The sequence below is a fragment of the Cryptomeria japonica genome, chromosome 2, assembly GCF_030272615.1.
Source record: "Cryptomeria japonica chromosome 2, Sugi_1.0, whole genome shotgun sequence".
Taxonomy (NCBI): Eukaryota; Viridiplantae; Streptophyta; class Pinopsida; order Cupressales; family Cupressaceae; genus Cryptomeria; species Cryptomeria japonica.
The window spans coordinates 170,854,369-170,998,547 of NC_081406.1; the positions used below are offsets into that span (position 1 = coordinate 170,854,369).

Genomic DNA, 144,179 nt, shown 5'->3' on the forward strand with positions numbered 1-144,179 from the left:
GCAAGGCACAGGATGAGATAAATAAACTTGCAGATAGCTTTGTCAACTCACCTGATACACTATCAGTTTTTGAAGAGAATATAGCAAATTTTGAGGAAGAACTACTCAAATTGGAAAGAGAGAGAAAGAATAATAAACAAGGCAAAACATTTGAGATCTAAACTAAGTCCAAGATTGGACTATTTAGCATCTCTGCAGAAGGAAATTTCTAAGGCATTAACACAGGGAAGCAAAACACCGACAGAGCATTTGCAACATCTCACCGGTACAATGAAGAGAACTGAGACAGCAATAAAAGATAGTAAGAAGTTTATGGATAGTATAAACTTGATTTTGGGAGATCTTTTTCAGATTATAACCACCCAGCTACAAGGTTGAGTTTATGGATAGCTGAACCTACAAACTCTACTGACATCTTGACAACCTTTGTCATTGATGCCAAAGGGGGAGTAGTGGAATGAGAAAGTTCAAAACATAGGAATCATATGCTCAGGGGGAGCTCTCACATTTTTGGTAACATTTTTGGACTACACACTTTTGAACACTTTTTGAAATTTCTCATGAGTGTTGCCATCAATGCCAAAGGGGGAGATTGTTGGCATATGCACACTCCAATGAGACATTTTATGTGATTGAAGGTTTTGTCATTGATGGCAACCTTGCAATCCTATGGCACCGGCAAAGACATTATACCAGCATCAGTAGATCACACTCTACACCGGCACTGGCACAGAAGAAAGAAACTATACCGACACTGAGGCCGACAGGATTTTTGTTATACAATATTTTGTTTATTATTGTAAGCTGACTTGGTAAATTGTAAAATGACTCTTATATATAAAGGAGAACATTGTAGACATTTGTAATAATGATGTAGGAGCATAAAAGAAAATATTAGGTAGACCTAATGTGTGAAATATAGGTCAAGGGGTATATGTAAAGAACAGAGCAGGAACCGGTACTAAATCTGGCATTAAAGATGCTATTGTAAAGTAGTACAAGTTATTGGATTTGTATAATCCTTATTGTAAGTCAGTGTGACTTCCCATTGAGCAGTGAGCTCTAGGCAGTTGGCCTTCTTGCATGTGCAGGCCCCTATTGTAAGTAATATTCTCTTATTGGCCAGTGAGTGAATATTGTGGGTCACAAATCCCACCGAGGTTTTTCCCACACCGGGTTTCCTCGTTAAACATCTTGTGTTATGGTGTACTTTTCATGTGGATGTTCTTGATTCTGTTTATTACATTATTTCTTGCATACCGGTACACTATTATATTATGTGTTGCATGTTTTAAGTTAAGAAATTCCAATCACCGATTAGATACTGATTCACCCCCCCCTCTCAGTATCTGTGGGACCCCTAACACACTTGAGATAATTTGGATCTTAAACTTGTTTGAGATGAATACTTGTAAAACCTGTTATGCCTAGTTTCAAATTTTTCCTGATAAAGACAACCTGAGAAGTGCTCAGAAAAGAGGTGCTCAAAGCTATATTTGATTGGCTAAAAAGAGTGTGTTTATTGCCTATTTTGCTGAATTTTTCTAAAACGCTGAAAGAAGACACCAAAACACTAATCTCAACCTCTGAAATGCTATTGTTTAACTAGAGAATGTTAGGCTACCTAGCTAGAACACTAATTTTTTGATTGAGAACGCTATTTACTCATTCTGAAACACTGATTCTTGGAACCAGAATGGTAAATTTTTAACCAAGAGGTCTAATCTTTAGATTGGAAAAGTTGATCTTCAAACTAAGAAAGCTACTATTCATAATACTAATATTTGGACTCATAGAGCTACTGGTTAGACTCAGAGAGATAATGTTCAAACTAATATTCAAAATTAGAGAGCTAATGTTTGGACTCAGTGAGATAATGTTTAGACTCAGAGAGATAATATTCAGACTCTAAAAGCTATAGTTGAGACTGAGAACATTGAAGTTTAGACTCAAAGAGATACTCTGCTATGAAATTTGTAATTTTGACAATTTGATGTTTGAAGTTGAAAATTTTGTGTTTGCAATGGATGATATCTTTGATATATGGTCTGAAAACATAGAAGATAAAATTTCAAACAATTGTCTATTTTTTTGTCCCTATGATCTAAACATCAAGTGTATGTTTAGAGCCTCAAATCAAAGCCCAAATTTCCACAAGTTTCACACAAATAGAACACTTTCAGATAGGTCTATCCTAAGGATTAAGATGTAATGCAATAACTTAGCCCACAACCTAGAATCTTCATAGCACAAGTGTAAACACCCTAAGAGGGAATGTCCACTTTTGCCATTGTCGAGAGGTGGCAAATAGGGGCCTCTAGGACTGGAAGGATAACCCAATCACCCTCTCCTTGGAAGGCTACAACTAGTCTATGCAAAGCCAAGGATTTATATCTCTCCTCCAAGGATCCAAATGGTGAGTGTCTTGGGGGGAAACCTTATTGGCATTTGGCATAACCGATACAGATATAGGTGATGCAGTTGAAGTCTGATGACTGCACCGGTAAAGGATAGAAGTCTATTTGTGATGAAGAGATTAAGATTCTATGAATAGATGACATGATCAGTTATTTGTGTTGTCATTGATGGCAATTGATGTCAACTGATGTTCTTGATATTTTGTTTTGTCATCTTAGTGATTTGGTTTACCAGAAGATAGGGTTTACCAGCAGAAAGCTAAAGTATGTGAAATAGGACTTTAACCGGTAAAGCAGAGTTGTTTTGATTGAATCAGACGATCAATGATGATTGGTGATTTGAGGTTTAGATGGTGAACTTGTGTCATGGAAAGGTGTATCTGACCAGAACTTGAACTTGTGAAGATTACTGAAAGGCGTGTTTCAAATTTCTGATGAATTTTTACTAAGGTTTTAGTAGGGTTTAAGACTGGTGAAGAAATCATCAAACTGGAAATGATTTTTGTTATGACAATGATCGAAGAGGAGTCTACATGAAATTGTTAATATGACACAACCTGCGTAAAAGATTTAATTGTTGTTTTGGCGTGATTCAAGGAATACTTTCTTAGGAATCAGTGAAATGCTTAGTAGAGTTTTTTTGAGGGTTTGACTTTGGTACAGGTCGGATTTTTGTGATGGGTTATGATCAACCAACGGTTGATATTGCATTGTAATCTGTTTTAATGATCTATATAATGATCTGTGATGATCTCTTATGATTTGAATTATAAATTAATGATGTAATTAGGGTTTTATGGCCAACCTAGTTGAGATGGCTATTTAGGATGACACAGTTGATGTTTATTATGTCAGTGGTTTTAGAGAATGTGTTAAGCCATCCAAGTGAAGTGTGAGATCTATCCAAGAGTTGAAGAGTGTTGAGTATAACTGGATATGATCAAGCAAGCAAAGAAGTGCAAGTAAACAAATCATTTTCTTACTGTTGTTCCCTAACACTTGCAATAGGCTAAATCCCTTAACCAGGTAGGTCCTAACAGACCTTAAACATTTAAGTCCCCTAATAGGGTAGCTCTCAAAATAGTGTTAAATCATCTCACAAGGTTTATCCTAACAGATCATCAAGCTCCTTGCTAGGCTGCTAGGCAAATCCCCTAACCGGGTGACTCTTAATAGGGTCTGCTCCTAACCAGGGGTATTGTAAGCTCCTAACAGGGTGTACTTCAAAAGAGTACAAATATTTGTGGGTGCGAAATCCCACCATGGTTTTTCCCTATTTGGGTTTCCATGTAAAAAAAATATGGTGTTCATGTGATGTTCTTGTATATGCTTCATTTCATGCATTATTTCCAAGACACCGGTTATGATGTTTTATCAGAAGTTTATCAAAGGTTACCGATATCGTTAAGGAGTTGTTTGAGAAAGTAATTTGATCTGATTGATAAGGTTAATGAGTTGGTAAATGATCAAGTTTATATGATTTCTTTGGTGGTGAAAGTATTGATAGTTGTGGTAAATGATTTGATTAATGTGTTAAGAAAATCTGATAAAGAGGTTGTTAGATCTTATTAAATAAGTTGAATGGTTTCAAATCTGATATAAGTTTTATTTTGGGTTTAAAGTTTCAATTGGTCTTAATATTGATTCACCCCCCCTCTCGGTATTAAACGGATCCTCATAGGATTAACAATTGGTATCAGAGATTTGGTCCTCTGAGTGCAAAAAGATTAACTGCTTGAGGAAAAGATTCTGAGGAATTCAAGATAATGAAGAAAGAGGGTCCCAAGTTCAACAAGGATAACTACAAGACCTAGAAAGACAAAATGAAGATCTACATCAAAGGTCTTGGTGCACAATATTGGAAGAAATTTCAAACACCATATGTTTCTCCTACCACTACTCCGTTGACACCAAATGAACTCAGAGAGAAGAAAGATAACATGCAAGCCCTAGAAGCTATTGTAAGTACTTTATCTAATTAAAAATATATTGATGTTCAAGGATTGGAAACTACAGGGGAGGTTTGGGAAAAGTTAGAGATAATCTATGGAGGAGATGAGCATGTTCAAAGAGCCAAAGAGGAAAGCTTGAGAGGAAAGTTCGATGACATTAGAATGATTGAAGGAGAGAATATTGCACAGTATAGTCAGAGAATCAAAGAAGTCGTTGGCAATATAAAGAGTGCAAAAGGTAAAATAGAAGATGATGCAAATAGTAAGTAAAATGCTCAGAACTCTTCAACCTCGGTATGTTCTAAGAGTATCGACAATCCAAGAACTTAGATCTATTTCAAAGGATAAGGTAATTGTTGATTCACCAATTCGTAAGCTTACAACTTTTGAGTTAAATAGTTTTGACAATAGTGTGACAAAATCTATTGAATCTGCCTTTAAAGCTTTTGTTACCGATTCATCTTCTAGAAAAGGAAAAGATATATGTCAAAATCATGAGTGCAGGACAAGTCATGGAAGTAACCAGGGAAATGAAGACAATGAAGATCAAGTAATGGAACTTGAGGCACTGTTAGAAAAGAAATTTCCAAGAGGCACTAGTAAGAATAAAGGAAAGCTACCTTTGAAGTGTTTCTCTTGTAGTAAAATTGGTCATATTGCTACTAATTGCCCTAACACCCATAAGAAAGAGAAGTTTAGAAGATTCAAGGAATGGGCAAGAAACATTGTTATGTTACAGTAGATGAAGGTGTGACTGATGAGGAGTCAAAAGAAGAAGATGACAATGAAGAAATTGTGTTTTGTAGCCGTGAAGGAGGAACTGTCATATGAAAAGGCACTAGTATCTCACATGGAGAATAGTGATGAATGGATTATAGACAATGGTTGCTCACACCACATGACCGGAGATAAAAGTAAGTTCATAACCCTTAATGAATTTGATGGAGGTGTTGTTAGATTTGGAAATAACTCTCCTTGCATGGTAAAAGGTAAAGGTTCAATCTCTCTAAATGGGAAGAGTAATGTTGATGATGTGTTTTGGGTTGATGGTATTAAGCATAATCTTTTAAGTGTTGGTCAGCTCAATGATAAAGGTTATTTGATTGAGTTTAAAAGTAGAGTGCACATAATTCTTGGAGGTAATGGTAAACTGATTGCTACCAAGAGGAAAACTAGAGGTAACTTATTCCATTTGAATAGTAATATTAATAATTGTCTCGTTGCAAGAATATAAGACAACTGTTTGTGGCATAGAAGATGTTGTCATGTTAATTTTGATAATTTGGTTAAAGATAAGAAACTCAAGTGTTGTAAGAGGATTACCCCAACTTGTCAAACCTGGTAGTTTGATATGCAAAGATTGTCAAATTGGTAAGATGACCTCTATTTCTTTCAAGAGAAAGAATTGTATTTCTGAGAATGTTTTAGATTTGGTACATACTGATCTCTGTGGCCTTATGAGAACAAAGAGTTATTACGGTGATAGGTATTTCATGATCTTGACCGATGACTATTCTAAAATGATGTGGGTGACAATTTTGAGAGAGAAATCAGAAGCATTTAATAAATTTAAATCATTTAAAGCTCTGGTTGAGAAGGAAATCGGTAAGAACTTGAAGTGTTTAAGATCACACCAAGGAGGTGAATTCACATTTGATGAATTTGTTAAGTATTGTGATGAACAAGGTATAAAGAGACAAATGTCTGCTCCAGGGACACCACAACAAAATAGCATAGCAGAAAGGATGGATAGAACAATAGCCGAAGTAGCAAGAACCATGTTATTGTAGGGTAATGTATCCAAAGTATTTTGGAGAGAAGCGGTCAGTACTACTGTATACACTTTAAACCGGGTACTAGTAAAGAGAGGTAACAATAAGACACCCTATGAGCTATGGTATGAAAAAACACCTTGTGTAAGTTATTTTAAATTTTTTGGAAGTCAATGTTTTATTAAGAGAGATAACTACACTGAGAAATTTGATGCAAAATATGATGAGGGAATTTTTCTTGGTTACTCTTCTAAGAGTAAAGCATATAAATGTCACAATAAGAGAACTAAGAAAATTGTTGAAAGTGCTAATGTAAAATTTGATGATCTATTTGATAAGTTTGAGTACAAGAAGATCAGAAACTGAAAAGGATGATAATGAGGAAAAGTTTGTGATCATTGAACCGGAGGCAAAAAATAATGAAGAACCAACAAATGCAGAACTAGATGCTCAATCGGTAAGCGATGACAGTGAGGAAGAAGATGAAGAACCTGATGAAGAAGATGCAAAACCGACACATGTAATACCTAGATATGTCAGATTAAATCATTTAGAAGAGCAAATAATTAGTGATAAGAATGTAGGTGTGCAAACTAGGAGAAAGATCCAAGAAAACTCATGTTTGATATCTACAATTGAACCCAAGACAGTTAAGGAAGCACTAAAGGATGATGATTGGGTGAATGCAATGAATGAAGAATTAGATTAAATTGAGAAGAATCAGACATGGTCACTTGCTCCTAGACCAGAGGATAAGAATGTAATTGGAACAAAATGGGTCTTTAGGAATAAATTGGATGAAGAAGGAAATATTGTAAGAAACAAGGCAAAATTAGTCTACAAAGGGTATGCTCAAGAGGAAGGTGAGGATTATGGTAAAAAATTTGCACCTATTGCTAGATTAGAAGGAGTAAGGATGTTGATGGCATTTGCTGCATATAAGGGATTCAAAGTTTACCAAATGGATGTCAAGTCAACCTTTCTAAATGGGATTCTAGAAGAAGTATACATTGAACAACCAGATGGATTTTTCTTGACCGATGATAAAGACATGGTGTGTAAATTGCACAAAGCACTATATGGTCTAAAACAGGCACCGAGGGCATGGTATGAGAGATTACATGCACATTTGATCAAAATTGGATTCCAACGTACTAGGGAGGACATTAACATTTATTTGAAGATTGATGGAGACAAGGTGCTGGTAGTAGAAGTGTTTGTTGATGACATAATTTTTGGTGGAAATGATGATATGTGTATGGACTTTGCTGATATAATAAAAAATGAATTTGAAAATCTCTAATCGGTGAAATTAAGTTCTTTATTGGCTTACAGGTTCAACAACTGGATGGTGGTATCTTTATTTGTCAAGCCAAGTATATCAAAGAGGTGTTGAAGACTTTAGACATGGAGGACTGCAAACTGGTAGGGACACCGATGGTGACTGGCTACAAGTTGTCAAAGGAAGATGATTCCCCTGTTGTTAGTGAAAAAGAGTATAGATCTATGATTGGCAAGCTACACTATGTTGTCCATACAAGACCGCACATTGCTCATGTTGTTGGATTAGTGGCTAGAATTCAAAAAGAGCCTAATGAGAGTCACATGGTGGGTGTGAGGAGAATTTTTTAGTATCTCAAAGGCACAGTAGAATATGGTTTATGGTATCCCTATAAAGGAGATTTTACTTTGGATGTCTTTACTGATGTTGATTGGGCAGGTAATGTGGATGATCGCAAAAGCACAACTGGTGGAGCTTTTCTACTTGGAGGAAGATTAGTGGCATGGACAAGAAAGAAATAAACTTGTGTTTCTCAATCTATAGCTGAAGTAGAGTATGTATCTGCATCCATGAATTGCACGCAAGCAATATGGATGAGACATGTGCTAGAAGGATTTGAGATAGATATTTCTGAACCAGTGACTATCTATTGTGATAATACAAGTGCAATAAACATGTCTAAGAATCATGTACTTCATTCCGGAACCAAGAATATTGAATTGAAGTATCACTTCCTAAGGGAAAGAGTTCAAGAAAAAGAGGTGAAGATGGAATATGTGAAGAGTAAAACTTATTTAGCTAATATCTTTACTAAGCCCTTACCAAAGGCTACCTTTGAGTTTCTTAGAGATAAACTAGGGGTTAGACCCCTACACCGAAAGAACTAGAATGATGGAGATCCATCAATCCTATGGATTTCATGTTTATTTTTCACTATGGATTGATGAAGGTGCAAGATACTCCTTAGGGCGAGCAAGTTTGATGTAAAGTTCTGATTTAATACTCTGTTATAATTTTTTTCTAATTTGAGTAGCCGAGATGATGGAAGAGGCAATAGAAAAATTGAAGACAAGTGATGCATTTACATCTTTGGCATTGTTGTCAAATGGGGAGAAGAAAAGAATAGAAATTAAATATGGTAGATATGGGAGAAGTTTAAGATCAGAAGATCAGACTGAGAGAAGCATTGGTTAAGGGGGAGATGACAAAAGGAGGCAAACCAATAGATGATGTGATATCGGCAAGCAAGTTGAAGATGATGATGTTACTCTGATTGTATATCTGATTAGTGTTTCCATCAATGTCAAAAGGGGAAATTGTTGGCATTTGGCATAACTGATATAGATACAGGTGATGCAGTTGAAGTCTAATGACTGTACTGGTAAAGGATAAAAGTCTATTTGTGATGAAGAGATTGATAATCTATGAATAGATGAGATGATCAGTTATTTGTGTTGTCATTGATGGCAACTGATGTCAACTAATGTTCCTGATGTTTTGTTTTGTCATCTTAGTGATTTGGTTTACCAGAAGACAGGGTTTACTAACAAAGAGCTAAAGTCTATGAAATAGGACTTTAACTCGTAAATTAGAGTTGTTTTGATTGAATCAGACGATTAGTGATGATTGGTGATTTGAGGTTTGGATGGTGAACTTGTATCATGGAAAGGTGTATCTGAATGGAACCTAAACTTGTGAAGATTACCGGAAGGTGTGTTTCAAATTTTTGATGAAGTTTTGCTAAGGTTTTAGTAGGGTTTAAGACCGGTGAATAAATCATCAAACCAGTAATGATTTGTTACGAAAGTGATCGACAATGAGTCTACATGAAGTTAGTAACACAACACAACCCATGTGAAATATTTAATTGTTGTTTTGGCATGATTCAAGGAAGAATTTATTGGGAATCAATGAACCACTTTGTAGATTATTTTGAGGGTTTGACTTTGGTACAGATCATATTTTTGTAATGGGTTACAATCATCCATCAATTGATATTGCATTGTAATCTGTTGTAATGATCTGTGATGATCTCTTATTATTTGAATTATAAATTCAATATGTAATTAGGGTTTTGTGGCCGACCTAGTTGAGATGGCTATTTAGGATGACACAGTTGATGTTTATTGTGTCGGTGGTCTTAGAGAATGTGTTAATCCATTGAAGTGAAGTGTGAGATCTGCCTAAGAGTTGCAGAGTGTTGAGTATAACTGGATCTGATCAAGCAAGCATAGAAGTGCAATTAAATAGATCATTTTCTTACTGTTGTTCACTAACAGTTGCAGTAGGTTAAATCCCTTAATCGGGTAGGTCCTAACAAGCCTTAAACATTTAAGTTCCCTAACAGGGCAGCTCTCAAAAGAGTGTTAAATCCTCTCACAAGGTTGATCCTAACAAATCATCAAGCTCCTAACCAGGCTGCTAGGCAAATCTCCTAACTAGGTGACTCCTAACAGGGTTTACTCCTAACCGGGCATGTTGTAAGCTCCTAATAGGGCATCCTTCAAAAGAGTACAAATATTTATGGGTGCCAACTCCCACCATGGTTTTTCCCTATTTGGGTTTCCAAATCAAAAAATTATGGTGTTCATGTGTGGAATGTTTTTCATGTGATGTTCTTGTTTATGTTTCATTTCATGCATTATTTCTGATACATCGATTATGATGTTTTATCAGAAGTTTATCAAAGGTTACCAGTACTGATAAGGAGTTTTTTGAGAAAGTAATTTTATCTGATTGAAAAGGTTAATGAATTGGTAAATGATCAAGTTTATATGATTGCTTTGGTGGTGAAAGTATTGATAGTTGTGGTAAATGATTTGATTAATGCGTTAAGCAAATCTGATAAAGAGGTTGTTAGATCTTATTATAGAAGTTGAATGGTTTCAGATCTGATATAAGTTTGATTTTGGGTTTAAAGTATCAATTGGTCTAAATACTGATTCAACCTCCCCTCTCAGTATTAACTAGATCCTCATAGGATTAACAAATCTGTTATCCCCTTGCACTAAAATTATCGCACCAAGGATAAAAAGGTGGCTTCTAACTAACAAGGAATTAGTAAGGGCATTTGTTCAACGCGCCAGGGTATAAACTCATTTAAGAGGTTTCCTAGCCTTGAAAACCAAGGTTTTATATTCCCAAAGGTACAAAGGAGAGTTAATCTGAACACTACCGTTGATTTTTATTTTCATCAAAATTACATTTATTTTAGAGTGGGTTAGATGAACTTGGGTTTAGTTGTTCCCACTTGGGTCATTCCCCTCTCACCCAGCCTTATGGGCTACTCAGGAGGGCAGGCCCACTAAAGATTATTGCACTCCTGGAAAATAAATATGATGAGTCTGGATTTCTAATCACTTAATGAAGGTGAGAGAATACTCACCTATCATCAATGACATATAAGATATTTTTGTTCTTTGCCTTTCTAATTAGTCTATGTGTTTATTTTAACCAAACAAATAATGCAATATCCCGCGACTGCACACAATGTTAGTAGTTTATAGTTTAGTCTTTGACTACAAAATGTTTCATAACTCTAGTCTTTGATAGTGTGGAAGGTACCTAAGAATTAGAAAGTTGCAAATTAGATTCTGGAAAATTAAATTTTGTAGATAGAACTCAAAACGCCAAAACAAAGCATCAAAATGCTAAAATGTCAAAGCAAAATGCTAAACCATTGACTGAAAAAGCTATTCTGAGCATCCAAAATGCTAAAATGATACACTAGAATGCTAAAACAAGAAACTAGAATGCTATTCAAGCCACTAAAAATGCTATTTTCTCAAACTAGAACACTAGAATATGGAATAAGAATGTCAGAGTCAGAAAAAAGTGCCAAAACAGAAAATATAGAAAGAGTAAGATAGATCCTATATGTTGTGCTATAGTAGTTTATGAAAATGCCATTTCTGGTGCTGAGAATGATAGAATGGGTTCTGAGAATGCTAGACTGCATCCTGGAAGAGCTAAACTTAGTCCCGAAAATGCTACACTATGAATCTGTGAGAATCTGCCAAGGAAATTTCTTGCAAGCAAACTTGTTAATTTTTTTTGGTTTGGGCAAGGGCCCCATAGTGGGCGCTAATTAATGTGTTTTTGGATTGTGTGTCAATCATTAAATAATATAAACAACACATAAATGAGACAAGTAATAAAATAGAAAGAAAATTAAAGTTTAAGAAACACAAACTTTTCTCTCTTTGCAATGCCCCATTTTCCTCTAATCCCAACAATCTTGAAGATTTTTTGATGTGACTCTTAGTAGTAGCATGATCCTCAAAGTTACTACCTAGGATATGAGTAGCTACATGGTGTTATGCTAAATGCATGATTGATAAGAGTGTAGCGTCGTAAATTGTACGCACTTGCTAGGGTGGTACAATTTCACACCTAGTTTAGCACCCGCCTTGGCGCATTTTGCATTTTGCATTGCATTTCCCCTTTAGCACTTAATTAATCAAATTAATTAGGTCTAAGGTTCTATTTTATCATCTCCCATATCATAAAGTTGGGCCCTTTCATTAAAGTGTGCCCCTTTCTTTTTATTCTTCCAATACATCATTTAATCAAAAACCCTGATTAGGTCCTATTTCGAACTTGGGGGCTTGGTTTCAGGGTCAAAACATCTCGAAATCACCTGTAACTTCGGGATTCTCTCTAAAATCATCATATCCGACGGCCCTGAAAATTTGGTGAAAAGTTGTCGGGACCATGGCGCCCGTGCACATGGTCCCGGACATTTTTCCCAAAATTTTGGGAGCACGATCCAATCATAAAATAAAGCTTAACCCCGAGAAATTGGCAGGATATTCAATCTCTAGGTCGGCCAAAAGTCGAAATTAAGACCTAGGGTTTCATATATAAGAGCTCTCTTTCTTCATTTGAAAGGATCCGATTTTTTATTTCGAGGACCTCATATGCAGCGAAAGAGAAGATCTTTGAAGACTTCAACAACATCCAACATCTTTCTATCAAGCATTTATTAATTTCATTCATCCATTTAGGGCTTGGAAGACATTGAAGAACAATAGGAGATTACCGACTGAAGATTGGCTTGTACTCCTCCCTTGAGGGTTGGGTATGATTTCATGTTGTTTTCATGTCTTTGCATAAGCTTCAAATATCCTTTATTCATGCTTTAGATCACTTTGCATATTGATTTAGAGCATTTACATTATCATTTACAAGCAATTAGGGTTTACTTTCTAGGTTGCTCTAGTTTGCTTTCTTGCATTTTAGGACCTTGCACACACACTAGGTCTGCACACACAATACATTTTACAATACAACTTGGCTATTCGTGGAGGTGGAAATCACCAAAGCGGGGGTTTGAATAAGGCAAAAACCTATATAGCCGCCCAAACACCTTTTCAGATATAAGTGCAGGTTTCGGGACTCGGACGACGCCGCAAGTTACAGATCCGGAAGAAGCAGACTGAGACCGGCCTTCCTACCAAATTTCAGAGCAAAAGACCAGGACAGGGGCGTGGGGCGCCCTGGTCCTGCCAGGACAGGGGTGCTGGGCGCCCTAGTCCCTGGGACAGGGGCGCTGGGCGCCTTGGTCCTCCTGACAGACAGCATTTTCAGCATTTTGACAGCTTTTCCAGAGTGCAAAACAACAGTTTCCAGAGCAGTTTCAGGGGTAGAATCAGGACAGTGGCGCCCGTGCCCCCGTCCCGAACATTTTCATTCATATTTTAACACCAGGTACACATTTACATTCTTGTCTTGTCCTTGTGTTTACAGCTTTCCATCATTTAAGTTCAATTTTGTAATCTTGTTATTAGTTCATACTTGCACTTTGGGGTTAGGGATTGAACTTGCATCATTTCATCTTTCAATTACAACAAAGGAATAGAAATCCTAATAGGTAGCCCGTGGCTCTCTCTTTCACAAAAAGAAGTAGCCAATTGTGTGATACCTCTAGGCTCTTTCGTATTCCGCAAGTGTGTGGTTGAAAGTGAGATTAGGGCATGTTGCTTAGTGTCACTTTTTCTCCTACACATTTTGGTGAACCCGACGTGAACTCCAATCTTCTCTAATTCTGATTTATGTTTTCAAATTTGAGTGTTTATGCTATTTCCAATTCAAATTTGTATTTACAAGTCTCAATTTCTTGCAAGATTCAAAAAATTTTAGAGGAAATTTTTGCTAAAACCCTAATTTTTCAATTCAAAGTTGAACTTGTGGATAGCTTAATTGTGGTCAATAATTTCAAATCTGATTTAGGAACTCATTTGAATCATAAATTTCATTCTAAGTGCTTGCATTGGTTGAAATTAAACATTTCCTTCTATTTTGCATGTGTTATCATTTGAAAGAGGAAAATTGTTGTCATGATGCATTCATTTCATAGATGTGATAATGGGTTAGCTTCCCTTGTTTCAATTTTTCCTTCTCCTAAAGAACCTCCTCCCATCTATAACAACATTTTAGTGTCTAAAAGAGTTGCTACCAATCCCTTTGAGACTCTCCCATTCTCTAAGGATGAAGACTTTAAGAGTGATCTTTACAACTCTCCTAAAATGTGCCCTTCCTATTTAGCTATCCTAGAGGAAGAGAATGATATCATAAACACCTTTCTTAATGTTACTTCACCTTCCCTACATGATGCTTCTCTAAGTGAAAAGGTATTGATGGACATTGATTTATTTTCTCCTAAAGTTGGTCCTTCCAATGGGGGCATGTTAGTGCAACAAGAGGTTATGAACACTTCTTTCAAAGATCTCCTTCCTAAGCATGAATCTTTCGGGAAATATGTTCATGTTCCTCCTAAAAAACACTCCCTTCATGAGGATCCTTTTGTGCAAGAAGATGACATTATCCCTACATTTCCTAGTGATGGCATTTCCTTTTCCAACAAGATTCCCACTAGAGATGATGAATTAATGATAAATGCTTACCCTTCTCCTAAAGTTTGTCTTACACATAAGCATCCCTTAGAGAAAGAAGATGAAATAATAAGCAATTTCCTTAATTCTCTCTCCCCTAAAGATCATATTGAACATATTTTGAGGAAAGAGGATGAGTTTAACACATCTATTGATGCTCTCCCTTCTAAGGATGAGGAATTAATAAACAATGTTATCTCCTCTCCCGAAATTGACAATACTTCAAACATTCCTTTCAACCACTTCACTATTTGGGATGAACCATTAGAATAAGGTGTAGATTATTCTCTCTCCCTTGATAATTTCTCACCTTCCTTGAATCTCAATTATTCTCCCTCTAAAAATAAAGCATCTCCCTCTCCTCAACTTGGTTCTACTCATAAGGATACCCTAGTTCAAAGCAAGATGATTAATATCTCTTTCAAAGATCTCCCTCTCCAAAGTGAGACTTTAGAGAGTAATGTTGATCCTTCTCCTAGAGAGTTTATTCCCCATGTAGATCCTTTGATGATAGAGGATGATATGACCTTTCCTAGTATTACTCTTCCTACTAGAACATCAATGCCTATCCCTTGTCTCTCTCCTAAAATTGATCTAATCCGTGATAAGATTTTAGTGCAAGAGAAGACTATCAATAATTATTCCAATGCTTTGGTTCATTCCTCTAAACCATCCTCAATCAATTTGATACATGTGAATGAAACACCTAACAAACCTCTCTTCACTATCCAAGGTGCTTGTCCTTCTCAAGATTCTCAACCTTTAAATAAGCCTATCTTAGTGGTTCAAGGTGGTTATGCTAATGATTCTTTTTGTACGCCTAAGAAACCTATTATTACTGTGCAAGGAGGTTATTCTTCTAAGAGCCCTTATGAGTATGCTAAGCAACTGACTAGAGAGAGTTATCATGCGGTTGCTCATACCTATAACACAAGAAACAATAGGCAACCTAATCCTCCTCCAATTATTCCAACTTCACTTCCTCCTTCCCAACCAATTCTTCCGCAAGCTCCTCGTATTTCACAAATGCTTAGTAAGGACTATGATCTCATAGAACAACTTAAAACTACCCCTGCTAAGATATCCCTTTGGGATTTGATCCAAACTTCTTCTGTTCATCATGGAATGTTACAAGATGCCTTGAAAGATTTGAATGTGCCTCCACCTAATACATCTAGTAATATAGTGTCTTTGGTTAACTCTGTGATGAATCCTAAAGCTCAAATTGTGTTCACACAAGATGAGTTGCCTACTAGTGAAATTCAACATCAATATGATCCCTTGATGATTGTGGTTATCATAAATGACACTGCTATAAGACGAACACTGGTAGATAATGGCTCTGGCCTTAATGTGTGTAGCATTAATCTATTGCATAAGATGAATGTGGATACATCCCTTATTGAGCCTGACTCTCGTTCCATTCGAGGCTTTGATAATGTGGCTAAGTCTTCATTAGGTATTATCACCTTACCCATCACAGTGGGACCTATTACTTTGCCTACTCCTATCCATGTTATGTCGGGAAATCTAACATACAACTTGTTATTAGGGAGACCTTGGATTCACAGTATGCAAGCTGTCCCCTCTACATTGCATAGACAAGTTAAATTTATTTATAACAATAAGACATATACCTTGATAGGTGATACTAATCTTCAGGCTTGTTTGCAAACATCTACTTCCAAAGGGAATTCTTCTAAATCTTCCTCTTCTAATGACGACTCTTTAAACAAGATACCTATGGATGAATCATTACCCTCTAATAATCAAAATTCTTTGGATGAGTCTAAAGCTCCTGAAGAAGATCCTTCTCGACTTGAATCTACACATGAAAAATCTTTTGATCCTGAGAAGGTTCTCGTAGAAGATGATTGGGGATCTCTTGATTTTAATCCCACCTTTGTAGGTGAGTATAGGGTTCCTCCTAGAGATCTTAAAGGTAAAAAGAAGGAAGAAACTAGAGATCAATCAGTCTTACTTGAACCTATGAGCAATAATTTTGTGGCTGCTTCTCAAACTTCTTCTCCTCACACCTCTAATTATGAAGAGTTTAATTCTTATGAAAAACCACCTTCTCTTCCTGAAATGGCTGATCGTTATGGTCGTGGTTTTCGCATTTTTGCTAAGCATGGGTATCATGGAAATGGTTGTGGCGCTCATGAACAAGGGATAAAAGTTCCTCTAGAGACTAATTTTCACAATTATGCCTTTGGACTCGGCTATAATCCCTGCAAACGCACTAAAGCATCTAAAAGACCATCTCTTAATGTGAATGCTATATTTAGTAGTGATGATGATCTCACTTCAACTAAATCATCTTCTACTTCTATCAACTCTCATTCCCCTCATAAGGAAATCTTGGCAATGAACAAATCTCTTTATGAATCCCCTCAAATTTCTAAATCCACTTATGAATCTTTATCTTCTATTCATCATAAGGTCCTTTCCTCTAGGGATAAGGCTCTAATAAATTACACTTATCCCTCTTCTAAGATTTCTTGTGACTTTTCTTCTTCAATTTTTTTATACATGTTTTTGATCTCACTTATAGTTGAGCATTTAGCATGTCATATTCAAATACCTCATTTAGTCTATCATGTCTTTAAATAACATTAATGGCTATTATGTTGCTCATCATTATGTGACATTGGTAGCTCATTTATTGGGGGCTCATTGTCATTCATGATGGTACAATTTCAAGTGCAATCATATATTTTTTGAAGCAACATAATAGCCTAATTTTCTTGTTCCTATGGGGACAAGAGTGATTTCATACATCTCTTCTTTTTCTTATGTCTAAATCTCTCCCTAGAAGATTGTGTAAGTCCTTCTCATTGAGGCAATGATCTTTGCTTATTTTTATCTAAGGATCCACTTTTTCCTATTTCGTGGATGGTGTGAACTTTATTACTTGATGTTATTCCATGTATGCATTTGTTGTTGTTTGTTCAAGGATTCTCTCTTACAAGAGGTGTAAGTCCTTGACTACAACCTCTTTTGCACTTGGTAAAATACATCTATAATGAATTCACTCTCCTAATTGGGTTAAAAAGAGCGTCATCCTTCATTAAGAATCACTTTCACCGCGCAAAAGAAGGAAGTGTTGCATTCTTATTCTCTTCTTTGTCTTATTCTAGAAGATGTTATATTGGTCTAAGACAATTCCTCTTGGGGATAGGTGTCTTTTGTACAAAGATCTCTTCTCCTCTAAGGATCTCCTTTACACATACTACAAGATATCCCTTTTTCAACTATCTTATCCTTACTTAAAGAGTGCAAAACTCTCTTGCTTGGATCTATGACATTGTTGCATTTTTGGGGTATCTTCTTTTGTGATGAAGGTAGGTATCCTTGTTCTACTTTGCTTATGACATAAACATTACACTTTTTGAGCAACGGGTCATTCTCGGAACCAAAGCACAGACTCTTAGAGCGAGATGTCTCCATTTTTCTTTTATGCAAGGTGATTATTCTCGGAACCAGAGCACAGACTCTTAGAGTGAGATGTCACGCTTTTTTACATATACAGGTTGTAGCATACTCGGGCATAGACTCCTATGAGATGCTTCTAACCTCACTTACACACACATGCACGAGGTTGAGTGGAACTAGTGGCATAAGGCTAGACTTTCTCACTCTCCTCCCTTACATGGATCACCTAGACAGACTCTAGGGGCTAGTTTTCCATGTCCTTTTTCCCATGGATCACCTAGACAAGATCTAGGGGCAAAGAGTCCATGTTTTCTCTCTCACTATTCTTCTCATGGATCACCAATGTGTGTATTCATGCTTTTTTCCTTTCTTTTCTTCTCTTTGCATTTTGTTTCCATGTACATCCCTCATCTTGTGTTAGAGAACTCTCAAATCCTCACACTCTTTGTTGTGTTGGAATTGAGATTTAGTCCTCTTTCTTACCAAATGATTCTCCATTAGTTTTTGATCTCATATCAAATCTTCTTGTGAGCATTTGTCATCAATATTCTTTAACAATTCGAAGCGGTAAACATGATACCCTGTTTCACCTCACTAAAATTAGCAAGCCGAAATAGGGGGGGCATATAGCTACCCTCGAATTTTCATCACCTTCCTTAGTAAGCATTAGGTGATTTTGTGATCTAACGTGTGTTTTGTAGGGTGTGGTTCCTAACTGTGTACTGCAGATACCGCTGGGGGCTTCATTCGACAGACTTATGGATATATCCTTTTTCAAATAATGTTTACTTTTCTGTACTTTAGCTTGCATATGCACGTAGTGTTCATATGACCGCTAAAGTGGGGGCTAAATGTAGCGTCGTAAATTGTACACACTTGCTAGGGTGGTAAGATTTCACACCTAGTTTAGCACCCGCCTTGGCGCATTTCGCATTTTGCATTGCATTTCCCCTTTAGCACTTAATTAATCAAATTAATTAGGTCTAAGGTTCTATTTTATCATCTCCCATATCATAAAGTTGGGCCCTTTCATTAAAGTGTGCCCCTTTCATTTTATTCTTCCAATACATCATTTAATCAAAAACCCTGATTAGGTCCTATTTCGAACTTGGGGGCTTGGTTTCAGGGTCAAAACATCTTGAAATCACCTGTAACTTCGGAATTCTCTCTAAAATCATCATATCCGACGGCCCTGAAAATTTGGTGAAAAGTTGTCGGGACCATGGCGCCCGTGCACATGGTCCCGGACATTTTTCCCGAAATTTTGGGAGCACGATCCAATCATAAAATAAAGCTTAACCCCAAGAAATTGGCAGGATATTCAATCTCTAGGTCGGCCAAAAGTTGAAATTAAGACCTAGGGTTTCATATATAAGAGCTCTCTTTCTTCATTTGAAAGGATCCGATTTTTGATTTCGAGGACCTCATATGCAGCGAAAGAGAAGATCTTTGAAGACTTCAACAACATCCAACATCTTTCTATCAAGCATTTATTAATTTCATTCATCCATTTAGGGCTTGGAAGACATTGAAGAACAATAGGAGATTACCGACTGAAGATTGGCTTGTACTCCTCCCTTGAGGGTTGGGTATGATTTCATGTTGTTTTCATGTCTTTGCATAAGCTTCAAATATCCTTTATTCATGCTTTAGATCACTTTGCATCTTGATTTAGAGCATTTACATTATCATTTACAAGCAATTAGGGTTTACTTTCTAGGTTGCTCTAGTTTGCTTTCTTGCATTTTAGGACCTTGCACACACACTAGGTCTGCAAACACAATACATTTTACAATACAACTTGGCTATTCGTGGAGGTGGAAATCACCGAAGCGGGGGTTTGACTAAGGCAAAACCCTATATAGCCGCCCAAACACCTTTTCAGATATAAGTGCAGGTTTCGGGACTCAGACGACGCCGCAAGTTATAGATTCGGAAGAAGCAGACTGAGAACGGCCTTCCTACCAAATTTCAGAGCAAAAGACCAGGACAGGGGCGTGGGGCGCCCTGGTCCTGCCAGGACAGGGGTGCTGGGAGCCCTGGTCCCTTGGATAGGGGCGTTGGGCGCCCTGATCCTCCTGACAGACAGCATTTTCAGCATTTTGACAGCTTTTCCAGAGTGCAAAACAGCAGTTTCCAGAGTAGTTTCAGGGGCAGAATCAGGACAGTGGCGCCCGCGCCCCCGTCCTGAACATTTTCATTCATATTTTAACACTAGGTACACATTTACATTCTTGTCTTGTCCTTGTGTTTACAACTTTCCATCATTTAAGTTCAATTCTGTAATCTTGTTATTAGTTCATACTTGCACTTTGGGGTTAGGGATTGAACTTGCATCATTTCATCTTTCAATTACAACAAAGGAATAGAAATCCTAATAGGTAGCCCGTGGCTCTCTCTTTCACAAAAAGAAGTAGCCAATTGTGTGATACCTCTAGGCTCTTTCGTATTCCACAAGTGTGTGGTTGAAAGTGAGATTAGGGCATGTTTGCTTAGTGTCACTTTTTCTCCCACACAAAGAGATTCTATTCTAAAATTATGCTAAAATTGATATTCTAAATGTTAATTGATAAATGCAGATATCAATATCATAACAATGTAGAATTAAGCTATGAGGCAGGATGAGTGATTGATCAAAATTAGGGGTATTAATAGGATTTCCAAGGCCAAGGTTGAGGTGGTAGGAATTGACAACCATGATCTGACTTGGAGATATCAAGGGCTAAGGATGGAGAAGTTGGAAAGAGAGACAAATGTTATCCTCGGGGTGATAAGTGTCTAAGAATCTTCAACAAATTTCTCATGAGAGGGCAAGTGTCCAAGGGGAGAAGACATGTGGAGAAGGTGCCATGTGTCTCCTAGAGGGAATATCCAACCCACAAGAGGTTAGGATAAGGAATTTATGACGTGGAAGAAGGGATAGTGTTAGTTAGACCCTAGGTTAGATTGAATGGGTTAGGTTAGAGGGTTGTTAGGCTAGGTGGTTAGAAGTTAGGAACCATGTGATCATTTGAATTTGAAATTCAAATTAAAAGCTAAAGGATAATTAAATTCAATTAATTTATTTAATTTTGGGAAATAGAAGAATTGAATTGTGGTGGGGATAATTAATTAATTAAGATTAATTAATCAAAGGGGGATTATGAAATGAACTTTCTCTAGCTCTGTCACTGGCTTTACTCTCATGGTAATAGTTGGCTCACAGGCAGAGTCATTGTCCCTCTCGAGAAAGATATAGTGCTTGGTGATGGTGCTTGCTGTGCAGGAGCTGCTTCGGTCTGCTGAGCCTTACCCTTTGCTTTTTATTTGAACTCTCACTGATGGGTTCTTATTAGGGGATCAACTAGGCTGAGAGACCTAAGTGAGTTTGTTGAGTGCCCATCCACTGGTGGGCCCCTCACCAAATGGAAAGAGCATGAGCAATGGTGATGGCTCCATGATAACACATTCCCATTTCCCCTCCCTACCGCTCGCTGGATAAGGAGAAGTGACTCCATCACGCCCCTCCTTCTAACCACGGGTGAAGCTACTCGTGTTGCTGCTAAAGAAGCTGGTGGCATTCTCTCTACTGATGGTGGTGAATCAATGGATTCTGCTGCTAGCTTTACTGCTGCCTCCCCTATCTTTTACGTAGCCTTTGCTTCTTCTGCAAGCTGTACTACTGCCTCTATTTCTGTTGTTTTCTCTTCCAATCCCATTTTCTCTGCCGCTTCTTACTCTGCTCCCTCCACCTTAGCTACTTGATCAACTGAAGCTATTAGCACTCAGTCCAGATCTCCTACTTTAGATGCATCTGGCCCCGTAGTCTATGCCTTTCTATTTTCCCCTGCTTCTGCCCCCAATCTTGGTTATGCTTTTGTGGGATCTCAATCTCGAACCACTGCTGGTAGATCTACCTTTGTCTCTACTTTCTAAGATGTTGGTACAAGTATACCTACTAAGCCTATTACTGAGCTACCCATCCGTAATAGAAAGACCAGTATAAGTTAAAGCTTTGATGCATCTATCCATACATAGAATACTAACCAATAAATATTGAGGTGTAGTGGTAGGGAAATAAGATAGGAGACTTCTATTAATATGATGGTCTAAGTGGAGATGGGCAGGCTACGATCTACCGATCTCCTGATAATATCCACGAAGGACAAAAGTAAAAAATCTTATTAGTAGATGCACTGTTCCCACTTTTCATGGCGATGCACGCTGACAACTCATACTGATGCAAGCCCCTAAATTCCATGATGCACTCTTCCCACTTTATCTGTCTGATCTTGGTAGCTTCGGTAGTGATAGCATGATGGTCTGATTGGTGTAAATATCGTATATAGAGATCGATATGAAACTCCCTTATGAACCAAGAGCAAATCCTGTGATGCATCCTACCTGATTTGACTAGCTAATTCATGGAGTCAAAACTGTTACCCGGTGATCATAAATCCTCTATGATATGCGACTATTGAAAATATTTGTACTTATGGGCCTAGATTGAATGATGGTTCCATACCAATGATTCCATGATTGATTGATGGTCTCCAAATCGAATTCCTACCTAATTTGTTGATGAACAAGCACCGTGGCTATCCCGCTTCTACTGACCGTATGGGAGGCTTGCTAACCAATGAATAAACTGATTGATGTCTTCCTCATGCTCCTACTCATGCTATTCCTAATTGAACTAATGGTTTACCAAAGGAGTCTTGGGGGTTTTCCTAGGGTGGCAGGTGGGGTAGAGGACGTATCCATACCTCGTTGTTGTACCCATGGGTGTAATCCTTAAATTCCCTTGTTCAATTCCTAGTTTATGTTATGCCGTGTTTTTGTTATCCTACTAGCTATAGATAAAGTAGTCGGTGGGCAAAGTGAAAAGTTGTTGTTGGTGGGGGAAGTGTTCCAAGTTGGTTCAGGTTAAGTAGGTGTAAGGTACAGTGAAACATGGTGGGTAAAAGCTCGTGATGTGGCTGTCGTGTTGCACCTAGTTGTTGGAATATGGTCTAGTGGTAGCTAAAGTGAGTAAAGGGTAGGGTTAGGCATATTGTAAGGTGATATGATACTATAAGGTATGCTGCTGGTATTGCGAGAAGATGTTGTTGGTGCTACTGCTAGGTAAACTACTGGTATTGCTACTAGTTATGTACGATCTACTATAGCCATTCTCGAAGTGATATATAGGGTGTTGCTTTCTAAACATGTGCAATTTAAACAACTGGATCATCTAAATCCACAGAGTCAACTGCTGCATCTAGTTATGCCCTTTAGAATAGTAGGGGTACTACTACTGTATATGGATTTGGATCTGGATATGCTCCCGGTGATGGGCCTGGAACTCGGACTAAGATGAGAAGGAACTAGCTCTTCTCATGCTATTGAATAAGCTAGAAGGTATGCTACTGGTTATGCTACAAATTGCTATGGGTATGGATATGCATGCTATGCTTATGGTGCTGAAACAATTGCTAATGGTGCTGATACCTATGCCTAAGCTGGTGCTTACTCAACAAAATCAGCTGTTTATATGGCTACTAAGTCAACTACTAGAAAAATCAACTACTGCTCCAGTTTGGAAATAGCTTATGGTGTTACCTGTGCCTATCCCTCAGGTTATGCCCTAGGTTCTCCAACCCTTGCTTCTTACTCTACTTGGTATACTACTGCTACTCCCACTGCTTACTCAGTAGAATATACCTATGCTATTGGTGCTGCTACTTACTTTGATGCTAGTGGTTTTGGATCTTATACTGGAAGGTATGCTGCTGGATAAACTAGTTCTGGTTAACCAAGCGAATCACCCACCCTGCAGGATCAACTGCAACGTCTGGACCTATAAGTGCTACTCCTGCATCCCTAGTCTTTGTCTTTGCTCTAGGTGCTCTAGGCTATGCTTATACTGGTGCTTCTAGCTCTGCTACTAATAGCTTAGATGCTGGAACAACTGGTACTGCCTTCGACGCTTCTGCCCAAGAAGGCTTTGCCTCCCTAGAATTCCCCCCCTCCCCCCCCCCCCCCCCCCACTATAGAAAGTATAGCAGGTTGATTAATGGTAGCCCTGGGGGTGGGTGGGACGAGAGATGGTGGAGGATATAGACAAGCTATGTCTGTGCCTTTGCTACTGATGGTTCTACTGATGCTACTGATGGTGCTACTGGATATGTTACTAGGTATGTTGTTGTAGGCTATGCTACTAATGCCAAGTATTGAACTGCTTAAGCAACGGAATAAATGACTTATGCTACTAGTCTTGCTTAAACAATTGACTCTACATCTGGGTCCACTGCTGCCATAAACTGCTTCTACCTCTACCTCTGCCTATGCCACTAGTGCTGGATAAGCAACTGCATCTCGATCACTAAGCTTAGATCTGGACTCACTTTTGAAACTTCCGCTTCAACTGCTGGAAAACAATACACATGCCCCATAGAATTGTAGGGGGAATAATGAATTAATCAGTTCATTAATGACACTTGGTATAATACGCCTTGATAGGGGCATGTTACGTATATAATCTGGCCCAACCCCTGGCCTATCCCTTCCTCCGAAAATGAAACATCACTTCGAATCGAGCCCATAGACTTGGATTTGAGGGGCAGATTGAGAAACTACTTCTTGATTCAATTTGAGGTTTCTAATAGTAGGGCATTACGAATAGTTGTTGTGGGGGGCCTTTGAACCTGACCACCCACCTTGAGAACATGTGTAGTATAGATATCAAGCTGTTTGTGGTGATCAGCATATGATTTATTTACGTTATCTGTTTTAAGTTCAAATGTGTATGAAAGCCTGAGTTGTTTTACAAGCTGATATGGGTTGGAAACTTGAGTTGGGTCCCCATAGAATTGATAGGGCACAGTCATGTCCACGAGAAACCATCCATGAGAATTGTGCAAAACCGCTGTTTGGTAGGGGGCCCACCCACCCCAACTATCATGTTACGTATACAATCATCGATTGAAAGGCAACCAACGGTGAGTCTCTTCCACCAAAAAGAAAGTTGAAGGGCTATATCTTCCCACCCAGGCCCCATGTTACGTAGCCGAAGGCTGGTCAACTATCTTCAATCCATCAACCATGGGAGCATTCCAAACAACCCTTCCCAATTGACAATATCATCCAAACGAGGCCCCTAAAATTCTATGGTGTTTGAAAGTTAAGTGCCGTTTGAATCCCCCACCCTTCGCATGCTCGCTTCTGGAAATCAATGTCATTTCAACAGAATGGGTGGGAGGGAAATGGTTGATCTGGGCGGCTAACTCCATTAGTTAAGGTACAGGCTCTGAAGTTGAGATAGGCCCATCTATTCATCAACTGGGCTTTCTTGGGCCTCCCAAGTTCCTATAGTTGTCTACGCTCCTCCAACCGTGGGTGGATGGGACTTTCCTACATTACTTTCCCTCCATCCTACCCATTAGAATAGTAGGGCCATCCGGGGGTGAACCTGTTTGTTCTCTAATTCATCCTTCCTATCGGCCTATTGTCGGTGACCTAAACTAAATGTATTGTCAGAAGGTGCCCTCTTACCCGGGCTCTGAGAACCTAACATTCTTTCTTTCCCAATCCAATGAACTTTGTTGCTGGGTAACCCCCTACAATCTATAGTGCAATTGATCTCTCTACCGAGGGACCTAATGTGAGAAAGGTTGAACGCCCTCCTTATTCTAGTTAGCAGACCCCACCTTCTATTGGGGCCCTCAGTCTCCACTAAGTGGGTGGGGTCCGGAACTTCAAGCTCATGTTGTAGAACCCAGCATGCTTCGGTAGGCAGGAAAGAAATAAAGAAACTCATTTCCATCCGATGGCCCTACTATTCTAATGGGCAGAATGCTCGACCGAAAGCCTATAATTCCACCCTCAGGGTGGGTGGGAGGAGATAGTTAGTTCAGCGATCCCTCCTATCCATTTTCCCTACCCTCTGAATAGAGTCCCGTGTTGGATAGTCCCATCCATTCTCGTGTGGGAATCCTAGATTAGTAGGGTCCTTGGCACAGTAAAATATTAGCCTCCAACTAGAATCGGAAACGAGGGACCGGTGTTAACTTCTAGGAGGGCACCTAACTTCCTTCCAGAGATGAGAACCATCCTAACTTTCCTTTCTGGTTGAGTTCAGAAGGAGATAACATTTCTACTACCTTCCTTCCGTGCTTCCTCATGAGGGGGTGCAGGGAGGGAGAACTTCAACTAATCAACTCAACTAACAAGGGTGTAAACTAATCAACTCAACTACCTGGTCCCATCCTCACCCCCGAGTGAAGCTATACTCTCTGAACAATCCTTCTTTCTGGCCGGGTTCTTGCATTCACCACCGGTCTTGCCTTCCTTTATGAGAGCGAACGATAAACAGCGACCCCAACAACAATGGAATAAAGGGCTTCCCACCCCCAGGAGAGAAAACATCGATATCTTAACCACCAGGGTTAGTCCAATGCTCGACTGGAAGGTGTTCTGGCAGTGAGAATAAATTAGGGAGGGGCACAGTATAAAGGATGGACCCACTCTGAAGCTGAGATAGGCCCATCTATTGAACTGGGCCTAGGCGAGTTCCTGATAAACTAATTTGGTTGGATCGACTGGTTGAACTCCTTTCAGCAAGCAGCAAAACCTCACTCGGTGTCTATGGGAGGGAGTTAATTCTCCAGGCTATAGTCAATGAGGCTCCATCAGATGGGAGTTGCCCCCTGTAGGCAGGTAATGTTCACTGGGTAGTTGGAGATGGGCTAGACCAATGAGAAAGCAGTTCGATGTCACCTTATTTATCTGGATCCTTCGGGTCCTCCAATTGTCAACTCGTTACTTCCATCCAGGGGTGAGGAACAACTAGCTAATACACCCTCATTTCTCGAAGGAGAGAAGTTAACACCTATCCTAACTCGACAATGCTTTGGCTATCCTATCCGGGCCAACAATGCTTATATATCCTTTCTCACAACTAGAACGAGTTGAGGCCGGTTGCCCTCTACTCTATAGTTGTTGAAGAAGTGAATGAAGGGGACCTAACTAATTACCTTCCGGCTGATTGAACCTTCCTTCCAGAGCTTCCTACATGCAGGGGGTATTCCCCCCCCTACCAACTAAGGGCAGCACCTTGTCAGAATTACTCATATGTGCATATAGTAACGATTCACTAGCAATGAAATGAACCGAGCAACCCGGACCGGGACATTGAAGCATGCAGACCTATTGCCACCAATACTGATGAATCCATGAACGATGAGAAGCCCTTCAATAAGCACAAGTAATAGCACGGCTCCACTCACTCTTTCTTATGATTGAACTGCCATAATTTAATGACTGGTGAGTTTTGTAGTGCAAAGCAGTACTGCTTGAGATATCCTGTATGAACCAATATCTATCTCTCCAAGCGAGTAAAGTGATGCGCCCCCGCAGCACGTTCAACCTATGCCTCCAAGTACAGTTTTCTCTATGCCCCCGTACCTTTCACGCATTTCAGATGATTGGATCGATCCGTATGTTGCATCGATTTTCAAATGCACTAATGGGTAGGAGGTTTTGTCCTAGGCCTTGCAATAGATGATGGATAGCACTTAAATTGGACAGGTGAAAGGGTGACTCGGCTTAGAGATACTCGATAGATTACAAGTGAAGGTTGAAGTTGGCGTCTAGTGGATTTGATGGCTTAGGATGCCAATAGTTTGAGTGTAAATGCCATTGCTAGCTAATAATCCTATAGTAAATACGGGTAGATGGATGGTAATGGCCTTTCATTTATGCCAATGTAAGTAGCACGCAGTGTCCCAGTCGGTAAGGGACTAGAGTCGTACATAATGCATGTATGACGATAAGATTCTGCTACCAAACCCATTGAGCCATTGAGGAAGGGAGGAAGCAACCACTATGTAAGGCTCACAGAGTAGAGCCACAGGGATCCTCCATAAAAGGAGAGAAGTTCCTTGGGAGATTTGATACCCACCCCACCCACATTGATAACTATGCTATGAAGCTCGACAAAGGTATTGTGGCCCATCCATAGCACATAGGAGGTTTGATTCTTGAGCGTAAGTAAGTAATTCAGGTTCAATCATTCAACGGGTGAAATCTCTCAACCAATGTCATTACGTATGCTATAACTTCTGCATGTTGGGGAGAGAAAGGGGGCACTCGACTTTAATGAAAAGGTTTGAACGCTCCACCGAAGAATATATAGACCACCCCTTTAGAATAGTAGGGGAATTCCCGGGGAACCTTAGCCCCCCACCCAACTATAGGGGTGGGTGGCCCTTCAAATAGTAGGGGGTTCCGGGTGGGAGGCCCAGTCAAGGCTTCTATTGTTGAAGGGTCCAATCCACCCTGGTAGGCCCCGACACGTTGGGGTGGGTGGCCCTGGGGGTGGGTGGGAGGATTTGGCTGACCCATCCCTAGATATGACCCATCCCTAGATTTGATGCTACTGCTTAGATGTGGAAAGTCTCTGTTTGGCCGGATTCTGGCTAAATCCGCTTTCATGCATACTATACATCGCACTTTCTTTTAGTAGTAGTGTCACACCCCACCCGTGCTTTTTCCCACTTCGAAATCGGGTGGGCTCAAATGTTTCTCCATTCAGTGGCATTCCATTGTGGAATGGAGAAGGCGATTTAGATGTCTATAATTTGGGCATGAAATGAAAAGTGGGTGAGAGCTACGCCTGTTGCGCCCTTCAAATAGTAGGGGGCCATCGCATCAGCCTGCTAGAGGTTGCCCAGGCCATTTGCTTACGAATACTAATGAATACTATCCGCCAATTCCTCTACAAAGAAAATCTTCCCACTAGATGATAGGGATAGGGTCCAATCTTATTACTAGATGATAGGGAGAAGTTCGGTGGTTGGGCAACAAGAAGACTTGCTTGTCCTATCCATCGGCACCCGTTTGTCTGTCATAGCTGTTAGAATAGTCGGTTTCTCAATTCCCAAGTACCTGTTGTCCCAGCCTTAAGGTGGTTAATAGCACTCGACCTATCTCCATCTCCATCGAACTCTATCTCCATCGACCTATCTCCATCTCCATCGAACTCAATCTCGATCGAAAGGCACAAGCCCAATTCAGGGTCAAAAGCCGATTCGACATGGTATGTGAGCTGGTTCCGTTAGTTAGCTAGTTAGTGGAGAGTGCGAGTGCTCATGGTTCGAGGAGTATCCATCCAACCCAGAGCTTGACCAATCAGGGGCGCTCGTGGGTCTCTCTCCTCGTGCATTCCTAGATCTATGTGTGTATTACTATCTGCCTCTTATTCGCGCCTAGGAAAGAGTAGTTGTTCCTAGGAGGACTAGCTCACTGGTCTAGCTCCATAGCACCGAAAGTGATCTGACCATTCCTGCTCGGTTGTCATTGGTATAGAACCGATAGGCTTCTTTTACCTTGCTCACCTGAAGCTGCTGGGAAAACATAGGGTTCCTGGTAGGCGATACCTTTTCTTTAGCCAGTGAGAGTGAAAGGCTAGCTCTAGGGATCAAGCTTACCCCCATCTTGCCCCCTTGCAGTCGGGAAAGAGAGGTCAGTGTTGGGAATAGTAGATGAATGAACGAATCAGGTGGGTGGGATTTCTAATGCTTTTTGCCCAGTGAAACAATAAATAATAAGTAGTCCATCTATTTTTGTAGATATAAATAGATGAGAAATGAACTCTAGAGGATAAAAAACCTGCCCCATAGAGTTGTAGGGCCGAACTAGAATGCTCCCGAACCCCTGCTATTCTATGGTGGAATGCTCCCTAGAGTAAAACCATCACCTTGAATCGTTGAATTGTGATCAAGGATGCATTTACAACCGCCCTATGAGAGTGTAGTATTTAAGACACCTTCTCTGAGTTAGCATGCCGGGGAAATAAGTGCGCACAAGACAGAGATCTAATAACGTCGACCAAGTCTCTGAATCGCCCCTACAATTCTATGGGAGGAAGATGAGTTTCGGTGAGAAAGATTCCCATGCTATGCCATAGAATAGTAGGGGGTGTTGAAATGCGATTCAATGTGTGAAGGGACGAATCAGTACTGTAAGGGCGATTTGTAGATGGCTGCTCTTATTCCAAGAGTTTTACTTCTAGGTGGTTGTGAAACCAGGCAAGGACAATGTGGGGCCTGATCATTTGTAAAGGATTTAGACTGGAGAGTCCAGAGGGTCGCTAGATGATCAGTTCCCTGATTCAGATTTGTTCAGAATAGAGGTTGTACCAGACTCCCAGAGGATATCGCAACCTTCTTAACAACAGGGTGCCAAAAGGAGGCACCCAAGTACAGAAGAAGCAACTCCTCCAAGTTTTTAAACGGGCCTGCCTACAGGGCAGCTGTACAAGTTGGGAATCTCCCTCTGGCATGGCGCTGTGTCTTGGATCACGAATGCCCAGATGTATTGTGGGAGTGCCATAATGGAGTTGCGGGAGGACACGACAGGAGGCAAAGCAACAACACATAAGGGACGGGCAAGACTCTGGTGGCTGACTGTCTTCAAGGATGCTAAGGAGTATGCGAGAGCTTGTGATGTATGTCAGCGTACAGGGAAACTTTATAGGAGGGATGAGATGTCATTGCACCCAGTAGTTGAGCTGCAACCGTTTTATAAGTGGGCGGTTTATTTCATCGGGCCAATCAACCCTCCAACGAGGCATTCTAGTGCCTGCCCGATATATCATCACTGCAATAGCGGACAGAAGTAGCACCAACTCAAGACTGTAGTACAAATACATCCCTTACAATAATCTAAAAGGGGGCCCTTTCAATAGTAAGGGGTAGGGGGTAGGGGAGTTCATATTTGAATCCTTCATCTCCAGGTTCGGGTGCCCTATAAGTTTGACAATGGATCAAGGTAGGCACTTCATGAGTGCAACCATTAGGTTCCTTTACACAAGAGTTTATGGTGCAGCACCACACTTCTAGCCCCTATCATCCGTAAGCACATGGCATAGTTGAAGCATTTCACAAGATCCTTGAGCAAGGCCTGACCTTCGTCGGTGCAGTCAACCATGATGACTGGGATGAACGGATACCAGCTGTACTGTAGGCGTACTGGACAACATCAAAAAAGTGAACCAAGCAGTTGTTTTTCCATTCAATCAATTACTCGTACGCCCTTCCCCCTGGGAAATTACTTGCGGCCGGCCTCCCAGAGAAGGTAGGATTAATTCCTCCCACTTCTCCAACCCACAGAACCATAGAATAGTAGGGGCCTCCCACCATGGAGTAATGAAACCCGAGGGATTTATCCGGGTGGGGGGGGACTATAGGTAGAGAAGTATTATCCAACCCTTTCTCGAATAATTCCTCCCACCATTAATGAATGAAGCCCGAGGGAGGGCATTTATCCAACCCGAGAAAGGTGAACCATAATTATGCCTCCCCCCAACCATTAATTCCCACCCATGAACATAATTGTTGGCTCGTAGGGCCCTCAATTTATATCCACCCACCCACCAATGGCCCCTGGCGAATAGTAGGGGCCCACCCACTTAATTAATCAGTGCCCTACTGTTCTCAAGGATGGGCCGGCTAGTATAAGCTAGAATAAGCAATAGTTGGGGGGCAACTTGTGGGTTTGATCACTGCAGGATGTACTTATGGTCAGCTATCGTAATGTCGCTTTCCTTTCCTTTCGTATTTGAGCTAGATGTGTTTGTCAAGGTGGCCAATTCAATTATCATCAGTTCACTCTTCCAATTACTCTATATCCAATGGAGATGTTCACTGAATTCGTCTTGGGATGTTCCCTTTTAACCCTGTTGCCTAAACCTATGCCTTGTGTTTTTTTCCTTCCTTACTTCCTTTCTAAGTGAAAAGAGAATCGATGAGGTTTTACAAGAAGGATTGATGGAACTAACTAGAGATGCCTTGGGTGAGGGATTAGGCAGCTATGGCACTGGAGATGCTGGAGGTAGAGCGATAGTAACATTCGCATCTTGATGAAGCAGTTGATTTCATTGAGTTGAGTAAGTTGATCCATCCAGTCGAGCGAGCCCTAGTCGAGAGTAGTCCTCTTATCCTCCTCAAAAAGCAGTTCGACATGAAGGGTGAGAGGCAAGCACTCGGTAGGCCTTGAAATATGTTCTATCGGCTGGAGTTCTCACTCTTTCTCTACCGGTCTTACCATCCTCTTGCCTATTTCCATCCGGAGTGCCCGGAATAGTTGAGGCCCTTCTTCGACATTACTGCCAGCCCACCTCCGATAGTGAGTTAGGTTCTCACTGTGGGTGAATAATATCCATCCCCCAGGGAAGTCGCAGATGGTTAGAACAAATAGAAGTTCAGTTCAGGTCACTGTTCACTCATCTAGATGGTAGGCAGCTTCAGCTTCTCCATCCTCACCCCCGGTTGGGAGGGGCTTTCTCAAAGCCAATCTATTAGGAGTTGGTATTCCAACGATATTAACTGGAGGAAGTTGATAGGAAGTTAGGGAGGAGGAAAGGTAGTTGAGTTTATTTCGGATGCTCACTATTTTCCCGGCCTGCCTAACATAGTTCTCCTTTATTTGGTCTGAGCATTCGACCAGGAATTGGTTTTAGTAACGAGTTCACCCTCAGTAGAAAATTGACTAGTTGAAGGGAAGAGACTCCAAACCGGGAAGGGACTCCTCGTCTCCATCCGAGGCTACCCTATCCTACACCCCCGATAGATAGTTGGAAAGAAGGTAGGTTCGACATTCGAGAATTCAAGAGGTTGGGAGGTAGGTTCAACTAGAACTATAATGCGAACTAGAACTAGAATCAGCTCCCCTACTATTCTAAGGGAGTTAAAGAAAGGGAAGATGAAGAGCATGCAACTATAGATAGGATGGGAGGTAGAGGTTGAACCCCCAGATAGATAATAACGGCAGGCCCTGCTCCCGTCCCACAGGAGGATAAGATATAGAATTGAGGTAGGCTAGATGTTTGGATGGAAGGCAAGATTGAGGGAGAGTTCTATAATGCCATCCTTTCTCAATCTCCTCTACCATCCTGAACCCCTGGTAGGAAGTTAGGGGAGTAGGAAGCTAGTTTAGGAATGCCCTATATCGTTGGATGTTCTATCCTTACTGCCATTATAGTTCGGCCTTCAAACCAAACGACCTTGAATTCTATTACGTGAAGGATGCTAGTCCTAGAAGTAACGAGTTCTAACTACCTTGGGTTGGACCCCACTAATAAGAAGCAAGAGAAGGTGTTCAGTTCAGGCCAGGGGTTCAGGATCAAGTGATAAGAAGCAAGACAGTTGATGTTCTACCCTCTTCATTGGGCAGTTCGTCTCGCCCGAAAGGGAGGTTCAAGGAGAGTGTTTCTCGCCCATCTGGAGGTTATTGTCAGCTAACCCATCTCCAACTACCCAGTTCAGGATGGATTCATTGGAATGGTTAGGGTAGGGCCGAACAAGGGGTGAAGCCGAGGTTACCATCAACAAGAAAGGAAGTTCTTCGAGAAAGGAGAGAAGTTAACACGGGTCCCTCAACTTAACTTTGAGGAGAAGATGAGCCCTTCAAATAATAGGGGCCTCAATAGCTGCCTCAACTCAATAGCATCCGAGGGATAGTTCAATAGCTGGACTGAGGGAGCTAACTACTTTGAGCTAGACCGAGCCCTACAATTCTATGGGCTGTTTCCGGAAGCCCTTCTATTCTATGGGGCTGTTGCCAGGGGCCCACACACGAGATTGATGAAAGCTTGATCTTTTTTTAGGGCAAAGTTGCATTGGCTCTCACTACATGCCCCGTACCAGGAGAGGGACTTTGAGTAGGGAGAAAAGAAGTCGTATTCGGTGATCAGGGTCAAGACCACTCACAGCACTACATCAACCAAATCAAGAACCCCCTACTATACTACCTATTCTCCAGCAGTGGTTTCACCCATCTGTTGACTTAGAAGCGATTGACTGGGTTTAACCAGAACCAACATCATAAGTAAAAAGTAGTGTAGGTGAATGAAATTGTTGAATATGTATTAACAATCAGTAGTTAAAGAGCTTATTCCAGCGTTTGATCCATAGCCAGTAAATGCGCCAGTGCTAGCCCCAGCCATCATATTGCTAAGTATCTTTTCCAATCCTAGCTCCCTTTTGCCCTGTTCCAGATCTAGTTCTAGCTCTAGTTGTTCCATATCGAGATCGAGAGACATAACTACCAATGGCAGAAGCACTAGTGTATCCAGCTGTTGCTTCCCACTCTCAGGACCGACCCAGTTCTCCTCGGTTGAAAGCCCAATAGCTTCCGCCATAGTGTATCCAGCAATTGCTGATCACCCAATGGCTGGCTCTCACGGTTATTTCTTCGCTTATTCAATAGACGAGTGAAAGCATGGCCGAGATGACATACAATACCGGTTGGAACAACTACCAGTTGAGAATAGCTCATACACCAAATAAGTGTGTGTCCATCAATGACAATCACAACTAATCATCATCAAAATACCAACAATATGTCCAATTTTAATCCATCCACCAAAGTAACCATTAATAACCTAGCCCAAATTATTTCATCTCTACAACAACAATCGGCTTCCATTACCCAATCCAAGTTTAATGTGCCCACATTTGATGTAGCAAGCCCATCATCCGATGACGTTATTCATTGTTGTCCTCCTAAACATATGGAAATCACTCAATTGGAGCTTGTTGGTGTAAGTAATTATTCATCATGGATATTATTACACCTTACTTATGTTTGCTTAGGAAATGCATTTCATAGTAGTTTGGGTATGAGACACTTGGGTGTTTGTGCCACATTGGGATAGTGTGTGTAGGAGAATTTCCACCTTTTATGGTGTTGATCTTGTTGTTACATTCTACATTCAGTGGGTGATCCACCTCATGTGGAATATTATATTGTTTCTCCTACCTACCCACACCCATTTCCTACCTACCCTTGTTTCTTATTGAGCCACATGTCATGTTTGTATGCTCACATATCCATATAGCCTTGCCTATATAAGCAGGCTCATATTCATTGTATTGGTTAATCTAGTTGATCATTTCCATATTGATGAGAATACAGTTTTTTCTTGTCAATCTTTTGTATCTCTTTTATACTTTTCATTGTGCCCTTGATCTTGGCAAAATGTCACATGGTATCAGAGCCATTAGAGTGCCTTTGGGTTGCTAATTGAGAGAAATTTGGGGTTAGCATTTTGGAGCTTTCTATTGCAGGTTATTATTGGAGCTTGTTGGGTCAGATCTGAGGTCACCATTGGATTAAGGAGGTTTGAGCAATTAAGAATCGCCTTTTATTTCGTCCAAATCTAACATCAGATGCCAAATCTAGAGTCGTTTGAAGGTGGAGGGTGGTGACTTGTCCCGACATCGATCTGCAATTTTGAAGCATTCTTGGCCAAATCTGTCATCGCCCTGGGCTTAGAAGGCCCAAAAACCCCAAGATCGATTGTCTATTCATCGAAATCGGCCTCCATTACCCCGCGTTGAAAAAATCTCCCCTCTTGGCCCGCCGTACGAACTTGCAGGTACAAGTCTCAAATTTATTTTTTTATTTTTTTCTGTTTTTAATTTTTTCAGATTTAAAAAATAAAAAATAAATTATTAAAGGGGGGTGCATTTTTTGGGTTTTATTTTTTTAAAGAAAGCGATTTTTTTTTTAAAAAAAAAGGGGGGGTGGGGGTCCTTTTTGACCTGCAGGCCACCTGCGGCCCTGCAGTGTACCTGCATGTGTCCGCATGCGCTGCGGCCCCGCAGTGTAGCTGCAGGCCCCTCCCCTAGCAGCATCTCTACTATTACTGGTGGTTCTAGATCAATGAGATAAGAAATTCCTACTACCCTTGCTTCTGCTACTTCAACTCGGTCAATAAATAGAATATGCAACTGTTTCTCCTACTACCTTAGCCACTGGGCCTCTGCTTTTGTCACTGGCTCTGTTCTACTAGGCTTGTCCCCACCTATGCGCTTGTGTTTGCTACCCATGCTCATGCTCCCACCTTCTCTATTGGGCGAAGTGAAGGGCAACCAAAATTATGCCGAAACACTGCCCCTACTATTCTATGGGCATCTGGAACATGAATAAGCTCTGTGACTGGAGGTTATGAAACTAGCTATGACTCTCCTCAAATGGACTTAGACGCGGTGCTGCTGGGTAAGCTAGTTCCACTCAATATGGTACTGTTTCTTCTCCTATTGTCTTCGTTGCAGGTTATTACACTACTCTATATGCAATGAGCTCTATCTCTATAGGTTGTGGATATGGATTCACCTATCAGACTAGAGATGAGCCAACTCAAACTTGTGTGCTTAATCTACTGCTGCTTATGACTCAATAGGATATGTTGCTGGTCCTATAGGTGCTGCTTCAATAGCAGAATCAACAACCTAATCACTTGCTTAATCTAGAATATCCAGTCTCCCCTCTACACATCCGTAGCACTGAATCATGACCTGAAACACATGGCGGCAGGTTTGGAATGACTGCCACCCACTTCTTGAAAGCCAGATCTACTATCACTCCATCTGTAGAATTAATATAAGTGTTGATAGGATTCCAAAAGGAGTTGCAAACAAACATGAATTTGGGTTGAGAGGTCTGCACCTTCCAAACATAAACCCTAGCACTTGGATGTTATCCCTTAATGATCCATATAAGCGTCATCCAAATCGATTTATAGGATGGCACTATCCGCCATAATCCTTGAACCAATAAAGCTGGGCATTCTTCGATCCAAAAGGCATCACATTAGCCGATAAAAGATCCCCATTCTATGGTGAAGGTAGTCTTAGGTTTGTCTCCCCCAGCTATCTCGACTGGGTGATATTCAGAGAAGCCATCTATCAACGAGTACACTTCCCTGCATACTACACTCTCCAGGATGTCTTCAGTGAATGGCGTAGGAAAGGGATCATGATCACAGGCTTTATTCAACTCCCCTGCACGCATGAAGAAGTCCACACTTTCAATTGTGATCTCTCCTGTCTCTCTATTTCGGATAACCACTGGGCTCATCCATTCAGAATTCTCAACTGGGGCCAAAGGCAGGCTTAGTCCCAGGCAAGGTTTAGGGGCCTTCCTTTAACATTTGATCTATTCCTTGCTTCATCCCCACTTCGCCATTTGGATTTCATCTGTAGGGCTTCTGTCCCATAGATTTTGCATCAGGCTCCAACCCAATATGCATTACTCTTGCTTCTTGCTTAATCCCGGCACATTTCCATAAATAAAGAAACTGGTCTGCTACTAGTGGATCAATAAAGGCGACTAGAGAATCCATAACTGGTTTTCGAACTGGCTCTGAATCAAGTGCTTCAACTGCTGTGGATCAACTGAGTAAACTGGGCTTACAAAGATAATCATTTTGGTAAACCTTTCTCACACTGAATCCGTATCCACTTCACCCCAGACTGGTACTGAAATTGGCTCAGCAACCGGAGGATCTGTATCTAACTTTCTATCTTTGGGATCTGGAACTAGTGAATCTGCATTTGGGCAAGATGTTGCCACCTTTACTGCTGCCTCTCCAGCTGCTATTGGTAGCTATGCATTTGGGAGAAGATTCGGATATCAAATTGGGACAGGGATAGGCGACCAAGAAGGGATGCCATGGGCCCTGGATCTATTATAGGCTCTAGAGCAGATGCAACCTCAATTGCTACTAGCTCGCTGGTGGGCCCAACAACTAGATAAGCATCATATAGAACTAAATCTCCATCTCAAACCGTTACTACTACCCGGCTAGTGCTAGTTGTTTAGGATCCAGATTGAGTTCCATCTACTGAGGCACAAGCAGCATCTAAGCAAGCAGAGGCATTACCCATGGTTGACCCCCCGTGGCGAAGGCAAAGCCAACTGGAGGCAGGGCGGGATAGCGGGCAGGAGAACAAGATAGGAAGACAGACGGGGCAGAGAAAGCAGTAAGGTAGAAGGATGAGGAAAGGACAGTCAAACAGGCCTAGAATAGAAAGGGTAGGAAAGAGAATAGAAGTTGGGACAGGAAGGTATGCTAGATGAAGTGATGACTCTGTCACTGGTGGATATGTATCCGAGCAGGGGGCGCTGGGACTGTATCAAGGTAAACTTGCTTTCTCAGGAATTAGAACTGGTTATACATATGGATCATTAATGTTGGTAGATTTGCTTCTGGATCTGCCGCTGGTGGTGAAGAAACTAGTTATGGGCCAAGGGGCCTAGGCTACCTTCTCCATTGCTCCTTCCTTTCTCGCTGCTTTTGCCCCTATATATGGATTATTCAGAACTGGATCTTCCTAAGGTGTCAACAATTTGGGATCCCATCGCCGTAGATCCCACCTGAATTGGCGGAAGAGATATAAAAGATCATGGTTTATTCCCCCCAAAATAAACCAGAAAAGTTGTAACACAGCACATTGAGTTATCATTGAAATGCACTATGATGATCCAGTGTTCCATGATGGCACTTGGCAATTATCAATTCTACGATAGGTGGAAAAATGATTTTCCTGTAATATTGTTGTAGCACTTAGTCAGGTAGCCCATATCCATGGAGGTTCCATTTATATGGGTATTCAGCCTCTAAGAGGGTCTATTACTCTAAAGACTATCAAGCGTCAAGTAACAGGCCTATTACGAGGGGAGAGTCCTTTCCCTGGATATGTGGAATGACAATCCTGGAAAGGGATCTATTCCTGGATTCACCATATGATGGTAAGGTTGACTAGGGAACTTATATACCTCAATGGGATCTCTCTGAATGATCTGGAGATATGTACTTTGGCATATCGACGGAAGGTCTCCGGCCGAACAAATCCATGCCTCTAGGCAGTGTTGTGAAGCCTTTTTTCTTGCAGCTTTTTGACGCGAGGAGTATCTGGATGCAGATCGATTCGTGGAACTGCTCAATAAAGAAGAGCGGGGGATTAAGTATTGGAAAGATTGGTTCTAGTGATTGATCCAGCGAGCACTGGTATTCAATAAGGGTGGGCAAAGAAAGCTTTGACTATAAGGTTCAAAGAGAGGGAGGGATAGCACCTTTGGTAGTAGGGCCCTTACCCTTTCCCCTTTCAAATATAGGGGGTAGGGGTAGGGGGGTTGCCGGAAAGGAACAGAACTAAAGGTTGGGTCGGTCGGACAGGTAGATGGTCAGGTGTGACAGCAGATATGGGGAATGGTATCCACCCTTCCCTTTATCTGAAGCCGAGTGGATCCAGTTATTGTCGATCCACCCCGGAGGAAGGGGGCAGCCTCTCTCAGCATGGGTAGTCATCGAGAAGGAGTAGCCCGACCAATCGAACCAGAATAGAAGTACTCTTGGCAAGTGAACCAAAACCGATCTCCACCAACTATAGATATAGGGGCCGATCGAACCGTTCGCATTGAGGAACAAAATCACCTTAGAATAGTGGGGGTGGCCAAGAGGAGATCGGAGGCGGGTTTCGGTTGAATGGATATCTCCCCATCTTTGCTATGCGCCCACCAGCCAATGAATGAAACTACCTCAAACACCCGCCAAATGATCTTCTAAACTCCAATGAGCAGGGTGGGTAAAGGGTCCTTATCAATGTTGAATTGAGAAATCAATGAAAGGTTATCCCTTGTTCGAACGCAGTGAGAGCAAGGGGAGACATGGACCTATACTACCTCCTTCTCTTCCGAAGCCTTTTCTTTACCGCCTATCCGATAAGGATCAGATCAGTTGGAGAGGAGTTACTATCACTCCCAACTCACTATGGAGGGGAGGCAAAGGATGGGGGAATAGAAGACCTTATTGCATTGCCTGGTTCTCTCTCATCCTTATTTATTGATTGAGTGAAAGCAGGAAGTAGACAGCTAATGATCGGTATCTCGCCCGCCACCTTTCTCCTGCCCTGGAACCGCTACTGCCAGCCGAACCCCAAAACCAACTCCCTTGCCCTATCCTTTATTATTAATTGCCCTTCAAATAGTAGGGCCTGGGATCGAGGAATCAAGGGATGGAGGGGTTTTAGGAACTACCTTCATCATTCTATTCATTCTATCGCACTGTTTCTCGGCCAGACAGACACTACACACTCAAACGATCATCACTTCCTCATATACATATCAACAACTTTCCAATGCGGATATCCCTTTATTAAACGGCCTAACTACCGAATGAATCCCCTCGACTAGACACTGAACCAAGCTACCTCAACTATCCATTGGACCGAACTCCCTATTGACTAGAAGATGGAATGGATAGAGGGATGGATAGTTGGGTTCCTACATACATCTGTGTTCGTTCTGGGTTTTAGGGCGACTGAAATGCCAGCATAGGAATAAAATAAGAAATGGAAGGGTGAAAGGGCTGCCTTGGCGAGTTGGCAGACCTTCCACCAGCCCGAACGAGTCAATTCCCCTAAACGTTATGGAAAGCGGGATTCCCCTTTTTTCCTCTGTAGATGGCGGCCTTTATTGGTTCGACCATCCCTACCACCTGCCTCAACTATATCTACCCACCCCCGAGAATCGATCTCTGAATAGAACCCTCCGTACGGGCACCTCTAGTCCCCTCCTTCCTGCAGGGTGTGCATGCTACGAGCCCCTACCATTCTAAGGCCCTAGTATTATAAAGGGGGCCTATGCGGATGCAGGGTGGGAAACTATAGGAAAAAGGGGGGGTGGCCCTTTAGCCCCCCCACCCCCCCCTCTATATAATTTGGGGTGGGCCCCCCCCTTTATAGAGTTTGATCAAGGCCCTACGGGGCAGCGGAGGGCCTAATTTTCCGACAAGCATGTTACGTATATAATCTGTACCTTTATCGCTTTGGAATGAGGAGTAGGGGTCCTACCTTCTACCCTTCCTTTACAGTTGAGAGAGAATGAGGCAAGGGCGAGAACTCCTTACTATCAAGAGAGAATGGTAGGAGGAACCAACCCACCAAACTAAAGCGTATAGAATATGGTCTTCCTTTAGGCACTTTAGATAGCCCTACCCTTGCAGATCGAGCCCTCCCGGAACCCCTACTATTTTTAGGGCTTCCCACCCTACTGCCCCAATTAATCAGCTTGTGAGAGTACGCGAATAGTAGGGGCCCTGGCCCCCTCTTCCTCCCACCCACCCCATTGCACACCCATACATTATCATCTTAGGGAGGTAGATGAGAAAGGGGCCCTCCCCCATAGAATTGTAGGGCCCTGGCGAATAGTAGGGTTCATCTACAGGGTGGGATTTCTAGGGGGGGGTGGGAAGCTAGACTAATCTACCTCCCGGGGGAGACACCCTTAGGCATAGCCGAATGAACCTATAGGAGGACCATGCAATAGCATGATCAAAAGTATGGGTGGTAGATTAGTTATGTCAAACTGACAACTCCAGCCTGGGGGTGAGCTATATCTTCTTGCCTGGGGGGGCTCCCGAGATAGGATTGAACTTCCAATATTGTAATCTGCCCATCCGAAAGAAAGTAGTTTATGCTAACCGTAGGTGAGGGCAAGGAGAAGACAACTAAACTCTATTAAGGATGGTCGGATGAAAGAAAGTAACAAAGCCCCATAGAATTGAAGGGCCTCCCGGATGAAAGTAACAAAGCAGCCTTGGAGCAAGACATCCAAATAAAAGCATGCTCAAAATCGTTGATAGTTGGATGGATGGATAGAGAGGCCAAACATCACTAACCGGAAGCCCTATAGAATTTTAAGGCGTTAGTTTATTAGTTGAGCCATCTAGTCGTCGGATGCTCGTCCGTTAGTTTAAGCTTTCACTAATCACCTGAGAATCCTATAGTGACCTTACCGGAAGCTCGTCGAAGAGAGCCGCCCTCTAGTCATTGGATGGAAGGCAAGCTAGACCGAGGAAGCTAACTACTTCTATTTCGTTTGGACCTTCCTTCCTCCCATTCGTTAATAAACTAGATCCGGGTGGGGGGGAATCAACGTTACCCGGGAGGCTATAGAAATACTTCCACATGATTAGCAGCAACGTCGAACTATCTATGGAAGGGGAATTTCGATTAGCAGCAACGTCGAATTCCCGTGGGTGGATCAGGAACTATAGCTTTTAACTTTCACTCAGAGAAGGGGTAATTTGCATTGTCTAAGCCTTTCTCTATATATTGGCTGGCACTCGACAGCTACTCCTCCCACCCCTTTAGAATAGTTAGGGATATGGATTTGTCATTATCAGTTGGGGTTGGCATTGCCATAGGCTGCACATTCATTCTTGCATCCAAATCCTCAAGTTGATATTACTACTATAATAAAAATACAGCCTGCTTTCCAAGCCCTCCAGAATGAAACCCCCTTCTTCCAATAGCGGTCGAGTGCTTGTTTTCAAGACAAGTCCATCTGATGCTCTTTGAGTTTACAATTGAATGTTTGGCCAAATGCTTCTCTAAACAATTCTATGGCGATGCACTGCAAAAGTTAGCCAACCCGACTAGTATGATGGGTTGGGATTGTTGATGTTTTGCGTTTTGTCTATGTGCAAAACCTAGGATTTGCAAGAGAAATCACTCACTCGAGTGCTTATACACGTCTTACCACTCCACTGGTCATATCGATAGTAGGTAGGTCGCCCTTCTCTGGGATAATTAGACATGGGATCTGCATAGGTAGGTAGGAAGATTGAGGATTGGTTCGAGCCAGCATTGCCCTAATATCTTAAGGGTTTCACCGCCTACCCTGGGAGTTGACATCTTCTCGATAGATATTTTATTTGGGCTCACTCAAGCTCTGAACTCTGCCCCTCTCCTTGAGTTAATAAGTCAACAATGGGACAGCTGCCCCAGCGAGAAGAGTCAATCCAGATTTTGGCAGCATTTGTAGCAGGGGGAGAAAGGTGACGCAGTTGGTCCTATTGATTATGCAATTCATGTTGTCGATCAAGAACCAAAGGTTGAGCCAGCATTTGAGCTAGCTCCAATGTCCCCGCTAGGATAGCCAGTAGCAGATCCGACAGTTGTATAGCTTCCAGCCAAAGATCCAGCAGCACCAGTTTCTCTCATCGATGATCGAGTCTTACCATCATGATAAGAGGTAGAGCACGCTAGAAGCATGGGTGGTATCGCCATAAACATGGGCATAGGTTTCCCCATAGAATTGTAGGGTGTCAGTAGAATGATTCCCTTCCGGTTCCATTTCCGGATCCTCTCGGTGATGAAAAGGCAGAAGCGAGAGCAGGGACAAACATCGTAGCATATCCAGATCCAGTTCACCAAGTTTGAGTTGGCTCATCTCTAGTCTAACTAGCTGATAATAAATAGAAGTTGGTGGCAACATGGAATCTGAGGAGAACAAAACAAATAGAAAAAAGGCAGTTGAAGCTAAGTGCACCAGCAAAGGTAAGGTAATTGAGAGACGAGGCTTCTTGCTTAAGATAGAAATGGATTCAGGAGTTAGCCATTACAGAGGTAGCATTCATAGCCATTGATCCGAACCAATAGCTCCTCTTGTACTAGATTGGAGTGTCTTACCCTTACCAACTGCTTAGTAGATAGGGTCCTACGATGGTATGAACCCAACTCATGTACCCCTTTAAGTGGAGGAAAGCCACACCCTTCACAGTTTATGCACCACGAGTAAGGGATGAGTCGACATCAACAGCTAAGACTTAAAGTCTTGCCATTCTTTTTATAGATAGGGTTCAGATGAGACTAGCAGTGGTATAAACCATAAGCGAGAGTGTTTCATTCTCCTGAACCAGGTCGGTCAAAATAAAATATGTCTATCAAAGTGCTTCTCCAATTGCTCAGGACATCTCTTTCCAACCGAGGGACGGAACAAGATCATTTCATTCCATTTTTTGGAAAATAGTTAGGGATATTTCATTAGTTTTGATAAGATTGAAAGAGAGCATTACATCGAGGCATAAGAGGCTCTTGAATTGTTTAGGACAAAAGTAATCAAGGTTGACATCTCCATGCCTTACCGTGGGTTGATACCATTAATTGTTATGATTTTTTCATCATGAGGAAATTTTAGACATTTATGAATATAAGGGATTTCTTTCATGGAAGAGAGCCAAGGATGTCCCAACTTCACGGGAAATAGATCTGATGTAAGAATGATAGAAAAAATGACATCCAAGCACTTAGTACCAACCTCAACAGGAAGAGTAATAGAACCAATGGTAGGGAAAGAGAAACCATCATACACCTTAACCATTACAATAAATTTATCATATGTTACTTGATGCAATTGCAAAATATAAAGGTATTCTTTAGTGACCATATTCACCATACACATTGGACCAATGAGCACCCCTCGTGAGAATTTGTCTTTGATCTTTGTAGTGATATATAATGGGTCATTAGGTGCAACAATAGTCTCACTAGGATCAAAGGTAATGCATAGGTTCTTATGGGGTGTAGGTTTGTTAACAAGATTCACCACCTTATTAGACTCAACACCAATCTCATCGAGAGAAAATGCAAGAGGCTCAACTTCAACCACATTAGTAGAATGGGAAGGCAAAGTATTAGTTAAGATTTGGAGGTCTTGATTAGGAGGAGCTACATATTTTTTTCCTTTGTCATTCACACCATCTATGGATATGGTATTGTTATCAATAAAGTCTTGAATTTTACTCCTTAAAGTATAACACTTCTTAGTATCATGACTGGCTTGATGATAAAATTGGCAAAAGTCTTTGGGATCATTATAGGGTGGCAAAGGTTTGGAGGTATCAATGGGATTGATAGGAGGAAGTTTCAACATATTTTTATTTATCAATTTGTGTCATTATGCTATGTAAAGACTCAAAAAGAGGAGTAAATTATTTTTTAAAGTATTTGGATAAAGGGGCCACATCTGATGTCATGGCTACCACTTGAGTATTAATTTTTTCGTTGATCTTGATGTATCCCTTGTTTGGTTTAAAATTTTCAAAATATTGTTGAGCACTCTCATTCATATCAACTAGAGCCATTGAAGGAGATGATTTAAATTGACTCACTTGAAGTTGATAATTATGAAGCACTACACACAACTGTGTAAAAGAAGTAAACTCATAAAAGAGAAGCTTATCCCTAATTTATTTTTGTAAATTAGTAATAACAATTATTTAAAAATCATGATCAGGCATAGGATTAGCAATTTGAGAATACAATTTTTTATAACCCGTTGGTTAAGCAAGTGATCCAGATGATCCTGTCCCCCCTTTAGAATAGTAGGGCAGTTGGTTCTATCGATCCTGATCTCGATTCCGTTATTTATGATGCAGTAGATTCGGTTGAAGCAGTGGATCCAGCGGTAGATTTTGTTGAAGCAGCACCACCGCTAGCATCACCGGTAGAAGATTCAGTATAAATAGATCCACTATATTCTATTGGTTAAGTTGATCCTGTTGAGTCAGCCGTTTATGCCGTTGGCTCAGCAACAGTTGATCCAGCACCAATAGCGCCATCAGCAGAACTTTATTGCACCACCCCCCTTTAGAATACTAGGGCATAAGCACCACCAATAGCAGCGGTTTATGTTGCAGAGGTCAAGATGGAGTTAAAGCTTTTGTTACTTCGAATGTTCGTTCGAGCGATGCTTGTAAAGCCTCCCCTTCGTAGGCCTTCCTCCGGAAATATAGACAGAAAGAATGAATGTTTGCCTAGGTCGAGTCCCCATCCAGATGTATTGATTGGTTCGGAATAAGGGTGTAGAGGAGAGGTAACTCTATTTACTTCATACCATCTAGCCTCCAGGCAGGGGCAGCCCCCTTAGCTCGACGTTGAATGAATAGTGAGTTGGGGCGGGAATAAGATTGTTTGCCAAGGCATGTTAACGGCAGGCACGCACTGTCTCTCTTTCAGTTGGGAGGAATTAGGCAAATTGAGTTGATGTTGCAAAACAAACAGCTTTTGCCCATTAGAATAGTAGGGGCGAAAGCCGGATCGAACTGACCAATAACTCTACTTCCATTAGCATCTCCAATGATCGTTACCGGTAAGACTTAGGAGAGAATGGTATGCTGCCAGCCCGAGTTCCCAAATTGTCATGCTAGTTAGGAAGGATATGATCAGGGATAACTTTAAGAAACCACCCCCCGGTCAATTATGTAAAATCCTGGTGAATCAGACATTATTTTCGGGGGAAAATTTTCATATGGATGGCGAAATTTTTTTTCAAAATAGGACAAAAAATTATTTTGTATTGGCAATTTTTATTCTAGGGTACGAAAATTCCATAATTTTTTGGCGAATTATACCTTAATCTATGAGGAAAATATATATTGTAGGAGACGAATAATTTTTGTTAAAAGGAACAAATATATAAGTATGGGAAAAAAAATTTACTCCGAAGGAAAAATTATTTAAATGTATTGGTGATTCTTATCCACCGCTTGAAAATTATTGAATTTGTTTTGGCGAATATTTTGTTATTTATGGAAAAATATATAATTTATTGGCGATTTCATGAATTCATTGCCATTAATAGACAAGGCATGTCACATCACATCAGTATATCGCATTGAGTCCGGACTCTGCACGATGTATCAATAAGTGTGGCCTCTTTGACACGTGAAGGGTGACACATACCTAAAATCCATCAATGATTTTAAATCGTTCGATGATCGTAGATCAATGACTGAAGTTTTATTTCGGCCCAATTTTCTGAAGAGAACATAGCTCACCAGAAAGTGCCCGGAATGGAATTGGATTCAATAGACACGTATCAAATGTCACGAATCGTGATCGATAATTTCGATCATTTAATATATATCTATTCACTTACAGCAGTCCACTCCATCCCCACGACTTCCAATGTGGTACTTGCCAACTTAGTATTGGTTTATAGTTGTTTCCAATTTCGCACACTCGTGCATTTATGAGAAAGATTTGCAGAGATACGAAAGATTTAAAAAAATTTAAAGCAATTAATACAGTTAGAGAAGTAATTATTACAATCAAGAGCTTTATTTATATACGATCTCTACTTCTTTCATCTTCAATTAGCCTTTGCCATTTGGTAGATAAATCATTGGAGCTCACGGTATTTAAATTCTTCATCTAGTTTAGGTTTATAGGCTTAGGTTGTTTAATTTGTTAATCTGTTTTCTCAAGATGGACACTCCCATCCGCTTGAGAAGCATTTCTGCAAAGGACCAGAGGGCCTTTCTGGGCTCCGTTAAGGACCAAACCCTCCAATTAGTCTACAAGGAGGTCGGGTCGTTCACCAATGAGGTTGTGCGGATGGTGTTGGGCAGGGAGTTTCAGCGAAATGAAAATAGATACCATGTTAACACGGACATTACATCCCGTTTCTTAGCATCTCTTTTGGACCTCAGAGGAGACAAGGTGGATATGGTGATGTTGTTGAGGAAGGTTTTTAAGGAAGACTTCCTTGGAGATGACATTACTGTTGTTGTCCTTGCAGAAGTAGGGGTGGGGATCCCTTGGGCGAGTGAATTATCCAAGCTTTTCCTCCTACCCAAACAGTGTCAGTGGCCAAGAACCATTTCTCCTGAACCTAAATGTGGAGCACTTGACACGTCATAGGAAATGGGCGCGGATTGTCAAGGACTTCCTCCGGAAATGGTTGCTCCTAGATGACTTTCCAAACTACACATGGCTTGAAGAATTCTCTCAGGTTATGTTATCTGAAGAATTCTACATGGAAGGAGGGTCAGATTCTTAGGGCAAAGTTGTAAACGATCCACTACATGTGCCCTAGCCCCGCCCCCTTGGGCCCCTAGTAGTTTTTTTTTCCTATGTCCTTGAAACCTAACAGGCTTAGTGGCTCACTCAATTTGGCTTTCAAGTTTTTGAGGGAATCAAGTCTCAGACTTCAGACGTAAAAATTTTAAATTTCCAAAGCATAAATATTAATGATATTTTTTCAAATTCCAGTTTGTTTCAATTTGCCTCTTAGAGTCTTATGGATATAAAAATGCTTTCTATAATTCTATTTCATTTTTATTAATTAATTTTTTTCAAATGTTTTTTGTATATGAGCTACATTATTTCAATTATTTGTTAAACAATGGAAATAAATTTAATACTGTGATCTTTTTTATGTAATGCTTCTTCTTCTATATTTAATATATATAAAAAAAATTCAGTTTGTTCCATTAATTATTTGTACATTGATTATGGTTGATTATATTTTAATAATATATAGTTAAGATTTGAACTAAAACTCCAACTTACTTATATTAAACTAAATTTAATTATATTAAATTTACTTATTTTAATTATATTAAACTTACTTATTTTATTTATATTAAACTAAATTTATGTTGAAATTATATATATATTTTTAGTCTTTATTTATTTATTAAATTAAAATTTATATTACACTAAATTTATGTTGAACTTTTATATATATTTTTAAACTATTTTTTAAAATTATATATCATAAACATATTTTTAAAGAATTTTGTTAAACTTTAAATTAATATTTTAGATTTAATATTGAATGTTTTCTTTTTTATATTAAACTTTTACCTTTCAAATTGTATATCAATTTTTTTTTTTTTAATTTAGTTATTTGTTTTATTCTAGAAACTAAGTTTCATGTTTTATACTATTTTTGAATTTCAAATTTTTACAAATAATATTAACATTATATTTAATAGTTATCTCAAATTATTGCACATCTTTAAAATTTAAATGTCTCTTATTATGAGACCGACGACATCTGACAACACTCAACAGGTATCATCGTCTGTTGGATGAGCGAAGATCACCGACTTAGGGTGGATTTCAGCCCAAATGTGGGAAGTGAACACATTTGTGAGAAATTCGGCTGGAATTGAACATTTTAAATTTAATTAAATATAATTAAGTCTATAAAGCTCTTTTTCAAGCGGAAGTTTAAAATGATTAAATAGAGTTAAAAAACAGACCCGAAAAGTGACACAAGTATGGTGACGTGCCAGAAAAATGACAGAAGTCATGGGACCCACTACATCTGAAAATAGGTACCATCATCTGTTGGATGAACAAAGATCAACAACTTAGGGTGGATTTCGGCCCGAATGTGGGAAGTGAACACACTTGTGAGAACTTCACCCGGAATTGAATATTTTAAATTTAATTAAATATAATTAAGTCTATAAAGCTCTTTATCGGGTGGAAGTTTAAAATGATTAAATAGACTTAAAAAACTGACTCGAAAAGTGACACGAGTATGGTGACATGCCAAAAAAATGGCAGAAGTCTCAAGTCATGGGACCCACGACATCTAAAAATAGGTACCATCGTCTGTTGGATGAACAAAGATCAACGACTTAGGGTGGATTTCAGCCCGAATGTGGGAAGTGAACACATTTGTGAGAACTTCGCCCGGAATTGAACATTTTAAATTTAATTAAATATAATTAATTCTATAAGTATAAAGCTCTTTTTGGGCTGGAAGTTTAAAATGATTAAACAGACTTAAAAAACAAACCTGAAAAGTGACACGAGTATGGTGACGTGCCCAAAAACTAGCAGAAGTCATGGGACCCATGACAACTGACAATAGGTACCATCATCCGTTGGATGAGCAAAGATCAACGGCTTAGGGTGGATTTCGGCCCGAATGTGGGAAGTGAACACATTTGTGAGGACTTCACCCGGAATTCAAACATTTTAAATTTAATTAAATATAATTAAGTATATAAAGCTCTTTTTCAGGCGAAAGTTTAAAATTATTAAACAATCTTAAAAAACATACCCGTAAAGTCACACGAGTATGGTGATGTGCCCGAAAAATGGCAGAAGTCATGGGACCCACAACATCTGACAAAAGGTACCTTGGCCTCTCGTCCGTTGGATGAGCAATGATCAATGACTTAGGGTGGATTTTGACCCGAATGTGGGAAGTGAACACATTTGTGAGAACTTCGCCCGAAATTGAACATTTTACATTTAATGTCCTCAGAATTTATATTTGAAGTAATGAATGTTTTTTCCTTCGGCATCGAAAAGTTATTAATAATAATTAATAAAATTACAACATGATTCTTAATATCCTCGAAATTTATACTGAAGTAATGAATGTTTTGTCCTTCGGCATCGAAAAGTTATTAATAATAATTAATAAAATTACAACATAATTCTTAATATCCTCAGAATTTATACTGAAGTAATGAATGTTTTGTCCTTCAACATCGAATAGTTATTAATAGTAATTAATAAAATTACAACATGATTCTAGATATTTTGCCCTTTAGGTATTACTTTTCTACTTTTCAAAGTTTTCAAAATAAGATACTTGTAAATCATAATCGTATTTAATTTCATGGACAAACCTGCAAATCGAGGGAGATTCAGAAACAGCTACTAGATTGAGGAGTACAAGTTGCAACAAAGACTGCCTGCACCAATCTAGTGAAATAGAAGTTCCGGGTAAAATTTAGAACACCTACATCCCGCCTTTTTTGCTTTTTTTAATCCCGTGGTCCAATTTGAGGGTTAGCATTTTTAGGTTTTTATCTAGCATTATTTTGAATTATTAACAATAACAACGATGGGGAAAACGGGAAGTATTAGTTCAACAGGAAGCCAAGTGAAAAACAAAATGTACCTAACTAAACTCATTAAAACATCAAGTTTCATTGATGAATAACATGATATTTATGACCCTGCTATCCATGGTGAAAAGTGTATCATAGATATTAGATATGCATTATCTAGTAAGGCGGCAGATCCATGCAGGGCAAAATTTACTGTTTTCAACCCAATGTTAAAACAAAGAACATATAAAATTGCATCGTGGAATGCTGGATTGGGAAGCATGGTGTTACCTAAAGTATTCCCTTGCCCTGATTTTGTCATGGTCTGCGCCGAAAATTATGATGAAGATAAAAAAGCAATTGTCAATTAAAATACAAAAGAGGAAATTCTATCAATAAATGAGGGAGAATTTGCTCGTTTGTTGAACCTAGGATTTGAAGCCCAAAACTCAAACGTCCAAATTGACCTTGAAAAGCTGGCAGTGAATTATGAGAGACTCGATCCAAGTCGCAGAGATTCATTTATCAAAGCTTTAATAAAGAGTGGTACTGGTATAGTGTTGGATCAGAATCATAAGCCTCCTTATGATTCTAACATTTTTGTTCCATGGATTGGGGATACTATTTCCTTGTTGTCGTTTTGCTTGGGATTGGAAAATGATAGGGAAGTGGGTGCAAGCCTTCTTGAAATGATTTATAATATCCATTGTGTAGGTTAGCTAGTAAGATATAATTTTATTGAGCACATTGTTCAATCCATGCAAAAACAATTACTAATGATCAAAAAAGGTTCCTGTAGGACATTTAGGTTCTCATCCTACTTGTGCTATCTCCTTCTATCCAAGTATCATGCAATATTCGAGACCAACAAGCTTCAAATTGTGAACTATAAGATTGATGAGAAGACTATGAAGAGAACAGAGTGTCCAATATATGAATGAACACCAAAGATAAGGTTGCATGATAACATAAAGAACTACAACCATTTTGTAGACTTCTTTTTGGCACCAATGTATAATGAAATTACAAGCACTCCAATGCCTAGGTTGCCTGTGTCTTGTAGAGATTGCATTCAACTCGGAAGTCAAATAGAATTGGCTGACTGGTTCTTCATGGAAGAATTCACTATGTTAAGGTGTTATGGATCGGCAGTAAAACCATATAGACTTCCAATACATGTGACATAGAGGGTATTTGCATTAGAGTATGTACGGAAATTGGAGAGCACAGATAGGCACTTCCATGGTCAGCAAAAAGAGAGCATATTTCCTTCCTTGCCTTTCTCATGTGGAGGGTTTACATTTGAGAGAAAAGCATTCAATGTGGCACATGATTTTTTGATAGTTTTTAACTTTGGTGATGAGGGTCTCTGCCAGTATGATCCAATTGGTGTAGTTCAAGAAAGACTTAAGAAAAATGGGAACTCTTTAGTGTTATGTCAACATGAAAGTAAACCATTGATAGAAAATCTTAGAAACATGGACTCTTGGGATGAGGTTAAAAAAGAGATGGAGAAAATTGCAGCTGACAATAACATTTCAACAGAAGAAATGTCATCATAAATTATGGCATTGCACACACAGAGGACAACAAAGGAGGACCAGGGCATCCAAAATAGGAGGTCCTACAATTTCTACCTAAAATTTGCTAATCCATCTAAGAAATCTATTCCCCAATCAATTCTGCAAGAATGTAAAGAGATTTTTTGGACTCAAACCAAAATAAATGATTTTTGGACTATGAGGAAGAATCTTGGTGAACCAAAGACAACTATAGAATTTGAGACCATCGACAAGGATGGAGAGTTTAAAAAATTATGGAATATGGAACATCCCACAACATATGACAGGAGTGAAGATGATGATGAGTATGAGGTTGAGCCCCCTCCAACAACTACTATAGTCCCTAAAATATTAGGTGGAGTCAATGAGTCCATGAAAGAAAAATATAGCAAAGGGGCAAGCATTGTGGAAAAAATGGGTTTTGAAGGTGGTGGTCTAGGTGCCAGAGGAGAGGGAATTTGGTATCCACTTCAAGTACAACTTCCATCAAAGTCAAAATCAAAAGCTCTTGTTAAACTAGTCATTGGACTTGATTCCTCAAATTCGTCACGAATAGGAACTACTCATTACCCTGAGGCTCCACCTGCATTTGTTTCAGGTTCAAATCCACAACCACCACCACATCATGGTATTCCCATTGGTGGTGAATCAAGTGCCACTGCCACAGGTGGGAAATCTGGGGATAGTATTCCCATTATTGTTCAGTCAAGTGACACTGTGATTGGTGGGGTTGGCATGGGTACTACTAGTACTACTGATACTAGTTGTCTTGTTGTTGGACAAGGGTTACAAAAAAATATCTCTTGCAAGAGGCTATTAGTGGTAGATACTAATACTATTAAGAATCCTATATCAAGTGCCATAGACACTACAAAGCAATCATTTGCAGCTTCGGATCACACACCTAAAAAGATTATGAAAACTACACATGAAAGTGTCAGTGGGAGTGGGACAAGATTAGGAACTTCTGTTGGTAATCCTAGTCAAGCATTAGTTAAAACCATGGGAATAAGTGGAACTAGAGCCTCTAGTATTCCTATGTCACCTTTCAAACATTCAATTGCTTCAGCAAGCCCAAATTTTCAATTTCGTGATTACTATGAAAAATATGAACACACAACAAAAGGAAAAAAAGAAAAAAAGAAAGCATTTCATAGGGTTTCCCTGACTGAAGTTTTAAACGAACAACCTGCAAGGAACAAGGTATTTCTAACATATGACCCACACAAAGATATGATGGAGTTCCTGGTTGCTATGCCCCCGACCCCAACTAAAGATAAAAATCCACCACACAGTCAGATAGATCCCTCTGAATTTCAAGTTAGCACCCTCCAAATGGATTTTTCCAAAGTACATAATATGGACAAAATTAGTGTGTCAAAAAGGACTAACGAAGTGGTCTACACTTCACTGCTAAAGGTGGAGAGAGAAAAAAATAAACTGGAGAAACAAATAGAAAAATTATAGGTAGACCTGGAAAACGAAAAAATCAAGGAGGAAAGCAACAGATAGCAAGTGCAATGATTTACAGAAAAGGATAAAAAATTTGGACTCTACAGTAGAAATTGCAGAGCAGGAGAAGATAGATGCGGAATTGAATGACTTAAAATAAAAACTGGCTAAAAGCAGTAAAAAAATTGATGAGGAAAGAGGCAGTTTTAAAAAATTATACAAAAGTTATGAGTCTGTTGCTGCCGAAATGAGAAAATTATAGGACCTATTGTATCATGGGAAGGAAAAAGAAAAACATTTGCAAGAGGAAGTAGAGGAAGAAAGAAAAAAATGTGCACAAATGAAAGAAGACTTGCACAATACAAATGATAAAATAAAAGCTTTGGAGGATAGATTGAAAGATAATATGAAAAATACAACGAAGTATATACAAGAAAACATTTGGCGGCAAAAAATGCAGAGGAGTGACAAGTTGTGTGAATGGTTTGAATTGAATGAAAGTCTAAGAGTAATTTATATGAAAATCAAAGGGCACTTTGAGAAGAGCATACATGTTTATTCAAAAGAAGATATGGCAAAAAAGATTCTGCAAGTAGTCTACAGTTCCAGTGACAGCTACTTGGCATCCAAGGGAATTAAGAGCCGCATTGATGCCATAGTTAAGACATCATCTATCGTTCAAAAATTCCAGAAGCTAAGGGAAACATCAAAAGTTATAGAAAATTGTGGAAAAAAGATATTGAAGCTACAAGAAAAGAAAAATAATTTGATTAAACTTGGTTTGCCTAAGACCATTGACCCATCAAATAAATTCATTGGAAAAGAAGCTTACAAAAAAAGCACGGAGATAAAAATGAAGTCTGATTTAGACTTGCTTCCTAAGGACACAACTCCCCAAAGCTTTATGGAATTCATCCAACCATTTACAACTCTAAATTCGTTATTAGATGAAACAGTGATGTCAAGTCAATCTTCTAAATATGGAATGTTGACGAAGTTGCAGTTGACTTTCCATAGTTTACAAAATATTGACTTTCCATCAGACGAAGAGTGGAGCACCCTACAAAAACTGGCACAGAAATCTTAAGAATCATAGTATGTATTGCACAATTTTCTTCTTTTACTCTTAATTTCAAGGTTTTATATTTTTTCTATTTGCTACTTTGTTAATCCAGCCAATGAATCTATGATGCACAGTGAAAAACTTCAGCCACTAAATTTGTATTCTCAAATTCTCCCTTGCTTTAACATTTATGCGTTTCTCTATTTCTGATTACTAGGTTTTAGGCACTGCTATTATCTATGTTTAATTTGTCATGTCATGAATTAATATTTAATTTTGAACTCTATTTTTTGAATAGGAGACATTAGACATGTAGCAGATGTTAAATTGCTAATATGGCCTATGATGGTCATATAAATATGTGTTGAGTTTGTGATTTTGATGTTTAGTCTTCACATGTTGCAAAGTTGCAATTCGACCTGAAGTTGTTGTTGCTCCCTTGTTTCTATAAAAGGGAATTTAGGGTCATTTGCAAAGGGTTCTGAAACTTTGTATTCACTTTTGCATGGACATTGGAGAATCACATAGGAGTTGTTGTTTCTCTCTTGTTTCTATAAAAGGGAATTCAGGGTCATTTGCAAAGGGTTTTGAAACATTGTATTCACTTTTTCAATTTGCATGGAGAATCACACAGATTGGTGTATTACTATTGAATGAATTGTATCATATGGCTATATTTTAAAAGAATTAATGAAAATCTAAGTTCTCGACATGTGTATTACTATTGAATGAATTGTATCATATGGTTCTGAAATGTATCACATAGATTTGAGACTCAAACATGTATAAATAAACAATAAACATCTCTGTATCAATAAACACATTATGGTCTTTTTTTTTATCATGCTATTTTAAATTTGGAAATAGAAAGTTGAAAAATACAATTACAAATCAATATTAAATTCTAATTTCAAAAAGTAATATGCTTTTGTAATATGAATGATGAGATACAGTAATAAGATTAATAAATACCAATCTCTTACAGTTGCCATTCATCCTCATCAAATTCAAAGCTTTCTTGATTCTTGTCTATGGTTTCTTCACTCTGAGTCTGCATACCTTCATTGAACAAGATGATTGCTCTTGAAGATGAGTTTCATCTAATATTCCATTTATAGTTACTCCATTCATTTCTCTGGATATGCAAAATTGTTTTATCAAAATCAGTAACTTACTTCAAAAATCAAATGTAATGTTGAGGCTCCAATAATGAGGAAACACAATAGATATGGCTTTGAGAATGTTGTCAGGAGGGAATCTTCTTCTAATTTGTGAGGAAAGATCATATGCAATTTTCTTCACAAAAGTAGTTACAGTTTCAACAATCTTGTCGAAATCTTCCCTTGTAACTCTTGCTAGTTGCTTCTCGAGGCACTTTCTTGGTTCCTTGGGGTCAACCCTGGCATAGAAGTGCATTGGTATCTCAACTCCCCATACATTAGCACATACCTCCTCGTCTGCACCAATTTGTAAAAAGTTATTAGGATTGTTCAAATTTGTGAGTGTTCACCACTTAACAATTTTTTTATCAGATAGTGTTGGTTGATTTCGATAGAGATTGTCAAGGGTCATGCATGTCATCTTACGCAGCGTAGCATATTCTGCAATATACAGAGCCCTTTTTTGGGCAACCTTCATAATATTCATCATTTCCTCTAGCATGGGCAGAAGATCTGCTAAAGTTAAGAGTGTCTCTAAATTATTTAACCTCCGAAGAAGGCCAGGAAATTTTGGTTGATCTGATTCATCGCGAGTTGTGTGAAATAGTCCAATCAAGGATGGATATTTTGAAAACACTCGATGCACTGGACCATCCAAAGAGATCCATCTGGTATCATTATCCTTGATAAGCTTATTTCCATCAGTTATTCCATTAGCAAAGTGTTGAAATTCTATAAATCACTTGGGAATTCAACAGAAGTGTGAGTAGAGCTCTCCAATTAAAATTTCAAATTTTTTAACCAAAGAAAACTTGCTCACAATTCCAAAAGCTAGATTCATTCTGTGAGCCATGCAGTGAATTGCAGTAATGTATGGTGCAAATGAAGTTTCAATCTTTGTACAAAGATTGTTCCTGTGACCTTGCATTACTGAAGCTCCATCTACTCAAACACAAACCAATTTTTTGGCCACCATCATGTCATCCATACCTCCATATTCAATTAAACTTCTCTTTACTAGTTGAAATAAATTTTCCGCTATCACACTCTCCTTCATTTTAGCAACAGATAGTAGATGAAGTTGGCGGGTATGATTCTCTATAGTATAAACATGCATGCATACCCATGAAGTATTGTCTACTGCTATAACTTCATCTAAATAAAATGCAATAAAGTTTTACTCTCTTATTTTTTCCTTTACATCTTCATTTTCAACCTCAGCAAGAAAACTTGCCCATTCTTATCCACTATTTACTGACCAGTGTCTATTAGGATAGTTAGGAACTTTCAAAAAATGTAATAAACCACTAACTAATGGGAAATCTGTCATAACACGCCCTCTGTTCAAAATATAAAAAACAATGCTTAACTGAACAACTTTTCCCAATTGTTCTATTTGCATTGCTTTTCCAAAACTAGCTTCAATAGAACCTTTAACTTCAGCAGGATTCGTCTACATTTTCTCATGAAAATAATACTCTTCGGCATTCCTCACATGCTTACATTCCTCCTTTGTTTTTCATCTTATCACTGATTTTTCAACCCCGTCTATCATTTGTTTTTCATAAACTTTACCCATATGCTTTTCTATGGTGTCAAATTTTAGCTGCAACCTAATTTCCTTGTTATGTTTCCAAGTGCAAATCTTACACCTGCATTCTATTGGAGGCCCACCTTCAATTGGATTCTCCACTGGTTCAATGAATGGATACTTTGATGCCCAATTAATTTGAAAATTTCTCACTGACATATCCCACTCCCGATCCTTTTTTGATTGCGGTTCACCCTTTTTTGATATGGCTTTTCTTTTCCCCTTCCGTGCATTATCATCAATGGCATTATCACCCAAGTCGATTATATCATTTTGGATAACTTGGGCATCTACCAGATAATCTTCTTCAAGATCATCTTGATCTGGGATATCAGGTTCGCCGCCATCTTCAACATGCAGTGTAGGTGGCAAATTTTGTACTTGTACTTGTGATGATGTACCTTCCTGATTTTCACCACAATCTTTTCCAATGCCAAAGTATGAAGACAACGTTCTCCTTTTTGTTGGCCTCTCATGGCCTTCCCCACATTTAGGTTTCCTACCCCTCTTCCTGTTCGACATCTCCAACGAAATAAAGGTTGCCAAAAATATCAATTTGTTGAAGAAGCAATAATAGAGTATAATGTATAATATATGTTTCATTGGCCCTACAACCTACAATCTACATTTCTGGGGTCTGAATGTCCCCCCTGAGTCCTAACTACTTGGCAGTGATGGGTCGTCACTGAATAAAAATGAACTCAACAATGCAAACATATATAGATAAATTTAGAATAATATTACAACACTTGAAAAATATGATCGCTCACCTTTAGGTCACTAGCAGTCGCCAATGCAGTCAACAACAATGATTTCCCTTGGTCTGAAACTTCACTATTGATCATAATTTAGAGCCTAGAACCCACCACATTGTGTTGAGATAGATCTGATCTTTGCATGTATTTATACAAAATCCTTATATGGCGAATTCTGTGGGAATTTTATATGGTATACAAATATTTGGTGAATCTCACATAACTATAACACGACTTATGTAATTTTCGAGGCGATTATAGGTCGTCCAAATATGACATGTAATTTTTGAGGTGATTATAGGTCCTCCAAATAATTGGTGAATACAATATAGTTGGCGAAAGTTGGGGTGAATGGAGACACGCGTCGGCAAGATGTCGGGCGAATTGGGTCCTCCTGGCTAACAAATCTTCACATGCCTATAGGCAAATTTATGGTCATCTATTAAGGCAACCTCGAAGAGTGTAGGAAAAAAAATTAAATTTGCCGCGTGTCCACCATATATTGTATTGACGAATTTGATGGAAATTGACAGCTATCAGGCCGCAAATTTGACGGAAATTGATAATGTTCTGGCGACATGGCCACCCCCAGTCGGTACAAAATATTCGCCATTTCCAGGGTCGCTGACGTGAAAAATTCACCATTGATGAATATTAGCCACTAAAGTAATCTCTGAGGTAAACTCACCTTTACATTGGGGTCAAATAGATCTAGAAGTTTGTTCCCGAAGTGTCCTCTAAAAGAGTTTTGCAAGATAATGATAGGGAAACAGAAAAAATCAACTATACCCAATATGTGATAGGGTTCAGATAGTCACACTAAGCCTATTACACATTGGATAGTTGTGAAATATCTTCTTAATTTGATAGTAACATTCTTATACATGCATCTAAATATAAAAAATACATGTATATTCCTATGGATGGGTTTTATTTGACTTAACCATATAGATGTATGTTCTTACACTTTAAATAGTTACAATAGAGGTTTTAATAATGAAAACATGGTTGAGAATATTCCTAGACTGTTACAATGAAAATGTATATAATCATATACCATTCAAGACTCATGCCTACTTTGATTTGGAAAAAGTCACAACTTGCAAGGAGGAAAAGAGGACACATACAAATAAAATTTGAAAAATAAACTTGCATATAGAAATCATTAATAAGGCTTTATGGAGTTCAACAGTCTTAATATTCTACTTTTTAGCTATAATAACCCACATGAAATCACTGAGATACCATTACAAAGACTTGGTAGTGCTTTAATATAGTGTCATTTTTTTTAACTCTCAAAACTTTCATACTAGTAAATATGGCAAGAGAAAACCAATAGCTAGGTTTAAATGTTTCCTCGAATCATTATAGTTTATGATTGGATATAGTTAGATACAAACACACCTCCCATTGAAACCCTTCAAGTGATTATATCACTTGCAAACTAGACTTTCAAAGATTGAAACCACAAATTGATCAAAGATGTTTGTATTCAAGAAAGAAGAAGAATGACAAACCCTTTTCTATATCTTTCAATATTATATTTTTTACCATTCTTTTTTAGATACTTTGATAAGTTATACAGAGTAGCCCTTTTTTTATCACCAATCAACTCATTAAATTATTCACTTGAGATTCAACTAGAGAAGAATCAGACCTTGGATAAAGTGTAGGATGAAGTATAACAATTGAAACATTCATCTTTATCTCAAAGAGTATCCTTAAAAAAACCCTTATTGGCATGCTCATCTATTTTCTATATATTTATTATCCCTCTATTATTTGTCTAAGTCTCCCTTCCTCTCTATTAAGGATGACCATTAAATGTCCATTCTTCTTGTCTTAGTCTACTCTTTGATCTCTATTGAATTATTATTGTCACCTTTTTGTATTGGTTTTCTAGATTTGGTCTTGCATTACTCCTATATTTCATCCCATGTTTGTTTAGTTCCTTCAATAGTCACATATTTTTATTATTTTCTAAACTTTTTCCCCCTTTTCATTTTTCATCCCCTTAGCACTAATCCATATTTTCATTATTTTCTAAACTTTTTCCCCCTTTTTATTTTTCATCCCCTTAGTGCTAATCCCCTCTCATAGGCTAGATGTCAAGAAGACATAATTTTTGTTAGTTTTTCTTCATTTCATATTTTCTTTATGATCTGATACTTATTATAATTCACATGAAGGGGACATAGCGAAAAACAAATCTCATCTGTTAATATGTTATTCTTCAACCAAAAACCAAAACAAATGAACTATATTCCTTCACATACATATCAAAAGAAATTAAACAAATGAAAGAGGAGTAAGAAGACTCTCTAAGATTCTCCCATTGTGCACTTGATGGCTCTCCCTTGTTCTTCTCCTTTCCAAGATCCCAAGCTTGCTTGAGTGTAGCCCTCAGTTTTTAGCATGAAGTCATGGATGCCAAATGAAGGATTGAATGTGGTTGAGAATAAAATCCTATTTCTATGCATATGCTCAAACTAAGATTGATATGAGAAATCTTATGTGTGAATGCTCATACAACTATATAACAATGCTAAAAATGCTTCTTCTTTTTTTCTTGAGGATGCGAGTTCTATTTATAGGAAAAATGGTTGATTGGAGGATCAATATTGATCTAGCTTAGAAAGGGCTAGGATTGAATGAGAGAGGCATGATCCTAAAACCATGCTTGAAACTTTCACCAATGCAATGGTGACTAGTGGCATGATGAGATGGCTTGAGAGGAGATGGAGGAAGCATTAAATGCTTGAGAGGACATGAGGGTAACCTCATGAGGTAAAGCTATTACCTAATAGGTAAACTCTTGTGCAAGGGTTACCCATGGTTAATCTGTTGTCAAGGGGACAAGACCCATGTGAGTTAGTGTGTTGAAGAAGGGAATCCTTTAAGACTTTGTAAGTCTTAAATGGGTGAGATGATGGGTTGAGGATTAATTTGGGTTTAGGATAATTTAGAAAGAATTAGAAGAATCTAGAAGAATGGTTAGTGAGCAAGTGGGTGAGGATAAATAGGCTTTTAATTAAATAAATTATTTAATTAAAATAGTGGTGCAACTTTCATTTGTAGGAGAATGCAAGTGGATAGGGTTTTTAAATAAATATTTAATTTATTTAAATAGGGATTTTGGTTAGGCATTTTAAATAGATGTTTAATTTATTCAAATAAGAGGAAAGGGGGGAATTAAATAAATTGATAGATTTATTTAATAGTTGGACTATAGTTAGAAACTTTAATTTAAATAAATTTATGAAATTTATTTAATTAAATTAGTAGAATGGGGTTGAAATGAATTAATTAAATGTGAATTTAATTAATAGAAGAACACTAGTGCATTAAATAATATTAAATATTTATTTAATTTAGTGGATAGATTTATGTGTCTACAGGTTATTATTTGAAAATTTTGTCCTAGTAAAAACCCCAACAAAACCTATCCAAGGTCCCTAGAATGAAACCAATGTTAGCAAGATATATGAAGGAGATGGACCAAAGTGTTTCTCCAAAAGGATTTATGCTAGTTGTATTCCAATAACCCTAGACTCGGTCCTGTTGAGCTTGTAAATAAATTTAATCCAAATCTAATCATGGCACTTAAATAGAAAGAAAACATCATACATATGTCTAAGCTTGGTAATCATATCTCATTACATTAAATACATTCCTCATATCTAGTTTACACTTTCTATTTTTCATCACCATTCTTCTCACTATTCTATATCTCTCTTCATCACTTGGTGACTAGATATCTTATTTATACTTATATCTCCTATTAAGGACATAATCCTTAGATAATATCTCTAAAGACTAATCTATTTCCTAAGCTACATATTCTAGAACTTTGCTATGATATCACATCCTTATCTCTCCATATCAGTGTCTATATCCCATTGTCTAGTCAATAGAGAGGTCTAAAAAGGGCCAAAGAGAGGGAGGGAGGGAGAGTTCAAGAAATAGGTCTAGATCTTGGTGGAGAGAAAGTAAGATAGAGATATAGAGAAATGGATAGTAAGATATAGGGAGATGTAGAGAAAAGGAGAGAGATAGATAGAGATGCATTATAGAGAAGCAGAAAGAGGAGGAATGGAGAGAGTGGTAGATAGACAGGTCTAGAGAAGGATAGGGAAAGAGTGGTAGAGAGAGAGAGAGAGAGAGAGAGAGAGAGAGAGAGAGAGAGAGAGAGAGAGAGAGAGAGAGAGAGAGAGAGAGAGAAGGAGTGAGGGGGAGGTGAGATAGGTCTAGAAAGGGAGGGAAGATGAGAGAGAGAGAGATCATTTTTCTCCACATAATACGAGCCCATTATAACAAGCTCATGTTATTATTTACTTTGTGTATTTTAAACACTTCAATATTGATTTGTCTTAGGCATCAAACCCAAAGGGTTAGATTGATGTGTCAAATTCCACAAGTGGTCTTTTACAATTTAAAACAAAGATACAATCTTGAGAATGTTGTTTATCAAGTTTGCATAATGTTTCAATGTCAATTTAAAAAATACCATAATAATGTTGAGCACTCTCTCTTAGCGTTCTAACCATGCAATTTTTTATATGTTAAGGTTTTGATCTTTAATTTCCTTTGTTGTTGGACCTCTATTTTTTTCCAACAACCTATGTATGGTATTTTTTGTTTCATCTTTTGTTGTTCATCAAAATTTAAAATAAATCATATATTTACAAACTAGACTCTATTATTTACAAATTTAGGTAAAGATGTTTTATTAGTTTCCAAAAAACTTAGGGGCATGCATGCTCAATTTTTAATTTTTTAAGATGTGTCCATTTTGAAAATCTATTAAAAATCATAAATTTAGTAAATAATTTGCCTAAAAAATAGAGCATAAAGTACATGGCATGTAACGCCCACCAACAAACCCCAAGGAAACTTACTACAACTAGACCCAAAGAGTGAAATAATTTTTTTTTGTCTACTAACAAGGTTACATCTAATCCAATCTAGACATTAAGTTTATGATTTAGTTCAATAATTTAAAGTCGAATGTTAAGTGTTAACCTTTGTTTCATATATTACGTTACTAACATAAGTGAGGTCATGTTTACAAGGTTTAATGGCTTACATGGTTCCATTGTTTTCCTAGGGTATTGGCATCACTACTAGACTTACTCCATTTATGGTTTATGATCGATAAATTTAGTTTACCATTATCATATTAGTTCACTTCTACGATCCTAATAATTTATCCTTACCAAGGAACACAACTACAAATGCATGTATGCAAATTAATCTATATCATACACTTCACCTGATATGCTACTAGTGATGTCCACTACTCAATGCATCAACCCACAAAGCATGCTCATAAATCTACGTATGCAACTTACATGTTCATAATGCTATTTATGCAACATTAGTTTTATGGCAGACATAGCACAATTATATGTATTCTCATTTAGCTCTTAAAGATGTCTATGCACTAAGTTACATTATAGTTTTCAGCCTTAGTGTTATTCTAGTTTCCAAGAATTCAACTACATCTTCAATGATCTTGTGTTTCCCATGCTTTATCATTGATAGTTTAAGTTCTTTGTTTAATGTCATTGTTCATATCATTGATCTCATAACTATATGCTAACATCATCTTAATTTTCATTCATATTCTCATGAAGATATTGAAGATACAAACATTAACTCATTTCCATTTCTAAAGATATAACATTGATAACATCCATTTTTCATTGCATTGAAATCACATCTACGCATCTACTATATAACATTTCATTACCATATAAATAATGGTATTGCTGATTTAACTCATTGACAAAGTACATTTCAATTACAAATAACTAATCCATCATATATACTAAGCATGCCAAATCATTCATGTTCTGTGAATCCAATTTAAGGAAATATACATGACTAACAAATGGTAGGACATTACTAGTAAGAGTATCTCATTTCTTCTTTCTTTCTACTTACATTTTGATTAACTTATATTATTTCTTTCTGAATGTACAATTTAAAGTAAATCATGGATACAATTTTGATTGCTTTTACATAGTGATACAATCGCGAGTTTAACTCACTTCTTATACAACAATTCTCCATTTAATACATGATAAGAGTGTCTCCATCACCAAGTGATCAATACATGAATCTGCTCCAAGGGTTCAAGGTCAACATGATGAAACTTCAAGTCTGCGCACAAAGAAAACACCAAAGAAGAGGGAAAAACCCCAATGGTAAAAAGCTCCAACCACCCGACCAATGTGGAACCTACAAGGAACCACCCCTCGAGCTAGGAGATGGCGCTAGGTCCCAACTTACACACTAAACCAAGGTTGACACTTTACCAAAGGGACTAATACCAAACAACTTCCATGCATACGACCATGCACCAAGCAACCAAGAAAGAGACAAGAGATTTACAGAGGCCGATAAAACATCATAACAAGAATACAAAAATAAGCAAAGAACTCACATGTATGAGGGACTGTCATCACATGCCGAACCAAGAACAAGGCAATAGCCTATGGGCATGCGGATCCATCTCGACCTTGAGAGAGAAACCAATGGATATTAGCTTACCATCTCCATGGTCTTCCCATGCTTAACCTAAAACATCCTCCCTAGGACTAAGTCACGAGGCACTAATGAATTATTATCTTTTAAAATTAACTAACTACCCATACTCATTCATTAATTAGTTATCACTTGATTAAAATATGGTAAACCCCCTTACGCTTGAAAGGCCTAGACTTCACACATCCTTACAAGGAACCTCATGAAAGTCCATCTCTCGTGACCCCCGATCCAGAAACAATAAAGCAAGAGGCTCTTATACAAGCAAAAATTGAACACAACTCCAACAATGCCAAACCATAACAAACATGTACAGAAAAACTAAGCAACAACACTTGTGAAAGAACGAGCCTCTTAACCAATGGAATATGACCAGCTCATGATACCACTATACTTAAACACATCAACATCATGAGGTCTTCACACTTGCTACCACAAAATCAGCAGTGTGGTTATTTCCTCCTCATGGCAAAATCATCACAAGGGCATGTCAAAATGAGCAAAAACAATAGATCATGAATCGCAAGTAAAATAAATTCACACTAAACATTGGTTTTAAATCAAATGACACAAACGACCTCTAGATGCAAAGAATAACTAAAAAGACTCTTAGTTGGGAAATGATTAACTTAAAGACAATTCATAAATACAATGATTCTGGGCTATACTCACTTGTATATATATATAAGTTTGTATGTATATCTATTATCATTTAACATTGTCAAAATACATAACAACAAGGCCATCGAATTAACATCATATTACAATAATACTGTTGATGAGAGCCAATTATGTTTCATTTTATGCTATATATTATCCTTACATTTGCCTTCATATTCATTTCCATATTCCATTTATATACCAATTTCCCATTCTATGTTGCATATGATTTAATATATAAAGTAATATTTAATTTGGTTTTTAGATAAAATACTTGAATAATAAATGTTAGATATTATTTACTAACAAGCATTGTCATTTTAGCTTTGGAAAATAATTTGCAGCATGTTATTGGAGGAGGAAAGAACAAAATTCTTATGTCACGTGCATACACTTGGCAACAAATAATTTCAGCCATTTATCTATTCTTATGTAATTAAATTTGTTGTGCTAAATATGTAATTTTGTTATAACAACAAATAATTTATTTTCACGCTCATATGGCATGAAATAGTATATATTATTTGTTGTTGCAACTAATAAAATTGTGATGTAGGTTGGCCAAAAGAATGCCTATTTTTGTGGCACAACAAATATAGATTTTTGTGGCACAACAAATTGCTATATTTGTGGCTTGTTTTATGCCAACCCACAAGCCACAAATAATTCCAAAAGAAGTGGCAAGAGAATAGAATCAAATGCTATAAAATAGGGCTACGAAAATATATTATTGGTGGAGAAAAGCATTGAAAAATTAATGCAACAAACTAATATCCCTGAATAGGAAATAGTTGAGAATTTGTTGCACGCCTATTCATTTTATAAAGGCAATGTAGACAAAGACTTTTATATTATTCTTTGATAAATAAAATAGTGCTTGTTCTGATAAAACCAGCGTAAGAAGGCGTTCATTTCTTCTACGTGCAAACCAGGAGCAAGGGCCCACTCCTCGGTGATATTTTATTTTTTTGTGTTATTTCTTTTCAATTTTAAACTTTAAAAGTTGTGTGATTTAAATTTCATTTATGATTTGAGTTTTGTTTGTAAGATTTTATTAAGGTTTGATTGGTATTATTGATTTGATGAGAAGGTTTGTCAATTATTAATAAATTCTTTGTTTTATAATTTGTTGTCTATTCAGTTTCTGTTGTCAGGAAGTGACAGTTCCTATTACCAGAATTATTTTGAATTGTCATAGGTTTATTTTCTAGTTGCATTTCATTCCCACTCAGCTTGCTACCTACAACCCTTGTGCAGATAGCCACGACACCTTTCACAAGATTACGATCCCTGGATTGCCATGTATAGACCAAGCTGAATCTAGTGATTAATTCCTCTTATTTCTTTAACCCATTATTGGCCTATCATTTTGGCGCCGTTGCCGGGGAGAGGTATTAAAGGCATGTTAGCTTTGTGAGTTGAGTTAGGACCAATGCATTAGGAAGAAAGCTCACACGACTGTCGACCTCGCTTGAGTGACTACTCCTGATTTGCATTGTTTAAATCATATAGATGCATTGTTTGAGTTTGTAGGTAGATCTTAGAAATTAAGAATCATTTATGTATCCACACTCATTGTTGTGAGTGAATCAATAGAAATCAGCAAGTGTGAAGAAATAGCACAAAAATGTTGCATTTTCAAGGGAGTCCAAATGCATCAATTTTGGGAGAAAAGTGCTTCACAAATGAAGAATCTAGACCCCCGCTTTTAAATTTAAAAACTAAAAAGGAAATTGGTGGGGAACTTGTGTCAAATCAAGGTAATGATTTTATAGTTTCTCTTTCTAATGAATGCAACATAAATTATCTTGATATTATATTACCATTGTCACAGGCATCTACAAATATTATTTCTATAGATGAGCAAGAACATATAATTGATGAATTTTTAGAACAATGGAATTGTGAGAATGAAAATTTGACCATGTGTTGTTCTGATTGTTGCAAGGAAGAAGCTAAGTGCACATACCAAGCTTATCAAGAAGATGCGGTGACAAAGATACCAACTGAAAGTGACCCTCAACATGACAAAGGTGCAAATGCACAAGAATTCTTCATAATTCAAGGGCAACTTCATGCATCAAATTGGGAAGATCAAGGTATGGTTAGTGATCCTAACATGGTTTATCATTCTATTGGATTAAAAAGACAGTATGTTTCTTCACATAATGCTTCTTCACCTACTATGTATGGTAAATGGAGAAATGAATTCTCACAATATCCATCATTACCATCTCCATTATACCCATCCTACTTAATCCCACCCACTCTATATCCACCACAATTCTTAGCATTTTTATTATTTGATTCATATCATGTACAATACGCTTCCACATATCCACCAAAGGAAACCATGATGCCTAATAAAACATTACATAATAAGGTGGTTGAAACTGCATATAATAATGCAAATTCATGGATCTCTTTACATTCTAAGAATGTGCTTGGAATTGGTGACTCACAATTGAAATATATTGATGCAACTCACGGATGTGATTTTGATTTTATTGAATTAGAAGAACAATATGATCAATTGAACGATAAAAAATTTAGTTCTTCTTTTCTATTTAGTGAATCACAAACTTTAGAAGGAATTCACACACATAAACGAACAATTCAATTTGAGTCTAATTTTACTATTGTGATAAAAAATGTGTGTGCTCAAATTAATCTTTCAAAGGGATATGTTGAACTATGTGCATTAATGATTCAAGAATTGTGTGAGATAACAAATGAAAGCCTACAAGATCTATCTTTTAATATTTTTACTCTCAACTATATAGATCTTTGGAGGCCTATGGTAAAATTACGTATTCCTCACATACTCGTTGATTTAGGCCCACCGATAATTGATTTTATTCTCAAGCACAATTAGATGGGTTTGAATGCATTAATGATCATACTAAACATTGACAAGGATATATTACTACAATGATATACTTATACACAATAATGATTGTTCATTGACAAGGATCAAGGCATTAATATTTGTATCTTTTTCACTCTTGGTTCTTTATCTTAAGATGAGCATTCATTGAAAAAAGGCTCAAGGTGTTGTTATATCATTGTATTTCTTGATTCCTTGGATTATCCTAATTCCCTCATGCTTTTGTAGTATGAGATTAAGTTGGGGGGGAATGAAATCCCTTGAATTTTGGAAATTATTGGTTGATGTCTTCATTGATTGTTTCATTGGTGCCTCTTATACAACCACATGTGTGAGCTTTGGACAAAATCAAGGTATGTATTCTTGTGTTAGTTTGAATTGAATTTATATCATGTTTACACAAACATTCCTTGTACTTCTTAAGTATTTATTCATACATATAACTCTACCATTCATTTTCTCATATATAAATTTATTATAATGGTGAAGTTATTAGATGGATGATATTTATTTACTATACTTGATATGCTTGGTCTTGAGAAAATGGTTACAGGTTTCTTATGATGGTACCTTTGCACCAACAACAATTCACAATGCTTCTCTCACTTTCTTAGCCTTGCTAACTAGATGGTGATGAGAAAGTTTCTTTTGTGCTTCACTCTTGGATTTCACAAAAGGATTTTTATGCCAAGTGTTCAGAATTAATGGACATATATTCTCTATTTCACCATCCTTGCTACTAAGACCATGTGGAGGACACAATGCCAATTGGTGTAGCAATGAATACTATAGTACTATGTTCATTGACTAATTTTTCCCAAGCCACACATCCAGAGACAACTTGAAGATACATGGAGCTCCTACAAGGAGCTTGAGAATATTGCAATGCAGATCAATGCACTTCATCATAAGGATTGCTTCATCTGCCTATCTAAAGCTATATGGATCAGTTGAGAGATTGTCATTGGTCTTTCACTATATTTGCCTTCTCTTTGGAAAATTACTTCTCTTGTGAGTAATTCTTTCAACCAACTGTTTGGCCATGTAATCCAAACTTCTACAGTTGGCTTTCAACTATGGTGGCTTGTGCTAAATGGGATCATTATGCAATCCCATTATACACATATGCATGGTCACTCTTCATGAGGTATATTTCTTGTGGCCAGTGGTCATCCTTTCAAATTCTACATGCAACCAGTTTTAGCAGTGACATTCATTGAAGGTATTCTGACAAAACTCTATGCTTTGGATGGTATAATTTTCATCATCCATATAAGAGTTTCATATTCTATGGTCATTATATGTAGTTTTTCAAAAGAAAAAAATGAAAAAAAAAAAATTGAAAAAAAAAGCAATAAGTTCTAACAATGAAAACCCTCGGGCGTTGTTAGACAACTACAATTTGAAAACCAGTTTTTGGCGGGTTGTAGTTGAATAAATTCTTAGTGGTGAAAACTGTTTTTACAATGCCACTAAGCGGTGAGTGATTGAAAACTGGTTTACCAGCGGTCACTTGTCGTTATCAAAAAAAAAAAAAAGTTGAAAAAAAAATGAAAAAAAAAATGAAAAAATGAAAAAAATGAAAAAAATGAAAAAAAAAAAAGAAAAAAAAATGCAATAATTGTCATTCTTCCTCTGGACTCATAACTTTGCAGGTACACTCAAATGCTTCTATAGATTTTCACTATTTAGGTGTTTCTAGCATCTCTTGTCACTCACTTGTGCAACTATGCTCCAGTTTGGTGGGGTTACCATGACTTTGATCACTTATCGCAAGTGTTACACATTCCATTGAGGTGTTACAAAAAGTGGAATCAGATACTAGTAGTATGTTCTATAATGCTTCAATCAGGTGGAGATTCTTCATGAATTTGCAGTCCACGTCACAATTTTTGGTTCCTTCCTTGCTTAAGATTCACAGTTGATGCATTCTTTTGGCTACCAGACCTTGGCAGAAATGGACATGCAAGTTGGTAAAATAATCAATTTTATTTTTCATTGTTTTATCTCTGAACTTTATTAATATTTCTTATTATATTGATCATATATGTAACATCCATGCCTCTCCTCTACTTGTTTCCCGAGGACAGTCCACCCTTTAAGTTGGGGGGAGGTACACCATTCTTATTACCTATTTTTTCACCCATTATTTCACTTTATCCTTAATCATGCCATCATAGTATTTATTATTTCCCCCTTCATATTCCTTATCATTTCATCCTTCATGATTGCCTATAATTTTTCATGATACCTCCCATATATAGCATTTGAAAAAATTGATGTTGTGTAGAATGAGAAAAGAGAAGTTGAAACATGAAAAAAAATAAAATTTAAAAACTTGAAAATGGAAAAAAAATTAAAAAAATAAAAAAAAAACAATCAAAAGTTGGAGGATTGAAGATTGAAAAAATTGAGCAAAAACATGACACCTTTTATGAAGAGATGGTGAAAAATAATTGAAAGTAACTTCATGAGGCTCTGATAGAAATATTAAAATCCAAACGCTGCTAGCAATAATGATTGCACGAGGGCGTGCAATATGCTAAGTTGGGGGGAATGATGAGAGCCAATTATGTTTCATTTTATGCCATATATTATCCTTACATTTGCCTTCATATTAATTTCCATATTTCATTTATATACCAATTTCCCATTCTATGTTGCATATGATTTAATATATAAAGTAATATTTAATTTGGTTTTTAGATAAAATACTTGAATAATAAATGTTAGATTTTATTTACTAACAAGCATTGTCATTTTAGCTTTGGAAAATAATTTGCAGCATGCTATTGGAGGAGGGAAGAACAAAATTCTTATGTCACGTGCATACACTTGGCAACAAATAATTTCAGCCATTTATCTATTCTTATGTAATTAAATTTGTTGTGCTAAATATGTAATTTTGTTATAACAACAAATAATTTATTTTCACGCTCATATGGCATGAAATAGTATATATTATTTGTTGTTGCAACTAATAAAATTGTGATGTAGGTTGGCCAAAAGAATGCCTATTTTTGTGGCACAACAAATTGCTATATTTGTGGCTTGTTTTATGCCAACCCACAAGCCACAAATAATTCCAAAAGAAGTGGCAAGAGAATAGAATCAAATGCTATAAAATAGGGCTGCAAAAATATATTATTGGTGGAGAAAAGCATTGAAAAAATAATGCAACAAACTAATATCCATGAATAGGAAATAGTTGAGAATTTGTTGCACGCCTATTCATTTTATAAAGGCAATGTAATACCATTGAGAGGGGGAGATGAAAGACAAAGACTTTTATATTATTCTTTGATAAATAAAATAGTGCTTGTTTTGATAAAACCAGCGAAAGAAGGCATTCATTTCTTCTACCGTGCAAACCAGGAGCAAGGGCCCACTGCATGAGCAAGGGCCCACTCCTCGGGAAGCTCTGTGATATTTTATTTTTTTGTGTGTTATTTCTTTTCAATTTTAAACTTTAACAGTTGTGTGATTTAAATTTCATTAATTTAGTTTGATAAAATGATTATATTTGAGTTTTGTTTGTAAGATTTTATTAAAGTTTGATTGGTATTATTGATTTGATGAGAAGGTTTCTCAATTATTAATAAATTCTTTGTTTTATAATTTGTTGTCTATTCAGTTTCTGTTGTCAGGAAGTGACAGTTCCTGTTACCAGAATTATTTTGAATTGTCATAGGTTTATTTTCTAGTTGCATTTCATTCCCACTCAGCTTGCTACCTACAACCCTTGTGCAGATAGCCACGACACCTTTCACAAGATTACGATCCCTGGATTGACACGTATAGACCAAACTGAATCTAGTGATTAATTCCTCTTATTTCTTTAACCCATTATTGGCCTATCAATTGTTATTAATGTCAATCAATTATCATCTATTTCTTTTTGGCATTATATTATTATTTTAATATTCGATTGCTTTAGTCTAATTAAACTCCATATATATGTGTGTGTGTGTGTGTGTGTGTCTTGTATAAATTTATTTAATATCTAATACATATATTAATATTTATATATTTTTAATGTTTTTTAAAAAACATATAAAATAAATAAATTAAAACTTTTTTTTTGGAGGTGTTGGTTGCACATGGTGGCTCAGCACCCCCCACAATACATGGTGGGTGGTGCTATCCAGCGCACCGGCTACCCAACACCCCCCACTACGTAGCGAGTGGGTTGTCCAGTACCCCCCAGTACGTGGTGGGTGGTGTTGGTAGCACTAGCTACTACATGGCTTAAATAATATTGTCTTTTTATATATTTTTTTCAAATTTAAAAATAAAAATAAAATTGGCTCAAAAATCCATTTTTTATTAGCAGATTTAAAGCCAAAATAACAACAAAGAAAAAAATAATGGACTCTCTTAACAGACCCAAAATGAAGAAGGTAGCCCCAAATCAAAAAAATTCTTTCATACTAGGGAAATTAACAGCAATAAAATTAACAGTGTGATTCTAAACAAGGCAAAAGTGCTCAATCAAATCCATGTTTCCTTCCTCACAAACCAATCAAAATTCTATTCTCAGCAGAAAATCAAATGAGGGTTTTCTTTTCTTTTTATTTCTTCTTCAACAACATTTGAAATTACAGTGTTTCTTGCATATCCAAAACTCATTTGAATGCAGCCAAAATTGGACATCTAAGAGGGAGAAACATAGATTTTCCTTTCTAAATTTCATTTTCATCTAATGGAAGAAAAGAGAAAACAAGGGAATACAAAAACCTACCTCTTCCTAAAGAAAGAAGATGAAGAAAATTTGGGCAGCAAGTTCAATCTTCAAGAGCAATTTTCAAACTCTCCAATCCTTCAAGATTTCCAACAATTCTTCTTCTCCCAAAACCATCAAGAATCAAGAAAAAACATATGAAGAGAAAATAATCCCCCAAAATGAAAACCTTAGCTCCCTTTTTGTCTGTAAGAAAATATTGAAATTGCCATATCACATTCTTTTATGGGATTTAAAAAAAAATCCATTCTCTCATTGACCTTTTAAAAAAGTTTTCAAAATAAAAGATTGGATATTAAAATATAACAAGGCATAGTAAGTAAAATATTATAACTTATCTCTTTTAATCATTCAAATTATGTTTATATATATAAGTGGTTTAAAAATTAACCAAACTAATTCCATTAAATAATCAACTTCTCAATATTAACCAAATAGAAATCAAATCCGACTTTAAATAAATAATACTGTTAAAATGATCAAGGCAAATAAATAATTAAAGATTAAAATCATTGAATGACAATAAAGTCAATAACACGAAAATCAACAAATGTTCAATAAATTAAATCAACTTCAAACGTAAATGGCCAAATATAATCTTGAAATCTCAATATGAGCATTAACAAAATTTTAAACACAGAAATAGTAAATAATTGGAAATCGTTAAATTTTAATATTTTTAGAATAACAAAATTATTAATGAGGTCATAACTAGTATCAAATAACTACTCATACACGCTCAATCAAATGATGAAATTAAATACGTTAAATAATAAATCAATCACCACTCAAAGAACTTAAATGAATAACTGAATAATCAACTACCCATGCCACATACTCACAAGTCATGACGATGATGACAACATGGTGAACTTGCCAAGACTGATAATAAGAATTCGACGTCAAACCTAGACGTAGAGTTCGGGAAGGGAACCAACGACATCTCCCAACCACATATTTCCATTGGGAAGAGGAACTCTCACACCTGTCAAACTAGGGGAGCTTGCACCTGGTTGCCCAAGAGGAATGAATACCTTTGTACCTGCAACCTGGAACAACATGAGATACATGTGCATACAACATATATACATACACAACAAACAAGGGGTAGAATATCGCAACATCACAGGGCGCTCACAATGAGTGATGTGTTGTCGATTCTACCCACAAACAGTCACACAATAGGTAGCCAGTAATACATACAATCATCATATCTTGAGTAAATAATCTAGGGGTTAGTATTTCCATCTCATGATAAACAAGATCAGTACCTCTATCAAAATACATGATAATCCAGAATACTAACATTATCTATGCATCAAATTATGACATAAGAGTAGAAAGAAATCAGTCATCATCATAATATGCATCTAAATCACATTAAGTCGAAATCACTCATAACATAAGCATAAATGTCAGGAATCGTGGAATCATATAACATCTATCAGTAATCATAAAATCATGTATTGTCTATCAAGGATCATTAGTGAAGCATATATAGAAGCCAGAATATCATTCATGCAATATGTAAATCCAATTAAGTCTTTCATATCCATCGTACAAGACAAGGGTCTAATCAAGTCTACCAAGGTTAAAAGGGAATCTGCTTGAAGTGGACACTACTCCATCATTTGTATGAGCATTACATAATGTGAATCCCCCATAATGCATAGAACTACGCTAAGAAACTAAAACACCTAGCCTCCAAATCATAATCTTGAATGTCCTTCAATGGCCTTAGTGACCTTTAGCATAGGTGTCGCGTCAATCTAGTCTGAGGGGGGGCATTACATCATCCCCCCTTGGGTTTGAATTAATCCTAGAAGTCACAGTGGTTAAGATACATCAAGTGTTACTCAAGATCCTAACACTACTTGAAACTTACATGATAACTAGTTCTACCTCAACATACTTATCAATAGATTAACCATACCACCTATTATTGGGCATCTATAACCATGTATTATTTAATTACTTCTTAATGGAAGGTGATATATTTTACTCTATATAGGCACATCGACTCTCTCCTATAGCAACTATTTGTGTACGCATAAAAAGGTAATTAGGCCATTTTGCACAATACTTCCTTCCTAGGCTGCTCCAAATCGCTAAAGAGTCCATGTCTTAAGTCTAAGTGAGAGGAAAATTTCTCAAAAGTGCATCTCTTTAAGATAATTTTAGTCAATTCCACTTAAAATGGATGACCTACTTCTTAAAATTCATGAAATTTTGACATATAGACCACAAAATCTCCTCCTCCATGCTTCTGCTACACTACTCTGATTTACTTGACTATGTAAAGCTTCGTAGGTCTATCCCAAGCATTTCTATCCTTGTTACATTCAAGGATTGTCAGTATATTACTTCACTGGCATATATTTTATCCATTTACTAAATATCATCACTACTCAACAACTCTATGAATTCGGTGTAACTCTCTATGGTGTTCTCCCTTGCACATACTATCAAAGGTCTGAAGGGCACATGATAGAAACAACACTTAATACATAACAGGCTTACAACACAATCACATTTGGAATGGTCACGATATACAAAAAGAGAGAAACCAAAAAGGAAAAATCCTTAAATTCAAAATCACGAAAAGAAGAAAAATTGCTGACGAAATCCAATCAAAAATGAATGTGGCAAGTGCCACTTGAAAGTAAATTGAAATAGAAAAGCTAGAAATTGGCAACCAATCCCAAGTAAGAAAAATTTGAAACCACATTACTCACAATAATGAGAAATTCAAAACCAAATAAACAATTCATTCAATCCACATCATGAGGTGACTAATATTAGTGATGCCAAAGGGAGTAACTGCTACCCAACACTCAAGAGTCCAATGCCCTTGAATGGGTAGAGAATGTGGGCCTCGTGACTATGACCTCTGCTTAGCTTTTGTATTCTCCTAATTTCCTTTAACGTAATGTATCCCTTCTCATGAGATCCACATGAATGCCTTTAGAAAAGAAATAAAATTGCAATAAAAAAGGTTGGGGTGATTTAGTACATCTGGATCCACACAAGAGATACACACTCACATCAATGTTGTTGTATCCACACCTCCTTTATACCTTGAGATCAGATCCTTTAAGTCATAATATAAATATAAATGTTTAATTCCTTCATAAATACTTTAAGAGATAACACTATTACACCATTACGCTCTATATACAACTAACAACACAAGGGCCATTGAGTTCCTTCATAAAGTCATTAGGTTTTCACAGATTTATACTCAAATATAACACTTGATAGTCTTCTTACATACTCAAATATGTCTAACCGATTTTCACTCCTCTAGGCTAAGCATCTACCGTTAATTAACCTACTTCATCCATGTGTGGGGTATCCATCCATTGCATCCATACACTTAGAACCAACCACAATCATCTCTTTTTCAGTAGCCTCCTCTTACCGAGATGCCATAAGGAATCTGATTTACTCCTATATCTCAAGTTAGGGAAAGGTTAGTACAACACCATGCATTATATCCTTCATAACCATAATCATTGTTAACATATCCTTCACCTTTGTACTCGTGTTTATTCATCCCTCTAGGGCTTAACTTCACCAATAAATGAGCAATAACCAAACCTTCCTCCTAGACCACAAACATCCTCTTTTGGCTCCTTCTTATCATAACTTGACATGATCTACAATGGTTGGGATATGCTCTAGTTCTCTATGATCAAACACATTCAACCAATTCAAATTCTCAATATCCAATCTTTCCTTACTCAAGTTCATTACACATTAAATTCACTACTCCAAATCTCCACTCAACAAGTTATGCTACAACGTCAATATTATCCGTACCAATCAAATAATCCATTTACCTCTTCCATTACCTTCACTCAATCCCATCATCATGGCTTTTTAACTCTATCTTTCCTTCTTAATCATAAACCCAAAAGGTTTCGTTGTGCACCAATGCTAACATTAGTCCCCTTAGTCAAAGCAATAACATCAACCATAAGATAATGAAATTAACATCATGCTCACTTTCCTTGACTCACAATCAACTTCATTAGTCTCAACAAAACAACCTCTGATCACCTTCCCAACAAAACATTCCATCATGGCCAAAGATGTAAACTATATTTTGGATAACAATTGTTCGGATTTAGACAACAATTTGATAGTACATAATTTTGACATTCATACCTTTCACACAAAACATTATTAGGTCAATCTCTCCAATGGGAATGTAGACAACCTATTTATTAACATTATATCAAATTTTAGAAAAGATCCAATGGTTTAATAAAAAGTTATGCCCTTTTTACTTGGATTGGTTTTGATTGTCCTAGAACAAGAAGAAACTATGCTACAGTCCACCTAGTGCATCAAATAACTCTCCTAGTACAAACCATTTTCTGCCAAATCAATTAAATATTTAAGAACATATAATACACTATCAGAATCCAAAATACCATGAATTTTGAATGATTAAAAATAAAGTTATGGTCAAACCCTTCTCACTAACCCTGTCACAATGGGTTTCATACAGTTTTAGAAAAATTACCATATCTTCTTCAATTCCTAACAAAATTAAGTCAAACAAAAAGAACAAGAAAGAGGATTCATAGAACTTTCCAATGAATATATCCTTTCTTCATTATTATTTCTCACATGGCCATACCAAACACTGCAATAGGATTGTTGTAGGGATAATTTGGAAGGTACAATGCTACAAACACTCATATCTTCCTCAATATTGCACCAAGTTCAATGAGACTTGAACCAAAATGAAGTGTATTCATCCTAATTCAATATCACATCCTAAACAAAGTTAATTCACTGCACTTATCATTCCAAATAGGCTTCTAGGTCCACCTAACCCAATAACACATGAAAATTCCATTGAAACTACAAGTAAACGTGACTGTCAACATGTGTATGGTCATAAGATTGCAATAAATAGTTTCCTTATTCATTGTATATAATTACAAACACATCTAAAATGGTCTATACTCACATTCTTCCTTCCTTACTCCTTCTACCATCATCTCATGCATTCCAACTAATGAAAGAATGCTTGACTGTCCACCAACCCTACAGGAACCATAGTGACAATCAAAGGCATTATGGATCTGTCTTTACAACTTCCTCCGACTCAACCACCACTCTCTCTTACTTAGCCAAACAAACCTTTTATATCCTTTACAAATCCCCTTGATAGTTACATCTGTCGATGTCCAATTACAACCCCCTTTGTGACAACTTTACAATGCATTTTGTGCTTGACAACTGTTATGCCAAGATTGACAACTTTGTACCTTAACTCCAATCTCTAAGTGCCTCAAATTTTGACATCAATTGATAGAAAATTTGAAAAATAGAGAAAACACTTCCACTTTTTGTCTAGAAGTGGGACTCAACTTCTTACAGCCACCCAATGGTTATATAGAACCTATAGATGTAGCAGCATACAATGCACTCACACAAGCTGAGAAATACACTTTGAATGAACATAGGAGGAAAGATGGTAAATTCCTCTTTTACATTCTCTAGGGAATGCATGAGAGTATACTCCCAAGAGTAGAAACAACAACAAAAAAACGAGGCATGGGACACCTTACAAGTGGCTTACCAAGGTATGGACAAAGTTAAAACTGCAAAATTACAATTGCTTAGAAGGGACTTAAAAACTTGTCAATGAAAGAGTCTGATTTTGTAGAATCTTTTTTCATTCACGTTGTTGGTTGGTTCAATCAAATTAAATCCAATGGAGGGGTTTTAGAAGATAGGAAGGTTGTTGAAAAAGTGCTAAGAAACCCCCTTTCAAAATTTGATCCTCTTGTTGTGGCCTTAGAGGAAACAAAAAATTTGAGCCAGTTCAGTGTTGATGACTTGCATGCCTCTCTGATAAATCCTGAGTATAGGCTGAATAGGTCACATACCTCTTTGGAAAATGCATTTTCATCTTAGGATTTTATAAGTCATAGTAGAGGCAAGAATAAGTTCAATCCTAGAAGGAATTCTAGTAGAGGAGGACGTAGTAGCAGTCTTGCAAATATTATTGGAAGTGTTCAAACTCAGAATTTTAGCCACTCAAGTGGTCACATACTCGACAAATCCAATGTCCAATGTCACTACTATAAGAAATTTGGGCATTATGGAAATGAGTGTAGGAAGAAATAGAATGATCTAAGTATACAAAAACAAAATCAAAGTCAAAATCATTCAGGGAGTACATCAACAAGTGCTATGTTTATTGCATGTACTAGGATTGCTGAAACAATTCCTACTTGTTCCCTTATTGAATGTAACGTTGTTCAATAGTGTCCTTGTGATATTTTGTATTTGGATTTAGGGTATAGTAATCACATGACTGGAAACATGGATTTATTTTCTAGTTTGGATGAGTTAGTACAAACTGAGGTTATGCTTGGGAATAATAACAAAGTGATTGTTTTAGGAAAAGGTATAGTTGATATCATAACTAAAAAGGGGGAGCAAAAGGTTATTTGTGATGTGTATTATGTTACTAGTTTGAAACATAACTTGGTGAGTATTAGTCAATTGATCCAGAAGGGCTATAGAGTTTACATGGAGCATAATGAGTGTGTGATTCTAGATAACTTGCCTAACAACCAGTTCATTGCAAGAGTGCAGATGACAAGTAATAAAATGTTTTCATTGATAATCAAACCTGACTTGAAGAACAAAACAACTCAAGCTGTTCAAAAATCAAATGATATATAAATTGGAACTGCTTTTACAATAGAAAATTCAAATTTAAAGGATAATACACAGTTTGAAGAATTGGCACAATCTAGAACAACAATACAAACAAGCACTGAATTGGTTTAGTCCAGCTCCAAAGAACAAGACAATTTTGTAGAAATTGAATCAGCATTTCAATCAGTTGTCAAAGATGAATCATGGCTTTGGCATTTCAGATTTGGGCATCTAAACTTTTGTGCATTAAATTTGTTGCACATGAAGAACATCGTAAAAGGTTTGTCATTAATTAAGAAACCGTAAAGAGTTTGTGAAGGATGTATCTTTGGCAAACAACATAAAGAGTCTTTTCCAGTTGGGAAGTCAACAAGAGAAAAAACACCACTTGAGATTATTCACTCAAATATTTGTGGGCAAATGCAAACACCGTCTATAGGGGGATGCACTTACTTTCTTACTTTCATTGATGACTTTACAAGAAAAACTTGTATTTATTTTTTTAAAAATAAGTCTGATGCATTTGCTTATTTTCAACAGTTTAAAGCTTTTGTGGAAAAGCAAAATGGTTACTATATTAAAGCTTTAAGAACAAACAAAGGAGGTGAATACATTTCTAATGAATTTTTGAATTTTTGTAAAAGACATGGTATCCATAAACAATTTACAGCTAGTTACACACCACAACAAAATGGTGTAGCTGAGAGGAAAAATCAGACCATAATGGAAATGCCCTGAAACATGTTGATAGAAAACCATTTACGAAATGAATATTGGGTTGAAGCAATGGCAACTGCAGTTTATATCATGAATAGATGTCCAACAAAGAGTGTGAAGAATAAAGTTCCTCAAGAGGCTTGGACAAGGATGAAACATAGTGTTTCTCATTTTAAAGTATTTGGCTGTCTTACAGATGCACATATTCTACATGAGTTGAGGAAGAAGTTAGACAATAAAGGACCAAAATGTATATTTGTTGGTTATTCAGAGGATACAAAGGCATATAAGTTGTTTAATCGTATCACTAGGAAGGTCATAATCAGTCGTGATGTTCATCTTGTGGAGAACGAAGCATGGGATGTAAGTGTAGAGAAAAATCTAAACATTACAAGAGTTGTTCCTCTTGATGATATGATAGATGAATTACTTTCATCATCAAGTACAACTCAAACAATAGCTTATTCTTATCTTGGGATAACACCAAAAGTTGTAGCTCAAGCTACACCTCCATCTACAATAAGGAGATCTTTAAGGTTGCAGTCAACACCAAGCATGCAAAAGACACCACATCAAACTTTTGCATCTACTTCAGCTAGAATACTTGGAGTAAGTCCATCAATTTCAGCAAGTAGTAGTACTTCTTCTGATCCAACTCTAGCAAGCATGCTGCCACATAGGACAAGGAGTCTATGTGAGTTGTATAATGTTGATACAACTAATTCATTTTTAGTATTTGCTTTACTTTCTCAAATTGATGATCCATTTTCATTTGAAGAAGCTATAAAGGAAGAAACATGGGCTCAAACCATGGATGAAGAAATTGATGCTATTGAAAAGAATCACACATGGGAGTTAGTGGATTTGCCTGAAGTCAAAGATGTGATTAGTGTGAAATGGATTTACAAAACAAACAAGATGTTTATGAAAAAGTAAAAAAATATAAAAGCAAGGCTAGTTGCAAGGGGCTTCACACAACACTCGGGAATAGATTTCAATGAAACATTTGCTCCTATTGAATAGTTGGACACAATAAGAATTGTATTGGCTATTGCTGCTCACAACAAGTGGTTTGTGTATCAAATGGATGTAAAGGACCAGCATTTCTAAATGGTTATCTAGAGGAGGAAGTGTATGTGAAACAACCACAAGGTTATGAGATATCGGGTCATGAGAACAAGGTATATAGATTAAAGAAGGCCTCGGGTCTTTATGGATTCCAAAGAAGCAATTATGAGCCAACCTTATACATTAAAGTCAACAAGCAAGGTAACATTCTAATTGTTTGCTTGTATGTAAATGATCTAATCTTTACCAGTAATCTTGGCATAGATGCTTTCAAAACAGCAATTAAGAGTGAATTTGAAATGGCAGATGTGGGGCTTATTAAATATTTTTTGGGTATCGAAGTCCATCAATCTAATGCTGAAATCTTTATTTCAGAATCTAAATATGCTGGTGATGTGTTGAAAAGATTTAATATGTTGAAGTGTAAGGCAACCCCAATGATAAATTTGACGTTAAGCAAAGAAGATGATGAATCAAGTGTTGATTCTACATTGTTTAAAAGGTTAGTTGGGAGTTTAATGTATTTGACGGCCACAAGGCTTAACATTATGTATGGCGTGAGTCTGATCTCACGATTTATGTAATCTCCAAAAGACTCTCATTGGCTGGCTGGTAAAAGAATTCAAAGATATGTCAGCGGCATAAAGAATTTTGGAATTATGTATTCCACTAAAAATGAATTCAATCTTATAAGATATACGGATAGTGACTCTGCTGGAAGCATTGACGATAGGAAAAGCACCTCAGGCTATGCATTCCATTTTGGTACAGGTGTTGTATCATGGGCATCAAAGAAGCAGCCCATTGTGACTCTTTCTTCAGCTGAAGTTGAGTATGATGCTACCACTAGTGCAACTTGTCAAGTTGTTTGTATGTGAAAGATGTTAAAAGACTTGATGCATGATAAAAAGGAAGCCATTACAATATTTTTTGACAATAGTTCAGCGATTACATTGTCCAAAAATAATGTTTTTCATAAGAGAACTAAGCATATTGATACTAAGTATCATTTTATTAGAGAGCTCGTCAATAACAAAGAAATTTGCTTAGATTTTTGTAGGTCTGAAGATCAATTGCTGACATATTTACAAAGCCATTGGCAAAAGAAACAATACGTAGGAAATCGAGTATAAGATTCATAACCCATGAGTTCGCTAGCCACAAAAACTAACAAGTCATGAAAAAAAATCCCAATACATTCAATAAAGGAAGAAAAGACACAATTTCAAAACAAAAGCGCAAACATGTAAAAAATCTCCTTCGTTGACCTCCATTGTTTCCCTTTTTCTTCCAAATGTGTTGTGGATCTCATTTACAAAATGCAAGTGTGATCGAAGCAAGATGATAGCAATGATGAACATTAATTAAATAATGAAGATTATCATTATTTAATTAATGGTTTAGAAGAACAATAATTAAATAATTAAAAATTATTTAATTATAAGAAATTAGAAGAAAAATATTAGTGCTAATTAAATAATTAAAATCATTTAATCAATTTAAACAAAAAAAGGTTAATGAAAAGTGTCATCCAAGACTTAGAACAATTTTCAGTGTCAGAAACATTTCAGTATCTACGAAGTTGTTTAGGAGTTATAACTCTAAATAAGTTTGAAACAAATTTTAGATAAACTCAGCAGTTCATAATTAAGGGGGAGTATTGGAAAATGATAATTATGGACTGACAATTTTGTTTGTTTCAACAGCCTACTACTTCAAGAAGATCAAATTTTCTTCTATCCTTATTCTCCAGCAGTGCAATCAGATTTTGGTTTTGTCCTATCATCAACCGACTGCTCACTCAGGAAAATCTGATTGATATATCAAATCATTTTTTTAATTTTTTATCTCCTTACTTGTCGTGTAGTGCAAGTTAAGTGCCTTTCTGTAGTTATAAATACAGAAGGCTATTGTAATTTGTTGCACAGAGAATAAATAAAAAGAAGGATTTTCCTCTTATGCCAAATTAAATCCCCTGTTTTCTGCTAGTTAAATCCCCTGTTTTCTGCCAGTTAAATCCCCTGTTTTCTGCCAGTTGAATCCACTATACTTTCTGTAGTATAGCGTATGATGCTGCTATTTAATTTTGCTCTATGCCAAATTAAATCGCCTGTTTTCTGCCAGTTGAATCCTCTGTTTTCAAGCATTGAGCTTGTTTTACATTCTCTGTCTCCCATAAAACCTTCAATTTCTATGATTATTGGATTAAAGAGTTTGTATAAAACAAACCACGATAATTAAATCTTTCAAAATGCACTTGTCAGTATGCAAGCTCTCAATTTTCGCTCAGGACTTTCTTTTTTATGAAGTTTCAAATAAAGCAGAGACACAACTATTCTGTTACCAGCCTATCAGAATGAAACCCTAACAAAACAATTATGGAGATCAAAGAACAAGATTTAAAAAAAAAAAAAAATTATTTATTTCAAAATGTTTTTAACACCAAAAAAACCTTCCAGAAACTCACTATTTGGAGCTGCTGCGTAAAATCACTCTATGGAGCTGCTATGAAAACCGTGTGAAATCACTATTTGGAATTCAATTTTTGGATTCGCTGTATAAACTCACTAGTTGGAGCTGCTGTGTAAAATCACTATGTAAAGCTGCTGTGAAAACTGTGTGAAATCACTATTTTGAATTGGATTTTTGAATTTGCTGTATAAACTCACTAGTTAGAGCTGCTGTGTAAAAATCACTAAATGGAGCTGCTATGAAAACTGTGTAAAATCAATATTTGGAATTACATTTTTGGAGTTGTTCTATAAACTCACTATATGGAACTGCTGTGTAAAATCACTATTTGGAGCTGCTACTTTTCTGTTTAACATTCTGCTACTGTTATAGTTTTCTTCTCTGTTTTTTCTCTGCCTGCCCTAATTATTTATTTCCATTATTCCTTTGGTTAACTTTTCCCACTTCAAATTCACATACCACAATAAATTTCTGAAAAAAATGAATTGCATTTAAAATCCAGATGTAGGCATAAGAAACATAGGGCAAGATCTTGGCCAATAACGAGAATTACATAAGAAATAAATGCTCTGACTCTAGATTATTAAAGTTCTAAAAAATCATTTGTCAAGCGCAAATTCCTCAATTTCTGAAAGCCCACGAAACTGATAAAGGAAGTAGCATGATGGAGCTCTCGTCTTATACATAACCATTGCTCTATGCCCAATACGAAACGAAATGCAGCTTTTTTTGTTTTTTTTCTACTCTATGCATTCAACTCCATTCTCTTTCCTCTCCAGCATAGGAGCTTTAGTAAAAGCAGTGGTCATGAATCTTACTTTATGTATACCAAGTTCTTTCTGATGTTTAGATGAGGGAGAGGATTGAATGTCTGTGTAAGCCTGAATGTAGAAGCAATAGTAAAACTCCTGGAGGGTGCCACAAGCTCTCCACAAACTACACTCCATCAGATCTATCAAAACTCTCCTCCTTTCTAGTGTAACCAAATGAAAAAAATGAATAACTCTTCATCATTTAACTGAAATTTATAAATAAATAAAAAAAATCATACATTACTTCATTTAAATTTTAAAAAATTTGAAAAAAAAAATGGAAGAATAACTTACCTCTTTTACTTTTCCTTCTTCTTGGTTGATGCCTCAATGCTCTCCTTTTTAGCTAGTGAATGCTGGTTCTTATTTTCCAACACCTTCAAACCCTCCTCTGAAAAAAAAAAATATTGGCATGTAAAGATGGACTCAAATGTCTAAGGAGAGTTTTATGTTTGCATTTTAAGTTTTGGGATTTTTTTTTAAACATGGTAGGAAAAAGGGGCAGTTGGTCATCCCCATTGCATTCGGGATGTCCTAGCTGATCAAGGACGTTTCTTGTTGAATTTTTCCTAGGTTTCCATCCCTAAGACATCCTCAGAGTGGGGACAGGGCTAAAACTCCCAAGGACATACCCTTGGAAAAAAGCTTCAAACATTACAATGTCAATAGGGAAAAATTAAAAATATTTAATTATTTTTTAGAAACAATACAAAAGTATGTTTATAAAAAATGTATGGCTGCATGAAGTTGAGAAATAAAAATAAGAAAAATAAGTGTGGCGGTATGGTGACAAAACTACTTTAAAAAGAAAATTGGGCGTCTAATTGGCAAAAGCTAGATTATTTTCTCTAATAACATTTATATTATTAGTGAACAATTAAAGATTTACATCGACCAAAAATAATGGATAGTCTATGAATAAATCAAATAAAGAAAAATACTTTGTAAAATAAAAGAAATTCAATAAAATAATTATATTTAAAATAAATATTTTTTGATAATTTTTCCACAGCAAGTCAAACTATGATATTGCTATTAGAGTTCAACTCTGTAGTTTTTGAGTCAAACTCATTGACCCATGTTTCACGAGTAGTGGTTCACAAGAACCCATCTCTCATGAGAATGAATGGTCCACTTAGCACTCATTGCATCTAGGTGATGCTCATAGGGGTGAAGCACTTCCCAGGAGGTCACCCACCCCAGTACTACTCCAGCTCAAGCACGCTTAACCACGAAGTTCCATCCAAAGTTAAACCCACTTAGCTTGCAACCCCATTTGCAAAACCTCCAGCAAGTGTTGTGCCTTATGATAATCATATATATTTGGAAGAAAACCATTGATATTGACCCTTGCATTTATCATGAGAAAAAAACATATAATCAGATCCAAACTTTATATAAGCTCAAATAATGCTATAGACATTCTTACTATATATGACAAATAAATATAAAATAAGAAATTTTCTTAATTATTTACACTTACCAACTAAATCAGTACTAAAAAAATTATATCCCTCACATATTATCTTATAAAAAAATAATAACATTCACTATTCACATATTTCATAATTATATTGAATAAATAAAACTTAAATTAATTAATGTATAACAACTTCTTTAATTGCATCAATATCTTCATCTATATCAACTCTCGACCAAACTTTAAGATAAGCAAGTTACACAACATTTGTGTACCTGCATTTATTTGCATCAATATCTTAAATTTTTTATCAACTCTCCACCAAACTTTAAGATAACCTGCCGATTATTCCAGAAGTTCCAATAATTTGTAAAAGGCCTTCCCAACTCTTTCTCTTTTGCCGGATGCTACTGTTGTTTTGTTTCCTGTGAGGTACCTGCCACCTGCAACTTTTGAAAATAATATACTTACCAGTTTCCTGTCTCCGCCATTTTCCTTCTCTTCCTCATAATACAAATATGAAACATCTGAATCACCTAAAATTTTGTAATGTTGCCACCCAGATGGAATCATCCGTTCATGCCCACCAGCTATACTGTCAAACGACAAGAAGCGCCCACATAGAATCCCATCTACATCGGATGGCTTCTCAACCACAAGATCAGGAAACTCCAACTCCAAAGAGTTCACAATTGGCTCCTCCAAACGGACCATAGCGCTACCTTGTATCCACATCTGTTTTGGACATTCCTACAAAACGTATTGTTTCCAACATATTAAGTTCTAAACATGAAAATTTACACAGTACGAAAAACTCTGAATTCTGAAAAGTTTTTAATACCTTCCCCTCCATAGACTGAATACAAGGTTTTAGAGCTGATATAGTGTCACATTTGAACTCTACCTCTTTCAATCTTTCAACATTTCCCAAACTCTGTATACCTGGCACCTTCCACCAGGTCTTTATGTTTAGCCTCTCCAATGACTTGGCGTGTTCCAACCCTTCTATTTTTTTGACACGGGGGCAACCCAGCATTTCAAATCTCTTCAGCGAAGCCAAATTAACAAAGCTTGGGAGTTCTTCTATATGCAAACATCTACACATTTCCAGTTCCTCAAGGTTTATAAGACCATTAATACCCCTGACATTCTTCAGGGAATTGCAAGACGATATGTCTAGATTTTTGAGCGACAGTGGTAGTTTTTCAGGTAGTGAAGATAGCATTTCACAGTCATATAAATTTAGACCTGTCAGGTATATCAGCTGACTGAAAGAATCAGGCAACATCCTCAACTGTTTGCAACAATTTAGAGTCAATTTTGTCAAGCCTTTCAAATTGCCAAAACCATTAGGTAGTGAAGATAGCATTTCACAGTAATTTAAATGTAGATCTGTCAGGTATATCAGCTGACTGAAAGAATCAGGCAACATCCTCAACTGTTTGCAACAATTCAGATTCAATGTTGTCAAGCTTTTCAAATTGCCAAAACCATTAGGTAGTGAAGATAGCATTTCACAGTCATCTAAGTTTAGACCTGTTATCTGTAACAGCTGACTAAAAGAATCAGGCAACTTGCTCAACTGTGTGCACCAGGACAGATATAAATTTCTTAAGCTTGTTAAATTGCCAAAACCATCAGGTAATGAAGATAGCATTTTACAACCTGATAAATCTAGATGTGTCAGGTGTATCAGCTGACTGAAAGAATCAGGCAACATCCTCAACTGTTCGCAATTATTTAGATTCAATGTTGTCAAGCTTTTCAAATTGCCAAAACCATTAGGTAGTGAAGATAGCATTTCACAGTCAGATAAGCTTAGACGTGTTATCTGTAACAGCTGACTAAAAGAATCAGGCAACTTGCTCAACTGTGTGCACTTCCACAGACGTAAATCTCTTAAGCTTGTTAAATTGCCAAAACAAGGAGGTAGTGAAGATAGCATTGCAAATGATAAATTTAGAACTTCCAGGTGTATCAACTGACTGAAAGAATTAGGTAAAATGTTCAATCGCTTGCAATTAAACAGAATTAAACTCCTCAAGCTTGTTAAATTGCCAAAACCATGAGGTAATGAAGATAGCATTTCACAACCTTCTAAATCTAGATGTGTCAGGTGTATCAGCTGATCGAAAGAATCAGGCAACCTGACCAATTGCTTGCAGTACAATAGACTTAAACTCCTCAAGCTTGTTAAATTGTCAAAACCATCAAGTAGCGAAGATAGACCATCACCACAAAACTCTTGACTTGATGTGCCACCATTAAGTAGCGAAGATAGACCATCACCACAAAACTCTTGACTTGATGTGCCACTAAAATCGGCGAAAAGCTTTCTCAGATGCTGAAGACGTCTTATTGAGCTTGGAATCCAATGCAATTTTTCGCAACATGTTAAAATAAGCTCACGCAATTGCAAAGGAGGCTGCAGGCAACCATTACTATATTCAATTCAATTCATAAAAGCATGAACTACAAATAAGTTTTGAAGTAATCTTCTTGAAACATGAAAACAAAGTACTTACATCTGCATTGTCCGGCCATAGTTCTTCCAACTCATAAGCTTTATGAAGCTCTAAAACCCTTAGATATTTTAATGTAAGCCACGATGGAAATTTTTTTAGGGGAAAGAAATTCCAGCGAAGCCAAACAAGGTCTTCTGATAATGATGCGAATTCTTCCGTAAACTCGTTTCCAGCCACGGAAAGAATTTGCAATCCATTCGGTAATTTAAGTCGCTCACCTCGGCCGATTGGGTTTCCCATCAACTGATATGTGTACTCTTTGAATACCACAAAAGCATCTGCAGGTTGTATCCCTCGAATTGGCTTTATTTCCTGAATAAAAATATGAGACATAAAGAGATTGTCAATCAAACTCACTGAAAGCAGAGGCAAATATAAAGTCGAAAACAAGCAATATAAGAAATCAACCCCTTATTCATCTAACAAAAACGCAAATGGGGCAGCCACTTGTATTAATCTCACCGTGGAATGTTTCTTCATATCATCAATCTTCTGTGAACACCAAAGACGACACGGTGAGTGTGTACTTGCAATCTCTCTTCCCATATCTCTAAGGTGATCATGCATCCTTATTCTGATTTCTGTCCAGTCGTTCCCTTTTTCTTCAACCAGCTCCACAAGACACTTATTCACGAGTGTTCGTAAACCTTCCATACCATTCCAACCCGATCCATCCCACACTGCTATAGCTCTGTTTTTGTCTTCTCCAATAAAAAAACAAGCTACATCCAAGAAAATCTTTTTCTCTTCTTCATCCAGAGCATCATAGCTAACCCGTAGCCGTTGTTTGATCTCACTGGGTAATATCCATGAGATTTTGTTTAATAGGGATTTCCAGTCCTCTTCAGACTTCCTGCCATAGAACTGTGCACCCAATACCTTCAGTGACAGGGGTAAACCATTGCAAGCCTTTAAGGACTCTTCAACCAGAGATTCAAATCCTACGGGTGGAGAGGATTTCAAGAAAGCGTGCCAGCAGAAGAGCTGCTCGGCATGTAACGTGCTAAGTCCTGGCATTCTATAAATGCAGGAGTCAGAGAGACCCCATGATATGAGGACACCCAATTCCCGGGTTGTTACAATAACCATACTTTTGGATCCAAGCTTGTCTTTGTTTGGCAATAAAGCATGCAGCTGGTCGATGTGATCCACGTCATCCAAAAGGATGAGCGCCCGATGATCTCTCAAATAATTTGCAAGAACGACCTTGCCTTCATCTACATGGTCGAAGGACGAATGATGGGCACCGAGGTCAGCCAGAAGCTTTTTCTGCTTGTCTGGCAGAGCGTTTTTGGATGCTGCATCTCGCACGTCGAAAACAAAGCTGCCTCTTTCAAAGGAGGAGATGTTCCTGTTATACAGCTCTTTGGCCAACGTGGTTTTCCCACTACCTCCCATGCCCACGATCCCCTTGATTTTTACTCTCTCTTCTCTTGCAATTGATTCAAACTCTTGTACCAGCTTATCCAATCCAACAGGACGATTGGCTACCCACAATGGACCTTTTTTCTTCGTGATCCTTAGAGCATCATTCATAATATTTTTCAAAACTGTTACCTCATCCCTAAACATTTTAAACCGAAAATAAAAATCAAAACAGAACACACTGTATTTCTTAAATACTTATGCCAGCAGAATAGAGCAAATGAGTGAGTTATAACACTTAACTATCGAAGATATGGAGAAAATAATACATACTTATTATTGCTGACTTCGTAGCCCTCCAGGAATGAACTCTGGAAGAGTGCCTCTTTCCATTCATCAAGCTGTTCTACCGTGAATCTTATATTCTTTTCATGCCCTGCAAATGCTTTGGCATATTCTCCTTTTCCTGACTTAATCTTTTTCAGATCAGCGGGCTCAACATGATAGAAAATGGGAACGATTTTTTTACCAGTTTTCAGAATGAAAGTTAGCTCGGCTAAACACCATGTGGATTTTGCATGGCCAGGAGAAAAAATAGCAATGTTAAGGGTAGAACTAGATATGGCGTGTTGTATCTCTGGTGGAAAATTATCACCAGCCTCAAGGGATTCCACATCTAGAAAAACATGCAATCCCATGGACTGAAGTTTATCGTAGATGGTAGTGGCGAATGTGTATTTCACATCACGTCCATAGTGATTAATAAATATGTCCCATGGCTCCGTCGATTTAGGTGCAGAAGAATAAGATACAAGCGCTTCAAAAGCGTTTTCTGGTTGAGTTAGATTTTGCCTGGCTGTGGAAGAGGAAGCCATTTCCATTGATTTAAACTGATCCCAACAAAGAGAGAAGAAAGAAAGAGAGATCACGAAAAGGTTTCAGAACAAAAACAGAGGACAGAACTATGAGGAAGCGTATTGGGCAGAGTTTATGGGAATCGAGGGTTTAGTGCATTCAAAATGGTGTGTATGAAACAGCGTGAATGGGTAGCTTAATGAAGTGTATTAGTGGAGTAGATGACAGTTAGAGTGAAATTTACGCGAAGAGTGACAACGACAATCCATAAAATCATGGAATCTTCTTGGAAATTAAAAAATAATTTTAGACTTTTTCAGAGGTAGCGTCAAGTTTACGCGAAGAATGATGTGGCTCGGAGAGCGAAATTATCGTCGTTCCGTGTTTCCACACTAATTATTAAAACTAGGTATTCACGCGTGGTTCGTATAAACTGTGAAGTCTATCTGTAATGGAAAAAACATATCCTTTCCTTTTTTCTTTTATGTGCTGGGCTTATTTTAAATGGAATATTTTATTTCAGGAATTTGGTTTATAATTATATTATAATTTGATTTTATTATTATTAATTTTTATAATAATATTTGATTCTTATTAGACTAGTACATTTATTTGTAGATATATATAGGTAAAGTACGTCAAAAGATATCATATTTGTTCATTATTCTACATATAAATTGTTATATTATAATTAATATTAAATTATTATTAAGATATTATTATATTTTTTATATTTCTATATTTCTTTATTTCTATTAAACTATTCACCAAAACCAAAAATCTATTAAGACTAATTATTATTATTATATTATCATATATTTATATTATTATTATAATATTAGATTGACATAATTACAAAGTTAACTATTAGTATGTTGGAGATAGATAGAATTAATTAATAATTAAACTTGGAGTGAGCGGTATTAGAGAGGAGAAAATAAATAAAATATTTTTCTTGTTTTTCATACATTTCAATGTCACAAAAACGTCAAATTTAAAGATTCTAGTTTTTATTAACACATATTTGTGCATCAATTATGTGAGTGTAATATGCCTTCAACATAATCAAATTTGTCAATGTATATCTATTCTAAGTCACTTTCACATTATATTGTTTCAATGATCAAATGGTGAAAAAGAAAACTTTACATCTAAATTTTATCAAAAAGATAAATAAGTGTCTTTTTTTTATCCCTCAAAATTTAATTTTTTTCATTAAAATGGATGATATTTAAGAATAAACCTTCCACACTCACATATTTGGATCTCAAACTTTAAAAACTCAATATTTAAATTTAATTTTACTAACTATTTCATTAGCCATTATTAGTTGACCTAGTACATGTTTATGTTAAATAAAGTGCCTCATAGTTGTAATTAGAGACATGCATTCACTTATTTTAAAATATCAAGGACTATTTGTCAAGAAGAAATAAGGACATGACCAATTTAGAAAGATAATCAAGGGTATATTATTGGTCTTTCTAATGTTGATGGCTTTACCATGGTTCACACCACATCAGTCCACACCTTCCAAATCATTTCAAAATAGCTCCTATGATTTTGCATGCTATGATGTGGACTAAAACGTCATAGGTCAACTCCAATTTAGGCACACCAACTCAACTTACTCAAATAACAATGTGAACCACCAAAAACACTTGTGGATGCTCAACATGGTATCGCTTGATATCAACAAATCTAAATCATCAAACTACGTCACTGAAATACCTGAGGTAGGAGAATGCAATGCATTCTCATACACTATCACTTTGTCACTGTAAAAACTTGAACTCAGATCAACATAACTCCAACTGCAAACCAAATGAGAATCTAAACAATGGAATATATCATGCATTTGCATCCACCAACATCATAATCCAAATGCAAGAAGTAATGAAACATATGTGCCATAATGCAGACCAAAATCTAAATGAACTTTGATAGATTATTCACCTGAACACCCACACTTAACCAACAACAACTATGGACCACAAAGATCATCACCAAAGCTCTTAAAAAGCTATATTATAACTTGATATATCATCTAAAGTGACTACAATCAATCTCCAATCATTTGCATGACCATTGTTACTACATTGTATTATAGATCACATCTAGACCAAAGATATCAACAAGTTACATATCTAGATCAACAAGTTTGACACTAAAGACAATGTAACCTCATATTGCAACAAGGCCATGGTGAGTATACATAGCTAGAATGAAGTAATTAAGAACTAGGGTTTTGTGTATGAGCGTTGTAGAGCTTGAGGGCATGAGGACATCAAATTCACAAGAGTAGTACGAGCTTGTACAAAAAAAGGGATTTATTTAATGTAGGGGTATAGTCCTAAATGATAAATATTTCCCTATAGTCATATTGAGTCTTATACATATTACCTCCAATTTTTAGTCATATTTTTCCTATTAGTTGCTATGCCTAGTATTTTCCTTTTGTTAGCACCTACTTTCTACTAGCATTTAATGTACACTATTATTTTTGATAAAGATAAACAAGTTTTACAGGGACCTGAAACCCAAAGTTTTACAAACCAAGGCTAGCAGCCAACCAGACCAAAAAACTAAGCAGAATAGGAGACGAGCCCCACACAGGCCGACAACAAAAAACAAAAAAGTTGAACCTAAAAATAGGATCATGCACTCAACTAAGAGAGTGCATCAAATCAGTATTTTTCTCAATAATACTCTTGGGTGAACTCACAATACTGGTTCCCACTTTTTGACCAACTTTGACACTTAGATGAATATTTTGAAAAAAACCTTCACTTTCTGACACCTATAACTTTTAAACCGTTAAGAATTTGAAGATGATATAAACTAGTGATTTTTTACATCTTGTTTGTAGATTCTAAATATATTTTTTGCAAATTTGTTTGAATAAAATTGTATTGATTTTTTCATCTCCCTCAAAAAGTAGTTGTTTACAGCAAACAACATTTTTTAAGAGTGATGTGTATCCCGAAACGCATAATTTTTTTTCTATAAATGATAAAAAATTAACTCTTTTGAATTTTGGTTTGTAACATCAATACCCAGGGCATGCACTTGGTTTGATAGTGATATGTTGAATATTTTTTATTTTATTAAGTTTTGAAGTCCGACTAATTATAATTTGGATATAGGTGTACATTTGAACATGTAACTTGATCTATATATCAAAATTCAATTTTATTTTTTTTGTTAGAAAAAAAACACCAATACCTAGTGCATAGATATTTTTCAGAATTTTTTTGAATTAGTTTACTATTTTTCCCAATGCATTGAACAAAGAAGTTCATGTTCGGCGAAAAACCTACATTCATAAGAAATAAAATAAAAATATATTAATGAAATTAAATATATTAAAAGTTATACTATTTGGAAAGCTTATAATAAGGACTAAATACTTTTTAAAAAAACTTTTAAAATAATTAATTTGACCCCCCAAAAGCTAATGTAAAATTGGTTTTTTTATCAACATTTGATAGATGCAAAGGAGACTCCATTGCAAGTATGATTTAGAAGTATAGAGGTTCTATCCAAGAAATTTTTATCTAAGAGCCTTTGATTTAACTCTCTTCAATTAATTACTTCAAATGGGACCTCTTAAAGCTTAAATCATTATATTTTTTTAAAAATGCATGATTTCAGCAAAAATCAGGACGTACTAAAAAGTGGGAACCAGCTTTGTGAGTTCACCCTCTTATTAATCTTCTCCAAGTCCTCCATGATGAATCTGGAGGTTCCCTGGTCCTGGCTCCAGCTCCTGGTTCTAGTACATGGACCCGAACTAATCTTTTTAGGAACAACACTCTGTCCAGCCTCTGAAGCAATCTTTTTCTACTTTTCACCCATGGGAGGGTCACTGGCGATGGTCCTGGTTCTATAATCAGTCATCATGGAATTAATATTTTCCAAACCATCAGCATTATTATTCATCACCTGCCTATTGATTTCCACCAGATTGTTCAGGTTTTCCTTGATCTCACTCACATCCTCTTCCAGCTTCTCAATTTTGCACTCTTGGTTAACCTTCATGGTTTTCACATCCAGCGAAATTTTATGGATCATATTCATGATCATCTCAGACTTATTGGGCCTAGGGGATTTCGTGAAGGTGTCAACAATTCCTTTAATCCCATCTCTTAGGGATCCAATCTCATTCTCCACCCACTTCCAACATTACTCCTAACTTGTGGTCGACTCCAATAGAAAATTCCCCATCACCCTCTCCTCCTTTATCTTGCCTTTATTTTCCTTCATCGCACTCCCCTATTTCTCATCATCCACCTTGATAGGGATGTCTAACTTAATCTTGTGGTCCAGGTCTTTGGACCCATTAGATTTGGTCAGTTTTGATTTCTTTTTGGTGGGAGGCTCCATGTCTTTCATTTTCTTGCTGCTGGATTTAAACCTACTAGCCACCCACCTTAAGGGATTGGTTTTGTTGTTGTTGTGAATTCTCGGGGTCACCATTAACTCCCTTCAATTTTTGATTTACACTCAGGGTCCTCCATATCCTTGATATCCCGCCAGTCCATGGCCATACCATTGTCATCCTCATCCATTTTCCTATCAGAAACCAATTGCACATTAGGGTTAGAAAAGGAAATATGGGTTTTATCCTTGGGGGAAGGTTTCACTTCATGGGTTTGGGTGTATACCATAATAAAAAAGATAAGCCCTTCATGAATCAAAGGGTTATCTTGATTTCCAGAGTGTTTAACTAAACTATTCTCCAAAGAGGAAACCAGATAAAAGGGAATAGAAATCAATCTACCATGGCTAAAATGGTTTAAGATAGTAAAATGATTAGAAAAAATACTAGCATGTCTACCATCCAAGGTGATGTACCTCATGATAAATTATGCCATATCAGCCCAGAGGGAAATTAGCTCTTTCCTGTTATAGCCACCGTTCACCATCTTCGTAATCCTCAGTCTTTTCTTCTCCTTATCGTAAAAGGCAGCAATAGCCTCCTCACCTGACTTCCTGTCTCTATAGAATTTTCTTCCTTTCATATCCAGGCCCATAATGATGGTGAGTAGATTTTCATCAACTTGAAACTCCACACCAAAGGCACTCAACACACCCTTCTTCCATCCTTTGACAAAGCTTTTTGTAAAAATGGTTGAATGACCATGCAGTCTTTCCAAAAAAGGAACTATACCGCCATCAGATATTTCCTCCCAATCCTCCTTATTCTTCTGTCATTTATCATAGTTTGTGTGATCAAACCTATTCTTCTCACCTACCATTTTGAAACTCAAGCAAAATAGAGATTCCAGAAAAACCAAGAGGAAATAAAACCATAAACAGGGAAAACTAAACGTTCTTATACTTCTCAAAATGGTAATAATTCAAAATGCCACCCAAACGACTCCCATCCCATCATACTTTCATCATAAATTTAATTGGAAAGGTCGTAGATCTTGGCATCATTTATTGCTAGGTCGCACAGGGTTTTCGAGAAATTTTCCTCTCCACTCCACCATTTAACTACCATGTTACCCACCGCCTAGTTGGCCAAATGATCTGTCAGTTTGTTTCCTTCCCATAAAATGTGTGAAATCTTGAAATCCTCCAGTTCGGCTATCATTTCAAGATAATCTTTGATTAAGTTTGAGATAGTCTAGCTAGGCACCATACATCCCTTAATGTATTTGATGATATTAAGTGAATCACTCTCCAACCAGACCGGCTTGAACCCTTCCTTTCTCACCATGAGTAGCCCAATATAGGGAACACTGGCCTCTGCAAAATGGTTAGTTTGGGTTCCCAAAGGGAGTGCCACCATAGAGACCGACAAACCCAAATGGTTCCTCGCCACTCCCCACAACATGTTACAAAAGTGATAGTTCGTATAGTATACCTATTTTTCCTATATCCCTTAATGTCATGTTGAATCTTTCTAGGGATTTGTGTCATACTTATGTTTCATGTTTTCCAATCTTTTCTTTGACCAACATGACCTTTCTTGTGTTGTCAAATGTTTGTTTTATAGTGTATTTAACTACTTACCCATAATAGTCATAGTTTGGTTTGTTGAGGCTTCACTAGTTTGCATTTTCTTCTTAGTTTAATTTTGCTCGAATTTCTTCTATGTATCAATTTTAGTCTATTGTCAAGGATGAATACTCTTTGAAAGTCATGGACTCTTCAAGATTCAATCTTGGGTTCACCTCGTATCCATGCCTCCAATACCTCATCACTATCTATACTACTGATTTCACTTTCTATCTCTAATTCTCCTTCAATGTTCATATTTTCTTCTTTTTTTTCATCCATAAGACTAGAGATGGTGTAGAGGTTATTTACATGTCTTTGTCAATTTTCTCTTGTGGAGTTTCTTCAACATGAGTTGTATCTTTTGGGTCAGCCAAGGGAATTCTGACAATTTGGTTATCATCAATAAATAACATTTCTTCTTTTTGGGAATCCACAATACCATTTGCATTCACAAACCACCTAATCCCTAGTAGAGACCAAAATGTATTAAAAGGTTCTTTCATTTGAACTACTTCAAAATTAGCATATTTCTTTATCCCTTTAATGTCTACTTACTCATTTTTCTAGGTTCCTAATGTATTCATCTTGGGACCATCTATTAAATAGATATTCATAAGTGTTTTGACCAATTTAGGTTTTCTAAGTTTCTCCCATGTAGTAGAAGGTATTATATTTAGGTTTATACTAGGATCAACCATTTTATATTTAACCTTATGGTCATTGAGTTGGGCATTAATCAACAAAGGTCCATTCTTCAAATCCTAGTCTTATAATAGGTGGTTCAGTTGTGGCTTCTTGTGTTGAATGGTTGAATGTTTTGGAATACTGAGAGGGGGGGTGAATCAGTATTCCAACAACAATAGAAACTTTTATGTGATATTAACCTTAGCAATTAATCTCATCAACATGAATCGGCAAATGTAGATTAAATGAAAGACATAATCATAAGATAGACACCGAGCTTTTATATGTGGAAATCCCAAATGGGAAAACCATAGAGAGGGTTAACTCTCAAGATAATATAACTAGTTATATGGTTTTTACAAGAAGTGGCTCATTGCTTGATTTCAACACGGCTTACTGCCAGATTACAACACAACTTATTGTCGAAATGCTCAAGTTGCAATAGAAATAAGTGAACTAAGGAAAATTGCATCTCCAAATGCATGAGGTTAGTTCCAAGACAAGCTCAGATAGAAAAAAAAACTTACAACAGATCCAATAAGTGATCTCTACAACACTTTATCCAACCTGTCAACACAACTGCTTGTAGAAGATGCGGTAAGAGATTACTACAACACTATCTTCAACTACCAGAACAAAAAAAGGTCTTATAGACATGGACCCATAGACACAAATTCCAAGCATAATGACTTCCATCTTCAAGTTACAAATACCACATATTTCGGAGCAAAAATTCCATAGATCATATTGCAATGCAAACATCTGTATCATAATTCAACTATCATAACTAATACCAACACTTGATACAAAAGGAAAAGATCAACCATGACTAGCAAAACACTAGACTCTGAAGCAAAGGATCTTCTAGAAATTACTCCTATAATCCATACATACTTCACTACTCAATATCACATACATACCTATCTTCCACTGCTACTCAATATCACATACATACCTGTCTTCCACTACTGCTCAACAACCTACATCCAGTTCTAACCATATCATGAGGATTGACATCAATGAAAAAATTCAAACAAGTCTAACAATCTCCCCCTTTGTCATCGATGGCAAAACATCTCAAAAAGAAAACATGTCCACGTATACATCTACATAATATTGAATATATCTCCCCCTTACTCATATCACTCATATTTCTCCATTTATCCATTTAATTCTCCATTTCTCCCTTTCTCCTCCTTTGACATCAAGGACAAAGGGTGTCATCAATCAACAAAAAAAATGTATCAAAAATGTGTGTCAACAAAGAGAATTCTTAATTTCTCTTTTGAAAAATCCATTGTATCATTTTGAGTTCTGAAAGGAGAACCTTCCAAAAATTCACTACCAGATTAATACTCACAAATAAGCTTCTAGTTTCAACTAATAGATCAATGACATGAGATAAGCTATCTAGAATGGACAGGTTATGTTCATATTCAACTGCATCATTAAGAAGTCTGGAGAAATATTTTAATTTAGCTTCAACAATTTCTTTCACTTTTCAAAAGATTTCACGTCTTCTTTCCGCCTTTAGAGGGATAACAACTCAACTTGCAAATAGTCTACCTTTTTACTCTAACTACCATTTTTGTCACTCGGAAAACCAAATATTTTCCCAATGTAGTTTCTCAGATTTAATTGATTCAATTCTCACCTTGAAGTTTTCTATAGCAGTTGGCCATTGGAGACAATACGTGTATACTCTATTGGCACTATTAATACAGTCCTTCATTTCATGTATGTATTCTATCAATGTTCTTTGAGCATCATTTCATCTTTCCAATGTGTTTCCAACATATTCTGCATATCATCTCCTTCATTAGCTCATTCTAGTGGAGACAATAGATGTTCTCTAATCTATTCAGATAATCCCTCTAGAAGGGCATCATCAACATCTTCAACTACAATCTTATTCCAAAGAATATGATTGACTAAAACTCTTTCAATCTTGCCCTACTCAATAGATTCAATCCATAGCTCACCAATTTTCCTTATGCCACCTTCATCTTCAAAGATTTTCAATAAATTTTCAGTTTTCTAGGACTCATCCACATCTGTCCCTGAATCATTTTCTCCTTGCTCTACAATAGACAACTTTTATTCAACCATAGGAGATTCTAGATCATCTATTCATTAATATATTTTTGTCTTTGATCTTTCTTCTATTTCTTAGGTTTCAGAGAGCTAGAAAACACCATATCCTTCCATCAGTTTCTCTTTTCCGAGGTGAGACTCACCTTAGCAACACTGATAATAGGGGATACCAGACCAATACTTAAAACCTCCTAAAATTTCTTAAAGTAACCTTCACATACTTCATCTTTCTTTATACTTCAGATATTGATAAATTTGCTTAGCAACCGGAACTTGAGACTTCCACGACACATTTTCCTTCAACAACAGAGATATCAAAAAATACATTGTTAAGAAATCAAGTAAAGAGCCAAATCAAAAGGGGTAGCCTTCATTATTTGTCATGTTAATTTTTTATAGAAACCAATTCCTCAATAATTTATGCAAATCATAAACTGCATCTTCCATAACCAACTTATGTGCAATAAATACAACAATAGATGAGGTAGAACCTTCCCTATTTCAGAAGTAAATTTTGTAAGATATTTTTTATGCAACATACCTTACCATGGGATTAACAATTTTATTAATCAACAACTTTCTCTTTGATCTCCCATAACCTTGGTTAGGGTTTCAACTTCCTTGTTCTTCATAGTCTTCTTTACGATAATAGTTCCTTTGTCACATAGCTAGTAATTATTGAAATGGTATCTTTAGTGATTAGATAGGGTTTGTCCAATATAATGCAATTGTTCTGCACTCGACTCAGGATAAGCTTGATCAAACCTTCATTATCAAACCAATAGATCTAGTCCTTTCTGCCCTAACTCTTTAACCTTTTGTAATTTTGCATCATTCAAGTTTCCTTCCATTTTCATAATCTTTTCATGATCAAATTCATCTAGTCGTACCTTTTTCCAGATATCAAAATTCTTTACTGCTCGATTCTTCGACGATCATATTAGATTCCATGATGTGAACTCTTTCTTTTCTTCTTCCCTTCAATTGCTTAACTACTCTTTAAAATCCTTTCTTCACATAATGTAGAAAATGATCTCAAATTTCTCTATTTACCTTGTCAATCACTTCTAGGGTTTACTCACTAAAAAGAGTTTCTTGTGAATAACATCAAAATTATCACCAAATTACCGGATTGCATATCCATCACAGTCATGCCAGACCCACTGCATGAACTAGTTTGGAGAGGGGACTAGATGATTTCCTTGAGAACTCCCCCTGAGCCAAAACAAAAAGCTCAATTACTGGAGGATGAATTTCCTGCACCGAATTTTGGTACATCAGGTTTTCTTGCATTATTTACCTCCTTCTTTCTCCTTACCATGACTTCCTTTTTCTTATATTCACAAGTATTGAACATATTCTTCTCCATAGACTTTTCCACAACAACCACATTTTTGCACTTACTAACATAATGTATTGATTGATTGCACTTATAACATTTGGTGTTCCTCTACATTAAATTTTCTAAGTGTATTCTAGATCTACACTAATTTTTTTTATGACCATAACTATTGCATCAATAACAATAGCCATGAAAATTACTATTCATCCCATTTATTCTAGCCAAATAATAACTCCTATAGTAATTTTCTTTATGACCAAACATATTGCAATTAACATTGAGTGACCTATTCTTTTGTGCTTCTACATTCTATAGCTTTATGACCAAATTTTATGCATTGAAAATAATAACCATTAAATAATGGGTACCTTCGTGCATTCGGTTGATGGATTGACAATATTCTTGTTGTAGATCTCTGATTCTGGATTTTGCTTGCATCTGTAGATTTCCTCTCTACTTCCACCTTCACTTTCTTGCCTTTGTCTTTGTCCTTTTGATTTGAACATTGATTGGTTTGAAATCCTAGTCTAGTCTTGTCTTCACGAGGTTTTTGCATGTTAATCAAGTCTTCTAGTATTTTGTTACTTTAATGAGCTTTAGTTTCTACCTCCATTTTCTTTACTTCTTATTCTAGATTCTCACATTCTTCAGACTTTAGCTTAATTGAATCTTTTTGAGTTTCTTCCACTTTGTTCATTTCCTCAATTTTTAGCATTATATCTTTAAGGGTTTCAGTTGCCTAGTTTACTGGATTATTAACTTTTTTATGTCACAACTTGAACTTCTAGATCCATTCTCATAGTTTCACTACATACTAATTCACTTCTTTGATGTTTTATTTCAATTCCTCATTCTATGATTCCACACTCTCCATATCTTCAGAGGTTGTCTTCAATTCTTCATCCAGATGATATTTTTGTGCGATGATTCAACCAATAAGGATCTCCCTTAAGCGGTTCATATAGAAAACAAGGGAGTAAGATCTGACATCAATTGTTGAATGGTTGAATAGTCTGGAATAATGAGAGAGGGGGGTGAATCAGTAATCCAATAACAATAAAAGCTTTCTTTTGATACAAACCTTCACAATTAATCTCATCAACATGAATCAACAAATGCAAAATAAATGAAAGACATAATCACAAGATAGACATCAGATTTTTAAACATAGAAAACCCAAATGGGAAAACAAAGGAGAGTGTTAAATTTCAAGATGATATAACAAGTTATATGGTGTTTACAAAAAGTGGCTCACTGCAGGATGGATCACTACCTGATTACAACACGACTTACTATTAGATTACAACACGACTTACTATCGGAATGCTCATTGCAATAGAAATAAGTGAACTGAGGAAAATTGCATCTCCAAATGCATTAGGTTAGTTCCAAGATAATCTTAGATTTACAATAGATCTGGTAAGGGATCTCTGCAACACTTTCTCCAACCTATCAACACAATTTATTGCAGCAACAGATCCAGTAAGGGATTACTACAACACTATCTTCAATTTGTCTGCATCACTATAATTGTACTCACACACTTCACACTCACAGACACACCTTCACTCTTACACACACACTTCCCACATTACACTCTATTGCCTTTCTCATCCTCATCCACAAATCATCATATACATGTGTACATATATAAATACCACCGGTAAGATAATATGTCAATCAAGCATAAAAGGTTTACACAGTAATGCATCACTCATATCAACACACTACTCAAACATGCCTTAACCAAAATAGGTAGCCAAGTCGGCCTTCATTGATCTTCTATAGGCTTTGGTTTAATTACTAGAACACACACTTCAATTACAAGAGAAAATCAAAGCTTTGTGAGATCCATAGACATGAATTCCAAGCATAACGACTTTCATCTTCAAGATATGAATACAATAGATTTCAAAGCATAGAGTGCATACATCATAGCACAATACAAACATTCAAATTGAAATTCAACTATCACAACTAATACTAACACTTGATACAAAACGAAAAGCTCAACCATGACTAGCAAAATACTAGATTTCGGACCAAAGGATCTTCCAAAAATTACTTCTGTAATCCATACATACTTCACTGCTCAATATCACATGCATACCTGTCTTCTACTATTACTCAACAAGCTACATCCAGTCGTAACCAGATTACAGGGATTGACATCAATGAAAACATTCATACAAGTCTAGTAACATCTTGTTCCAATATTTTCCTAACTCTTTCAATTTAATCACATGGTCATTATTTCTAGCCATGGCTACCAAATCCTTTAAAATTGGACATCTTGTTCTGTAAAATAGGCCACTTCCTCCTATAATTATTGTTTGATTGATTTTTTACAGTTTCTTCCACTATTTTTCCATGTTGTCTCTTGTCTATTTGGAATATCTTGAGTATTCTTCCTCTTCTTCTTCCTACAGACTGCAATATTCCTTAATTACTTTGACCATAGATTTCTTCTTTCTCTTCCTAGTATCTCTACCCTATCTAATGAGTACATTTGCTTTCTTAGATTGCTTACATTCTCCTTTTTCTTCTTTTTTGTTATTAATTCTTCACTAGAGTTTTCATCCTCTAAGGTTTCTAAAGTCCACGCATCTATTCTAAGACAACTTCTAATCCATTATGGTGGTACTCTCTAGATGACCCTTTTTCCTCTTTGTAGTTCATCACTCCAAATTTTTTTGTCAATATCTCAATAAAAATCCTTAATACTGTCACATGTAAACATAGTATGTTCTTCTCCTCAACAAAATGTATATTTGAGCCTTTTCTCAACCAAACACTCTGATGCATAGTGGCCTATTTTACACAATTGAAGCAAGAGGCGTCATTTATTCTTCTATTTACTTGGTATCTGCCTTGGCCTCCTCTATAATTAGAGTGTTTATCATCTTATGAGAACATTTATTTTCTTCTTGCTTATATTCTTCTTTTTCTTCTTTTTTATTAGTTCTTCACTAGATTTTTCCTCGACCTATGAGGTGTCTGAAGTGTGCACATCTTCTAATCCCTTATGTTGGTACTCTCTAGATCACCCTTTGTCCTCTTTGTAGTTCATCAGTCCAAGAAGGTTTCTCAATATTCCTTTAAAAATTCTTAATCATTTGGCCTTTAAACATGGCATGTTCTTCTCCTTCACAAAATGTATATTTGAGCCTTTTCTCGATCAAACACTTTGATGCATAGTGGCCTATTTTACCACAATCAAGGCAAGTGGCATCATTTCTTCTTCTATTTCCTTAGTATCTACCTCAGCCTCCTCTGTAATTAGAGTTTATATTATCTTATGAGCGCATTTTCTTTCTTCTTGCTTATATTCTTCTTTTTCTTCTTTTTTATTAGTTCTTCACTAGAGTTTTCCTCCTATGAGGTGTCACAAGTCTACACATCCATTCTGAGACAACTTTTAATCCCTTATGGTGGTACTCTCTAGATCACCCTTTGTCCTCTTTGTAGTTTATCACTCCTAGAAGGTTTATCAATATTCCATTAAAAAACCTTAATAATTTCACATGTAAACATAGTATGTTCTTCTCCCCCACAAAATGTATATTTGATCTTTTTCTCAGTCAAAAGATTTGATGCAGAGTGGCCTATTTTATCACAATTGAAGCAAGTGGTATCATTTCTTCTTCTATTTCCTTGCCCTCTACCCCGACCTCATCTATAATTACAGTTTCTAAATTATCATCTCAATATCCTTGATTGTTCTATATCGTACAACATTCTGATTATCCTGCCAATGAGGGATTTGGTATCCTACATCATCTCTTTCTTTCTAATTCTAATTATGAAATTGAACAACATCCATTTCCTCTATTCACGATTTAAGGTTTTTTTAGACAATCCTGAATGAGGTGTAGGTCCCTATCCTAACAATAAGCACAATATAGGGTAAAAGTAAAAAACCCGTGTCACACTTTTATAAAGGAAAAGGCCAACACAACAAAAAAATGTTCAACTTTGACTACATATTTATGTGGGATGTTTGTTTTGAATAGAAAAATCATGTTAATTGATGAAATGTAGAAATCTTATCTTCATGAAGATTGTGTCTATTATTTAAAAAATATTTAAAATAATTTAAAAAAAAAATTATATGGTTATAGGTAGATTTTTTATTAATGAAAATTTCTAAAAAAAGGGTGCTCTAGTTGCACCACCACCCACCCCACCCCCACACCCCCCCCCCCCCCCACCCGCAAAAAAACAAAACAAAACAAAACAAAACAAAATAAAATAAAATCAAAACAAGCTTATTTTTCGCTAATTTGTATTTTCCAAATAGATAACATTAATATCTAGTGCTTTAGAGAAAAAACTAATTTTTGATGTATATTTTCTCCTTAATAACATTTTTAAGTCCAAAATACCAAAAATTGGTAGTTTTAAGTTGGTCCCCCCTTATGTCTAATGGTTTATCATTATAAATAAATCAATTATACCCTTTTGGAGAAGATTCTCTCCTCTAACTTATATCATGTTTTTCTTTAAATTATAATGTGATTTAATATTTTTCCTCTAATTTCTAATCAACCCCTTTTTAATTTTAAAAAACTAATTACAATATTTTAGAAAAAAAACCATATTAAACATAATAAAAATATTAAAAAAATTATATGTCTAGATTCTTGACTTTGAGATCTACAGAAGAGTACTTTTAGATTTTTCAAAAACTCATGTTGTATGCAAAAAAAATTAGTAGAAGGTAGAATTTTTTTCAGTTTCCTAAAAAACAATGATGTGGCTGCTAAGTGGGATGTCACCTAAGCATTTCCGACTGAAAGGGGTTCGACCGAAAATACTTGCTTGAATTCCTACTGAGATAAAAATAATCCAACCTTACATTGAATTAGGTTTCACTATTTTGATAGCAACTAGTATTTCTCTACTAGTATCTAAGTATCATCCAATTTGATTGTGATATTGGTGAAAAATTTCAAGGAGTGTGGCAGGGAAGAATCCATATTGCTACTTCTTGACCTTGTCAACAATATCCTTTTATCGTATCTTTCAAATCATTATTGGATCCCACTTACCATTTCTTGTAGTTTATCAAGTTCATGTCTTTTAAGGTATTGTGTAGTCTACTTCTCTTTTCTCTCTTTCTGGAAACACCCACATCGATGCACTCAACAACACCCCTATTGGCATTATCATCTCTTTTCTATATCTTTCTTTTCTCTCTATTGTCTGTTTGAGTCTCCTTTCCTCTCTATTAAGGATGACCATTAAATGTCTATTCTTCTTGTCTTAGTTACTCCTTGATCTCTCTTGAATTTTTATTGTTACCTTTTGTCATTGGTGTTCTAGATTTGGTCTTGCATTACTCCTATGTTTTCATCCCATGTTTGTTTAGTTCCTTCAATAGTCACATATTTTCATTATTTTCTGAACTTTTTCCCCCTTCCCATTTTTCATCCCCTTAGCATTGACCCCCTCTCATAGGCTAGATGTCAAGAAGAATCAAATTTTGTTAGTTTTTCTTCATTTCCTATTTTCTTTTTGATCTGATATTGGTTATAATTTGAAAATTTTGTCCTATTGAAAATCCCAACAAAACCTATCTAAGGTCCCCACAATGAAACAAATATTAGCAAGATATATGAAGGAGATAGACCAATTTTTTTCTCCCAAAGAATTTATGCTAGTTGTATTCCAATAACCCTAGACTCGGTCCTATTGAGGTTGTAAATAGATTTATTACAAATCTAATCATGGAACTTAAATAGAAGGAAAACAGCATACACATAGCTAAGCTTGGTAATCACATCTCTTATATTAATATCTCATTATATTAAATACATTCGTCATATCTACTTTACACGTTCTATCTTCCATCACCATTCTTCTCACTATTCTATATCTCTTTTCATCACTTGGTGACTTGATATCTTATTTATACTAATATCTCCTATTAGGGACACAATCCTTACAAAATATTCCTAAAGACTAATGTATTTCCTATGTTACATATTCTAGAACTCTCTTATGATATTACATTCTTATCTCTCCAGATCGGTGTCTATATCCCATGTTTTGGTCAATAAAGAGGTCTAGAGCTTGGTGAGAGAGAGAGAGGGGTCCAAAAAGGGCCAAAGAGAGAGTGGAGGAGGGAGAGTTCAAGAAATAGATCTAGAGCTTGGTGGAGAGAAAGTAAGATATAGAGAGGTAGAGAAATGGAGAGTAAGATATAGGGAGACGTAGAGAAAAGGAGAGAGATAGAGAGATAGAGAGAGATGCGTGATAGAGAAGTAGAAATAGGAGGGAGGGAGAGAGTGGTAGAGAGATAGGTCTAGAGAGGGATAGGGAGAGAGAGATGTGAGATAAAGAAACATAGAAGGAAATAGTGAGGGAGAGGTGAGATAGGTCTAGACAGGGAGGGAAGATGAGAGAGATACCATTTTTCTCCACATAATACGAGCCCATTATAACATTCTCATGTTATTATTTACTTTGTGTATTTTCAATGCTTCAATTTGGATTTGCCTTGGGCATCCAACCCAATGGTTTGGATTGATGTGTCTATGTCCAGAAGTGGGTTTCTACAATTTTAAACAAAGATACAATCTTGAACATGTTGCTTATTAAGTTTGCACAATCTTTGAATGTCTATTTAAAATATACCACAATAATGTTGAGCACTCTCTCTTAGATTTCTAACCATGCAATTTTTTATATGTTAAGGTTTTGATCTTTAATTTCTTTTATTGTTGTCTCCATTTTTTTTCAAGAACCTATGTATGGTATTTTTTGTTTCATTTGTTGTTATTCATCAAAATTTAAAATAAATCATATTTTTACAAACTAGACTCTATTCTTTACAAATTTAGTAAAAGATTTTTTATTAGTTTCTAGAATACTTAGGGGGGTGCATGCTCAATTTTTTAATTTTAAAGATATGTCTATTTTGAAAATTTGTAAAAATCATATATTCAATAAATAATTTGCTGAAAAATAGAGCATAAAATACATGACATTATCTAATTTTTTCATCCAAGTGTTTTTTCAAATGCTGAAAAAAGTAAACATTTTAAAATGTTATGTTATATTTTTTGATAAAAAAGGGAAAACTTTGTGTGTCCCCTATCTCAACCCCTTAATCTCTACCATTTAAAAAAATAGTAGTTTAGAAAGTAGATTCAAAGCACTATGACTCTTGTTCTTATTGTGTCTTCAAATTTTAAGTGTAACTATCTTTAATTTCTCATCAAGGATCAAGCTTTTTTTTTATTTTAGAAAAAAGTGGCTATTTGAGACCCCCTTTGGTCTACCATTTACATGCACTTACTTGATTAGAGTGTAATTAAGGTTAGGGTTTAACTAGGATTATGTTTTAAATTATATTAGGGTCAGTGTTCAATTATTGTTATGGTTAGGGTTCAGTTTAGGTTAGGATTAATGATTATTAGAGTTAAGAGTAGGGTTAAATTTGGGTTAAGATTTATTTAGAATTAGAGTTCAATAAATTTTAGCATCATGCTAAGGGTTAAGGTTCAATTAAGAATAGGGTTAGTGATCAATTAGCGTAATGGTTTAATAATAGTTAGGGTTTAATTTAATTAGGGTCAATGTGTAATTAGGGTTACTTTAGACTTTAATTTAGATTAGGTTTAATAAGGGTTAAATTTAACTAGAATAAAAATTTGAGTTTAATTAGGGTTTCTATTCACTAATGGTTAGGTTTAGGGTCTAATTAGGAAAATAGTTCGATCAAGGTTAGTGTTTAATACTAGTTGGTGTTTAATAAGGATAAAACCGTTAGTTTAGTTATGCTTACTATTCACTTATAGTTAGGGGTATGTATATTTATATTTGTTATAGGCTTTTAACATAAATTTGATATCTAGTGCATGCATAATTGATCTCCTTATATTTATTTATATGTTTTTCCAAAATATTTATAATTTGACTTGAACAATCTTCAACATAGACAATTCAAAAGTATTTGTCAATGTTGAAGAATGTTACACTAGACATTTAGCTTTTACATGGTTTGGTTAGATAATAAAATGATTAATTAATCATCTCAAGGTTAGAGTTTGGAAACACTTGGTAAGCAGCTCCAAATTTAAGTTTAAGTCATAGTTGGTTGTTCTCTCACCTCCATTGCAACATTATTCTTTCTTGTGAGAAAACAATTATCTGTGACTTATTTAAAATATTGAAGTTTGTAAGGGAGCATGAGTAGCTGAGTTGGTAAGAAGGTGAGTCGTGAGGTTTAGTGTTAGGTTAATGATCCCAATGCTATGCATCAACTCCTGTTCGATTCTCATTGGTTACCATAAATCCTTTTAGCCCCCACTGGTTAGAGTAGTTGGTCTTGAGTCTTGGGTTTGCTCCCCGAGGTCTTGGGTTCAACTCTCTAGCTTGGATATCACCCCGTCATGGACGTTGGGGGGCGACGTTGGTTACCTCGTGGCTGTAGGGATTAGTCTCACCTCAAGCTCGCCCAATAAAGGGAACCCGTTGAGCTTGGGTCGCGGGGATACCTTGACGAGAACAACAAAAAATAATGAAGTTTGTCACTTATTATTTGAAACAGGTCTATCAAGACAGCCAAAAGAACAAAATCATAGAGATTATTGTTTTAAACAAAAATCAGAAAGACAAAATGAAAGAAATTATTATTTGAAATTATTGAATATTATTATAATTTTAAAAACTTCCATGGCTTCTACCATATAAATTTACTCTATTGAAATCTACATATGAAATATTAAACTCAAACCCACAATATATTATCAAGTGTATACAATTTTTTATTTGTTAATTTAATGCTAACCACTACAGATGATAAGCATTGTGACGTGGCATCGCACTCCATCGCTGCAGACAACATCACCTCTGGTAAGCGGAAACTAAAATAGAATTTCGTTGAAGTTGCAGGTGGAGCCCTTGGTCACATCATGTGCCCCTTCATCTCATTTACCTAATCCACCAAAGAATTATATTCTATTCATTACCGATGATAAGCATTGTGACGTGGCACTGCACCCCATCGCTGCATACAACATCACCTCTGGTAAGCAGAAACTTATAAAATAGAATTAGATAACTTTATTTAATAAGACCTTTTAACTTATGCTAATTACATTCAATTTTCGCCAACCTTTTCTTAAGATAATTCACTTGGAATTCCTTAAATCGTTGAAGCTTTTAACCCAATTCCATTACTTCTCATTGAATTTGATCTAATATTTAAACTTAGGAAGGCCTCGATTAAGTTACATATTTACCTTTGAAATATGTATAACCACAAATCTTAAACACTAGCACCAACTCCTAAGTTCGAGGATAATACGATGTAAGACTTATGTTTAGACAATGACATAGATGGGTTGCTTCTTGTAAGTAGGTAAACTCACATTTACATTGGGCTCAACTAGATCTAGAAGTTTGTTCCCGAAGTGTCCTCAAAAAGAGTTTTGCAAGATAATGATAGGGAAACAAAAAAATCAACTATACCCAATATGTGATAGGGTTCAAACACTCTCACTAAGCCTATTACACATTGGATAGTTGTGAAATCTCTTCTTAATTTGATATTAACATTCTTATACATGCATCTAAATATAAAAAATACATGTATATTCCTATGGATGGGTTTAATTTGACTCAACCATATAGATGTATGTTCTTAGACTTTAATTAGTTACAATAGAGGTTTTAATAATGACTTCTCTACATCCCCTTCTCTGTCATGAGACATATCTTATGTTCAAAAATCTTGAAACAACTCTTTAACTATTCCATGAGACCTTATGACTGCTCCTTGCATACATACATCTTGGTATACTGTAGATCACCATTCCTTGATGATCTCTTGATGATGAAACAGAGGCATGTAAAGGTTTGCATGCATTTTGCATTAACAAAACTCTCTATTTTTTCAATGGAATGGGGAAAACTATAAGAAGACTCCTAAAACAAAGAAGGAGAACCCTAATTTCAATGTGGAAACTCTCTTTCCTTTCTTATTTTCCCTCCCAACGTAAATGCATGAATCTCTTTTGACTTTATAAAATGTGGATGGCATGACCTGGGAAGTCTAAAAGCTTTTACTCAAATAAAAAAAAGGAAAATTAATGCTTTCAAAATATTTTCCATATAAACCAAAGGTATTGACATCATTTTGACCTCTTTTAATCACTGTAAACCCCTCAAAAACTTTACATAAGATCATAAGTCTCAATGCTAACCTATTTTTGACCTAAAAGCAAAAAATAGGTAACAATAACATGACATGACAATACATAAAATAATCAATCATGAAAATACACCATGAAGATCGTTACAACTTTATGCTCCATAATGCTTTGATTTGAAGGATATGGTGCATAAAATGATATCTCCTTAATATTGTGTCATTATGTTCTTGAAATGAATTAGAAAGATGCTCTTACATTGGTTTCCCAGGGTATTTCATAAATTACACAACCTCCAGCTATCATATTTAAATATCAAATTGAGAATCAACTGGTGGGAGCTAGTACACTAACACATTAAAAAATGGGTCCATTCTGGAGGGGCAAGGGCTCCTAGTGGCCTTGTCCACCCAAACGGAGGTGAATCAAAGGTGGCTTAGGTTGGAGACCCAGATCAACATATGATCATATGACAATATTTTTGCAGTTCAACGCCAGAAATAGGCTTGGAAAAATGGTAGGAGGAGACACACTAAGAAAAGGGCACAAAAAGACTATAGAATTGTAAGGGATTACAATTTATGAAACTATATCTAGTCCACACTTTAGTAGGAGTATGAACTCACACTGATACTGTACTCACAGTATAGAGCTTGGTGAGAGAGAGGGGTCTAAAAAGGGCCAAAGAGAGGGAGGGAGGGAGAGTTCAAGAAATAGGTCTAGATCTTGGTGGAGAGAAAGTACAATAGAGAGAGGTAGAGAAATGGATAGTAAGATATAGGGAGATGTGGAGAAAAGGAGAGAGATAGAGAGAGATGCGTTATAGAGAAGTAGAAAGAGGAGAGATGGAGAGAGTGGTAGACAGATAGGTCTAGAGAAGGATAGGGAGAGAGTGGTAGAGAGATAGGTGTAGAGAGGGATAGAGAGAGAGAGATATGAGATTTTGGGAGGTGAGATAGGTCTAGAAAGGGAGGGAAGATGAGAGAGAGATCATTTTTCTCCACATAATACGAGCCCATTATAACAAAGCTCATGTTATTATTTACTTTGTGTGTTTTCAATGCTTTGATTTGGATTTGTCTCAGGCATCAAACCCAAAGGGTTGGATTGATGTGTCAATGTCCACAAGTGGTCTTTTACAATTTAAAACAAAGATACAATCTTGAGCATGTTGTTTATCAAATTTGCATAATGTTTCAATGTCAATTTAAAAAATACCACAATAATGTTGAGCACTCTCTCTTAGCATTCTAACCATGCAATTTTTTATATGTTAAGGTTTTGATCTTTAATTTCCTTTGTTGTTGGACCTCTATTTTTTTTCAACAACCTATGTATGGTATTTTTTGTTTCATCTTTTATTGTTCACCAAAATTTAAAACAAATCATATTTTTACAAACTAGACTCTATTATTTACAAATTTAGTAATAGATTTTTTATTAGTTTCCAAAAAACTTAGGGGCGTGCATGCTCAATTTTTAATTTTTATAGATGTGTCCATTTTGAAAATCTATAAAATTCATATATTTAGTAAATAATTTGCAAAAAAATAGAGCATAAAGTACATGTCGTTAGCTAATTTTTTCATCCAAGTGATTTTTGAAATACTGAAAAAAGTCAACATTTTAAAATGCCATGTTATATTATTTTATAAAAAGGAAACACTTTGTGTGTCCCCTATTTGAACCCCTTAATCTCTACCATTTAAAAAAAATAGCAATTTAAAAAGTAGATTCAAAGCACTATGACTCTTGTTCTTATTGTGTCTTCAAATTTTGAGTGTAACTATCTTTAATTTCTCATCTAGGATCAATCTTTTTTAATTTTAGAAAAAAGTGGCTATTTGAGACCCCCCTTTGGTCTACCATTTCCATGCACTTACTCAATTAGAGTGTAATTAAGGTTAGGGTTTAACTAGGATTACATTTTAGATTAAATTAGGGTCAATGTTCAATTATGATTATGGTTAGGATTCAGTTTAGGTTAGGATCTAATGAGGATTAGAGTTAGGTATAGGGTTAAATTAGGGTTAAGTTTTATTTAGGATAAAGGTTCAATAAATTTTAGCATCACGCTAAGGGTTAAGGTTCAATTAAGAATAGGGTTAGTGATCAATTAGGGTAATAGTCTGATAATGGTTAGGGTTTAATTTAATTAGGGTCAATGTGTAATTAGGGTTAAGTTTGGACTTTAATTTGGATTAGGTTTAATAAGGGTTAAATTTAATTAGAATAAAATTTTGAGTTTAATTAGGGTTTCTATTCACTTATGGTTAGGTTTAGGGTCTAATTAGGTGAATAGTTTGATCAAGGTTAGTGTTTAATACTAGTTGGTGTTTAATAAGGATAAAACTGTTAGTTTAGTTATGATTACTATTCACTTATGGTTAGGGTTGTGGTTATTTATTTTTGTTATAGGCTTTTAACATAAATTTGATATCTAGTGCATGCTTAATTGATCTCCTTATATTTATTTATATGTTTTCCCAAAATATTTATAATTTGAATTGAACAATCCTTAACATAGAAAATTCAAAAGTATTTGTCAATACATTGAAGAATGTTACACGGGACATTTAGCTTTTACATGGTTTGGTTTGATAATAAAATGATTAATTAATCATCTCAAGGTTAGAGTTTGGAAACACTTGGTAAGCAGCTCCAAATTTAGGTTTAAGTCATAGTTGGTTGTTCCTTCATTGCAACATTATTCTTTCATGTGAGAAAATAACTATTTATGACTTATTTAAAATAATGAAGTTTGTCACTTATTATTTGGAACGGACCTATCCAGACAGCCAAAAGAAAAAAATCATAGAAATTATTGTTTTAAACAAAATCAAAAAAACAAAATGAAAGAAAATATTATTTGAAATTAATGAATATTATTATAATTTAAAAAACTCCCATGTCTTCTACCATATAAATTTACTCTATTGAAATCTACATTTGAAATATTAAACTCAAACCCACAATATTTTATAAAATATATACAATTATTTATTTATTAATTTAATGCTACCCATTACAGATGATAAGCATTGTGATGTGGCATTGTAGCCCATCGCTGCAGACAACATCACCTGTGGTAAGCAGAAACTTATAAAATAGAATTTAGTTTAAGTTGCAGGTGGAGCCCTTGGTCACATCATTTACCTAATTTCATATCCTCCGCTTTGATTAGTACGTAAAATCCACCAAAGAATTATATTCTATTCATTTAGTGGAAGCAACCAAAGACTATTTCTGCTGGTGTGCCCATCAATTGCAGTGCGAAGCCATTTGGAAGGTGCGTCCTTAAGCTAAACGATGACGTGTGACACGTGGCATACATTCACATGGGTCCCACTTTAATCAACTTTGATTATCAGTTCCGGTATGGGATCGTGATAGGATCTTTATCTTTTATTTAGCAATCTTATCAATTTTTTAGCCATTTTTTTGCTTTTGTCTTTAAGTGCCTTGAATTGTTCATGAGTATTATTCATTTGCTTAATATTATTATTATTATTTTTATTTTTTATTTTTTATTTATTTTATTTTTTTTGACTTTGAGCTGTTCTTACATAAGAGTTGAAGGGTTCCTCATTTTGAGAGGGAGGTTAGAGTAAAAGTAAATAAGTTCAATTTTATGAGGATTAAATAAGATATATATTTAAAATAATTTGAGTTAAAAGATTATTTATGATTTATGAAAAAAGTATTAAGTATTAGTTTAATGATGAAATCATATAATTTTCTATAATTTATAAGGTAATTATAAAATAATCAAATTTTATATTTATATTTTTTTAAATTTCTATAAATTTATGTTGTGTTTATAATAGGTCAACATTGTAAAAGATAGACTATTATATTATCTTTATGTCATTTCGATATTATTAGTAAAAGTGGGCTTTCGAAGGGGCCTAAACCCTTCGATAACAAGCACAAGATTAGCTAAGAAACCTCTCAAGTTCCAAAAAATTAAAAAAGATCTTGTCATAAGAAGCAGGAAGCAAAATGTATAAGTGACCAAAAAATAAAACAAGAGATTGCAAACAAGAAAACCAACAACAAAGAAAATTATAAAATAGGACGAAGTAGATGAGAGTTATTCAAGCCATCAATAGTTTTCCACTCTTCTCATAGGAAACTTGGATGCTCCCTAGAGTCTTGCTATCTAAAACAATTACCATTCTTTCATTTTGCTTCATTTGAGACCTAGTCCTTTTGCATGGTCTCTTAGCTTCTTGTCAAGGAGTTGTAATGAAGCATTCTAATATCGATGGACAAATTCCATACTTGTAGATACCAAAAATTGATCACTTGTGTTTGGTCAATTTACCCCTATTTCATCCAATTCCTCATCCTTCTATATTAATTAATAATATCTTATTATTTAATTAATATTATCTATTTTCCTTTAATCTTCCTAAGTCTTAACCCAAGGTAAATAATTACCTTTAATTATTTACCTCCAACCCTTATCCCCTTCTTCCAACAATTATATAAATAATTTCTTTTTTATTTAATTCTCCCTCACATGTCACATCCTTCTACATTTCCAACTTGCCTCCTAATCTCCACCTAATCCCCTTCTTAATTATATTGAAGTCAACTCCTCCCATCACATCAAACACATGGGCTTCTCCCCTCAAGTACCCAAAATAATTTTTTTATTCCTTTATTCCTTTCCATCTATCCTCCATCTTTGATCTTCATCAAGCAATCTCAACCACCAATAAGCTTCCATCCAAAATCCTATATATCTATAACTTAGCCATTTTTCAACCTTTCTCACTCATTTTCCATTTGAGCATCCTTATGTTGCTAGATTTTCCAGTGAGCATACATCCAAACAATCGTATTAAAAAAATCTACTCAAAAGGGGTTTGATATAGTTTCATTTCGTTAAATTATTGTATTGTTTTGTGATATGTATGCATGCATGCATGCATGTATGTATATGTATATGTACATGTACATGTACATGTATGTGTATGTGTATGTGTATGTGTATGTGTATATATGTATGTATATCTATATAGATATATGTATATGCATATGTATATGTATATGTATATCTATATGTATGTATGTATGTATGTGTGTGTGTGTGTAATGTATATATGTGTGTATATACATATGTATATGTAATGTACATGTACATGTATGTGTATGTGTATGTGTATGTGTATGTGTATGTGTATGTATATGTATATGTATGTGTCTGTCTGTATGTATGTATGTATATACACATATATATATGTACACACAAACACACACACACACACACTCAATTAGATATCTTTATTTAATAAGAACTTTAACTTATGCTAATTACATTCAATTTTTGCCAACCTTTTCTTAAGATAATTCACTTGGAGTTCCTTAAATCGTTGAATCTTTTAACCCATTTCCATTACTCCTCATTGAGTTTGATCTAATATTTAAACTTAGAAAGGCCTCAATTAAGTTAAATATTTTTGGATTTCTTTATATTATTTTCAACCTTTTACCTTTGAAATATGTACAACCACAAATCCTAAAGACTAGCACCTACTCCTAAGATTGAGGATAATACGAACAAAGATTATGGGTAAGACTTATGTTTAGACAATGACTTAGATGGATTTCTTCTTGTAAGTAGGTAAAATCACCTTTACATTGGGCTCAACTAGATCTGGAAATTTTCTCCTGAAGTGTCCTCAAAAAGAGTTTTCCAAGATAATGATAGGGAAACAAAAAAAATCAACTATACCCAATATGTGATATGGTTAAAACACTCTCATTAAGCCTATTACACATTGGATACTTGTGAAATCTCTTCTTACTTTGATAGTAACATTTTTATACATGCATCTAAATATAAAAAATACATGTATATTCCTATGGATGGGTTTAATTTGACTCAACCATATAGATGTATGTTCTTAGAATTTAAATAGTTACAATAGAGGTTTTAATAATGAAAATATGCTTGAAAATATTCCTAGACTGTTACAATGAAAATGTATGTAATCATATACCATTCAATACTCATGCCTACTTTGATTGGGAAAAAGTCACAACTTGCAAGGAGGAAAAGATGACACATACAAATAAAATTTGAAAATAAACTTGCATATAGAAATCATTAATAAGGATTTATGGAGTTCAACAATCTTAATATTCTACTTTGAAGCTAGACAATAACCCACACAAAATCACTAAGAGACCATTACAAAGACTTGGTAGTGCTTTAAAATAGTGTCATGTTTTTATAGCTCTAAAAACATTCATACTAGTAAATATGTCAAGAGAAAACGAATAGCTAGGTTTGAATGTTTCCTCGAACCATTATAGTTTACCATTGGATATAGTTAGATAAAAACACTATTAGGCACAATGCACCACTGAGAGGGGGGTGAATCGGTTGTTCTCAATCTTTTCCCTTTAACAACCTTATGTGACTATACCGTTGAATAGATCTAACTGAATGCAGACTTACCGGTTAGTGAGGAGACTAAACTCAAATGCATTCACACAAGAGGGACATCACATAACACTAACATATATGAGGAAAACACAAGATGGGAAAAACCTCGGTGAGAAATGCTACTGGAGACTACTGCTCCAATCCAACCTCACAATCAATCTCTAATTACAATGTTTAGGGCACTAACCCAAGGAGCTACAACCCCTAAACTGAGCTCCAACTCAATGAATACAAAACATATTCATTTACAAGTTAACAGCCTTGTTACAAATGGATTTTGTAACACTTCTTCAAATCTCTCTATTGTATCTCTTGTGCAGTTCACTGGTAGTTCCCTCTCTATCGGTTCTCTCTTCTGGTTGCCTCTTCTCTCTGCTGCTCTATTTCTCTCCACCGGTACTATACTCTCTTGGCTCTATGCCTGCCTTCTCTGCAGTTTCCTTCACTTCTTCTCTTTCGGTATGGTCACTACCAGTTCTGCACTTCTATTGTTGGTTGAACACTTCAACCTTGTTCTTCCTCACACTCAGTCTATTCTTCCTCTTCTTCTTGATGAGCACTTGAATGATTTCACCTTACATGCAATAATACTCCCTCATCCAGTGGCAATACACTCTACTTCAGCAGCAAGCAACAATGATTTTGGCTTGCATATTTATAACCTAGTTTTCCCACCAAAAGCCAATTCAAATTCAGGTAGTTAGGGTTTTCTCATCAACCTCAAGACAAACCAAATCCAATCACATCTTATTTGATTTGATCGCTCACACAATTGTTTGCACACCACTGCCATTAATGTGCCTTCAAATACATGTTTTCTAAACATAGCAAACACAACCCTATATCTTGACCTACATTTGTCAAAACACCATAAATGTCTCAATTGTTTCCTTCTCAAAGTACTCCTACAATCTGATTTTCTTACTTTGATTCAGGTGCCAACAACTCCCTAATCTTTCTCTACCGTTCACTCTTCCTCAAGTCGCACTCTTCTGATCTAATCCATAAATCACGGGCTCCATATCAAATGCACACTTGTAGAAAAACCTATCCCTACACGACACTTCATTGACCTCTGCAAGCTTGCCACATCAACTCCACGTGACATCTTTGTCGGTATCCATTTCAACAAAGTCAATTATGTCGGTCCAGACAAGATCACTAACCAACCACTCAACCGGGATCATCTACCAATATACTACCCCTGCTAGTTAAACCCTTAACCGGTTTTTCATCAACCTTGCACTCTGCTTCTCTTCCAGTGGAAAACTCAACTAGTCAGCACTCTTGCTAGCCTTCCTTATGCACATCTTCATTAGATGGGAATCTTCCGCATCTTCACCTTGACCATATTACCAGTGGAAATACATACCGGCAAACATTCTTGATGACACCATGCCATCAACCTTCAACTGTTTCCATCTAAGGCATCTACATGCCGGTTGCACTCTCTTATCTGTAGTTGCTTAGCCTTGCCTTCTTCATCATCAGACTAGACACCATCTCAATCGGTTTTTCAAAGTGACAAACCCATCACTCTTCATCTGAACTGGCATCTCAACATGCCTTCTCATTCGGTCCAGTGCATATCCCTTATTTCATGCACTTGAGGCATTCCTTTGATTCACTAGTAGATCCGGTGTGAGCCTTCAAACACCTGCCTCTACCTCTTCTTCCTTATCTCATAAAACTATGATGGACACTTTGTATAATATGAGATAAGCTCCACTTACTGGTGGGAGTAAGTCCTTGTCATCTGCATCCTACAATGCACTCATGTGGCTTCCCTGTTTGTGCAACATGTCTTCAAATAGGCACACGTGATTCGGTATGGGCACATTCATTATCGGTCATCTCTTCACATGGTGATTGCATCTTCATCTGGTGGGAGTCCTGTTGTTTTGCATCGACACAATATACTGGTGACCTGTACATCCTTCTCCTCCTATGTTGATGTGATTTAGGTAACATTCGGCTTCTTCATCACAAACAACAGCTCATGCTCCTTGCTCATCCTGCTTGTACATGGTCATAAGCTTGCAGGTTGGCAACAACTCATTGTCAACTCAACTCTTACCAGTTGACATCCTTTCTTTACCGGTGATAGACTACACCGGTAACCTATCCATTTCATCCACACAAGTCAAACACTAACTTGTGTGTCGGTGATTCCAGTGATCATTCCTCTGAATGACATTCTCTTCCTTACCAATGACCTGCAATACTATTTGGCATGAATGACTGCATGTCAACAATACTCCCATACCAGTTGTCCTTCTATACCGGTTGACATCAATGACAACACAATGCCAACAATCTCCCCTTTTGGCATTGATGTCAACTCATGTAGTATCCGACATACTACATAATCTCTCTCCCCCTTTGTGTGATCCAACTCTTCCCCTTTGTGTGATCCATGGATTCTTACACATGTAGTATGTGGTATACTACAAAAGCCTTCTCCCCCTTTGACAACAATGGAAAAGGGCACTGTCAGGATATCACTCCTCCTTGTATCTACTGGGCACCAACATAAATTTTTCTCCCCTTTTTCTCTTTACTGGATGTATCTCCTCTTTTGATACCAATTGGTATAATTTCTCAAGTTACAACTCTTGAGACAGAGGACTCAACCATCAACTAACACCATTTGAGCTTTGCTACCAATTATTAAAGCACTCAATTTGTAGAAGGGTGTGTCAGTGTATACAACTTACCTATCGGTCAGACTGCATCATCTCCCTTTGACATGCAGTAGCCATTCTAACCCCATAATGCTTGATATCAAGTGTTGAAACTGACACCGATACCAATTGTATCTTCTTTGATAACAACTGTATGCTCTCTTGTGCAGGTAACTCTCCCTTTTTGCAGACAACTCTTCTGATGATCTAGTTGTGGTTTCAATTTGATAGACATTAAAATATTTCACAACTTTGGACACTTTCAAAGACACCATCACACCGATACAACCATAGACACATGAACACCCTATGTGTCTAGCGAGTCTGATACACATCAGAAAACATGGATGTCAACTCCCCCTGAGTCATGCATCTTAGGTCCATCTTGTCGGTCAGGTCCAAAGCTGGGGCTCTAATCAACTCCATATATCGGTTGAGTTGTGCATATGTGATCATCTGATGATCTTTCAGTTCCATCATATCCACAACAACCTATGACATGATCTTGGATGTACACAATGCCATACAATGTCCTCATCATGCCAAGAGTTAAACCAGTTAGTCCAAAAACATGCATGCCTACATGATCAACCACCGAGCCAATCATATGTCATTCAAGTCTTTTCCAATACCACTTGAGACATAACCTCCTCATTCCATGTTACCAAGGCTAATGCAATGATCTCCAACCTCATTGTCTTACATAACTTGCAAGTACCTGTTAGCATTCATGTCGGTAACATACTGCACATACCGGTTCCCTATACCGGTCCATTATCACTACCAGAGCACCTTCCTGTAGCTTCTAACATTATGTGTCACTTTGCATCTGATTCCAATTGTTAATATCCATCTATAGACACATGTCGTAGTGATCCAACTCTGATCTATAGGTGTGTAGCCAAGGCATCCACTACACACACTTATCATCTCATTTTCTTCTTTCTTACCGACAACAACTTGTTCTTCCATGTGTCCTTCTTCACTGAGGGGATGAATGATGAGTTTAGTATACTACTCCCCCTAAGGTCATGCATCTCCTTTAAGCATTAGGAGATATTACCTGTGCATTGAATGCATAGTGCCGGTCCATGGTCTTCTTTCTCCACACCTGCTTGGTCTCATTCTTCTTCCCATTTTCAATCTTGGGAGTAGGTCTTACCATATTCTGTTGATGGGTCCTTTCATTTTTGGACTCTGCATCACTACCGAAAGTAGTGATAAAGTAGCACACAACATCCATCCCAACTTCATTATTGGGGAATCTCTTAACATACTGGTTTGACCATCTTCCTCTGGTCATGTTGTTGTGACTGGCAACCAAGACTGATGGACCTCTTGATCCTGCAGGGACATTTCTCATTTGGTCCCATTCAGGTTTCTGACTTCCATATGCTCCATATCCATTTCTAAGTTGAGCATAGCTTCTATACCGGCTTCCATATGACTGCAGGTCCATCTTCCTACATTCATAACTTCTATGGCCAATTCCATTGTAGTTATAACAAAGATTATTTGCATAACCAAGAGAGGGGATATGCATGTATCTATTCCTGGATACATTTTGCTCATATGCATGATCTCTATGACATCCTAGATTATTCCTTCTAGATCTCTTTCTACATTCTTCTGCTCTATGGCCATGAGCATTACATAAAGCAATAACCAGTAAATGATGGCCTATGATTTACAAATTTATTTTGCCATGCATGGGGAGATCTTAGTGGTTTAGCATCTCCATTTCTTCTTCTTTGAGGATGGATCCTGGGTTGTCCATTATTTTCATTTCCTCCATCTGATCTTTTCTTCTCCCACACTTGTCTTGACATGTGGGCGGTAGCATTTCTTTGTCCTCTACTGGTAGGATGTCCTTTTTGCTGCCTTCTCATGTTCTTGATTCCGGTGAAGTTGTCTTCTCCCATTTTACCTTTTCCTTTGAGATCTGCATTGTTCCTCCTTCTTGTAGCACCGGTCTTCATTCCTGTCTGCAATTCTTCACTGGTTGTATTTAGGTAAACCTTCTTCTGGGGAGCATTTCTAACTATGAAGTTTCGTCCCTTATTTTGTCCATTTGAGGAGACAAATAGAATGTCATTGTGAGGGACATTTTTGTTGGTGGAGCATTCACCGGCACCACTTCCTAATCCTTCAGTGTCCTTGGCATGACTTTTATTGTTTAATATTTTGTCTAAGGAATCACTGTTGCCATCAAACTAGATTCTTACCTTCAACTCATCTTGACACTTCTCAAGGACCATTTCAAAGAATCTCCATTTCTCCAAGTAGTTGTTGATATTCTTTATTTTTTACTTCTAGCCTAGATGTTATATCTTCACACTGACACTCCTTGGTGCCTTCTTCTTAAGACTTCAACTTTGAGATGCATTTCTCAAATTCTTCAAGGCATTTTATCAATTGGTTCTGCTCCACTATAGCAACATTTTTGAATAGCTTGTATTCATTTCTCACTCTAGTGAGTTATTCAAGAGCATTTACAAGTTCACCTTCAAGATCAACTTTTGCTTCATCTTCTTCTTCACCTTCACTATCACTACCAAACAGCTCTTGTCGGTTGTCGGTAGGAGTGATCTGTATGATCATTTTCAGATGTGTGCCTCTCATCTTCTGATTCTTGAGCCATGAAGAGATGGGTTCCTTTTTCATCAATTACGTGGCTGCTAGAGGATTTTCCTTCATCATCTATAGATACACGAGATGCATTTATCACCTTATCGTTACAAGTCGGTTCTACAGTAGTGAGCTCATTTCCATAGATCTTATTTAATCTCTCCCATAATCTTTTTCCAGATCTACACTTGTCCACCTGAGAAGACACATCACTGGACAGTCCACTAAATATAGCCTTCATTTATGCTTCATTGCACCTAGATCTTATTTTTGCTTCAAGATCAGTGAGAAAATTGACTTTACTAGGGTAACCATTTACAATAGACATCCACACATCAAACCCTAGAGAGGATAGGTAGACTTCCATTCTACAACTCCAAATGGAATAGTTTGAACCATAAAAGACTAGAGCAGGGATTGACACTAAACAAACCATTGAGTCCTTAAGCCAAAATCTACCCAAGCTGGAGAAAGCTTGTCTACCTAGGAACCTATGCTCTGATACCAATTGTTAGACACAATGCACCACTAAGAGGGGGGTGAATCAGTGGTTCTCAATCTTCTCCCTTTAAGAACTTTATGTGAGTATACAGGTTAACAGATCTAACTGAATGCAGACTTACCGGTTAGTGAGGAGACTAAACACAAATGAATTCACACAAGAGGGACATCACATAACACAAGCATACACAAGGAAAACCCAAGATGGGAAAAACCTCGGTGAGAAATGTTGTTGGAGACTACTACTCCAATCCAGCCTCACAATCAATCTCTGATTACAATGTTTAGGGCACCAACTAAAGGAGAACCAACCCCTGATTTTAGGGCACCAACCTAAGGAGCACCAACCCCTAGTTTAGGGCACCTTCCCAAGGAGCTACAACCCTTGCACTAAGCTCCAATTCAGTGAATACAAAACATATCTATTTACAAGTTAACACACTTGTTAAAAATAGATTTTGTAACACTTCTTCAAATCTCTCTGCTGAATCTCTTGTCCAATTCACTGTCGGTTCTCTCTTATGGTTTCCTCTTCTCTCCGCTACTCTATTGTTCTCCATCGGTACTACACTCTGTCAGCTCTATGCCTGCTTCTCTGCAGTTTCCTTCACTTCTCTGCCGGTATGGTCACTACCGGTTCTGCACTTTTCTTGTTGCTTGAACACTTCAACCCTATTCTTCCTCACACTCAGTCTCTTCTTCTTCTTCTTGATGAGAACTTGACTAATTTTTGTTAGGATAATCGATGAACAACTGAGAGGGGGAGGGGTGAATCAGTGGTTAACAAATTATAACATTTAATTCACTTAATAACCCTTAAACAAATTAAGTACCGATAGAGCAGAAACAGATATCAATAAATAATACAACTTAACAATTAGACAAATAATCAATGCAAAGCAACCATACCATATAACACCATGATTTGTACGTGGAAAACCCAGAAAGGGAAAAACCACGGTGGGAAGCCTACCCACAATTAAATGATACTTCTACAGAAAGTATGTGTTACAATGAGGGGCCAACACATGTAGGAAGGCACACTACTTAGACCATACTGCTCATTACAAAAGAGTCTCACTGACTACAGAGAGGCTACAACCATCTCAGGATAAATGGACAATAATCCAATAGAGTGAACTGCCAAAAATAGCATCTACCATGCTTGATTACAGTCCCGGTTAAGCTCAATACCAGAGGCCTTTGACCTCTTCCTTAATCCCAATTTGATCACCTATGATCAACCAAATCTCCTTCGCATATGATATTGCATTTAAAGACCACAAACACTTATTCCATTCCCATGCCACACATTCCATGATATACAATGAGATCTTACATCATTTTATACAAACCCTAAGGCCTAAACCAATTAGGTCTACCTCCTAAAAGATATTACAATAAGATCATTACATAGATCCATATTACAATGATATGCTATGTTGGCTTAAGACCAAAACAACAATAATAAATCCATAGATCATCCTGAAACATCCTGGTAACGTGTAGAGTACACGTTAATATGATATCGGTCCATAACCTAGATAGGCACCAGACCTATTCTAGGTCCACCATGCCAAAGAAATATCTTCAAGAAGTTGAAGCACGATCAAAGAACATCTTCAACATCCCAAAATCCATGTAGAAGCTGCACCAACACCAATTATGCATCCTGTCAAGATTCCTCAGTGAGAGCTCTACCGGTAAAGCCTTAAACTAGTGCCGGTAAGGGTTTACCAGAGTGTATGGTAGAATTCAATTACCAAGTCAATAACAACTGACCAAGACATGCTCTAGAAGAATGTACCACATGTAACCAAACATATTCCATAGATCTAAACATGTCAAAAGTTTCCAACAGATAGTCTCTTCTACTGGTAACACTAGATCTTCTACCAGTAACCAAAACCTATCTCTCGGTAACCAACCATAACAGCTAGTGTTGACATCAATGAAAAAACATCAATGCAACACATAATAAATTCATCCAATAATGCCAACAATCTTGCCCTTTGGCATTGATGGCAACACTAGATGTGAAAAACATCTAAGTACCAATAAATGCCAAGCAAGTACCCCCCTGTGGAAGACAACCAATAATCTCCTGAATATCAATAACTCTCCCCCTAATGTATACAACTCCTTTTCTTATTTTTCACATCAATATCTCTCTCCCTTTGACATCAATGCCAGAAATCTAACAAAAATATCAAAGTAAGAAAACCTCTGAATCTCAAAGTTGACTACTCCCCCTGAGTAGTAGCATCACTCATCAGTGCCAGTATGAATAATATCTCTAATAATGCATGTGGTACTGATGACAAACTGCATCAATCAAGTCTCTACTGGAGGGGTAAAAACTGTTAGAGTATTTAGGTATTTACTTGATTAATTAAACAATATTTGTTTAATTATTTAAGTTCCCTTTATCTCTTTTACACTTAAGCTAACTTTAGGTGCATAATAATTAATTCTTTTATTAATTATTATGTGCAAACCTAGGTTTTCCTTTTTAGGGTTTCTTGACCTATTAAAGGTTGAGTTCATTCTTTTCATTGTATGAAGAAGAAGGTTTTTTACATTACACATTTTGTGAATATTGAGCTCCCTCTTTTTGAGCATATTTTCTGTGTATTTCTTTCTTCTGTGATTTGCTTCCTTGCTTCTCCTTGTAATAGGTTTTTCAGCGTGCAGAGATCATTTGGGCTCCTGTGGTGTTGTATTTTCTCAACTCCTACATGGTATCAGAGCTTCAGATCTGCAACTACCTATTCTTGTTTTGAGAATTTTTGCTTTGGAAGCAGATCTGGGGTTTCAGGAAATTTTTTTATGTACCTAGGGTTTTACCTTTTTTTCTGAGCACTTTGGGCCTAAATGGACCTCACCATCATGCTCAGAAGGCATGAAAACCCCTATGGTCATATAAAATTTGACCTATTTTGGTTCCTAAGCCTCTGGGAGTATTTTTTCTCCAAATCTAGGTCGTAGGGCCCTGACACATAGTTCAAGAAAAAAATTTCAAATTTTTTTTTTGCCTTTTTACGGCATGCAGGCCGGATTTTGATTTTTTTTATCAAAAAAAATCAAACAAAAAAACTTAAAAAAAAGACGATTAGGTTTTTTATAAAAAAAATTTTGGAATTTTTTTTGGGAGTTCCCACGGTACGCAGGGTACCGTGGGGCCCCTGCAAGTGTTTGTACGGATCCTTGACGCTGCCCCTGCCTCGAGCCTCACACCATCGTCCTTCGGCCCACTTTTGGCACCCTACATACCTGTCTCTCAAATTCTTAAATGATTCTTTAGACAACAGTTTAGTGAATATATCTGCAATCTGTTCTTTAGTGTTCGCATAAACCAATTTGACTTCCTTTGCTTCTACCTTTTCCTTAAAAAATTTATACTTTATTGATATATGCTTAGTCTTAGAGTGAAATATCAGATTCTTAGACATGTCAATAGCTGCAGAGTTACAACAATAGATAACTACCGGTTCACTACAATTTACCCTGATATCCTTCAACATTTTCTTCATCCACAAGACTTGAGAGCAATTAGTTGCTACTACAACATACTCAAATTATGGAGTAGATAAAGAAATTCATGATTGTTTTATGTTGATCCATGAAACTAGTTTCTTTCCAAGAAAGAAAGCTCCACCAAAAGTGCTCTTCCTGTCATCGGTATCTCCTGCCCAATCTGAGTCAGTATATGAACATAAAGTGAAATTGTCATTTTTAGAATACCATAAACCATATTCTATTGTTCCTTGCAAATACCGGAATATCCTCTTTACTGCACATTCATGATTTTCTTTAGGATTACTTTGATATCTTGAAACAATACTTACTGCATTCATAATATCTAGTCTAGTTTGAGTTAGATATAACAAACCACCAATCATAGACTTATACCTTGTCGGATTTACCGGTGTAGAAGTATCCTTGATAGATAATTTCTCACTTGTCACCATAAGAGTACTTTATTTACCAGTTTGGAATTATCCATACCAAACTTCTTCAACAATTCCCTCAAATACTTAGTTTGATAGATAAAAATGCCTTTGTCAGTTTGAGTAATCTCCAAACCTAAGAAAAATTTCATCTCACCAATCGTGGACATTTCAAATTCATTCTTCATTTTGTTAGCAAATTTCATGCACAATTTATCTTCTCCTCCAAAAATGATATCATCAACAAATACTTCAATAATCAGAATATCATTATCAATGATCTTATAATATAAATTACTATCAACACTTCCTTTAGTAAAACCAAGCTTCAAAAGATATTTATCCAACCTTGCATACCAAGCTCTAGGAGCCTATTTCAATCCATATAAAGCTTTCTTCAATCTGCAAACCATATCTTTATCATCTATCAGTGAAAATCCATCATGTTGCTCAATGTATACTTCTTCTTCAAGTTCACCATTCAAAAATGCACATTTAAGATCCATTTGATAAACATTATAGCTCTTATAAGCTACATAGGCAAGAAATAATCTAACAGCTTCAATTATAGCTACAAGTGCAAATGTCTCACCATAATCAATTCCTTCCATTTGAGAATATCCTTTACAAACCAATCTAGCCTTGTTTCTTACAACTTGACCATCCTCATTTAGTTTATTCCTAAAAACCCATTTAGTTCCAATAACATTCTTATTTATAGGCCAGGGAACTAAAGTCCAAATTTCCTTCTTTTCTATATGATCTAATTCATCTTCCATAGCCTTTAACCAATGTTCATCCTTACAAGCTTCACTAACAGATGCCGGTTCAACTTGAGAACTAAGACATACCTCTTCATTTTCCAGTCTTCTTCTTGTCATAGCTCCCTTGTTACTATCTCCAATGATTTGATCTTCATAATGATTTAATTTTACATACCTTGGTGTCTTCTAAACTTTAGGTTCACTGCTCTGATCATCAGTCATAGTTGAATTTTCTGATTGTGTTGGTGTAACTGTCTCAGTTTCTTGTACCGATTGAGGCATTGTTGGTTCAGTTATGATCATTTCCACTATTGATTCCCTTTCATATGTTATAGAATGATTTCTGTACTTCTCATCCACTTTCACATTAGCACTCTCCACAATTTTCTACAATCTTTTGTTATAACATCTATATGCTTTTCTTTGAATTGAATAACCAAGAAATATTCCTTCATCACATCTAGGATCAAACTTTCCAATTGAATCATCTCTTTTGATATAGGATTTAGTTTCAAAAATTCTGAAATAATTAATAGTAGGTGTATGTCCAAACCATAATTCATAAGGGGTCTTACTAGTTTCACCTTTGATGTGAACTCTGTTGAATGTGTAGACTGTTGTACTCACTGCTTCTCTCTAGTAAATATGAGGTAATTTGGCTTCCATCATCATAGATCTTGCTGCATCCAAAATGGTTTTGTTTTTTCTTTCCACTACTCCATTCTGTTGAGGAGTCTGAGGTGCAGATAACTATCTCCTGATTCCATTTATTTCACAGTAATTGTTAAATTCATGAGAAGTGAACTCACCGCCATGATCTGATCTTAGACATTTGATTTTCAATCTAATTTCTGTTTCAACCTTTTCTCTAAAGATCTTGAATTTCTCAAAAGCTTTAGACTTCTCCTTAAGAAAACTCACCCACATCATCCTAGAATAGTCATCAATAATCAGCCTGAAATACCTATCACCTTGAAAGCGTCTAGTCCTTGCTGGACCACATAAGTCAGTGTGAATCAAATCAAGTAAATCATTAAATTTATCATGTATGCTCTTAAAAGAACTTCTAATTTATCATTGACATTCCTTACATACTAGATTATGAGGCTTCATAATCTTAGGTATATCTCTAACTACCTTAGTTGAACTAATCTTAACAATACAATAAAAATTAACATGACACAATCTCTTATGTCATAAACAACTCTCATCAATATGAGCAATCAAACATGTCTTATTACCAGTGTTCAAGTGACAAATATTACTTCCAGTCTAAATACCGGTTGCAATCTCCAAACCAGTCTTATTAATTATTTTGCATTTTCTATCTTTAAACTGAAGTTGGAAACCCTTGTCCACCAATTGACCAACACTCAAAAGATTATGCTTTAAACCTTCTACATAATAGACATTATTAGTGTCATGCTTGCCATCCAAAGAAATAATACTTGTACTTCTGATCATACATGCTTTGTCATCTCCAAATCTGACTTGATCGTCATTGTATTCTTGTAGGGACATAAATTTCCCTTTATCTCCAATCATATGATGTGAGCATCCACTATCAATTACCCATTCATCCTTATCTTCAAATTTTCTTGCCAGGGCCTTTTCTTCATTTATGATATCCAGTTCCGGTTCATCTTCCTTTAAAGAATAGAACACCCATTCCTTTCCATTGCTAGATCCACTAGCAGGGTCTTCTGTCGGTTCATCTCCAGAGTCATTAGTTACTCCTTCCTCATCCGCTATGTAGAATTGTTTACTTTTCTTGAATCTATATCTGTTTTGGTTAGGCTTAAATGATTTCTTAACTCTTTCCTCAAACCTTGCATTCCTTTCAAGACATCTAGATGCAAAATGACCAATCTTATTACGTGAAAAACATTTAAAAGGTGCTTTTCCTTCATACTTACTTCCTGTCGGACCTTTAGGTACTCTTCTAGAAAATACAGCTTCAAGTTGCTCAAATTCTTCATCTTCTTTCTTCATGTCTTCCAATTATTTTGCATATAAGACTTTCCAATCACTTTTTCCAGTAGATGATGATGATGATGCATGAAAAGAAGGTTCAGACTTTACAACTCTAGAAGATCCAAATTCTTCAAGCTCAAAAGCATATAATTTCCCAATCAGGATGTCTCTGTTAGCTGAAGAGTTAGCCATTGTTCTCAACTCATAAATTATAGTTGCCTTCATCTTGTAAGCCGGTGGAAGGGCTCTCAAGACTTTGGAAACTATTTCATCTTCACTTAGAAATCCTCTAAAACATTGAATTCCCATAACAATCTCATTTACTCTCTCCATAAATACAACAATTCTTTCATTATCTTCCATCTTCAAGTTATCATATCTTATCTAGTAACCATAAATTTTAGCAATTTTGACAGTAGGATCACCTTCATTCAGAGTTTCCAATTTGTCCCACATAACCTTTGTCAATGATTTATCAGTCAATCCCATGATCTGTTGATCAGTAAGTGTACACAAGAGGGCTTCTCTAGCTCTGCAATCATTTTCAATATTCTTATCCAAGTCTGTAGGAGAAGGATTGCCAGATGTCAAATCATAAGGTGTGTATCATTTCTCAATGATCTCCCGAATATCCTTTCCAAGACATCTAAGATGACTCTCCATTCAAATTTTCCATATCCCATAATTTGTTTCATCAAGCTTAGGGATTTCTCTTTTGAAAATAATTGCCAATGGATTAGAAGTGTTAGCTGCCATAGGATCTACCTCAAGTGGTTAACCTTCTGCAAAAGAGGACCAAATATCTGATACCAATTGTTAGGATAACTGGTGAACAATTGAGAGGGGGGGGAGGTGAATCAGTTGTTAACAAATTATAACATTTAATCCACTTAATAACCCTTAAACATATTAAGTATCGGTAGAGCAGAAATAGATACCGGTAAACAATACAACTTAAAAATTAGACAGATAATCAATGAAAAGCAACCATACCACATAACACCATGATTTGTACGTGGAAAACCTGGAAAGGGAAAAACCACGATGGGAAACCTACCCACAATCAGATGATACTTCTGTAAAAAGTATGTTACAATGAGGGGCATGCACATGGAGGAAGGCACACTGCCTAGAGCGTACTACTTATTACAAAAGAGTCTCACTGACTACAAAGAGGCTACAACCATCTCAGGATAAATGGAAAATATTCCAATAGCGTGAACTGGCAGAAATAACATCTACCATGCTTGATTACAACCCGATTAAGCTCAATACCAGAGGTCTTTGACCTCGTCCTTAATCCCAATTCGATCACCTATGATCAACCAAATATCCTTCACATATGATATTGCATTTCAAGACCACGAACACTTATTCCTATCCCATGCCACACATGCCATGATCTAAAATGAGATCTTACATCATTTTATACAAACCCTAAGGCCTAAACCAATTAGGTCGGCCACCTAAAAAATATTACAATAAGATCATTACATAGATCCATATTACTTTTGGTATTTTGGTATGGTTTTGTCATTGATGTCAACACCTACTCTGGAGATCTAGCAACATTCACTGGCAAGCAAGTAAACTGTGCACCAGTTACTGGTATATGGTTCACCAGCAGAATATATTTTTCACCGGTACCTGGAATGATATGGAAGACACTTGGTAATGTCGAAGACATTGTGTGGACACTTTGTTTTGAAGAATTGATCATTGGTATATTCATATTTGCATATTTTCTTTTACTGGCAAATAGGACCAGGGTTATCTAGGGTTTACACCGACAGGTTTATCTTTTCTAGATCAGCATGGCATGCTATGGAGATGATTTATCATTGATGTAAATGCATTAAGCTAACATGTTTAATCGGTTATTGCATCGGCTATTATATTGTATGTAAAATGATTTTATTGTAATATCTTGTAGAGCCGACCTACTAAAATTGGTCATAGGTTATGGTATAAATGTAAGATCTTATTTGTAAGATCAAATGTAGAATGCGAAAAAGAATTGAGTGAAGGTATATGCGAGATTAAGCAGAGGTCTACACGAAGACATCATTTAAAGGTGAAGATAGGTTTTTGTATAAGCATATCAGCATTACACCGGTACTAAATCCAACATATGAAGATGATATTTTGTGTAGTACATTCTTATTGGATTTAACCATCCAACTGTAGTTAGTGTGACTCCCATTTTGTGATTGAGCAGTGAGCTCTAGGCTGTTGGCCTTTCTGCATGTCCAGACCCCATTTATGTACACTTACTATTTATAGTAGTATCATCTGATTGTGGGTAAGGTTTCCCACCATGGTTTTTCCCCTTACAGGGTTTCCACATACACATATTGGTGTTATGTGTTGTGGATGACTTTATGTTTATGTTTCATGCATTAATACTTACCGGTATAGCAATTCACTATTAACACTGTCTACCGGCATACTTAACTGGTTTACCAGTATTAAGCATTAAGTTGGTTAATTGGTTTTTGGTTTGAATTTATTAGACAATTGATTCACCCCCCCCCCCCCCCCCCCCCCTCTCAGTTGTCTCCAGGACCTAACAATTGGTATTAGAGCCTAGTCCTCTTTTGCAGAAGTTTAAAAACTTGAGGAGATCCAATGTCTACAAATTATTTCAGGAAGGACAGTCCTAAACTTGATGGAACCAACTATGGGATATGGAAGATCAGGATGGAGACAAATTTGAATTGCATTGGTAAAGACATCTAGGAAGTTACAAAGAATGGATATACTGCTGCTGTAGCTAGTCAGACTGCTCCAACTACCTTAGCTAAAGATGAAGAAAATGATTGCAAAGCAAGAGAAGCACTTTTGAGCGCATTATCAGATCAACAAATCATGGGATTATCAGATAGGTCTACTGCTAAAGCTATTTGGGATCATTTGGAAACACTAAATGAAGGAGATTCCACAGTCAAGATTGCAAAACTTGAAAGCTTCCGAGTCAGGTATGAACATCTGAAAATGGAAGAAGATGAAAGGATTTATGCTTTTATGGAAAGAGTAAATGAAATTGTTTTGGGTATTAAATGTTGTGGAGGAACTCTAAGTGAGGATGAAATTGTTTCAAAAATCTTAAGAGGATTACCACCGGCATATAAAATGAAGGTTACTGCTATAAATGAGTTGAGAACAATGCCTAATACATCAGTAACTAGGGATACATTGATTGGAAAACTTTCAGCCTTTGAAATTGAGGAATTTGGTCTTGTTGCTACTATAAAAACTAATTTGGCCTTTAAAGCATCAACATCATCTGCTCCATCATTTGAAAAATTAGACTAGAGAGCCTTTTATGCAAGAGAACTGGAAGAAACCAGGAAGGAGAATGAAGAGCTTGAAGAACTTGAAGCACTATTTGCAAGAAAAATGCCAAAAGGTCATATTGGAAGTAAGTATGAAGGTAAAGCACCTTTTAAATTTTTTAACTGCAATAAAATTGGTCATATGGCTTCAAGATGCCTTGATAGACATGCTAGACTAAGAGAAGAAGCTAGAAGAACATACAAGCCTAATCCTGAATATCAGAGATACAAATTTAAGAAGAACAAAGACAAATCCTATTACATTGCTGATGAAGGTGTGACTGATGATTCTGATGAGGATCCAACGGACAATGGATGGGTTTTTGTTGCTATAACAAAAGATCAACCGGTACCTACTGCTCAACCGGTAGAACAAGCCCTAGCAGCTAAAGTTGAAACGAAGGATGAATGGATCATTGACTCAGGATGCTCACATCACATGACTGGAGACAAAGGTAAATTCTTGAACTTTCAAGAATACAATGGAGGTCTAGTAAGATTTGGAGATGACAAAACCTGTTCAATCAAAGGTAAGGGTTCAATATCTCTTGATGGTAAGCATAACACTGACAATGTCTACTATGTTGAAGGATTAAAGCATACATAACACTGACAATGTCTACTATGTTGAAGGATTAAAGCATAATCTTTTAAGTGTTGGTCAATTAGTTGAGAAGGAATTTCAGTTACAATTTAAAAATGGAAAATGTAAAATCATGAATAGAACTGGTTTGGAAATTGCAACCGGTAATCAGACTAGAGGTAATATCTTTCATTTGAACAACAGTGAAAAGGCATGCTTAATTGCACATATAGATGAAAGTTGGTTATGGCATAAGAGACTATGTCATGTAAACTTTGATTGCATGGTAAAAATCAGTACTTCTAAGGTAGTTAGAGATCTACCTAAAATTGTGAAACCTCAGAATACAATTTGTAAGGAATGTCAATTTAGAAAACAAGTTAGAGCTAGTTTCAAAAGTATTCCAGAAAAATCCAATGATGCTCTTGATTTAATTCACACTGATTTATGTGGTCCAGCTAGAACTAAAATCTTACAAGGTGATAGATATTTCATGCTAATTATTGATGATTATTCTAGAATGTGCTGGGTTACTTTTCTCAGAGAAAAATCAGAAGCACTTGGGAAGTTCAAACTGTTCAAAGCAATGGTTGAAAATGAAACTGGTAAGAAAATCAAATGTTTAAGATTAGATCAAGGAGGAGAATTCACATCTAAGGACTTTAATACATTTTGTGAAGTGAATGGAATCAGAAGACAGTTATCAGCACCTCGGACACCACAGGAGAATGAAGTTGTTGAAAGGAAAAACAAAACTATCTTGGATGCAGCAAGAAGTATGTTATCAGAAGCAAATCTACCATATGTGTATTGGAGAGAGGTAGTTAGCACTGCTGTCTATACATTCAACAAAGTTCACATCAAAGGTGAAACCGGTAAGACCCCTCATGAATTATGGTTTGGTAATACTCCTACTCTTAAGTATTTCAGAATTTTTGGAAGTAAATGTTATATTAGAAGAGATAAGTATATTGGCAAATTTGATCCTAGAAGTGATGAAGGAATATTTCTTGGTTATTCATCTAAGAGCAAGGCATATAGATGTTTTAATAAGAGATTGCAGAAAATTGTTGAGAGTACAAATGTAAAGATTGATGAACAATTCAGAGGAACTTCGAGGTATATAGACTTTGAACCGGCAACATAAATTATGACAAATGAACCTACACTGAATCATCCAATTACCCTGGTATCATCAAAGGATTCCATAGTAATTGAAGAACAATAGCAAACTAAGACACCTCGGTATGTAAGACTGAATCAATATGAAGATCATATAATTGGAAACAAATTTAAAGGAGTTATGACAAGAGGAAGATTGGCAAATGAAGAGGTATGTCTTATTTCTCAAATTGAACCATCATCTATCAATGAGGCATGTGAAGATAAATTTTGGATTAAAGCTATGGAAGAAGAATTAGGACAAATTGAGAAAAACAATACTTGGACATTAGTTCCCCGGCCTAAAGATAAAAATGTAATTGGAACCAAATGGGCATTTAGAAACAAAATTAATGAAGATGGTAAAGTTGTCAGAAATAAAGTAAGACTAGTGTGTAAGGGATATTCTTAGAAAGAAAGAGTTGATTATAATGAAACCTTTGCATCGGTAGCTAGAATTGAGGCAGTCAGATTATTCTTGGCTTTTGTAGCTCACAAGGACTACAAAGTTTATCTAATGGATATTAAATGTGCATTTTTGAATGGAGATCTTGAAGAGGAAGTATATATTGAACAACCTGATGGATTTTGTTTGACAGATGACAATGATATGGTTTGCAGGTTAAGAAAAGCTCTGTATGGATTAAAACAAGCCCCAAGAGCTTGGTATGCAAGATTGGATAAGTATCTTTTAAAGATCGGTTTTACTAAAGGAAATGCAGATAGCAATTTATATTAGAAAATAACTAATGATGAAATCTTGATTATTGAAGTATTTGTTGATGATATAATCTTTGGAGGAGAAGATGGATTATGTAAGGAATTTTCTATTAAAATGCAACAAGAATTTGAAATGTCTATGATTGGAGAAATAAAATTCTTTTTAGGTTTGCAGATTTCACAGATCGATAAAGGTATATTTTTGAGTCAATCCAAGTACTTGAAAGAATTACTAAAGAAATTTGGGATGGCGAACTCTAAACCGGTAAGCACACCTATGACTACAAATGACAAATTATCTCAAAGGGATGAATATACACCTGTTAATCCAACTAGATACAAATCTATGATAGGAGGTTTACTGTATTTGACACAAACCAGGCTTGATATTATGTATGCAGTATGTATTGTTTTTAGATTTCATAGTAATCCTAGGGAAAATCATGAATCAATAGTAAAAAGGATTATCTGGTACTTACAAGGCACAACAAATCTTGGATTATGGTATCCTAAAGATGAAAGTTTTGATCTATGTGCATATACAGATGCAAATTGGGCAGGAGATGTGGATGATAGAAAGAGCACCACTGGAGGAGCATTCTTTCTTGGAAAGAGATTAGTTTCTTGGTTGAGTAAGAAATAGAGTTGTACATCTTCATCAACAGCAGAATCAGAATATGTTGTAGCAACAACTAACTGTACACAGGTACTATGGCTTAAGCAAATGTTGAAAGACATAAAGGTAAAATGCAATGAACCCATTACTATATATTGTGATAACACTACAACAATTGATATATCTAAGAATCCGGTATTACATTCTAAAACAAAACATGTTTCTATCAAACTAAATTTTCTAAGGGAAAAAGTTGAAGAAAAAGAGATAAAACTGGTTTATGTGAATACTAAAGAACAGCTTGCAGATATTTTCACAAAACCTTTGCCTAAGGAGACTTTTGAATATCTTAGAGATCAGCTTGGAGTCATACCACCACCAGTAGAGACTTAGACAGTTGATGATTGTCATCAACCGGCAGAATTAAAAGACAAATCTTTTATTCCGATCTTTGATGAGGAAGCTACTTCTCAGGGAGAGTAGTTGGTATATTGTATGAACTTGATTTTAGTAACTTTGGCATTTGATGTCAAAGGGGGAGAGATATCTATGGAAAAACACATTATCTTTTTGAGGAGAGATTGGTATTGAAAATAAATCTTTGGATAAACACATGTTTCTCCCAGGGGGAGAAATTGTTGTCTAAGGGAGATTGTTGGTTTTTGGTATGTGGCATTTTTGTTTTGGCACTTTGATGGTTTTTCCATCTTGTGTTGCCATCAATGCCAAAGGGGGAGATTGTTGGTATTTTGGTATGGTTTTGTCATTGATGTCAACACCTACTCTAGAGATCCAGCAACATTCACCAAGAAGCAAGTAAACTGTGCAACAGTTATTGGTATATGGTTCACTGGTAGAATATATTATTCACCGGTACCTGGAATGATATGGAAGACACTTGGTAATGTCGAAGACATTGCGTGGACACTTTGTTTTGAAGAATTGATCATTGGTATATTCATATTTGCATATTTGCTTTTACTGGCAAATAGGACCAGGGTTATCTAGGGTTACACCGACAGGTTTATCTTTTCCAGATCAGCATGGCACTCTATGGAGATGATTTATCATTGATGTAAATTCATTAAGCTAACATGTTTAATCAGTTATTGCATCGGATATTATATTGTATGTAAAATGATTTTATTGTAATATCTTGTAGAGCCAATCTACTAAAATTGGTCTTAGGTTATGGTATAAATGTAAGATCTTATTTGTAAGATCAAATGTGGAATGTGAAAAAGAATTGAGTGAAGGTATATGTGAGATTAAGCAAAGGTATACATGAAGACATCATTTAAAGGTGAAGATAGGTTTTTGTATAAGCATATCAACATTACATCGGTACTGAATCCAGCATATGAAGATGCTATTTTGTGCAGTACATTCTTATTGGATTTAACCATCCAACTATAGTCAGTGTGACTCCTATTTTGTGATTGAGTAGTGAGCTCTAGGATGTTGGCCTTTCTGCATGTGCAGACCCCATTTATGTACACTTACTATCTGCAGTAGTATCATCTGATTGTGGGTAAGGTTTCCCACCGTGGTTTTTCCCCTTACAGGGTTTCCACGTACAAATATTGGTGTTATGTGTTGTGGATGACTTTATGTTTATGTTTCATGCATTAATACTTACTGGTATAGCAATTCACTATTAACACTGTCTACCGACATACTTAACTAGTTTACTGGTATTAAGCATTAAGTTGGTTAATTGGTTTTTGGTTTGAATTTATTAGACAACTGATTCAGCCCCCCCCTCTCAGTTGTCTCCGGGACCTAATAATTACAATGACATGGCAAGTCATCTTAAGACGAGAACAACAATAATAAATCCATAGATCATACCGAAACATCCCGGTAACCTGTAGAGTACATGTTAACATGATACCGGTCCATAACCTAGATAGGCACCGGACCTATTCTGGGTCCACCACACCAAAGCAATGTCTTCAAGCAGTTGAAGCGTGATCAAAGAACATCTTTAGCATCCTGAAATCTATGTAGAAGTTGCACCAACACCAATTATGCATCCTGTCAAGATTCCTCAGTGAGAGCTCTGTCGATAAAGCCTTAAACTAGTACCGATAAGAGTTTACCAGAGTGTATGATAGAATCTGATTACCAAGTCAATACCAATTGTTCAATACATGCTCTAGAAGCACGTACCACATGTAACCAAACATATTCCATAGATCTAAACATGCCGAAAGTGTCCAACAGATAGTCTCTTATGTCGGTAACACTATATCTTTTACCGGTCCATAATAGCTAGTGTTGACATCAATGAAAAAACATCAATGCAACACATAATCATTTCATCCAATAATGCCAACAATTTCACCTTACATGCAGCAACACTCCCTCATCTAGTGATAATACACTCTACTTCAGTAGCAAGCAACAATGATTTTGGCTTGCATATTTATAACCCGTTTTTCCTGCCAAAAGACAATTTAAATTCAAGTGGTTAGGGTTTTCTCATCAACCTTGAGACAAACCAAATCCAATCAGATCTTATCTGATCTGATGGCTCAGATAGTTGTGTGCACACATCGCTCAGATAGTTGTGTGCACACCATCGCCATTAGCGTGCCTTCCAATACATGTTTTCTAAACATAGAAAATATGACCCTATATCTCGACTTGCATCTGTCAAAATGCCATACATGTCTCAGCTATTTTCTTCTCAAAGTCCTCCTGCAATCTGATTTCCTTGCTTTGATTCAGGTGCCAACACCTCCCTGTTCTTTCTCTGTCGTTCACTCTTCCTCGATTTGCACTTTTTTGATCCAATCCACAAATCACAGACTCCATATTAAATGCACACCTATAGAAATACCTATCCCTACATGACACTTCACTGACCCTTGCGAGCTTTCCACATCAACTCCACTTGGCATCTTTGTCGGTATCCATTTCAGCAAAGTCAACTATGTTGGTCCAGACAAGATCACCGACCAACCACTCACCTCGGTTCATCTATCGGTATACTATCCCTGCTAGTTAAACCCATAACTGGTCTGTCAACAACCTTGCACTCTACTTCCTTTCCGATGGAACACTCAACTAGTTGGCACTCTTGCTAACCTTCCTTATGCACATCTTCATTAGATGGGAATCTTCTGCATTTGCACCTTGACCATATTACCAGTGGACATACATATTGGTAAACACTCTTGATGACACCATGCCATCAACCTTCAATTGTTTCCATCTGAGGCATCTGCATGCCGATTGCACTCTCTTATCTATAGTTGCTTAGGCTTGCCTTCTTCATCATCAGACCAAACACCATCTCAACCAGTTTGTCAAAGTGACAAACCCATCACTCTTCATTTGAACTGGCAGCTCAACATGCCTTCTCTGTTGGTCCAATGTATATCCCTTATTTTATGCACTTGAGGCATTCCCTTGATTCACCGGTATATCTGGTATGAGCCTTCAAACACTTTCCTTTACCTCTTCTTCCTTATCTCAGAAAACTATGATGCACACTTTGCATATAGGGAGTGAGTCATTGTCATCTGCATCTTGCAATGCACTCACGTGGATTCCCTGTTTGTGCAGCATGTCTTCAAATAGGCACATGTGATTTGGTGTGGTAACATTCATTGTCAGACATCTCTTCACATGGTGACTGCATCTTCATCTGGTGGGAGTCCTATTGTTTTGTATCCACACAACATACCAGTGACCTGTATATCCTTCTCCTCTTGTGTGGACATGATTTAGGTAACGTTCTGCCTCTTCATCACAAACAACAGCTCAAGCACCTTTCCCATCCTTCTTGTACACGATCATAAGCTTGTCGGTTGGCAACAAATCACTATCAACTCAACTCTTACCAATTGACATCCTTTCCTTACCGGTGATAGATTGCACCGGTAACCTGTCCATTTTATGCACACAAATAAAACACTAACTTATGTACCGGTGACTCCAATGACCATTCCTCTAAATGACATTCTCTTCCTTAAATGGTGACCTGCACCACTAGTTGGCATCAATGACTGCATATCAACAATACTCCCATACCGGTTGTCCTTCTATACCGATTAACATCAATGACAACACAATGCCAACAAACACACCTGCCATTAAAACCCTTCAAATGATTTTATCACTTGTAGAATAGAGTTTCAAAGATTGAAGGCACAAATTGACCGAAGATTCTTGTAGTCAAGAAAGAAGAAGAATGAAAAACCCTTGCTATATCTTTCAATATTATATTTTTTACCATTCTTTTCTAGCTACTTTTATAAGTTAGGGAGAGTAGCCATTTTTTATTACCAAATAACTCATTAAATTCTTCACTTGAGATTCAATTAGAGAAGAGTCATACCTTGGATATAGTGTAGGATGAATTATAACAATTGAAACATTCCTCTTTATCTCAAAGACTATCCTAGTGTTTATTTGTAGACTTGAAGTAGATATGGTTTGCATAATTAGCATTTAGGTACCTATGCCTATATTCATCACCTCACATAGCCTTATAGGTGAATCCATTCTTTTAATGGGATCAATGTTATTTTGGTAGGATCTGGAGGGTTGCGTAGGTTCAATTCTATTAGGTTTAGAATATGAGTATTTCCTTAGGTCATACAAGGAGGTAAGTGGAGTCTCCTTCCAAAGTAATGCAATCCACAAAGATGCAAGCCCAAATAATGTGTATGGGTCCAAAATAATTTACAAGCCTAACAATTAGAATTTTAAATAATGTGTTAGGATGTATAAACGCCATGGAAAATTATGAGTTAGGGGATAATAAAGACATTCTAGGTGAATTGGGAAGGGGAAGTCTATGGGCCCAAAAGGATAGGGGCAAAGTGGACCAGACTCATGAGAATCAAAAATTACAATAGATGAATATTAATGGTTATTAGGGTATGTGTAGGATCATCGTAGCCAAAAATATGTTTTTCATTTGCCAAAAAGACAAAAAACCACTTTGACATTTTACTTGGGTTGCGAGAAAGTACATGTTTCCATGGTAAAACCCAAACCTAAATGGATATTTGTTTTGTTGAGCATTTTAAAAATAAATAAATTATATATAATATAATTTATAATACATAATATATATTATATGATATGATATATTAAATATTATAATATATAATAAAACAATATATTACATATTATAGTATGTAGTATATTATATTATTATAACAAAGAACATATATAATTTAGCCTACATGTCATGCACAACTCAGCTATCTCCATGTGTCTCATGTAGAAAAAAGGTTCTAGGAAAGGATGTTGACAATGAAGGAAATTACAAGGAACCTTTTAAATTTCTTACTAAAGACTGGAGCAATATGCTTAAGTAGCTGTGGTTTGACTAATTCTACTTCAGGATCTTTGTGTATACACATAAAAATTGGCTATGAGGAATTAAATAAATATTTTATATTTATTTAATAATTATTCTTCTATTAAATAGTTAATTTGAAATGATTAATTTATTTAATTCATTTCATGTCTTTCTAGTAATTAATATTTTATTAATTAATTCATCTATCATATTCTTCTAATTAATTAAATATCTAATATTTAATGGTTATTCTCCTATCCTATAGTCTCAAATATTAAATAATTTCTTAAATTATTTAATCCCTCTTATCCAACTCATCCCTCCATCTCCACTTCATCTTCCCTTTGCCAACTCATCAAACATGTGGCTAAGGAAATTAATATTTCTTAAATATTAATTTATCATTTATCTTCAACTACCAAAATTTAATGAAAATTGTGTACGTACACATATTTCATAACCATCTTCTATATTCTCTCCAACCCCCCCTACATCTTAGGAAGGACTTGAGTCCACTTGTCCTCTCATGCCTAAATTTCCTCCAACCATCCCTAGATTCCCTCAGTCAGCAACCCAGTCAAGGTGAGATGAGTGACACTTGTCTTCTCCTTCCCCCTTTCTCTCAACCTTCACCTTTTCTCATAGCCATCCAAATCTGTAGATCTAATCAAGACCGTTGATCTGAGCCACATCATCTAATCCTCTCAAGGTCTATAAAATCAAGAGCTTTAGTTGAGAGAGAGTTAGTCTTCAAATCAATTATATGCATCTGTGAGTTTTTGAAGCAAAAATCATATAGCATAATCATTTTAGCAATAATCATATAGCATAATCATGTAGTATTGCATATCATAGTACCAGTTAACTACAAGTTATCAGTCAATTCTTCATATGCCATCTTGGAAGCCATCGGTGCATTGTCTGAGAGCACACCATCTGCAACCAAGAACAGTGGAGTTAGGACACAATGGGACATAAGTCATGAAGGTAATATATTAGTATTTTATTTCATTAGTACTTCATGCAGTTTCATTGGTTGAATTTGGATTTCCTATAGCATTTCCATTTGTATTTTGTGAAACTAACTTGTTGCAGGTAGCATTTTGAGGATGAAATTCAAGCTCACACATTTTGGCACCCACCGTGGGGCTCATGGACCTCGCATATACCTTTAAAAATCTCATAAAAGTAAAATTAACGCATTTGTAATGCAGATTCATGCATGTGTGAATTCTGACAACGCTTTTGTTTGATAGGTTAGCACATTTGCATCATGGGTTAGCACATATGTCATATAGGTTAGCGCTTTTGTTTGAAAATCTGCACATTTGCATCATAGGTTAGCACATTTGCATCACAGGTTAGCACATTTGCATCACAGGTTAGCACTTATGAACATAGGTTAGCACTTTTGTAATGCAGGTTAACACATTTGATAGATTTGTTAGCGCATTTGACAATTGTTTTAGCGCACATGTTCTCTAAGATAGCACATTTGAAATAGAGTGCAAAATTTTTAATCAAATCTTGAAATTAGGCTTGTGCAAGGGTAATATATATGGAATATAAATTCTTATACTTTAAGTTATATTCCATATATATTGTCAGGATGTTTGAGAGGGGTTTCAGACCTCTAGGAGTTATAATGCAAAATCTAGTTTTTGGAAGATCCTCAAAATTTCAGACTTAGCTAAATTTTAGGGCATTTCAGAATCAGGAGTGAAAAATTTGTAACCAAGATTTGAAATTAGGCTTGTGGAAGCTGACCTAAGGTTTTAGATTTTCACTAACTTCTTTTTTATTGCAGGTTTCTAACAATTTCTTGCAGATTTCAAGGAGTTAAGTTAGGATTTAGTGATTTCTTTTCTATCTTTTTCAAAGTTGGTTAAAAAGAACTTATATTTCCTTTTGGGTAAAAAGAACTTCATTTTTCAATTTGGTGTTCTAAAAAGTACCTCACTTGTTTTTGGGCTCTAAAAATAATCACATTTGCAAGGTAAAAAGAACAACAAATCAAACATTTAGTTTCTTCCAAAGTTGGGATTCACACCTCAAATTTTGGGCTCTAAAAAGAACAACAATCTTTCATTTTCTTGCAAAGGTAAAAAGCACAATAAATCTTATTTTTTTGCAAGTTAAAAAGAACAATCAACTTGTCCATTCTTACGAAGAAAGTTACTTTTTACAATGATTTTCATTTTGTTGACCAGGATTTCCAATTCCTAGTTTAGAAAATCATTTGCTATGTGGGGCTAAAATAAACACCATGCTTGTTGGAGCAACATCTCTAAATAGGACTTAGCCAACAATTTCTTTGAAAAGGTTAAAAAGAACTTTGATTGCTTTATCTTAAGTGGTAGGTATATGCTCTCCCCTTAATTGGGTGATCAAAAAGCCAAACCCACTCTTTTATGCTTTCTTTACTTTCAAGCAATTAAATCCTTTAGAGGGCCTGCCTTCCCGAGTTGCCTTGAGGGGGCCAATGAGAGGGGAATGACCTAAAGTGGAAATGGGCTAATACTGAGTCCTTCCAATCCACTATAAATAAATCATGTTTGTGAGGAAAGTCCCAAACAACATGTGCTGATAAGTTCATACCGACACTATGTTTCCCCATAAACCTTATGGAGCGTAACCTCTATAGGCTGGGAACCTTTTGTATTTATAGAGCTGAAAGTGCCACATGTATGGCCACATGACCGGAAGCCTTTACTAAAAACCACTTGTACTAGTTGCCAAAATCCTTCTAGTTGTTGGCGCAGGAGGTCGGACCTCTGAAGTGGCTCACACACATACAGTTCCTAGTAGAGATATAAAGTTTACAATGGGGAGTTTTCATGGAAACTAGTGCTTGGCT

General features: G+C 36.4%; 2 protein-coding genes across 4 annotated transcripts; one reads left to right on the plus strand and one right to left on the minus strand.

Moving 5' to 3' along the window:
- Nucleotides 1–42,835: 42,835 nt before the first annotated feature.
- On the plus strand, nt 42,836–79,835 carry LOC131859574 (uncharacterized). The gene is made up of 3 exons (XM_059213494.1): nt 42,836–42,904; nt 66,614–66,883; nt 79,638–79,835. Exons 1-3 carry the CDS (start codon nt 42,836–42,838, stop codon nt 79,833–79,835), a joined length of 537 nt encoding a protein of 178 aa, XP_059069477.1.
- A 4,073-nt stretch (nt 79,836–83,908) lies between these two features.
- Nucleotides 83,909–90,533, minus strand: LOC131873610 (disease resistance protein RPV1-like). Of its 3 annotated transcripts, none has more exons than XM_059216508.1 (7): nt 89,810–90,533; nt 88,574–89,675; nt 88,112–88,423; nt 86,428–88,011; nt 85,862–86,336; nt 84,461–84,557; nt 83,909–84,327 (listed from the first exon to the last, which is right to left on the minus strand). In XM_059216508.1, the coding sequence occupies exons 1-5, from the start codon at nt 90,355–90,357 to the stop codon at nt 85,932–85,934; spliced, it is 3,951 nt and encodes a 1,316-aa protein (XP_059072491.1). In that variant the 5' UTR covers nt 90,358–90,533; the 3' UTR covers nt 83,909–84,327; nt 84,461–84,557; nt 85,862–85,931. The 3 variants fall into 3 exon arrangements, with proteins under 3 accessions (XP_059072491.1, XP_059072490.1, XP_059072489.1); XM_059216507.1 differs by having other exon boundaries at nt 84,461–85,515; XM_059216506.1 differs by having other exon boundaries at nt 84,461–86,336.
- Nucleotides 90,534–144,179: the final 53,646 nt, after the last annotated feature.

What these genes read in the sequence shown, in the direction of transcription:
- LOC131873610 (XM_059216508.1), bottom strand. Translation starts at nt 90,357, where the DNA reads ATGGAAATGGCTTCCTCTTCCACAGCCAGGCAAAATCTAACTCAACCA. An exon ending in TACGAAGTCAGCAATAATAA is followed by an intron (nt 89,676 to 89,809) that starts GTATGTATTATT and finishes TAAAATGTTTAG; the next exon opens with GGATGAGGTAACAGTTTTGA. An exon ending in TTCAGTCTATGGAGGGGAAG is followed by an intron (nt 86,337 to 86,427) that starts GTATTAAAAACT and finishes TACGTTTTGTAG; the next exon opens with GAATGTCCAAAACAGATGTG.
- LOC131859574 (XM_059213494.1), top strand. Translation starts at nt 42,836, where the DNA reads ATGGAATCTGAGGAGAACAAAACAAATAGAAAAAAGGCAGTTGAAGCT. An exon ending in AGTGCACCAGCAAAGGTAAG is followed by an intron (nt 42,905 to 66,613) that starts GTAATTGAGAGA and finishes CCATTGTCACAG; the next exon opens with GCATCTACAAATATTATTTC. An exon ending in ATTGGGAAGATCAAGGTATG is followed by an intron (nt 66,884 to 79,637) that starts GTTAGTGATCCT and finishes TATTTTCAACAG; the next exon opens with TTTAAAGCTTTTGTGGAAAA.